The sequence below is a fragment of the Myotis daubentonii genome, chromosome 3 (assembly GCF_963259705.1).
Source record: "Myotis daubentonii chromosome 3, mMyoDau2.1, whole genome shotgun sequence".
In the NCBI taxonomy this organism is placed as follows: Eukaryota; Metazoa; Chordata; class Mammalia; order Chiroptera; family Vespertilionidae; genus Myotis; species Myotis daubentonii.
This window is the reverse complement of record NC_081842.1, coordinates 60,406,998-60,533,805: the sequence shown is the minus strand read 5'-3', so window position 1 is coordinate 60,533,805 and position 126,808 is coordinate 60,406,998. Positions and strand designations below refer to the sequence as shown.

Genomic DNA, 126,808 nt, shown 5'->3' with positions numbered 1-126,808 from the left:
TTATTTTTTAAAAATGTTTTTATTGATATCAGAGAGGAAGGGAGAGGGAGAGAGAAACATCAATGATGAAAGAGAATCATTGATCAGCTCCCTCCTGCATGCCCCCTACTGGGGGTTGAGCCAGCAACCTGTACATGTGCTCTGACAGGGAATCTAACCATGATCTCCTGGTTCATGGGTCAAAGCTCGGAGTCACACCAGCCGGGCTCATTTCTTTATTTTACAATTATCGAGGACCTGCTAGTTGCCAGACCCTGTGAGATGTGGAGGACACTAGATGGCTGAGTCTCAGTCCTGTTCTCTAGCAGGACAGTGTACTGGTGAAAACTGACCAGTAAATGGGCCATTACAATAGAGCGCCATATGTGCTGCGACAGGAAGAGTCCAGTGTGCTACTGGAAAGAATAGGGGGCCACCTCGCCCAGACTAGGAGAGCAGGGAAGGCTACCCAAAGAAGATGATGCCTGAGCCAAGTCACATAGAATGAGTTGGATAGGGCATGGAGCAGAGGGCAGAGTGTGTGCCAAGACAGAGAAGGGGAAGTGCAGTGCATTCAAAGACCTGGGTTTATTTAGGGCAGGGTGACTGAAATAGCAGAGTGGAGGGGTCTAGTGAGGGAAGGCTTCCAGGAAAGGGAAGGTTTGGTCAGACATTTGAAGCAAGGGAATAGGGGGACCTTCTAGGCTGGGTACGTGCTTTAGGGTTCAAAGACACCCAGTAGAAGGAGCAGGTTATGTGTAGGGCCAAGACAGACATATACTGGACCAGAACAGAGTCACAATATCAAAGTGGCAAGCAAAAAGAACAAAGATGCTAAAAACCAGACAGGAGAGGATGGATTCAGTACACCGACATGGGGAATAGGTGAGGTGAAGAATTTGAAAGGAACCAGGAATGGGAGACCCCAGGTGTCTGCTTCTCCCAGATTCTAGCACAAGATAGGCCTATGCTCCACAGAAGCCCTGGAAAAAAAGTCAGAGAAGTTTCACACTTATAGGCACCAGGGAGTGGGGACTAGGACCAACACCAAGTGCAACAAGTGCTGCTGAGACCTCCAGCCCCCTTTCCCAGCGCACTTCCAGCATGCTATCAGCAGGTGCTTTACCTCCCGACAAGAGACTGGAGGACTCTTCTCTGGGATGGTGGCTCATAAAGACTACATATTTTGATAAGTAATGATCTATAATAATAAAAGCATAATATGCTAATTAGACCGGATGTCCTCCCAGACTAAGCCAGAGCTGCAGCCGCCATGGCTGCGAGGGAGGGATCCGGGCAGCTGCCCGAAGGCCTACTCTTGCATGAATTTTGTGCATCGGGCCTCTAGTTAAATATACAAAGTAAAGTCTTTCCAGAAATGCTTCTTTAATGAGGTAGATGGTTCCCTTCCCCCATTAATTCCTATATCCATAATTAATAATTCTTGTTTTTAGAATGAGACAAGATTCAGCATCACTTAAGCTTATTTTTTGGTTCTACAGACATAAGCAAGAGAAAATGTGTTCATATAAATAGTAGATATGCCTGGAAGGAATTTTGCTATGGTGTCACTCAGTTCTCCTCCTGAATTAAATACTAATAAATACATAGTGTTCTATCATTAAAGATTATTTTTAATGACCTGCCAATCAACAACTCAGTAGGGTCTTCTTTAATTTTGTTGCAAGTACATAGTTGGAAATCTGATTGAAAAAGGCTTGGTTATATAGCTATGGGAAACACTGACTTTAAATGTTACCTTTTCACTTTGAGGCACTTTGTCTAATTCATTTACTCAGAAAGAGTTGGGAAAGTAAGAATTTTAATTGTACATACCTTTTGCTTGTATAATTATATTTGCTAAAAATGTTATTTTGCTATTTTGACAGTTCAAGCAAGAAGCCATCCCATGAAAGAATATGTCACAACCTTGGATATTTCTTACCAAAACTCTTCGCTTTGTTCTCTGGAACTCTTCCTTAAGAGCTCTACATTTAAAAAAACTAATTGTGCCCCAACCGGTTTGGCTCAGTGGATAGAGCGTCAGCCTGCGGATTGAAGGGTCCCAGGTTCGATTCTGGTCAAGGGCATGTACTTTGGTTGCAGGCACATCCCTAGTCAGGGGTGTGTGGGAGGCAGCTGACCGATGTTTCTCTCTCATCGATGTTTCTAACTCTTTATTCCTCTCCCTTCCTCTCTGTAAAAAAAATCAATAAAATATATTTAAGAAAATAATTGTAAGAAGTGGAAAAAAGTCCTTATTTAAGTAAAACTAATATCCAGAATTGTCCTTTTGTTGGCATCCTGAAGACACGTACAGCTTGGGACAATATACCATGTTTCTATGGTACTACTCATAAGATGCTCCTTTTCCGTAGTGGGGGAGGGTGACAGTGAAAGTAGAGGTAGAAAATAAGAACCAGCATTGAGGCGCATTCACAAGCATTTCAATTTTTAAGGACAGAGGGAAAGTGATGACCTGAAAAATGACTCCTGTAAAACTATCTGTGTGCTCATGTGCCTCCTGAAGGAGGATGTGAATTCATCCCAGCTGGAAGACCACCTAGCTAGCCACACCAAGAAACTGGAAAACATCATCTGCAGGAAGCTGGGGATTATACCAGATAATGCAAATGAGAGCGTACCGGGCAATCACTCCAAAATGGACTTAGAGGATGGAGGACTCTAGGACAGATGTCTCCAACAAAGACATGGGACTGATAGATTACTTGACGTACTTCATGGCACCGAGCAAGACCGTACACCTTTGTTGGAGTTTGGGGGTTTCATTCTTCACCATTATTTATTGACTAGAGGCCCGGTGCTTGAATTTGTGCACAGGTGGGGTCCCTCGGCCTGGCTGGCAATCGGGGCTGATCGGGACATTTCGCCCAGTCCCTATCAGGGTGATTAGGGCTGGCCGGCCGGCCTGAAGGAGGTGGGGGAGGGACAGCAGAAGCTTGGCCGGCTTGTGAGAGGGACTTCGGGAGGTTGGCCGGCCAGGGGGAGAGAGGAGGGACAGCGGGAGGTTGGCCGGCCCGAGGGGAGGAGGAGGAGGACTATGGGAGGTTGGCTGTGGGAACGCACTAACCACCAAGGGGCAGCTCCTGCGTTGAGCGTCGGGCCCCTGGTAGTCAGTGCGTGTCATAGTGATTGGTCAACTGATCGTTGGGTCATAACGGTCACTCAGGCTTTTATATATATAGATGACCTTGGTAAAGCTTAGCAGTTAGCCTGCTGAGAAAATAAATGTGGTGCTGTTGGTTGAAAACAAACACCCGAGTATAAGTGGACCCATGCAATTCAAATCTGTGTTGTTTAAGGGTCAACTGTACAAAATCCTGGCCCCATCCTATATACATAGCACTGGGAGACAGGGGTCAGATAATTCCTGGAATCTGCATTTTAAACAAACACTCAGAGGATTTTTACTAACTTTTGAGTTTGAAAGTAATTGCTTTAAGTCCTTAAATGGAGGTGATGAATTGTAACTGGAAGTCAGATCCCCTTTCTACTCTGTGGAGCAGCCCTTGCAGGCTCCAGCTCCAATTTTGCATCAGGCATATTGTGGAGTATTTGAGGCTCAGGGTTCTTCCGGGGCTAGGTTTCCTGGGACCCTTCCTTTCCTACCATGGTGATTTAACTCAGTCTTGGGACTACAGAGAAATCAATTTTTTATTTCCTTCTCCTCCTTTCTCCAAAACAGTATCGTCCTTTGAATTTTAACAGATATTAAATCAATGCAGACATCCTGTTAGACCTTTAATCTTTTTCAAACAGATGCTACCTATGCTTTAAAAATTTCAATTAAACCAAGATTTATTAAACACTCAAGCAAGGCTCTACCTACGTTGGGTGCTACAGCCCACATTATTATTAATACTTTTTTAAATATATTTTTATTGATTTCAGAGAGGGAGAGGGAGAGAGAGAAACATCAATGATGAGAGACAATCATTGATTGGCTGCCTTCTGCATGCCCCTATTGGGGATCGAGCCCACAACCCAGGCATGTGCCTTTGACTGAAATTGAACCTGGGACCCTTCAGTCTGCAGGCCAACACTCTATCCACTGAGCAAAATCAGCTTGGGCACAGCCCACATTATTGAAACAAAGACTGAAATGCTCTGATTATGGCAGCAATTAGAAGCTCTTCATCTCAGTCCAATGCCCCAGGACATGCAGTGAATTTTCACAATGCACAGGGAAGTAGGAGTGTCAAGGCACTTGGATTACATCATGGGTGTTTCAATTTCAGGGACTTCTGAGAAACCAAGATAAAGGTGATATGGATCAAACCCTTTGGGAGCAGCTCTTCTTAGAGCACTAAGATGAAGGACCAACCCAAATCCTTTTCAAGTAAGGGTCTTACCATCTGAGGGACAGATGACTGGCCATGTGCCTGCACATCTGGTTGCCTCCACAATGAGTAAGGACATTGGCTAGACATTTAAATCACAACAGGAAAAAAGAAGTCTTTCTCTACTGATAGCAACTTGTTCCATTAGTAAGAAAATTAAAGATTTAATTACCACTTTTTAGGAAGCACTTACACTTATTATTTAAGAGCAATTTTTATGAGCAGATCTCAGGAAGTCTCAGCACAAATTGTAATGCTTCAAAGCCTTCTTTTTGAAAAACTTTGGGTAATAACTTTCATTTTGGCAAACAACCTTATTTGTTGCTACTCATACTTGCAACAATCTTAGGCTGTTAAAAGTTTTGTTTTTTCTTAGAAAACTGTAATTCAGGGTCAAGCCTGACAGTAAAAAGAAATGGAGTTGAGGAGTAATGTCAGTTTTTCAAGGTTGACCTTAAAGTCACCGGTGATGGGTTACTATTTTTTAATTAGGAAGAACATAAAGAAACTGGGATAGATTTTTTTTTTTTTAATTAAGGGAAAGAAAGAAGAAGAAGGGTAAAGAAAGAGTTATTGACTTATTTGTAAGTTGGTTTAGGTCTTTATGTATTTATTTGGTTTCTACTTCCTAACTGCAGTCTGGGTCACAACACACTTGTGCCAAATTCCACACACAGATCCTGATTTGCATAGCTGTCTTTTATGTCAAAAAAGAAATCAGGACAAAGTCTTGTGGGGGAGGATGCAAAGAAAGAATGGAGAATATTCTAGCTGATGAAAGTGCTTTAACCATCCTTTTGCAGATTCCGAAGACTGTCTTTCTAAAAGCACTCTCTAATATTCTTACTTTAGCATTCTCTTTCAGCATACCTTTGTTTCCAAGTACTTCTGAAATGTAATTAAAATGGAGTAGAAAGTGAATTTATTGTTCCCCCCTAGTTTTAAAATGAGAAGCTGAAACTCTGTATTTAATATTATTATTATAATATTTTAATATAGAGCAAAATCAGGAGTGTAGAGTCCTGCATCAGAGCCAGAGCCAGAATGCGGGAGAAAAGGTATTGAATAAGGCAGCAAATTACATTTTTTGTAAACCAGGTTTATATATTTAAGAACAACCAGGGCAGAGAGAATAAAAGAAGCAAAAAAGATGGGTAAAAAAAGTGACAAACAATTATCCATATACACAACTACCACCCCAAAATTCTGGCTTATGAAATCCAAGAATTCTGATTTATAATTCATGTAAATGTGTTGCTATGGAACTTATTTTTACTTCTCTCCATAAATACACTGTTGACACACAGAATAAGATTCTTAGTTTATAGACTATAGTTAAGAGACATTTCAGGAGTTAACTTTTCCTTTAAGAAACAAGCAAACCTGAAGAGGCTACAAATCTTTCTTACTGCCTTTGTGCAGGTCTTAGATTTCACCTCACCCATTTCCAAACAGATAACAGTGATCGTGCAGACAGCTTTACCTAAAGAGTGAAGGATTTAGTGAGCTGTCAATTTCTTGCAGAATTCTTCTTTTCTGGTACTGCTGCTCTCTATGTATTATTAATCTATTTATATTTAACTCCAGCCATTAGTCCTCCTCTTCCAGCCACTGAGCCATTTTCAAAGGAGAGGAGAGGGAACAAGGGTTGCTATTATTAGGCATCCTTGTGTGTGATGAGGGTAGAGATAATTAAATAACATGATTTTGCTTCTTTGAAAATGACAAAGATTGTTTGGGGTAGACAACTCAGGGCTGGTTAACATAACCTTTCCCCTCCAGAAGGTAAAACAATAGAGATACATTTTTGAAGTGCTTAATTAAGCCTTCAGCAAGGTGTGTGGGAAAATTACAAACCCCAAAACTCTCCGGTTCTAGGCAGGAGTAAATTTTCTCTGCAGCACTCTGTCACTGCTCATTTACTGCATCATTTTGACAACATCTCATATTTCCATAAGGCTTTTACATAATCTATAAACAGGGACAGAAAGGTGAGGAACAGAGAGAATGGGGACAAAGTTCAGACCTCCTGCACTGTCAGTTCCTTTTAGTTTTCCATTAAAGGGTGAGGGTGAAGGGTGGCATTTTAAGATGATTTCATTAAAAGGCTGAGCCATTAATAATTAACACAGCCAGAAGAATGCTGTGAAAAATTGCCACTGCTTTCTCACTCTTCCAAAGGATGCACATAATTCAGTCATAATGAAGGCTCTTCAATGTTCCTCCCCAAAACCTCTTTCGATCAGGAAAGCCTGGAATCTGTAGGCAAGAAAGATAATCACAGTAAGTCTCAAGTAGGCAGAGTTCAAATGCTAATAGCCTTTAAATTTTTTTTCTTTAAAATGTCTGTCTATTGTGCCTGAGAGAACCACCAGTCTGTGGTTTTACTCAGAAAACCACAGCAGACTAAATAATAAAAATACATTTTCCCAAAATGGAAAACATTTGCCAACAAATTGGTGACAGGGTCATCTAAATCAGAGAGGATGAAGGTGAATCTCAGAATATTCACCTATTGGACTTTACATGAATTATTTGCTTGTAATAGACTTCGGATATATATCTTTGGTGTCTCAAGCAAACGATTTTATTTTATTATGTTATAATGTAACCTTATTCCTGGAATTAATTAATTAATTAATTAATTATCTCTTGGACTCTTACTTTCCCTTAACTCTTACTTTCCCTTGATCTTATTTTCTTTTGGGTTTAACAGCAAAAAATCAGTTGCTTGTGCTTACAAAGGGACTTCCCCGACTTTTTTTTTTTTTTTTTTTAACCACTTCTGAAAATAAATTTGGAAATTACCTCTCTACAAATTTAAGAACCCATTTTATAAAGAAAAGATAGATACTGACCTGATTACTGTCTCTTAAAAAGTATCTCTTTTCTATGACCTGTGAGAAACAAAGATTTTAAGAGTTTAGTACACAGATCTGGAAAAAGTGGCTAATTATAATGGCCATTCAGGGGACTAAAAGACATATATCCAAACTAAGAGTCTTTTCAATAGCTATAGGCATCTGGTACAGTGAGTTGAATCTGGTGCTAATGAGATCAGGATTGTAGGATTATTTCCTAAGAGCCTGCCTCATTCCAGAAAGTACTAATAGATTAAAAAAATAAATGAAAAAATAAATTAAAAAAAAATGACTAAGTAATCAGAGAATGACATTTGATTCATGCAATTTTTCCCCCCATGCAATTTTTAGTATACTAGAGGCCTGGTGCATGAAAATTCATGCACTGGAGGGGGGGTCCCTCAGACCAGCCTGCCCCCTCTTACAGACCGGGAGCCCTCAGGGGAGGGAGGCGACCTGGCGATCAGGAGAAGGTGACACCCTATCACACCTCTGCTGCTGCCACTGCCGGCAGCGCAAGCCTCGGGCTGGCCCAGGGCACTGGGCAGCCGCCATCCAAGGCTTGCCTGCGCCTCGGGCCGGCCCTGGGTAGCTTGGGGGCTGAGGGGACTGGGGACTCTGGAGGCAGGTGGGCTGAGGGGACTGGGCGCTGCCATCTTGTGGCTGTGGGTGCCACCATCTTTGATGGCGTGGCAGTCAATTAGCATATTCCCTCCTTATTGGCTGTGGGTGCCACCATCTTTGTGACGGTGCAAGGGTCAATTAGCATATTCCCCCTTTATTAGATAGGATAAGAGGAAATTTGGCTCTAAGCTTCCCAGCAGTCAGTCCTAAAAGGTACCAAACAGAATTCATAAGAAAAATGCAAAGCACCTGCCTACTAATAGTACAGCTATTCCTTAAAGAGGAGTCTGTGTAATGCAATGAACCACCACATGCCCCTAGCAAAAACAGTGATAAATTCTATAGAGCCTCCATGGAGACAGATGACACAACATCAAGTGTCAAGTAGCGTCTTTTTATGGATTTAATCTACACCCGTAATTCAGCAGTTTCAGAACTGTCTGTATTTGGTCAACAGGAGAAACACTGTAAAACAGTGGGTGCATCTGCACAAATCCATCACTTCTATGATAAAGAAACCCTCAAACAGCATGCCCTAAATTGTGAGTTTAAGGAGCACCACGTTTTCCTATTATGAAACACATTTTAAAAAATAACAAATTCTGTTCTAACACTTGAGAAACTACAATGATTGTATAGGCCGTATTGTTTTCTTTAGCCAGAGCTGTTGTGATTAAGAAAATTTAATCAATAAGATACAGATTATCTGGAGATTAAGACACTGGAATCTAGAATTATGAAAATAAAAATTCCTCTGAATAAATGCTGAGCATCTTCTTCCAGGCCTGTCTTAGCTTACTCTCACTGGCCTGACAGCCAAAATAGCTGGATTTTTCTATCTTAGAGACTATGGCTGAGTCACTGTTAGCCAAAAGAGACCTGGGGTAAGGTTACATTCACTGGCCCCTGAGGTAGGAAAGCTGGTTCATGACCAATATACATCTCAAAATACTTGGTCTTAGAGAAAGCAAGAAGGGACTGATTCACTTTCCTTTCTCTGGGGCAGGACAGGAAAATCCTATCATTCTAGAGTAGGGAAGAATTACTACTGGCCAAGGGAGTCTGGAGGAGGAGTCAAATTCCCTCTTGGAAAAGAAATCTTTACATTAAATTCTTGGGGCCCTGGCCAGTGTGGTTCAGTTGGTTGGAGGGCAGTTTGGTACACCACAGGGTTGCAGGTTCAATTCCTGGTCAGGGCACATTCCTGGATTGCAGGTTTGATCCCTAGTCGAGGCGGGTACAGGAGGCAACCAACGGATGTCTCTCTCTCACACAGATGTTTCTCTCCGTCTTCCCTTCTCCCTCTAAAATCAATGGGGGAAAAATTCTCACAGATATGATGTATAGAAAACTGGGTGAAATTTAGCTGCCATATCCCTTGGTTTCTGGCAACCACCTCAGTCTGGAGGTCTGGCCAACCTCCTAATCCACATACTTTTGGTTGTGATTTAGGCAACGACTAGAGAAGTTACCTTTTTGCTTTTGCTTATAACTCCCTGTCCTCAACTTGTAATGTCCTCTTATTAAATCTTGCTCTCTTCTTAAAACTCATCAAGTTCCCTCTGATTTTTTAAGAATAAAACCTTGCCCTGGCTGGCTTGCCTCAGTGGATAGAATGTCAGCCTGTGGACTGAGGGATCCCAGGATCGATTCTGGACAAGGGCACATGCCTGGGTTGCAGGCTCGATCCCCAGTGTGGGGTGTGCAGGAGGCAGCCAATCAATGATTCTCTCTCATCATTGATGTTTCTATCTCTCTCTCACCTTCTCCTTTCCTCTCTGAAATCAATAAAGAAAAAAAAAAGCCTTGACAGACAACTTGGGTCCCATTAGTCTATATCCCATTGTTTCTCTAAGATATAACATTACATTTAATATTTCAATTCTAAAATTATTAAATTATTTAAAATTTTAAACAGTATATTGTGAGATCTTTCCATGTCAGACACAGATCTATAAGATGTTGCTCTTAGGGGATAGTATGTTGTATCAGATGGGATCAGGGATCTAAACTAATCAAAGTTCTTACATTTTAAGTTTGAAAATAATGTGAACAGAAAATGTGGTTCCTTGCAGTGCATCCCATTTAGAAACTGCTAATATTTGTACAGCACACTGGGGTAAATGGAAGAGGTTGCCAATCACCCAGCTCGAGGGGTTCTGCTGCTCAGAGAAATGAGTGGATCAATATCTCAGTACAGCTGTGCCGTATTTGCGACACACCAGTTGGAAAGTTCTGCAATGAAGCAAAAATTTCCCTGTGATCTCATTAAATAGGGAGGGTGTGGGGCTTTATCTCTGCTGACATATTGGATAAAGGGCCAAATATTAAATCCCTAAATTGCTAAAAGAAAAATGATTCATAAAGAAGATCTATGAGAAAAATGTTTCCTGGAAGATTACACTTAAAAGGAAATATAATACAGAAATTAATCTTTTTCAATAGCATACAGAAATACATCCTATTTTACTTTACTACACAATGTCAGCATTGGGCAAGCAACTTAAGCTCGGTCAATACTACGTGCAATGCAGCTGTAAGGACTTGTGAAAGAAAGACAAACAGTGCTCTAATTTACTAACATGCTGAGTCATTCTACATTTTCATTCTACAATAAGATGATGCTAGCAAGAGTCAATAACTTTAATGCAAAAGTTTATGATAGGGAAACAATAGGGAATCAAGAAGATTATCTTAAAAGTAATAGTAAGAACTATTAATAGCTGGGAGAGCAAAATGAACTCAGGGCTTTAACTAAGTAGAATCTCCTCAGTTCATTGTCTTTTGTAGGGCTTAGGGGTGAATAAGTACAAAAAGAGATAGAAATTAGGGAAACATAAGTAGTTCTAAGAAGTGGAATTAGGTATCTTATTAAAAAACCCCATTTAAATTCAGTAGCTTTCATCCTTTGCTAGAGAACACTGGTGATAGTATAAATACGTCAGCAGGCCTTGAGCAATTATACCAACAGATAAGAGAGATCAAAACAAGTATTATTCAGCCTGTGACATTCAGGATGAAGGCATAAAAGGACAAAGCATTCTATAAAAAAAGTTAAACTCTCATAATATATAAATTAAATTTAAAAATAACTTAATTGAGGCCATTACCTTATCAAAAAACCTACTGAGCTTGACAGCATTAGAAGAACCAGCAGCTAAGTACCGTGGATTTGTGCAATCCTAGAAGATAAAACATAAGACCTACGATTAAAAGCTAGAGAACATAGCTCTTGTTAGTTATCAATGTTCCTGTTGCACATTTCTATAGTAAAATATTAGGCATAATACTCTCATAAAATATTCATGTTATTTTTAAATTATGATGCACACAGCATGGAGGGAAGTGCTAGAGGAAGATAAGGACATTTTTTGTTATTTGAGCAATTTTAGAAGACACTGAACCAATATGTACATCAATTAATTCACAAAGGAAGACAGGATTACTAATATCTTACTAATACAACCAAGATACTAATCAGGTAACCCACCTACATTTACCCTGAAAAGCAGAAATAAAGCCATTAAAAAGTCAACACTTTACTTTTTAGCACTAGTTACTCACCAGTGCTCAACTAAGTTCTATGCAGTTCATACAAATAATAGGAAGCACGAAAATAAGGAATTAAGAGGAGCAAAGAACAAACATAACAGTTGCCAGGGATTTCTCACTCACTGAACACAAGGCAATACATCTCTTGGTAGGCCATAAAGGTGATAATAAATAATAGATATATTTTTTATAATAATAGACAATGTTATTATTAAATATCATTAAGCATTATTATTAACACTAGTTAGAGAAACAATAATGAACGAGATATATTACTATTAAATAGGATTTTTAAAAATGAAGCCCAGAGGAAACAAAACAATCTGGAACATTAAATCATTATAATGACTAGTAAAGACCTTAAAAGGCTTACTATCCTTTTACTGAAATTCCAGGGTTGTGTTTCCTTTGCTTGTCATTACTGACTTGCCACCTTAAGAGACAGAATATTTTGATTTCTAACTCAAATGGCACATAAGACCAAACTATGAGGATATCATGTAGGCTGCTTTACAAGAATGATATTTGTCTTTCAGGCTGTGTCCCTTGGGATATTCTGAAATTATTGGTGTTGCATTTATTGATTTGTACTCTCTAAGCCCACATGACTCCTTTCCAATAAATTTTGTAACAGTCACTTATTTTATCCATATATAACATTTCAAGGCTCACATTTTTAATTTTGGCCAGAATCTGTAATACATTTTTCAAAACCACAAAAAAAGAGACTCTAACAAATGTTTCAAAGATCACAGAATACTAGAAGCCAGCAAACTCTGAATCTGAATATCTGTCTCTACATTTCTAGACTGTGTGACATTGGTTAGGTTACTAAATCTTTAAGTGTAGTTCATTTATGAAATGGGGATAACGATACTTATCCCATAGGATTTCTGTGAAAATTAAATGAGTTAATGCATGTCTGGCACATAGCAGGTACTGAAATATTAGTTCCCTTCTCTCTTCATTCCAAGAAAATGCTATTCAGACTGAATTTTCAGACACAAGCACCTAATATAAAAGATAATTCCATATACAGATTAAATAAGCTGAAATATTATGATGCAAACTATTGTATTTGAAATAATGTTTGAATACATTTATACAGCAGTTGGGGCATATAAGAGACAAACCTTAGATGGACCTGTGTTAGATGTTTTACAAAATGGATACTAATTAAATAGTCATCAGAATGTTAAAAGGCTTCGAGGATGATTCCAAATAGAGCTGCAGTACTAAATACAAAATCTAAACCAAGTAGCAAACAAATAAATAAAACCTCCCAAAAACTTAATTCTAAGGCTGCACAATTTAAGCTTGACCAGGCTAGAGAAATTCTATAATTTCAGGATAAGAATTTTAAGGCTGAAAGAGCCATCTGTTATTGATCACGGCTGAGAGCAAAACCTGAAAATTAATAGCTCTAAATAGCTTGTCTAAGCTTGAGAAAGGAATAATAACCAGGGAAGATGCTTTAATATGACCATTTTGAAATAAATGCATAACAGAGAAAAAAATTGTACTAGAAACAATAAGCCTAACAGGATTTGAAAAAAGTAAGTAATCTTCTCCCTATCTAGAATTTAAACACTGACATTTTTCAGGTACAAGATGGTAACTCTGATTCCTTCTTTGATGTATACATACAGTAACTAAAGATGCTAGCACTAATATTGTTACACTAGTTTATTATTTGAGGCTTTATATTTACTTGCTGAGTCTTTTTGATCTCTTTTTTAAATTCTTAACCAATTTTCCTCATTTTTTAGTTCCCTGTATACTCAAGACCCCCTTGTCGCTCCTGCTGTGTCCTCAAGGCCATACACGGATAGAACGCCAAAAGTATGTTGTATGTGAACTCTGTGGAGACTGTGTGCCAAAGTATCACCATTTGAGTACCTTTACATCTTGTTAACAATTGGCCCTGACTTTGCAAATAAAGTAGGAAATCATACATTTAACCACTATAAACAGGTACTTCCCAAAACACATTGAAAAGTAATTAATGGAACAAATTAAGTATATGTAATGGTAAATTTCACTTTGGAAATAATTTTCAAAGGAAGTAACCTCAGCATTATATATTATATTATAGGCCTGGTGCACGGATTCATGCATGGGTGGGGTCTCTCAGCCTGGCCTACGCCCTCTCTCAATCCAGGACCCTTTGGGGGATGTCGGACTGGCCTGCAGGGATCTGGCCGAAACCGGCAGTCCGACATCCCGCAAGGGGTGTAGCAGTGCCGAAGGGGAAGATGGCCGGGAAGGAGCCCAGGCTGGGGCTGGGCACCTTGTGGCTGCGTAGCACTGCTGTGGAGGTGGAAGAGGCTCCCACCACCGCAGCTGCGCTCGCCAGAGGTGAGCCTGGCTTCTGGCTGAGTGGCGCTCCTGCTGTGGGAGTGTACTGACCACCAGGGGGCATCTCCTATGTTGAGCATCTGCCCCCTGGTGGTCAGTGTGCTTCATAGCAACTGGTCATTCCGGTCAACCGATCGTAATGGTCGCTTAGGCTTTTATATATATAGATTATATATTCTAAAGAGCAGGAATCTTCTGTAACCTATGGTCCAGTGCTGACCACCAGGGGCATTTACACTGAATATTCCATGGTGGCAGTTGAGAGAAATAAGGTACCTTAACTGCCAAGTAGAATGTAACAGAAGCTGATTCAATTATGAGGGTAGAGGTGGTTGAATCAAAGCAGTGTTCACAAATGTTGACTCTCAGAGTAAGGGCATTAGAATCACCTGAGTTATTTGTTAAACTAGAGCCCTGTCCTCCTGCCAGACCTTATGAATAAAAAGCTCCTGCTATGGGGCAGTTATTAAAAAATTTTCACAGGTACTGTTTGCTGGTAATATGAGTATGCAGTTAGCTTTGGGTAATTGTTAATCTAGGTGATTTCTAAGAGTTCTTTCCAAGATTCTAAATGTTAACTGTAGGAAAATTAAGTGGAAAATAGGGTTAATTGTACAGCACAGGCTATGAAGTCAGAGTGCCTGCTTTGACTGGGTAACTATGGCCTAGTTACCCCTCTCTGCTACTAGTCTTCATCTTTAAAATGGGGATAATAATAATGCCTACTTTATAGAGATGATATGAAGAGAATGCATGTGAGATAACGCATGTAAATAAGCAGAACAGTGCTTGGCACGTAAATAATAAATGGTAGCAGCTGGTATTATTAAACCACTACGACCACCACATGTCTGAATGCCAGTGCACCATATACGCTGCACAAATCCTACTTGTGAGCAATGACATATCTTTCTCTGGGCAACACCAACTGGTTTATATGAGGACTTTTCTTAGCCTTTTTAGCACCAAATTCTAATTGAGTTAAGTATCTCAGGAAGGGATTCAATCGTCCGTATACACGTAAGAGTGTATAGAAACGAATGCCTATGAAGCACTCCTGGTTTATAGGTTGTAATTTTTTCACTTGTCTAGTTGTTTGCCCTTTAAGGTAAATTCTGTAATTTAAAACACTAAGAGGCTTTTCTAAAGCAAGAATAATCAAGGTACAGTATCACAATCTTTCTTTGTCACCTTAAGTTACTTATTTTGACTTTAGGGTGATTTTTAAAAATCTTTTAAAGAAAAAGCCCATGATTTTTACATTATTCATAGAACAAAGTTTAAACATTCCAACAGATCAGCATATAAAGAGACCGAAGTGACTGCCCATCTGACAGTCTATGTTGATTCCAATTTGCACCATATTTTGGAGTATAACCAAAATAGCCTGACTTCAAGTATAAAGCTTCTTTTGGGAGAATATATGACTTGTGAAGTCTTCAGGTTCACTTTCAACTGACAGTAATACAAACATGCATTAGTGAAAATACACACCAAATTAATCTCTTCTGCATTGAAATCCTCAGCCAGGAAAGCAGTCCTAGTTAAAACTTCATGGCGCTTGGTTTCATGAATTTGATCCAGTTTAGTCCCTATTACCAGGAGTGGGATTTGGTTCTCAGCAAACTGTTCCTGATCATAATCCCTGTGATAAATAATGAAGAGGTGAATAGAATTTACCTTTCTGATGTAGATATATAATATTTAAATGCAACTAGCTTATACTATTTTACTGATCATTCACTGACTCACCTATAAACCTATTTTTCTCCTAATTTCCTCCATCTACTTATTTATTTAACAATCCATCCTCACCATCTACAGAGTTCCAACTATTTATCTAACTACTCAAAATTTGTGCCTATGAGCCCTTATAGACTACTTGAATAACTTAGTGCCCACCAGGTATACCAAGGTAGGTTGAGTTGACTTCTCCCAAAGCTCTATCTCCTAAGGCTCAGGAATTTTTCTGTATAGATGCACAGAGTGGATTCAAACCTCAGTGTAAAGAAAACCCTGGAAACTAGCATGGCACTCAAGCCTTGTGTCAGACGGGAAAATGACAAGCTTCTGGGTATCTGCAAGGATATAAATAAACTTTATACTACCATACATATTTCTGTCTATAAATTACAATGAAAAATAGATTGTTCAAGGAAAACAGGAAATAGGGATGCTAAAGGCCAGAATAAATCAACCATTAAGATGGTTTCAATACATAGAAAGGGAAGAAACAGCTAAACCACAAAATGAATAGTAAAAGGAAAGAACTGAATAACAAACAGTTGTTTGTCCTGATATGAGAACTGTGGGAGACAGAGGACAGGGAGACCAAGGACAAGCAATACAAATCCCTTAGGGTCACTGGATAACCTTGGGCTAGTTACCTCTCTTTGTTGGTACAATAACAATTGTACCAGCACTACAGTTCTTTACAATTCTTTCTTTCTATTTCTATACAAAGGATAGAGTGGTATTCCTTCTATAACTAAAAGGAACATAGAGGTAAGGCCCTGGAAAAAACCAAGATGGCGGCATAGGTAAACAGCGGAGTTTGCTGCCTCGAACAACCACTTCAAAAATATAACTAAAAGACAGAATGGACATCACCCAGAACCACAGAAAGACTGGCTGAGGGGAAATTCTTCAACTAGAAGGAAAGAGAACAGCATACTGAGACTCAGAGGAGGTGCAGTGCGGAAAATACAAAAGCGCGGAGGTGCGCACAGAGCGGGCTGGTGGCTGAGGGCGCAGTTGTCATTTTCAATCGGGAGGGAGTCTCAGATTCTGAGCTCTAGTTCTGGGGGAGTCTCTAGGGATCCAGACTCAAACGGGAGAAGCAGGACTGTCTGGCATCGGAACGTGAGGGCAGCTTTCTCTCCGAGGTTTGCAGCGGTTGCTGGGACTCTGAGAGGCAGAGCCTCTGGGGACGGGACTGAGAGCAGCCATAACTGCTCCCTCCACCCGCCCTGTTGATCCCATGCGACCCACCCGCCCCACCCAAGCCCTGCACAGAGCCATTTGCCAGATAGCCTCAGGCAAAGGCTAGATTAGCACCTCCCCAGAGGACAGAAGTTTTCCCACTGCAGACACAGCTGAGTCTCACAGCCAGTTGGCCTGGAGGTCAAATCCCCCCTACAACAATCAAGGCTTAACTACAACAAGACTGCGCACAAAGACCACTAGGGGGTGCACCAAGAAAGCATAAAAAATGCGGAGTCAAAGAAACAGGACAAAATTGTCAGTGGAGGATATTGAGTTCAGAACCACACTTTTAAGGTCTCTCAAGAACTGTCTAGAAGCCGCCCATAAACTTATTGAGATCTACAAGAAATCTAATGAGACCCTCGATGTTGTGAGAAAAAACCAACTAGAAATTAAGCATACACGGACTGAAATAAAGAATATTATACAGACTCCCAACAGCAGACCAGAGGAGCGCAAGAATCAAGGCAAAGATTTGAAATGCGAAGAAGCAAAAAACACCCAACCGGAAAAGCAAAATGAAAAAAGAATCCGAAAATACGAAGATAGTGTAAGGAGCCTCTGGGACAGCTTCAAGCGTACCAACATCAGAATTATAGGGGTGCCAGAAGATGAGAGAGAGCAAGACATTGAAAACCTATTTGAAGAAATAATGACAGAAAACTTCCCCTTCCTGGTGAAAGAAATAGACTTACAAGTCCAGGAAGCGCAGAGAACCCCAAACAAAAGGAATCCAAAGAGGACCACACCAAGACACATCATAATTAAAATGCCAAGAGCAAAAGACAAAGAGAGAATCTTAAAAGCAGCAAGAGAAAGAAACTCAGTTACCTACAAGGGAATACCCATACGACTGTCAGCTGATTTCTCAACAGAAACTTTGCAGACCAGAAGGGAGTGGCAAGAAATATTCAAAGTGATGAATGCCAAGAACCTACAACCAAGATTACTTTATCCAGCAAAGCTATCATTCAGAACTGAAGGTCAGATAAAGAGCTTCACAGATAAGGAAAAGCTAAAGGAGTTCATCACCTCCAAACTAGTATTATATGAAATGCTGAAAGGTATCCTTTAAGAAGAGGAAGAAGAAGAAAAAGGTAAAGATACAAATTATGAACAACAAATATGCATCTATCAACAAGTGAATCCAAGAATCAAGTGAATAAATAATCTGATGAACAGAATGAACTGTTGATTACAATAGAATCAGGGACATAGAAAGGGAATGGACTGACTATTCTTGGGGGGGAAAGGGGTGTGGGAGATGCGGGAAGAGACTGGACAAAAATCGTGCACCTATGGATGAGGACAGTGGGGGGGGGGTAAGGGCAGAGGGTGGGGTGGGAACTGGTTGGAGGGGAGCTATGGGGGGGAAAAAGGAGGAACAAATGTAATAATCTGAACAATAAAGATTTAATAAAATAAAAAAATAAATAAAAATAAAAGGAACATAGAGCCCAACGTTGTTGAATTAATTTAAATTCTATTCACATATTAGAAATAAAAGGTTTGAATTTTTGACATGTTATAAGCTCAATTTACAATGGTCAGCAAAATCTGGTTTCAAACACCTGATGACAGTAAATCAATATTGCACAATCCAATCAATACAAGCCAGTTGAGCATAGCTGTCTTTCTTCCTTTGATATTATTTCCCTTTCTCTTTGAATAATCTAAATTAGGGGTGTGTGTACAAAATTATTATTTTTTTTGCCTTTTACAATAATCTTGCAGAACCTCAGTTACTATTCAACCTTGCAACACAATTGTTTTGAACTATTAACTCCCATTTCATAAAAATATTACCATTCTATTTATTGCAACAAAGCCAACAATAGCTTGAGTTCAAGACCTTTGATTCTTTTTGCCAATATCATCCCTGATTTAGGAGAAATTGTCTAAAACTGAAATCTGCTTTATTAGATAATAAAGCATTGAGAGTGTCCTCTGTTAGGACTATTTTATTTTCCTATACTCGCTAAGTATGGTTCATATTCAAATTTTTGTATATAGTTCATCCAACATCATCTTTAATACACATATATCTCTGTCACTTGTAGTCTTGCATAATCTCTTGCAAATCAACACATATATTACATATGTAATATAACATGCTGCACGTGTTATACATTAGCATGTGTATTATATATGTATCATAACATACATGTTGAAATACACATATAATTTGTTCTCATATCTTTTTTTAGCTTCCATTTTTTCTCTCTTTCATTAAACCTTACATCCAATTTAACTTTGGCAAACACACACACACACACACACACACACACAAATTGCATCTTTCAGATCGCTATACTTAACTACCATTTTAGAGAAGATTTACAATTCAGAGAAACAAATTTAACAGCTCTTATCAGCAAGCAATCAACAAAATCCAGAATACAGAAAATTCTACAAGACAAACAAGCCATCTTTTTTTCTAAAAATTAACTGCTAGAGGGTAAAATAAAAAAATTAAAAAAGGAAGGGGAAGTTAAGATGAAAAGAAAGTAAATACAATGAGTGGACCTTACTTAGATACAGATTTGAATAAACCAATATTTACAAGACATTTGTGTAAATTAAAATAATATTCTATATTAAAGGGTTATTGTTAATTTTAAGTATGACAATTACATTTTGGTTATGTTCAAAAAGTTCTTAATATTTAAAGTTACACACTGAAGTACACAGATGAAATGATATCATATTTAGGATTATCACTGAAGATGTTTTGAAGTAAAACATCTGTGCTCACGGATTAGAAGAGGCAACAAATATTCTCTCTAACTTGATTTATAGGTTTATTGCAATTCCAATAAAAATCCAAGCATAATTTTTGCCAATATAGACAAGCTGGTTTCAATTTTATATGGTGAGGCAAACTAGACTAGCTAAACAATTGGAGGAATCACACCACCTAATTTTAAGACTTACTATAATGCTACAATAATCAAGACTGTAGTACTGGTGAAGGGATAGGCAAACAGGGCAATGGAATGGAATTAGGGAGTCTAGAAATAGACCCATATAAATATGGTCAACTGATTTATGGCGAAAGAGTAAAAGCAATTCAATGAAGAAAGATTAATCTTGTCAATAGATTGTGCTGTGACAACTGGACATTCATATGCAAAAGTCACCCTCAACTAAAACCTTCCACATTATAAGTAACTCAAAAAGGAGCACAGATCTAAAAGTAAACCTAAAACTATAAAACTTCTAGAAGAAACAGAGGAGAAAATCTGCATGTTCTGGACTTAAGCCAAGAGTTCTTACACATGATACCTACCCAAAGTATAAAATATAAAAGAAAAAACTGAGAAATTAGACTTTTAGAAATGCCAAACTATTGCTTTGTGAAAGTCACCGTTAGGAGAATGAAAAGGCAATGTACAGACTGGGAGAAAATATTTGCAAATCAAACATCTTACAAAGTGTTATTTTGGAGGGTGCATTCTTGTGCTTGCTATAACATTTCAAACCAATTATGAAGTAATTTGGGCTTACCCATTTGTTACCAAGACTCCGGTTGGCACCAAATCCTTGTTGAGAGCTTCTGATGACCAACGATACAAGTTTTGGGATGACTTCTTATTTGTTAAGTCATGTACTAAAATAATACCTAAAATAATCAGAGAAAATAATGTCAGTACAGGAACAATTCTTCTTCATTTCCGAATTGGCAAAGTGAGACCTATAAAATAACAAGCAATGAGCTGCTTAGTGAACCTAGCATTCGAGTAGTATGTATAATACTACGCAGACACAATTATTTTAAAATTTCTTCTACAAGTTCTTACAAATAATCTACCAAATTTCCTTTGTCAGTCTAACTTCTAAAAATTCTATAAAATGTCATTAAACTTTTAGAATGTCTTTTCTTTTTTTTTCTTCATTCAACACTTAATGTGTGCCTACTCTGTCTGGTCCTAATTGCAGAACTACCTCATTGAAAAAGAGAATAAAAAATACTTCAAGTATATAAGAAAGTATATGCATTCAAAAAGCTAACTGCACTCTGCATAGTATTGCACTCTGCACAGTATTGTCAGAGACATCATACATACACATAATACTTATTTTTCACTAAAAATATTAAATAAAATAAATTAAAACAGTATTGATTTAATTTGATACAACTGTTATTCTTTACCTGGAAAACGTTTTCCTATAGATTACGTGGGCCTTGCCTAATCAACTCAAGAGTCCAATTTTTTAGTTCTTTGAGAGATAGTTAAAAGAACAAAATAAATAATGCCATTAGAAGGGGATAAGAAGAAATAGTCAAGAGATACGAATAATATAAAATAGATGGACTTTTGAGAGATTGAGGAAAATGATGAAATGTAATGAGGCTCAGAAATACAATTAAACAGAATCAGTTAAGATCCTAGACAGAAAAGAAAAGCAGGTAATTATTCCAATAAGCTATAGATAAAAAAGGAAAAGCTTTTATGCCTAATGAAATTTAAGATATCTTGAGGTCAAAAGACTATAGGTTTTTAAACTCCCAACCTTTTGTATTACCCAGATTCTACTGTGAAGAGAGGATGTGAAACCGATGATTCCTCCATTTTCATGTCAATTTAAAAAAGAAGGGCAAAAGAGTTAGAATTATTTGGCTTCTCTAGATTTTACAGACATTTGTACAATGAAGGTGCTTGTGCATGTCATAGCTGACTTGTTCAAGCTGGCTCAGATAAATCTGTTCTCTCTCCTGGCATCTGGAATAAATAGAGATCTGACAGTTGTCCCCATATCCAACTGCATTCACTCTACCTTCCTCAATGAGGTGTTCTATTAGGCATCAAGGACACATAATTAAAGATAGATTTTTTTAAAAAAGGAATAAAGAGCTACCATTAAAAAATAGAGCTGCCTGGCTGGTGTGGCTCAGTGGTTGAGTGTCACGGTTCAATTCCCAGTCAGGGTACATTCCCGGGTTGTGGATTTGACCCCCAGTAGGGGGCATTCAGGAGGGAGCCTATCAATGATTCTCTCTGATCGCTGATGTTTCTATCTCTCTCTCCCTTCCTCTCGGAAATCAATTTAAAAATATATAAAAAAACAGCTAACATTTATTCATCACTTACATGCTACATATTGTACTTTACATGTGTTATCTAATTTGATTTTCAGAACAGTTCTATGAAGTAGGAATTACCTTTATTTTATACATGTGGAAACTGAGGCTCAGAGAGGTTGAATAACTTGCCTTAAACTCAACTAATTTGACAGTAAAAGATTGAGAAAAAACAGAATAAAGTCTTACTTTAGGGCACAGGAGTGGCAGATATTTTCTCCTCTCCCTATTTCCCAGGTATAAATATCATAAAGCTATGGGTGAGACTTTTGGTTGGGAAAGTGAAAAGATTACAAAGGTTTAGATGAGCTATTAGCTGGACTGGAAGGAGTTCATTTAAAAAAAAAAAAAGATTTCTATTTAAGGCTCTAGAGTTTTTAAAGGCATTTGAGTACTCTTTTTCCTTATTCTCCCTCTTTCATTTGGGTTGAGAGTTCCTGTTTGTATGAGCTAGGAGGGTCACTCTGGGGGTCCAGAGCAAAGAAATCAGGTTGACAGCTGATCAGAATATGTTCTAATCTTAAAAGAGAAAGAGGTAAAGACATACTTTAGAGATTTTCTTTGGGGATTACCAGCCTAGTTCATCACAGTGGGAAGAAGGTAAGCTCTTGAAGGAATAATGTTATTACTAAGAATAAAGACTATGCATTTGTGTGTGTGTGTTTTTAAGATGTTTTTCTTAATTGATTTTACAGAGCAAGGAAGGGAGAGGGAGGGAGAGAGAAACATCAATTGGCTGCCTCCCCTACTCACCCCCGCCCCCTCCTCGCCCTTACTGGGGATTGAACCTGAAGTCCAGATATATACCCTGACCAGGAATCAAACCCACAACCTTTTGGTGTATGGGATGACAATTCAATCAACTGAGCCACCCGGCCAGGGCTTAAAGGGACTTTTTTTTTTTTTTAAACTTTAAGAAACAGAAATATGTCTCAGCCTTCTCTGTAAAACAAAATATATGCAATTACTTCAGTAATATTCAAGGAAGAGACAAATCACTAATGAATAGTAGGTATAGAAAAGACAGTCAAATAAGTGGATTTAGATGGCTTTCTTCTTTAGCACTTATTAAGTTTATGACTCAATTCCATAAACTTTCTAGGTTTTAAATGGTTTTTAACTGTATTACTTATAATTTTTATCTTTACATTTATTTTGCTCTTAACTTTTTCTCAAAAAGATCTAAACAAAAGTTCAAAAGTGTTATATATCTAAACTTTTCTTTGCCAGATCAGATTGGTATCAACTTTGACAAAGTCATTTGGATGATATAAACCAAGTTTTATCACTTGATTCTAGTTCTTTTCTTTCTCTCCTTTTCTCTAAGAAGTCATCTATGACTATCTTTTTTCACTGTTTTTTTTTTCACTTATATTTATTCTATTTTATTTTTTATTTCTCAGGTTAATTATATACAGCCAGATTTTTCTTGTTGAAAATGTCATTGAGGTTTCTCACCTCATGAAAGTTAGTACACTCCAGATGAAACCTATTAACAATCTCTCTCAAACTTCTTCAGATTGCTTCAGTTCTTTCCTATTTTATACTAGCATCATGCACAACCTCATATGATGGTCCTCCATCCTGTACTATAAAGTGCTCTTTTTAAGGTCTATAGTGACTTGCAATATGACAAATCTGAAAGACATAAACCCTTTTTCATTTTATATGGTCTATCTATGGCATTTAATGGAGCTGACCACATTTTCCTTCTTGAAACTCATTGACTCTCTATTTTCTTGACACCATAATATTGTCATTTTTTACTGCCTCAAAAGACATTTCTTTCAGTTGCATTCGCTGGCTACTATGTGCTGGACCAGTGATACCCAGAGCTTGATTATATTCTGCCCCTGTTAGTCTTTTTTCTTTCTTTATTGATTGAGGTATTACATATGTGTCCTTATCCTGCCATTGCCCCTCCCAACCCTCCTGCTCGTGCCCTCACCCCTAATGTCTGTGTCCATTGGTTATGCTTATATGCATGCATACAAGCCCTTTGGTTGATCTCTTCCCCTTCCCCCCATCCTCCCCTGCATTCTCTCTGAGGTTTGATGGCCTGATTGATGCTTCTCTCTCACTGGATCTGCTTTTGTTCATCAGTTTATGTTGTTCATTATATTCCACAAATGAGTGAGATCACGTGATATTTATCTTTCTCCAACTGACTTATTTCGCTTAGCATAATGCTCTCCAGGTCCATCCATGCTGTTGCAAATGGTAGGAGTTCCTTCCTTTTTACAGCAGCGTAGTATTATATTGTGTAGATGTACCACAGGTTTCTAATCCACTCATCTGCTGGTGGGCACTTAGGCTGTTTCCAAATCTTAGCTATTGTAAATTCTGCTGCTATGAACATAGGGGTGCATATATCCTTTCTGATAGGTATTTCTGATTTCTTGGGATATAGTCCTAGAAGTGGGATCACTGGGTCAAATGGGAGTTCCATTTTTAGTTTTTTTGGGGAAACTCCTTACTGTTCTCTAACCTGGCTGTACCAGTCTGCATGCCCACCAGCAGTGCACGAGTGTTCCTTTTTCTCTGCATCCTTGCCAGCATTTGTCATTTGTTGATTTGTTGATGATAGCCATTCTGACAGGTGTGAGATGCTACCTCATTGTTATTTTGGTTTGCATCTCTTGGATTAATGACTTGAGCATGTTTTCATATGTCTCTTGGCCTTCTGTATGTCCTTTCTAGAAAAGTATCTTTTTAGGTCTGTTGCCCATATTTTGATTGGGTCGTTTATCTTCCCAATGCTGGGGTCCAACCCCAGCAGGTCCAGGGGTTCCCAAAGGTTTAGACGGAGTCGGCGAAGAAGGAATGACACGGAGACAGCATTCAGTTGATCAGCAGCCTAGCCAGGATCTCTAGCCAGGATCTCCAGCCAAGTTCTGTTCAGGATCTCCAGCGAAGTTCTGGTTAGGATCTCCAGCCAGGTTCTGTGTCCATGTTCTCTTGCTAGGTTCTCCAGCCAGGTTCTATAGCCATGTTCCCTCGCTAGGTTCTCCAGCCAGGTTCAGTCACCAGGTTCTAGTGAGGTTCTCTTGCCATGTTCTATCCAGGTTCTGTAGCCAGGTTCTGTCTCTAGGTTCTGTGGCCAGTTTCTGTCCAGGATCTTTTGCCATGTTCTCTCGCTAGGTTCTGTCTCTAGGTTTTGTGGCCAGTTTCTGTCCAGGATCTTTGGCCATGTTCTGTCTCTAGGTTCTGTGTCTAGGTTCTGGGTCTAGGTTCTGTCTATTCTTTTAATATATGCCATTATCATGTTCTTTCTTGCATGACAATATCATAGATTAATGCCACTATCTTATAACTCCTTTGTTTCATTTTTTTTTCTTTAGGTAGACTGGAACACTGTTAGACAATATTCTATGGTTTATATCCTGTATTCTATAGTTTATATCGAATGACAAGAAGCTTTTTCTCCTTTTTTTAATTTTTTATAGCATCCACAACAGCTTATGACAAGGGAAGATAAGATAGTGAAAGAGGAACATAAGGAATGAAGAAGGTATTTAGCAATTACAGTGCTTACCTAATAGTGAATGAGTATAAATGAGTATTAGCTAAGCATACACTAGGAGGGAAGAGTTGAGAAGCCAAATCTTTTGGTACATCAATCAAAGACAAGCTGAAATTATACTTCACAGTACAAGGTTTAAAAAATGCATTTAAAAAAGAGAAGAAGATAAAGAAACGCTATAGGTAAATCACAGGTGTCAGTGATTTAGTCTCTTGACGCAGAGTAGGCCCTCTATGAATCGCAACTATGACCTCTATCACATGCCTCCATCTGGAAATCTGTTCGAGGTATTTGAATCTCTATACCTGGAGGAATTTTTTGCACCCCTTAAAATACCCTTAAGCATCTCTTTATAATTAATTACATAGGACTCTCTCTAAGGGGAGATGAAAGAAAGAAAGATTTTTATTTCTGTGACATCTGGCTTAGACTGTGGGATTCCTAACAGCTCTATTGTATTTTCCCAACTGACTAGAGAAATAGCACTCCCAGGGGACAGTGTTTTGAAAGTTCCATGTTTTATGTCAAGTTCCCCAAATACAATTTTATTTCTCAACATTTAGTTTATGACAATAATATAAATAGAAACACTAAACAGAGTAAATATTTAATGTTCTGAATTACATGGTTAGAATCTAGAAACATAAATTTGAATGCGATAGGCAGATTTATATTAAGAGTTGTGAGTCATTACACCTTTCTTAAATTAAGATGAGTCCAGCATCCCACAGCACTCCATATCAGATGATCTGTACTCTTAGACCGTTAATACATGTGAGAAATAAAAAATGCTTTACCATTGATAGAGTTGTAGAATACTGCTCTTGTGCTCTTCACACTGCTGGCACTGCCCACAGAACCTCCAACATCCCATAATTCTATGTAGTAGGTCTTCTCTACTGGGGTTCCTTCTTTGTAGTCATGAACCTAAAAAATCAATCCATCAAAATACTTATTATAGCCACTTAGGAAATTGGTAAGCACTCTCATTCCAGTTTAAAGCACTGGACACTACTTATCAGCATCCTTCTGACTCTGATCATCATCTCCTCTCTTTCAAACTTCCTCCCTTTAATTCTCCAATTCAAATAATAATCTTTGACCTCACAGGACTCTATATGTACTTCATTGATCCTAACACCTTTCACAGCTCCCCTTTCCACTTCCAAATCCTCCCTTTCTAACTAAGTATAAAATCCATGATTTGTCATTTTAGTCACTCCTTTGCCCCTATTTCACATTATATTCACCTGACAAAATTCCAACACTAATTATATCCACCTTTTTTAAAAAATATTTTTTTATTGATTTTTTACAGTGAGGAAGGGAGAGGAATAGAAGTTAGAAACATCAATGAGAGAGAAACATCAATCAGCTGCCTCCTGCACACCCCCTACTAGGAATGTACCCGCAACCAAGGTACATGCCCTTGACCGGATTCGAACCTGGGACCCTTCAGTCCGCAGGCCGACGCTCTATCCACTGAGCCAAACCAGTCAGGCCTATATCCACCTTTTTCTTGATTTCCATGTCTACAACCCAGGCAGCTGAATGTGAAGCTCAGGAAAATACACATTCAACCTGATTGGATTCATTTTAACTTTGAAGCTTCCTTCAGTCAATTGCATACACTAGTTCATTTCCTATTTTTCTCTCCTAGGTAATTATTTCATACTTTCTCTTCTTTTTCAAAATTTCCAATATATCTTCCTTGTTCTCAAATACAGCTAGTAACCTTGCTTCCTGTGACAGAAACAATCAAAAGAGAACTTCAACAACCTGTTCTTCCCATATTTACCCACCTCTCTGCATTTGTGCCTGTAAAATCTATTTTCCCTCCATCTATTAGAGATAGGCTGTCTGTTTCCCTAATGACAAATACCCACCTCTTGTGCATGAGATCCCCCTCTTTCTTATCAAAGATGTACCTCCTCTCACCATCAAATTTTCCTTCTCAGTTGGATAATTCCCACCAGCATACAAATATGCCATAATTTTTCCTATCTTAGAAAAAAATTACCTTCTCTTGATTGCATGTACTTCCTTAAGCTATAATGTTGCTTCTCTGTTCCTTTAAATTAATTAATTTGTATTGTTTTGTGTTCACTACACAAAGTCAAGTATCTTTCCATCACCCTTTATCCTCCTTTACCCTCTTTTATGTCCCTCCATCCCCTTTCTCTCTTGTAATCACCATACTGTTGTTTGTGTCTATAAATTGTTGTTTCTTGCTTAATTCTCTTCATCTTTTTTACTCAGCCTCCCAACGCCCCTCCCCTCTGACAGCTGTCAGTCTGTTTTCTATATCTATAAGTCTATTTCTATTTTGCTTGCTTGTTTATTTTGTTCATTAGATTCCACATGGAAATCATATGGTATTTATCTTTCTCTGACTGGCTTATTTCACTTATAATACTCTCCATGCTGTCGCAAAAGGTTAAGATTTCCTTCTTTTTTTATGGCTGAGTAGTATTTCATTGTATAAATGTACCACAGCTTTTTTATCCACTCATCTACTGATGGACACTTGTGCAGCTTCCAAATCTTGGCTATTATAAATAACTAGGGGCCCAGTGCATGAATTCATGCACCTTGAAAGGAATTGTGGGCCACAAGGCTGTGGTGGGCATAGAAGTGTGTCTCAGCCCATCCTCCACACCCATGCCTGGCCCCTCCCGCTGTGGCCCCCAGTCCCTGTCTGCCGGCAGCCCCACTCCCGCTACCACTGCTCCCACATGCTGATGACGCTGGCCCCACTTGCACCGGCTGACAGGTGTGGCGCCAGCAGTGGATGTGAGTGGGGCCGGTGCCATCAGCGGGTGCGAGCGGCGACTTCTGCCACGATCACCTCTCAGGAGCAGGGGGAAGTGGAGAAACCCTCAGGGGCAATCACGGTCCATCAGCGGCCACTCGCACCTGCTGATGGCTCCAATTGATCAGAACCAGTACCAGGTGCTGGCAGCAGGTATGAACGGTGGCTCCAGCGCTGGCAGCAGGTGTGAGCGCCAGGCGGGACCGCAGCACGCTGGAGCAAAGAATTTTCAGTAACCACCAGAGGATTGCCCCAATGACAGCGACCAGCGCCCCACCTTGGTCTGGCGCCCCCACTCACTTGCTCCACCATCCCACCGCAGCTGACGCCCGTCATGTTCCGTGTGCACCACCTGGTGGTCAGCGCACATCACAGTGACCGGTTATTCAGTTTGGTTGTTCTGCTCTTCATAGTAGCCTTTTATTATATAAGACTAGAGGCCCGGTGCATAAAAATTTGACTCGGGGGGGGGGGTCCCTCAGCCCGGCCTGTGCCCTCTCGCAGTCTGGGACCCCTCGGGGGATGTCCACCTGCTGGCTTAGGCCCACTCCCCGGGGGATCGGGCCTAAGCTGGCAGTCAGACATCCCTCTGGCAGCCCAGGAGCCCTTGGGGGATGTCCACTTGCCAGCGGGGACCAGGTCTAAGCTGCAATTGGACATCCTTAGTGCTGCTGAGGAGGCGGGAAAGGCTCCCGCCATCACTGCTGTGCTGGCAGCTGTCAGCCTGGCTTGTGGCTGAGCAGAGCTCCCCCTGTGGGAGCGCACTGACCATCAGGGGGCAGCTCCTGCATTGAGCATCTGCCCCCTGGTGGTCAGTGTGTGTCATAGTGACCAGTCATTCTAGTCGTTCTGCTGTTAGGGTCAATTTGCATATTACCCTTTTACTATATGCCTGGTGCATGGGTGGGGGCTGGCTGGTTTGTCCTGAAGGGTGTCCCGGATCAGGGTGGGGGTCCCGCTGGGGTGCCTGGCCAGCCTGGGTGATGGGCTGAGGGCCGTTTTCAGACTGGCCACACACCCTTCAGGGTGGGGGTCCTTGCTGGAGTGCCTGGCCAGCCTGGGTGAGGAGCTGAGGGCCGTTTTCAGGCTGGCCATGGCCCCTTCAGGGTGGGGGTCCCTGCTGGGTGCCTGGCCAGCTGGGTGTGGGGCTGATGGCTGTTTGCAGGCTGATCAAGCCCCCCAGCAGGGACCCTCACCCCTTGAGGGTGTGGCCATCCTGGGTGAGGAGCTGATGGCTGTTTGCAGTCTGGCCACAGCCCCTTCAGGGTGGGGATCCCCACTGGGATGCCTGGCCAGCCTGGGTGAGGGGCTGAGGGCCATTTTCAGGCTGGCCACACCCCCTTCAGGGTGCGGGGTCCTGCTGGGGTAACTGGCCAGTCTGGGTGATTGGCTGATGGCTGTTTTCAGGCTGCCAAGCCCCTCAGCGGGGACCCTCACCCCATGAGGGTGTGGCCTGCCTGGGTGAGTGGCTGATGGCTGTTTGCAGGCTGGCCACAGCCCCTTCAGGCTGGGGGTCCCTGCTGGGGTGCCTGGCCAGCCTGGGTGAGGGGCTGATGGCTGTTTGCAGGCTGGCCACGGCCCCCAGCCACCCAAGCTCCCAGTGGAGGCTGGCTGGAAGCAGGTATCTGGGATTCATTTGTCTTCTATAATTGAAACTTTGTTGCCTTTAGCGGAGGCCACAGCCGGCCAGTGCAGGCAGGAAGCTTGGCTTCCTCCATTGCCAGGGCAACCAAGTCTCCTGCTTGGTCCAGCTCTGTGGCTGCCGGCCGCCATCTTGGTTGGATTAATTTGCATATAGTCACTCTGATTGGCTGGTGACGTGGCTTGGGCATAGCAAAGGTATGGTCAATTTGCATGTTTCTCTTTTATTCAATTAGATCATGCAATGGACATGGGGGCACATATATTCTTTTGAATTAGTGTTTTGGGTTTCTCTGTTCCTTTTTATAGTGACAGCCCCCTCAAAGGACTTTTGAGTCTATTCTCAGCTGTGTCTAATTATTAACTTTACATTCTCTTTTAAACTCATTTCTGTCAAACTTTTTGCCCCAATCACCCCACTGAATGATTCCTTATCAGGGTCACCAATGGCTTCCAAATTGCTAAATCCAATGATCAATGAACAGTTTTCATCTTACTCTACCATCTAACACAACTAGTCACTCCTCTGCCTTGCAATACTTTCTTCACTTAGCTTCCAGAATATCACACTTTCCTGTTTTTCTTCCCACCTCACTGGCTAATCTTTTGCAGTCTCCATTTGGGTTGTCCTTATCTCTTTATCCTTTAATTGTTGGAGTGTCTTAAAAGATTTTATTTTATTTATTTTTAACTAGATGCCCGGTACATGAAAATTCATGCACTGGAGAAGGGGGTCCCTCAGCTTGGCTTGCCCCCACGCACAGTCCAGGAGCCCTCAGGGGCAGGAGGAGACTCAGTGATCAGGGGAAGGGGATGCCCCCATCACGCCTCTGCTGCTGCCACTGCTGGCAGCGCAAGCCTTGGCTGGTCCTTGTTACCTGAGCCTCGGGTGGCTCTGGGCAGCCGCCATCCAAGGCTTGCCTGCGCCTTGGGCCAGCTGTGGGCGGATGGGGGACTGAGGGCGGGTCCAGTCGCACCGTGCACCTGCCACCCCCCGGCGGGGCTGAAAGGACTCAGGGACTCCAGCAGGGTTGAGGGGACTGGGTGCCGCCATCTTTGTAACAGTTAATTTGCATATTCCCTCTTTGTTAGATTGAATTTTAGAGAGAGAAGAAGGGAGAGGTAGAGAAACATTGATGTGAAGGTGAAACATCGATTGCCTGCCCCCTGCACACTCCCCCCGCCATGCTTTGAGCCTGCAACCTGAACATGTGCCCTGACCAGGAATCGAGCTGGCAACCTTTCAGTGCATGGGATGACATCCAACCAACTGAGCCACACCACCCAGGGCTAATCTTATGATTTTAAATGTCCTATGTTGATGAATTCCAAATTTTTATCCATCCTGGACCAATTCCTTGAACTTCAGAGTAACATAGCCACCTATTCTTCTCCTAGTTTTGTCTCTGTAAAAGGCAATTCCATCTTTTCAGTTACTTGAAGGGCTAAAAACTTAACAGTGATCTGTAACTTTTTTCATACTGCATATCTAATTTGCCAGCAAATCCTATTGTCTTTGCCTTAAAAATATATCCAAAATCTATTCATTTCTTACCATCTCCACTATTACTACCCAGCTCAGAGCTTCTATCTATCTCTTTGCCTGAATCAATGTAATCACCTCCTAACTGACCTTCCTACTACAGCCTTGCTGGACTCATAGGTCCCCTGCCACCCTCCCCCCACCATTTGCTTTCTATACAGTAGCTACAGTGATCCTTAAAAAAAATATATATATATATATATACACACACACACACACACACACACACACACACACACATATACATATACATAAATATATGTTATTGATTTTAGAGAGAGGAAGGGAAAGGGATAGAGATATAGAATCATCGGTGAGAGAGAAACATCAGTTGGCTGCATAATTCTACCGGGGATAGAGCCCACAACCTGGGCATGGAATCAAACCGTGACATTCTGATAGACTGACGCTCAACCACGGAGTCACACCAGCTGGGCTACAGTGATCCTTTTAAAATGTAAGTTAGATCATATCACCCTTCCACTCAAAACTCTCCAATGGCTTTGGCTGAGACTCTATAGGCTTGTACTATATAACTGTTCAGAAACAAATTCTAATATAGGGTTTCAGCTATATTAGAAAAAAATTTAAGAGCCAGATTTTAGTATGGTCATTCAGGGGTATATATTAGAATTTTCCAAGATTTTTTAAAGGAAATATACATGCCAACAAAAGCAAAAATCAGTATGTGGGACTATAGCAAATGAAAGAGCTTCTACACAGCAAAGGAAACCATTATCAAAATAAAAATGCAACCTAGGGAATGGGAGAATATATTTGCAAATCATATACCTGATTAGGGTTTAATATCCAAATATAGAAAGAACTCACACAGGTCAATAGTAAAACAAAACAAAAACCCCTACAAACAATCCAATTAGAAAATGGGTAGCGGAACTGAATAGACATTTCCCCAAAAAAGATATACAGATGCCAACAGGTACATGAAGGGTGCTCAATTTCACTAATCATCTGGGAAATGAAAATCAAAACCACACTGTGATGTCACCTCACACCTGTTAGAATGGCTATAATCAAAAAGAAGAGAAAATGTGTTGGCAAGAAAGAAAAGGGAACCACTGTGCACTCTTGGTAAGAATGTAAATTAGTACAGGCACTATTGAACACAGTATGGAGGGTCCTCAAAAAATTAAAAACATTACTACCATATGATTCACCAATCCCTCTTCTAGATAAAGGTATATGCAAAGTAAATGAAAAAAGAATCTTGAAGAGATACCTGCACTCCCATGTTCATTGGAGCACTATGCACAATAGCCAAGATTTGGAGGCAACCTAAGTCTCTGTCAATGGATAAATGGATAAAGATGTGGTATGTATATATATATATATATATATATATATATATATATATATATATATATCGGAATATTATATACAATAGAATTATTATTCAGCCATGAGAAGAAAGGAAATCCTGTGTGTGTGTGTGTGTGTGTGTGTGTGTGTGTGTGTGTTAACATGGATGGACCTTGAGGGAATTATGCTAAGTGAAATAAGCCAGACAGAGACAGACAAATACTACATAGTATCACTTAAATGTGGAATCTGAATAAAAGGTCAAATTCATAGAAACAAAGCAAAACAGTGATTCCCAGGGAGAGCCACTTTTATAGTTGGAGAGTGGGGGAAATAGGGAGAGGTTGGTAAAGAGCATAAACTTTCAGCTATAAGATGAATAAGGTTTGAGGGTCTGGGGTATAACATGGTGACTAAAGTCGATAACACTGTATTAATAAAAATACACATAAAATTAAAAATATATTTTTAAAAGAACTCACATACTATATTTAACAGAATGCTTCACTCTTTTTACTTATTACCATTTTTGGGGGTACAAATCCTTGTATCTAAGAAAAAATTTTTTTTTTAATTGATTTCAGAAAAGAAGGGAAAGGGATAGAGAGACAGAAACATCAATGATGGCTGCCTCCTGCATGCCCCACACTGGGATCGAGCCCACAACTGGGCATATGCCCTTGGCCAGAATGGAACCTGGGACCCTTTAGTCAGCGCTCTATCCACTGAGTAGTATGGACTCTATCCACTTAGCCAAACCAGCTGTGGCAAAAAAAGTTTAAGTAAATAAGATATTCTATAGGCAGCCCAATTATCATTAGGAGAAGATAATTATCAGACTGACAACAAAGAGAACTGGAAAATCACAGCAGCAGGGACCATTTTGGAAAATGGGAACTAATTCTGTAAACTATATTAAAAGGTATCACTACTTTGCTGTATGGCATAAATAACTGATAATAAAGGTGACATTATATGAGTTCTGTTTAAGAAAGCATGGAAACATATATTTTAGCAAGATTTCTCGGCAAAACCATTGAAACACACAAGATGTTATAAGGAATCAGTTATCTATTATCAAAAAGCTCAGCCAGAATAGATAAAAGAAACATTACCCATATATATGCTGTCTACAAGAGACCCACCTCAGAACAAGGAACTCACACAGAATGAAAGTGAAGGGATGGAAAAATATCTTTCAGGCAAATGAAAATGAAAAAAAAATTGGGGTAGCAATACTTATATTTGACAAAATAGACCTCAAAGTGAAGGCCATAACAAGAGATAAGGAAGGCCACTTCATAATACTAAAGGGATCGATACAACAAGAGGATATAACCCTGGTAAACATATATGCACCCAATGCAGGAGCACCCAAATACATAAAAATACTTCTGGAAGATATTAAGGGAGAGATCGACAACAATACAATCATAGTAGGGGACTTTAATACACCACTGACATCACTGGATAAATCCTCTAGACAAAAAATCAGCAAAGAAACAGCAATCCTAAATGACTCACTAGATCAGATGGACTTAATTGACATCTTCAGAACATTTCACCCCAAAGCCATGGAATATACATTCTTCTCAAGTGCACATGGGACATTTTCAAAGACAGACCACATACTGGGTCACAGGCAAAGTCTCTCCAAATGCAAGAAGATTGAAATCATATCAATCATCTTCTCAGACCACAATGGCATAATATTAGAAATAAACTACAATAAAAAATAATCCAAAACACTCAAACACTTGGAAGCTGAATAGCATGCTATTAAACAGTGACTGGGTTACCAAAGAGATCAAAGAAGAAATTAAAAACATCCTGGAAATGAATGACAATGAAAACATAACAATCCAAAATCTATGGGACACAGTGAAAGCAGTCCTGAGAGGGAAGTTTATAGCTCTACAGGCCTACCTCAAAAAATAAGAAAAAATGGTAATAAATCATCTAACTCTACAACTTAAAGAATTAGAAAGAGAGCAACAAGAAAAGCCCAGAGTGAGAAGGAGATAATAAAGATCAGAGCAGAAATAAATGACAGAGACCAAAACAACAACAACAAAAGATCAATGAAACCAAGAGCTGGTTCTTTGAAAAGATAAACAACACTGATGAACCTGTAGCCAGGCTCACCAAGAAGCAAAGAGAGAGGACCCAAATAAAATCAGAAATGAAAGAGGTGAACTAACAACAGACTCCACAGAAATACAAAGGATTTTTAAAAAATACTACGAACAACTCTACTGCAACAAACTGGTCAACCTAGAGGAAGTGGACAAATTCCTAGAAAAATACAACATTCCAAAACTCAATCAGGAAGAATCTAAAAATCTCACTAGGCTGATAACTATGGAGGAAATTTGAAGCTGTCATCAAAAAGCTTCCAGCAAACAAAGCCTGGGGCCAGACGGCTTCACAGGGGAGTTTTACCAAACATTCAAGGAAGAACTAAAACCTATCCTCCTCAGACTATTTCAAAAAATTCATGAGGAAGGAACTCTTCCAAGCTCATTCTATGAAGCCAGCTTACCCTAATACCAAAACCAGATAATGACAACACAATGAAAGAGAATTACAGGCCAATATCCCTCAAGAACATAGATGCCAAAATCCTCAACAAAATTCTAGCAAATTGGATCCAACAGTACATAAGAAAGATCATACACCATGACCAAGTAGGATTTATCCCAGGGATGCAGCAAGGATGGTAAAATATCTGCAAACAATAAATGTGATACAACACATAAACAAATTGAGAGCTAAAAATCACAATCATATCAATTGATGCAGAAAAAGCATTTGACAAAATCCAACACCCTTTCTTGATAAAAAAACTTCAGCAAAATGAGAATAGAGGGATCATATCTCAACATAATAAAAGCCTTATATGACAAACCTACAGCCAACATCATACTTGTTGGAGACCAGGTGTAAGCTGACAAGATCCTTGCACCCGAAGGGGCTAGCAAGGCTGGGACCCTTACCCACACAGTTTTCCCAGACTTGTTTGGATGGCGATTATCAGTAGAATGAGAGCAACCTTTGTAGAATGAGAACAGCCTTTCGTGGCTTATCAAGAAGTCTGTAACTATTTACTGAGATTTGCTGTACCGAGAACTTGTCCTTCTGCTCTATCTCTCCCTTAGAGATTAAGAGGAACAAAGAATACATTCCTCTTGACAGACCTCTTATTCAGTGTCTTGTGTATTAAAAGCATTGTGTGGTTAATAAACTTGCTGCAGTTCCTCGATTGAGCTGTAGTCCTCCTGATCCCACTCTCTTGTCTTTCTTTCTTTTCTCAATTCCCACCTCCCTACCTCAGCCCGGTTCAACCTGTCAGGCTGGCCCTGACACTTACTCAATGGGCAAAAACTAAAACCATTTCACCTAAGAACAGGAACGAGACAGGGATGCCCACTTTCACCACTCCTGTTCGATACAAAATTAATGCCAGGAAATCTATGGCATATTTATACACCAACAGTGAACTTACAGAAAGAGAGATTAAAAAAAACAATACCATTTACCATTGCACCAAAAAAGTAAGATACCTAGGAATAAACTTAACTAAGGAGGTAAAATACCTGTACTTGGAAAACTACAGGACACTGAAAAAAGAGATGGCGGAAGACATAAACAGATGGAAGAACAGACTGTGTTTATGGACTGGTAGAATCACCATCATTAAAATGTCCATATGACCCAAAGCAATTTATAGATTCAATGCACTTCCCTATAAAATACCAATGACATATTTCACAGACTTACAAAGAACTCTCCAAAAATCCATCTGGAATAAAAAAAAAAAAGACCCTGAATAGCTGCAGCAATCCTGAGAAAGAAGAACAAAGTAGGTGGGATCTGAATACCAGATATCAAGCTGTATTACAAAGCCACTATTCTCAAAACTGCCCGGTACTGGCACAAGAACAGACATATAGACCAATGGAATAGAATAGAGAACCCAGCAATTGACCCAAACCACTCAATTAATATTTGACAAAGGAGGCAAGAACATACAATGGAATCAAGACAGTCTCTTCAATAAATGGTGTTGGGAAAATTGGACAGATACATGCAAAAAAAAAAAAAAAGAAACTAGATCACCAACTTACACCATACACAAAAATAAACTCAAAGTGGATAAAGGACTTAAACATAAGATGGGAAACCATAAAAATATTAGAGGAATCCACAGGCAGCAAAATCTCAGACATATGCTGAAGCACTATCTTCACTGATAAAGCTAATCTAGGGCAATGGAAACTAAAGAGAAAATAAACAAATAGGACCACATAAAAATAAAAACCTTCTGAACAGCAAAAGATACCATCAATAAAACAACAAGAAAGCCCACTGCATGGGAGAACATATTTGCCAATGTTATCACCGATAAGGGTTTAATCTCCAACATTTACAGTGAACTCATACAACTTAACAAAAGGAAGATAAATAATCCAATCAAAAATTTGGCATCATACCTAAATAGATACTTTTTGAAAGAAGACAGAAGGTGTTAGGTCGGAGAGAGCCCAGGATCAGATACATGTGATGAGACAATGGACTTCCCCTGGAATTTCTCACAGATCAATGTGCCAGACACAGATACTGGCTTCTCCACGACCCCCTGCAGCTGAAACTTCCTCAACTGAATACCTCAGCTCATGTCCCCGCCCCTCACCCAACCACAGTATAAAAAAAAGCACCCCCCTCTCTGTTGGCATGAATCCACGTGCCCTGTCCTGGGGGTACATGGGTCTCCCGGGGACGCAGAATAAACCTTTTCCTTTCCTTTCTTTTCTGATTCACTGGACTCTATTTCTTGCGCCGCCTCCTGAGCCACCTAACCTAACAGAAGGTAGGCCAAGAGACATAGGAAAACATGCTCAAAGTCACTAATCACCTGAGAGATGCAAATCAAAACAACAATGAGGTACCATCTCACACCTGTCAGAATGGCTATCATCAACAAATCAACAAACGACAAGTGCTGGAGAGGATGTGGAGAAGAAGGAACACTCGTGCTCTGCTGGTGGGAATGCAGACTGGTGCAGCCACTATGGAAGACAGTATGGAGTTTCTTCAAAAAACTAAAAATGGAACTCCCATTTGACCCTGTGATCCCACTTCTAGGAATATATCCCAAGAAACCAGAAACACCAATCAGAAAGGATATATGCACCCCTATGTTCATAGCAGCACAATTCACCATAGCTAAGATCTGGAAACAGCCTAAGTGCCCATCAGCAGAAGAGTGAATTAAAAAACTGTGGTACAGCCCTAACCGGTTTGGCTCAGTGGATAGAGCGTCGGCCTGTGGAATGAAAGGTCCCAGGTTCGATTCCAGTCAAGGGCATGTGCCTTGGTTGTGGGCATATCCCCTGTGTGTGTGTGTGGGGGGGGGGAGTACAGGAGGCAGCTGATCGATGTTTCTCTCTCATTGATGTTCTAACTCTCTATCCCTCTCCCTTCCTCTCTGTAAAAAATCAATAAAATATATAAAACAAAACAAAACAAAAAAACTGTGGTACATCTACACAATGGAATACTTCGCTGTGGTAAAAAAGAAGGAATTCTTACCATTTACAACAGCATGGATGGAACTGGAGAGCATTATGCTAAGTGAAATAAGCCAGTCAGAGAAAGATAAATATCACATGACCTCACTCATTTATGGAATATAATGAACAACATAAACTGATGAACAAAAACAGATCCAGAGACAGGGAAGCATCAATCAGACCATCAAACCTCAGAGGGAAGGTAGGGGAGGGTGGGGGTAAAGGGGAAGAGATCAACCAAAGGACTTGTATACATGCATATAAGCCTAACCAATGGACACAGATACCAGGGAGGTGAGGGCATGAGTGGGGGGAGGGGTGGAGAGGCAATAGGGGGATAAGGACACATATGGAATACCTTAATCAATAAAGAGAGAGAGAGAAAAAAAAAAAGCTCAGCCACATTACTGAAGCTTTCTTGATCAGTCTCCCTTCCCTCCAAGACCCAAAACCAACCAGGGCAGTTTAGGTACTCCTACTTGCTGCTGAACACCCTGTACACATTTATCATTTCTAACCACACTGCTTTATTTATCTGCCAATATGTCTTCTATTAGACTCTGAGCATAAGGACAGGATCATGTATTATTCATCTTTGTAGGCCCAGAAAATAGTATAGTACCCAGTACATATTAGATGCTTGGTATGTTTGTTTAAATCAATACATAAATTTAGGATATCTCACCCTCCAAGGTTTTATTATATTCACTTTATTATTTTTACTGAACACCAGTGCTTCTCAAGTACAGTTCTGAGAATGAACTAAATCAAAATTAAAAGGAAGCTTGTTAAAAATAAAATTCTTGCCCTAGTCAGTTTGGCTCGGAGGGTAGAGAGGTGGCCTGCAGACTAAAAGGTCCAAGGTTTGATTCTGGTCAAGGGTACATACCTCGGTTGCAGGCTCCTGACCCTGGTCCAAGGCATGCAGGAGTAACCAATCAATGTGTCTCTCTCACATCGGTGTTTCTCTCTGTCTCTCCCTCTCCCTTCCATTTGCTCTAAAAAAATCAATGATAAAAAATATCCTTGGGTGAGGATTTACTAGTAAAAAAAAAAAAAGTACCGAGTTTGATTCCGATCAAGGACATGTGCCCAGGTTGGGGCCTGTAGGAGGCAGCCGATCAATGATTCTCTCTCATTATTAATGTTTCTCTCTCTCTCTCCCTCCTTCTCCCTTCCTCTCTGGGAAAAAAATTAAAAGAAAGAAAAGAAAAAGGATTCTTGGACCACTCTGGAGCTTTTAGGGTGGGGCTCAAAAAAATCTGTATTTTTAAAGAAAGCTCCCTAGGTGATTCTGTTACATAATTAAGTTTAGCAAGCATTGCAGTACACCACTTTTATCTCTAAAATTATTTCAAATGTCTAATGTTACCTCCCCTAAAAGACTAATTCCTCTAAGAATAGCCACTATGTAATACAATTCCCAGGTAGCATGCCCTCTTAGCATTGAATGTACCAAGTCTGCTACCCAGATCCCTTTTGGCTTCACACAGTCCCAAGCCAGCTTGACAAAATACCTTCCCTAATCACCTTTCATTGTTTCCCTCAAGAATTAGAAGAGGTGTCCTTCTTCCTTTCCAACTTGTTCAATTAATACTGTTTAACTTAATCCAAATGGAATGAGTCCTAAGAACTTTAAACCAGTGGCTTGTACTTAGAAATTATGTCTTTCACATGGGTGAGTGATGGCCAAAGGAAAGCTTGACATTATAAAAGTTATTGCTCTAGACACAATAAGTAGTTTCTTGGTGCTATACTAAGAGTCCAACATGATGGGGGTGGGGGTAATGCCAAACTATAAACAATGTGTTTTACACTTAAATAGGTCATCAAGGATTTAATAACGTCATTACAGACTTTAGAGTTATACAAGGAAAAATTTCGCAACAGGTAGCAAACAGTATGTGCTGATCATCAAATGGGAAAAAGGAGCTATACTCCTAATGCTGCTTCTCACTCAAAATTAACTTTCTATTGGAAACCAAATCAAGACTAAGTACAAAAGGTTTTGTCTCATTTGAATAATTTATTTATTGTTTGTAACTTTTAAAAAGTAAAATCAAATTTAGTAAAGAAAATAAGACACATCAAGAAAGAATGTTGCGCCGAAACCGGTTTGGCTCAGTGGATAGAGCGTCGGCCTGTGGACTGAAAGGTCCCAGGTTCGATTCCGGTCAAGGGCATGTACCTGGGTTGCGGGCATATCCCCAGTAGGAGATGTGCAGGAGGCAGCTGATCGATGTTTCTCTCTCATCGATGTTTCTGACTATCTCTCTCCCTTCCTCTCTGTAAAAAATCAATAAAATATATATATATATATAAAAAAAAAGAATGTTGGATGTTATAGATGCTAGTAAGTTTGGTCTGCATTATTATTATTATTAGAGAAATAAAAAGGTAGGAGGTCTTAGAAGACAGTTGGGAAAAAAGAGATGACAGAAAGAGCAACTACTAAAGTGCACCAAGGAGCAGGAACTGAATTTGCCTCATTCACTGCTATACAGGCATCTCTCAGAGATATGACAGTTTTGTTCCAGACCACTGCAATAAAGTGGTGTCATAATAGAGCAAGTGATAATGTTTTCACTGGTGGAGGGTGTTGCCTTCAATTTGCAAAAATCACAACATCTATAAAGCACAATAAAGCAAAGCACAATAAAAGGTGGTAAGCCTGTACTTTCAATTCCTTGCAGTGTCTGATACCCAGTAGGTATGTAATATATGTACTGAATGAACAAATGAATGAATGACTAGTATAGAGGTTGCTGTTAATTACTTCTCCTTTATAGTAACCTTGTTTTGTCTTCAGCCAAGCTCATTTCCTCTTTTAAAAGAAATCTTCACTTTTCCCTTCTATTCTGTATCCATTCACTCCTTTACTTAACCTCTATTTTTTAAAAATGTTTCTATTGATTTCTGTAGAGAGACAGAGAGAGAAACATCAGTGAGAGAGAAACGGATTGACTGCCTCCTGCATGCTCCCTATTGGGGATTGAGTCCGAAACCTAGGCGTGTGCCCTGACTGGGAATCAAACCGGAGACCTCTTGGTGCATGGAAGGACACTTAATCAACTGAGCCACACCGGCCAGGGCCCTTTACTTAACCTCTTCACTTTGTGAAAGACTGATTTAAACCTTTGTCTTTCTTTCCTCTCTGCCTACTCACATCATTTGGTTTCTGCCACTAACATTCCTTGCACCTTCAAAGGTCAGCACTGACTTCATCATCACCAAATTAAACTTTTTTTTCTTCTTAGTTCTTTTTTATTTTAATATATTTTTATTGATTTTGGAGAGGAAGGAAGAGGGAGAGATAGAAACATCAATGATGAGAGAGAATCATTGATCAGCTGCCTCCTGCACGCCCCACACTGGGGATGGAGCCTGCAACCCAGGCATGTGCCCTTGGCTGGAATCAAACCTGGGATCCCTCAGTCCGCAGGCCCACGCTCTATCCATTGGGCCAAACCGGCTAGGGCTTCTTCTCAGTTCTTACATCTCTATAGTATTTCATACTAAAAATCTCTTTGCTCTTGTGGTATTTCACCATCTTGGCTATCCTCCTACCTTTTGATAAATCTTTCTCTGACCCCTCTTTCACCTTCAACTCTCTAAATATACCCCAAAGTTCTTCATCAGCTCTTCTCTTTTTACATGTTCTTTTCTGAAAACCTCATCATCTCTCATCTCCATACAGATGATTTCAACTCTGAATTTTCTCTTGAACTTCAACTCCTCATTTTCAAATGCTTTCTGGATAGCTTCAGGTGGATAACCTAGATACTGACCTTCATCACGTCCAGAACTGAATTTATTATAACTTTCTTCTCTTTCACCTATAATATACATCCTTTTTCTTGGGGAATAATCCATTCATCTGTTGCCCAGGCCACCCATTCAATCATTAATGCCAGTATAATTTTCTACTCTTCACAAACATCTCACTCTCTCCTAAATTGCTATAACACTAATTTTCTACATAAGTGCTGTTTATATAAGAACTTTCTGTGATGATAAAAATACCTAATACAGTAATATGTGACTACTGACCAGTTCAACTGAGGAACTAAATTTTTAGTTTAATTCATTAATTTAAATTTAAAGTGCCAACATGAGTCTAGTGGTTATTGTATTTAACAGCATTAGAATACTTTTTTCTTACTACCTTTGTTCCTCTGGAACAAGAGTAAGGACAGAATAGCGGTCAAGAGCACAGGCTCTTGGACTTGACTGCCTGGGTCTGAATCCCACCTCCATCACTTATGATCAGTATGGCATTGTACAAGGCACTTAATATCTCTGCCTCCACTGCTTCATTGGCAAATAAGGACACTAATAGCAACTACCCTGAAGGTTATTGAGGGAATAAAATGAATCAGTATGTAAAATAGGTGCCTAATCTACCCAAAGGGTTAGCCATCATTCATTATTATTAGTAAAGATCATTTCATTTATTTATACACCTTGTTCCACCTACTAGACCCTACTTCATATTCTTGGTGAAGATAGACTGCTTTTAAAAAGAAATTTCTCCCCAGTGCTTGCAGATTGTTATGCTATCCAAAGAGGAAGTCAATAAATATTAATTGTATGAATATGTAAATTAGAGTTAAAATCCCATTAAAGTGAACAAGAAATGACAGATCAATTTCCTTATTTATAATCTGTGAAAAGATTAAGTTTTGTAAGTCTTGTTTCCATAAATAAAAGGACCCATGCATTCATATTAATCCCATTAGACTTGGTACCACAAAATTAGAAGACAGGAATGAAGAATACCACAAAATAAAACTTTTCTGCTTTCAGTTTAGTTATGAACACCTCTGCAGTGCATACGAAATCCAAAATGTTAATAATTACTGAGTATATACATTAAGCTCATTAGCTTCATCTAGTACTTGAAATTAAACAATAACATTATCACCTTTATCACTGCTATTTTTAGCTGGCTCTTAAACAGATGTGAAATGAGCTAAATGAGACAACTGTTAGTGTACTCATGGATCTATCCTTTTCACAGGTGTCAATAATAAAAATCAACACTAATAAAAGAGAAAAATGGTAATTGGCGTACGAGCTACCCTTTTCATTGGCTAATCAGGGCTATATGCAAATTAACTGCCAACAAGATGGCGGTTAACTGCCAACAAGATGGCGGTTAACTGCCAACAAGATGGCAGTTAATTTACATATGTAGGCACAATGCAGGGAGGCGAAAGGGAAAGCAGGAAGAAGCCCCCGGCCACTGACAGTGATCGGAAACCCAGGGGGGAGCTAAGAGCTGGGGGGCAGGGCAAAGGCGGCCCTGGGGCCGCCTTTGCCCTGCCCCCCAGCCATGATCGGAGAATCAGGCGCCTTTGCCGCCCTGGCCAGTGATAGCAGGAAGTAGGGGTGGAGCCAGCGATGGGAGCTGGGCACGGTCGAAGCTGGCAGTCCCAGGAGCTAGGGGTCCCTTGCCTGGGCCTAAAGCGGAGCCCACAATCGCGGGGCCGCTGTAGCTGCGGGTCCCCGCTGCCCGGGCCGGACGCCTCAGCCAGAAGCCTCAGGCCTGGTCAAGGGGCCGATCTGGTGATTGGTGATCGGAGGGTGATGAGGGTCAACTCCTCTGGCCCAGGCATCAGGCCTGGGTGGGGGGCGGAGCCGGGGATTGGGGGGATATGATGGTCCTCTTGCCCAGGCCTGAAGCCTGGGTCAGAGGCGTCAGGCTTGGGCAGGGGGGTGGAGCCAGCGATCAGAGGGAGATGGGGGTCCTCTGCCCAGGCATGATTCCTGGGCCAGAGGCCTCAGGCCTGGGCGGGGCCAGAGCCAGTGATCGGGGGAAGATGGGGGTCCCCTGTCCAAGCCTGACACCTCTGGCGGAGGCATCAGGCCTGGGCAAGGGGCCGATCAGGAGATTGGAGGGTGATGGGGGTCTACGCCTCTGGCCGAGGCATCCGGCCTGGGCAAGGGGCAGAGCCAGCAATCGGAAGGGTCTGGGGGTCCCCTGCCCAGGCCTGACACCTGGGCCAGAGGCATCAGGCCTGGGCTGGGGGCAGAACCAGTGATGGGGGGAAATGAGTGTCACCTGCCCAGGCCTGACGCCTCTGTCAGAGGCGTCAGGCCTGGGCAAGGGGCCGATCCTGCGATTGGAGGGTGATGGGGGTCAACGCCTGAGGGCTCCCAGTATGTGAGAGGGGGCAGGCTGGGCTGAGGGACACTCCCCCCCACCCCACCCCCGACACCCAGTGCACGAATTTCGTGCACCGGGCCCCTAGTGTATAATAAAAGCCTAATATGAAAATTGTCCCCTCAACTGGGAGTTCGACCGCGCACTATGACATGTGCTGACCACCAGGGGGCAGTGCAGAACATGACGGACATAGGCCATGTGGCGCTGGCAGCGGGCAGCAGTAGAGGCACTGCCGGCCCTGATGGGCCCTGACGAGAGCCGGACTGTGGCGGGATGGTGGAGCTGGTGAGCGGGCAACACCAGGCCAAGGCAGGTGCGAGCGGGGACCCGATCGTCCTGCAGATGGCGACCAGCGGCGGTGGCAGGGGGTGGGGCTGCTGCCCGGCACCCAGGCACTGAGGGAGCCGGGCAGGGGGCTGAGACGGGGAACTGAGGGTGGGTGGTCGTGACCAATCTCCTGCGGCACCTGGGCGGGGGGCTGCAACCTTTCACCGGCTACCTGGGGGTGGGGGTGACGAGGATGGAGGTGTGGTGAGGATGTGCGGGATCTGCCAAGCTTGCTCTCACTCCCCTTGCTAGCGCTTCCACAAGATGCCAGAGCTTGCGAGCCAGGGAAGTCCCCCCACACTCAGGTGCTGGACGCCCGCGAGAAGCCCACCCTGCACCTGCGCGGCCTCTTCCAGGTGAGCCAGGCCATAGCCACCTGGGCTGTAGGGGCAGGTCGGGCTCCCCATGGGTTCACGCAGGAGCTGGTCTGTGAGGCCGGCTGGGAGAGAGCGTGCTGCCCACCCGGCTTCCGTGCAGTGCTACTGGGCGGCCCAGAGGCCCACACTGCACCTTGGCCACGCGTCCGGCCATGCTCATCACATCTCCGCGTGGGGACTCGGGCAACATGACTCAGGCGGAGGGGGGCACGTGGGGGTCTGGGGGCTCAGGTGCTGCCCAGGGCCCAGAGGTCAGCTGGGACCTGCCCTTCTACACCAGATGCTTGCGCTTCGATCGCCACCCAGGCCTAGAGACCACACCCATGCACGAATTTTGTGCATTGGGCCTCTAGTTGCAATATAAAAGCTGCTAGGAAGAAAGTGTTCAAAGCTACTTAAGTAAAGGCTTTATCAGATAATCATTCTTGCTAAAGGGAAGAAATGTTCACTTTATAATAAAAATAGTCAAAAGGATTTACATATCTATGACAACTTTACCTAAGATTATCGTTTACTTATGTTGTCATTAAAGAAATGCGTTCTTTTCAAAGATCCATCAGCCCAAGATACAAAGAAGAGTAATAAGAGCAAGGTCCCTTTCAGTGCCACATGCTCCATTCTTCCACAATAAGCAATTTAGGCCAGGGTAGCTTTAAAGGAGTCAATTAGTATCACACTCATTCTCATTCCAGTAAAATTACTCACATTTCATGACATTTGTCTTTGACTACTATAGTCTTTATTCCAGTGTTCCTTGGAACTATGGGGAGAGTTCAAAAATCTGCAGTCTATTATGCTAAGCGAAATAAGCCAGTCAGAGAAAGACAAGTATCACATGATCTCACTTACATGTGGAACCTAATTTACAAAATAAACTGCCAAACAAAATAGATCCAGAGACATGGAAGCATGGAACAAAGTGATACCAGATTTAAGGGTAACTGAAAACTTCCTGAGATTGGGAATGACACAAGGATGCCCATTGTCACCACTTCTATTCAACACTGTACCAGAGATCTAGCCAACCCAATATGAAGTGAGGGGGAAAAGGTAAATTACATGAACAGACTAAGCTCTGGTTAGGGATAAGAAGGGCAGGACAGGGATAAAGGGCAGGGAGCAGAAAATTGAACTAAAGGTCAATTTAAAATTGTAAAGCGCTATACTTTAACTTTGCTTCTTAAGCTATGATCCTCTCTACAAACTTGTAGGCTAGGTAAAGCAGGTATTATTAACTTCAACTTTGCTAAGACTCAGGGAAGTAAAATGATTCGTTTAAGGTCACTCTTTAAGAAGCAAAAGGCAAAATGAAGACTGTCTCAGGTAGTGGGAGTTTAAATCTAAGTTTGTTCTTTTTGTTTTGTTTTGTTTTTCAATATGTCTTCTCACAGAAAGGGAGCTAGAAAAGTGCAAAGGAAAATTTTGTGCAGAACTTGCTATTCAGTCTCCCAAACTTAAATAAAGTTGCCACTGAATTCATTATCTAGAATTTGTTTTTCTTCCATATCTAAGAATTTGAGGACATGGTAGGTTGAAATGGCAGAAAGGTACCCCCTGACTTTACATGCATAGAAATGTCATAAACTATTAAAAAATAAATAAAGAGGACAAGCTCAAAAGACAGGAAAATCCCCAGATGCTGGAAATGAAGAAAGAACTTAAAATCAGAGTGAGAAGTGGGAACTGACCTAGATTCAGAATAGCTTCAGGGTCTGGTCCCCGGAGTTTTAGTGCCCATCCAGGAATAGAGATTTGTTTTCCAGTTTTTAAGGCAAGAGTACATGTGGGTGAGTGACAAAGACCAGACTATAGTTCTCTTCATGAAATCTGGACCCTTGATGAGCTACCCTGTCAATGCAAGAGAGTAGGAAAAACTCTATCCACTGGCTCAGGAAAACATGAAAAACAAAAAACTTTCTATCAGTGACCTCACATAGGGGTAATAGAGAATAGACAAAAAGGCCCCAAGAAATGGAAACCATAGGCCTGTGCTATAATTGAATATTATGGGAATTTACATGATCTAAATGGCATGGAAACTCCTAAATGAGAAATTATAAGGACCACTGAAATCCCAAGGGCTCTGACAGTAAGAGAAATGAAAAAGCACTGACTGGACTTTCACAACACAACATATAGGACTTCCATAGGAACAGGAAAAATATCTTGCTCAAGATGTGATCATCTTCAAACAATTACACACCATACAAAAGGATACATTTTCATGGAGTCAACATATACAACAAGAAGGATATCTACCAACCACCAAGAAAAAATTAGAACATTCTTAAAGAAACGATAAAATAGTATGTTTAAAATGATTAAATAAAAAAGTAAAAGCATAACTAAAGAGTAGGATATTCTGAAAAATTTTGACATTTGCAAAAGAACCAAAAAGAATATATAAAAACTATAGTTACGAAAATGAAAAAAACTGAGTGGATATATTAAAAGCACATTAGTCATAGTTGAAGTGATTCTTAGGTAACTGGAGTACATCATCCAGAATGAACCGAGGAGAAATAAAAAATAGAAAACATGAAAGTACATATAAAAGATATAGAGGAGAAAAATCTAATAGGAGTTCAAAAGGAGAAGATTGAAGGAATGAAGGAAGACAGACAATAGCTAAAATTTTTGAAAAGTGAAGACAGCCATGAAAAGCACAACTTCTGAATAGAATGACTAATAACTAATCCATATCTAGACATAAGTTAGCAAAACTACGTAACATTAAAGATTTCTGATGAAAGATTTCTAATCAGCAGCAAAATAAGTCACAGAACTTATTTAGTCAAAGAACTAAAGGCAAATAACTGTCAATCCAGCTAACAATCATCCCTTCCCTACCTATTTCTTAACTCAGTGGAGAGAAGTATGCCAGCAGAAGAGATACTTGGATTGGAGTAGCTGGAATTAGCAAACACCAACAATATCTGGGAAGACAATTAATTCTATGGAAACTGTACCTGTGTCTCCTAAATGTGAGGTGGAACTGATGACCTATACGTAAGGCTCCAAAAGCTTTTGCCTTTGCACTATTTCTAGCCAAAAGCTGGATTTTTCAGTGGCAAAGGCTTAGAATTAATTATGGAGCATGTAAAGTGAACTCTACATACATAGCATAGCAATTAAAACTGAAGTCTCTAAAATAAGACTAATGGGGATCAAATCTTGACTGCTTGTTAAGCACTGAGTGAATCTGGTCATGTTACTTTACTGCTCTAGGCCTTAGTTTCTGCAGCTATTATCTCACAGTTTAAAAACTATCAAATAAGGAAAGACATGTAAAGCATAGTATCTAGCACAAAGTATGTGCTTAATAAAGCCCAGTTATTATCATTACTTAGTTTTGACCATAGTACTATAATTTGATTACATAGTTGGAACAAATTAATTTTACTATGACTACTAAAAAAATAGGAAACATACTCTGACATCTACCGAGCAGCCCACAGTCCATGATGGATTTCCCAGCACTTGATTTTGGCACAGAAGATGAACTAGTGAAGATTTCCCAACACCTGTAAAAGATACAAGAACTCAAGTTATATAAGAGACATGCTGAAATCTGATAGCAAAAATATAACTGAATATGCAGTAATAATGGTATGTAAACTATGGTTGTTTAAAGGATGTTCATACCATACCAAGCATTTAATAAGCTTTATTAATAAGTAAATGGTCAAGGAGGGCATGTTAAAACAGAATGCTGGGTCCTGCTCCCAGTTTCCTATTCAGCAGGTCTGTTGTGGAGCTCAGATTTTGCACTTCTAACAAACTCCTTGGTGATGCTGATGCTACTGGTCCAGGGGCCTTGCTTTGAGAACTACCGTTCTAGGGCAATTTCATATGAACGAGTCCTTTCCTTTTGAATGATTTCATCTCTTCAACCCTTTTTAGAATTGTAGACTATTAACAGATCTTGGAGGTAATGCTCTATCCTGATTACCAGTGGAGAGGTCTCTTCCATGGCACCATTAGATGATCTTTCAGATGGTGCTTGAACACTGTCAGTGACAGGGACTCACCATTTCACAATTCCTTAGTTAGACACTCCAATTCAGGCAGCCAACCCCTTGGCCCAGCTTTACCCTATGGAAAAAAGAGAACAACTCTACTCCCGCTTCTACATCATGGCCCTTTACCTTAAGGCAGTACTTTATTTTCCTGCAGCTCTCCTGGGTTCAGGGCAATCTATATGAGGGGGGAAGAAAATGAGTTTCCATTTACATGATGGAGTCACTCATATAATTAACAGCATTCTGATGCCATTATGACAAGCATGGTTGATGAATCTTCATACATCATTTGTTGTATAAAAAAATTTAGACCATCTCTTTGTGTGCAATTTTGTGTATGAACCTATCATTTATGTTTATTTTTTATTATATGAATTTATATTTACAGACAATCAGAAAGTATTTATTTATATGTTTTATTGATTTTACAGAGAGGAAGGGAGAGAGATAGAGAGCTAGAAACATCGATGAGAGAGAAACATTGATCAGCTGCCTCCTGCACACGTCCTACTGGGGATGTGCCCGCAACCAAGGTACATGCCCTCGACCAGAATCGAACCTGGGACCTTTCAGTCCACAGGCCGACGCTCTATCCACTGAGCCAAACCGGTTACGGCTAGAAAGTATTTTTTAAAAAGAAGAAAAAATCACCTGAAGTGCACTATTGTCAACATGTAGGTTTAATTCCATAAGCAGGGTTTTTCTGTAAGCAGATTCTTACTGTCAATATATAAATGGTATACTTGAAAACAATAAATCATAAAGCTCTGTTTACACATTTGGTTTTGTCTGGAATATACTACCTATTCTTCCCCACCCCCGCCCTCCATTGGCCTGGTGACTAAATCTGTCAAGACTCAGCATCATTCTAGTTATTGTCATTTTTGAGTCCACACAGGTAGAACTAAGCACATTATCCACCATCCTCTGGGTCTCCACTGTGCCCTGTACATTGTTCTACAGAACACTTAAAACACATTACACTTGTTTGTAGGTTTTAGGTTTTAGTCACTGTTTAATTTTAATTTCTTTGAGGAATGGGACTGGGTTTTACTCACCTTTTTAAAAAATCTCCAATACTCAGAACAGGTCCTTAAATAGTACTTATTTAGCGACTAAAATTTTCCATGTTATTACAATCTTCCTAAACATATTTACTATCTCCTTTATAATTCAGAACACTGACATAATAATTTACTTAACTATTCCCTAATTACTAGATATTTATGGAGTTTTAAAATTTTCACTATGCCAAAAAATGATTTAAATTTAAAATCATTTTGCCCGGCTGTGGTGTCTCAGTGGATTGAGCCATCATCCCATGGACCAAGAGGACCCAGTCAGGGCATATGCCCAGGTTGTGGGCTCAATCCCCAGTAGGGGCGGCTGGAGGCAGCCAATCAATGAGTCTTTCTCATCACTGATGTCTCTCTCTCTCTCTCTCCCTCTCCCTTCCTCTCTGAAATCAATAAAAATATTTTAAAAATGCATTCATGCCCTAACTGGTTTGGCTCAGTGGATAGAGCATCAGCCTGCGGACTGAAGGGTCCCGGGTTCGATTCTGGTCAAGGGCATGTACCTTGGTTGCAGGCACATCCCCAGTAGGGGGTGTGCAGGAGGCAGCTGATCGATGTTTTTCTCTCTCATTGATGTTTCTAACTCTCTATCCCTCTCCTTTCCTCTCTGTAATCAATAAAATATATTTTTTTAAAAATGCACTCATTTTCTGGGTGGGAGAGGGGGAAGAGGAAGAGGCCCAATGTAATTAAATAAATACCAGCTGCAAATATTAGTTGTTGGTAATGTATCAAGCTCATCCCTTGTATCTGAAATAACAAAGAGAATCAGTATGTTCATGTTAGTGAGACTTTCAGGATTCCTTACTAAAGTATCAAATATATCTAAGGGGTGCAAAACAAATCTCTATATCCCAAGGCATTCCTTTATGTATTTGTGAAATCCTCCAAATTTCATGAGGGAAATAAGCCTTTATTCAAAAGGAAACTTTAAAGGTTGAATACAAAGACAGATGAAGTGTAAGTATATTCTAACCTGATAGCAAATCACTGTTAAAAGGGAACTGATAAAAAGGCAATAACTGACTTTGTACATATAGCCTGACATCAGTGAATGTGTACCAAGATCAGTCACTTTCCTAGTGGGCATGACTGTCTTCTGTTTTACAACTAAACTATAATGAACAAACAAAATAAAGCCTACTAATTGCCTGATCAGTTTCCACCATTTAATGCAGCAGCCAGTTCAATCCTGCTACATAATTGATTCCAGCTATAAACCCAGCAGTGTCTGCTCTGTAGTACATAAGTGTTTTTTGTGTTGTTTTGGGGGGGTTTTTTTTGGAGGAAATCTGCTAGTTGCAACAATATCTAACATGAAGGGGCTGTAAATGTAATAGAAAAGGAAATTATAAAAGAGACACCCACTGCACAAACCATGAAATTGTGTTAGCTCTGTATTCCAGTTCTAAATCCTACCTTGATGATACACTTGCCAAATCCCTTTAGACCACCATTACTTTATCTGTGAAATGTAGTGATTTTATTAACTTCAGCATCACTTCAAGCTAAAGAACTGGAGTTGACATAAATGGATTATGTTCATAGGATTTCATAACGGGGTTTTCTCAGGGGATTTTAAATGATGCTCTCTGTAAAATATTTTAGAATGTAAATAATCTTCAGGCAAGGTGAAAAGGTTTCTGACCTCCTTCTCTCCCCAACAACGTTGTTCAGTCCTGTAAGGGTAATCTTCAAGCTTTCTGAGGTATGCCCTCTCCACCTCCAAGTGTCTGGCACAATGTCTTTGCTCACAGCACACATTTCAAAGGTCAACTCCAGAGAAGCACAACTATGAAATGCAAGGTCAGCATTTATTCCAAGCTCATAAGGAGCACAGGAGTGGAGGTACGGTGCGAGGGACAAGGACAGTGAGGTGGGAGGGGGAGATACAGGCTTCCAAATGTCCAAGGTGTAAAAAAGAATTTTAAAACTAGGGATAAACTGGGGCTCAGCATTAAGTCCCAGTTAATTCATAGAAGGCCCTTATCTTAATTTCTCTCTTTCTCACAACCTAGCACGGAATAGGTTTTCAATTAAGAGCCAAGAGAAGAAAGAAATCAAGCCCCACTGAGAGTAAAACAGGATTACCCCCACTATCTCATTTCATAACACAGCTTCGTGTTTAAGTATGTGGACCCCGGGTTCCAACCGGTTCTGTCAGTTACATTTCGCCGCCACACTCTTCTCATCTGTAAAATGGGGCAACAGGGCTACTCTCCCGATTAAATGAGTGAATATGTGCAACGAACTTAGAACAGTGTCATTGTTCTGAGTGCACGTTCGGCTTCCCTAATAAGATCTCCTGAAGGCACGGTCCTAGCTTCTGTTTCCTTAGCACCGCGCGCAATAGAATACGCAATGTCTGCATGTCTTGTAAAACAAAGGAACCGAGGCTACGCGCTGGGTTACCACCGTCCAGGAGGCCGACGTGGAAAGCGGCGAAGGCGGAGAAAGGCCGCGACTCCGCGCCCCCGGCCCACGCGAGGCCTCCACTTGGTCAAACAGAGCAAAGTCCTCTGGGAAGTGTAGTCTTTAGGCCTCGAGAGGGATTTCAGCCACGGGCCCGAGCGATTTAGTTGGCGGGGGGAGGGAGTCGTAGTTAGCGAATAACTCAAAAGTGTTGGTAGCCCGAGAGGTGGGTGAAGCCGCTCACCTGAGTCTCCCAACACCAGGACCTTTACCCGATCCAGGGACGCCATCTTGCCACTGCCTTCCGGGGTTCACGCCTGTTCCTGATTTTAAGCCAATCAGAGCTGGGCACGGAGGGCGGAACCTTCCCTGTCATTGGCCAATCGGAGTGTGACTCGCCTCCCGGACGGCTTCGCAGTGCTGATTGGCCGGCTCGGTTGAAAGTAGCGGGTGGCTCCCAAAGCTGGTCGCAGGAATAAGGCGTTCTCTTTGTCGCACGAATGGCGAGGCTCGCTGGAGCCGGTAGTTGAGGCGCTGAGGGAAGCTGTAGTGCCAGTGTTCGAGGATTCGCCTGGGTAAACCTTGTTCCCTGTTCCTTGTTCTGGGTTCCCTAGCCCGGAGTCGTGTTTCTCCTTTTCGCTCCTTTCTCCTTAGCTACGCTCCCCCTCTCAGCTGCTCTCTGGACTGGGTTCTCTAGAGAGCCATGGAGCCCGGAGCGGCCCGTGTGCGACCTCGGGCAGGACCATGGGCTCCACCGCGTGTGGCCCCCGCACTCGGCTGGCAGAATCCGAGGGAGTCGGGGGTCGCGCAGTGTGGGGAGGAGTGGACATGACTGCACCGGGCTCGTGGCGGGGCAGCTGGGTCCAGAGGTTTCGCGGTGGCCTGCAGCTTTCTTATGTAGGAAGGCGTGGAGAGACCATGAAACGTGGTAACTGAAAAAAAAAAAAAACCCAAAAAATCCCCCTGCAGTTAAATGTATAAGATTCAAATTCGTATAGAACTGGCATAGTAGTATATTGGAATAATCGACTGGATTAATAAACTGGACCACCCCCCGCAACCCCTTCTTTCTCCGTTTATCTTATACCCTGAGCATCATCTTTTAACATTGCAGATTTGGCCCTGTTGCTTCCTGCCTAAAACCATTTGAAGTTTAAGAAGAGGGATCCCACTACTAGCCTGTCCTTTTCTGCTCTGGAAGCCGCGGGGGAGGCAGTAGAGTGTGGGGAAGTTGGCGGGACGGGCCTGCGGGAAGAACACGTGCTTGGGGGAGCTCCTGGGAGGTTTCGGGCAGCCCCTGACGAGCGGTGCCGGGTTTTGAGAAGTCAGGGGTGAACGTGATATCCCCGTTCTCAGGTAGATATGAGAGTCCAGGTCTACTCGCTGCAAGGAAGGAGGTTGGGAAAGAGCCTCGGGAGCTTGTGAAATGGGATCGATCACACTGAGCTATTCAGGGGGAATCTAATCTGGGAAGGTCTCCGAGGAAATGTCGTTTGCGATGCGAAGGATGATTAGAAGAGAGTTTGAGCAGGGAGAACAGAATGTGCAAAGGCCTGGAGGTGGGGAAGGCGTGTGTGGCTGATGGAGTTGAGAGCGTGCCAGTGCGGCTGGAGATAAGAACGACGGGGTTAGACAGTGCAGGGAACTCATTCATTTCCCTTTTGTTCCTCCAGCTCTGTGCCTGGTGCAGTGTCCTTCTTCAGTGTTTGTATGCCTGTCATGCATATGATTCAAAAACAAGATCTCTGGGGAGCTGTGCTGGGTAGGGAGGTAGGTGAGACTGGGAGGGACTGAGACTCTGAAGCAAAAAAGAAGAAAAAAAGGGATTGCCCTGAGAGGTTACAAACTTAAAAATTTCCAGAGACCAGTCAGTCAAGCTCTTTCCCTGTTTAAAAGTGACAGCTGCTTTTCAGCTTTTTTTTTTCTTCTTTTTTCTTTTTTTTCATATGGGAACCTGGTCTCACTTTTCCTCAGATATTTCCAATTTTCAAGAGGAGCTGAAAGTTGAGATTTATGTGAAATCCCACTATTTTTAATCTTGGCAACTAACTCAGAACATTTTCAAGACATTCTTCTGGTCAAACAGTGTGGTAGAGGCTGCCAGTTTGGTACCTCTGACTTAAATAATTTAAGAAATCCAGAGATTGAGTAGGAGATTTAGCATATGTGGGGAAGTAGAAGTGATAGAGAAGAGAAGGCAGTGGTCAGGAAGGACGATTTTAGAAGGGAGAAATTTCGAAGGAGGTGGCATGATTTCTTTCCTGAGCTCGTTTCGTTCATTCAGCTACCTGCTGGACATCTTCACGGGAATATTCTGTAGTATTTCCTCAAAGAGAAGCAACTAAAAGTGACTGCCTCATTTCTTTCAAACCTGATCCTCTGCAGGTGTTAGCCTGTTTTTTCATAGGAGTACTTTTCTTGGTTACACTGGCTTAAAACAAATAGCTGTATCTTTTTGTATTAATAACATTCTTGTTCATTTATTTAAAAATAAATATTTATTTGGTTAAAAAAATAACTACTTAAAAATTTACTGCTTTTTTAAATCCCATTTCCAATATATTATTGGGCCCTTTTGATTGTGTTTCTGAAAAGTAGAATTATCTGGGGAGCATCCTGTTCTCTTGCAATAGTTTGCTCTCTTTCTTAGTTCAGGTTTGATTACTATAGCTCCTAGTACTTCCATATACGTCCATCTTCACTTACCTCGATCCAGTCTTCATATTGTTGTAGAGTCACTTTTCTAAACAGGAGTTCTTAGTATGAATACCAATAATGGAACGCTTATGATGCCACCTCTGTAAGCAGCGTATTTTTCATGGATTATTTCATTTAATCCATGCATCAACTCTATGAGGAAGGAACTGTTAATCACTTTTTATGCATGAGGAAACAATTTTCAGGGCCACAGGTTAAGAAATGGTGGAACCTGGGATTGAAAACCCAAAACTATTGGACTGAAGAGTCCTCATGTCACTCCCTCGCTCTAATCATTAGGACCCTCTAAGTCAGTGGTTCTCAACCTTGTCTGCACATTAGAATCACCTGGGAATCTTTTTAAAATCCTGATTTCTGGGCCTCATCCTCCCGAAATTCTTTCTTTGTTATGGGGTGGGGCCAAAACATTAGTAACAAAGAAACAGACAAGGTTGAGAACCACTACTGTAAGTTGTTTCAGGCAGTGGAAACAGGCTAAGTGAGTAGCAGGGGGTCCTCAATGCATGATGTGTGTTGGCATAATATGTAATAGCCAGTCACCAGATTTGTCTGGAGTAGTGGTCAGGGGTTTTTTCTGTTTATTGGAGTCACCTAAAGAGCTTTTAAAATATGATGCCTAATCTGATCCTCCCAGACCAGCCGAAACAGAATCTCTGGGAATGGGGCCCACTTGGGTACTTTCAGATGCTTCCTAGATGGTTTTACTTTACTGCCAGGGTTGAGAACCATTGATTCCAGAATATGGAGTGTATGTTGTCGGAGGTCAGGGAGGGGAAATAATGTTGGAAAAGTAGGTTATTTTGACATTTGTCTGCCATTCTTTGGTCTATTGGATGTTTCTGAAGCCGTGTTTTGTGTTCTGCCAATCATTAAGCATATAAAAAACACAAAAAAAAGCTGTGTTCAAGTACAGTGTATCAACTAAATTAGAAAGGAGAGCAAAATGCATCTGATAGTATGCTCTAGATCAGTGATGGCGAACCTATGACACGCATGTCAGAGGTGACACGCGAACTCATTTTTTTGGTTGATTTTTCTTTGTTAAATGGCATTTAAATATATAAAATAAATATCAAAAATATAAATCTTTGTTTTACTATGGTTGCAAATATCAAAAAATTTCTGTATGTGACACGGCACCAGAGTTAAGTTAGGGTTTTTCAAAATGCTGACACGCAGAGTTCAAAAGGTTCGCCATCACTGCTCTAGATACTTTGGTGTTGAACCCAGGCACTTGCTTGGCACCCTTGATCCTTGGAATAACAGGAAGGTGTTAAGACCACAGGTTTGGATCTAGGTGCTACTTTGTTATCTCATAGTCAATGCCTGAAGGTTTACAATAGCAAATATATATTTAATTGTAACTAACTTTCCTTTTATTTCTTTATTGCATGTAGGGCATTATATCCGCCCCCCCCCCTTCTCCAAATGTGTACAGATTGGTTATTTAGGAATATCTTTTTAGTATAATACTGTGAATATAAAAATATTTCTTATGAAAGGAGATACTGTTGATAGCCACTGATTTGAAATAAAAAGATTCCGTAGATAGCAGTGTTACTAACAAAAGATGATTCCCTTTTGAAATTATTCAATGGGATGTCTCTTAAAAATTTCCCTATGGTATAGGGAATTTCATTTGACAGTATGTCTGGATAGCCTGACCATTTTTACTTTGGGACATATTAAATCTATATGGAAGCTATTCTTTTTTAAAAAAAAATGTTTTAATTGATTTTTTCTTTTTTTTTTTTGAGAGAGAGAAACATCAATGTGAACATCAATTGGTTACCCCCTGTACCCACTCTGACCAGGGATCTACCAGGGAACAACCCGCAATCTGGGTGTGTGCCCTGACTAGAAATCAAACCAGCAGCCTTTTGGTGCATGGGACAATGATCAGCCAACTGAGCCACCCCCACAAGGGCGATGTGGGGGCTGTTCCTACTAATAAGTGCTTCCTAAGCACATTACTTACATTCTCATTTATTCATCACAGCAACCTGATTGAGATAGCTGATACTGTTATTTCGCTAGGAGAATAAAGTATGGCTTGTGGTGGTTTAAGCGATTTGCTTAGGATCACACAGCTACTAAAGCACAGGTTGTCCACCTCTGACTTCCAAAGCCCATCCTTTAAAACAATCACGTGAAAGTCTAGCCCATGCCATTTTGGGCTTCAAAAAGAGAGCTTTTTGGGTCATGATATGAGAATTGGGTACAATTGTTTTGCAAGGAGGTCCAGTATTTAAGGATATCTTGGGGGGTGTGTTTGTTTGCTTTTTAAGGACTATATGGTATTGATCAATAGATTTAAGTTAACAAGGTTGGTAAAGCTATCTAGATCTAAGTGTTAATTTCTTTCATATTTATAGTAATAATTTTGCTAAGCATCCCAGTTGGTGATTACTTATGTGTTTTTTGGTTTGTTGTGATTTTACATATGACTATGTAAAACATTCTAGGTCTATTCTGAGAGAAAATTTTTTAAATTATATTTTTTAACCCTCACCTAAGGGTATGTTTTTATTGATTTTAGAGAGGGAGGGAGGGAGGGAGGGAGAGAAAAATACTGATGTGAGCACTAACTGGTTTGGCAGAGTAGATAGAGCGTCCGCCTGCGGACTCAAGGGTCCCAGGTTCGATTCCGGTCAAGGGCATGTACCTTGGTTGCAGGCACATACCCTGTGGGGAGTGTGCAGGAGGCAGCTGGTCGATGTTTCTCTCTCATCGATGTTTCTAACTCTCTATCCCTCTCCCTTCCTCTCTGTAAAAAATCAATAAAATATATTCTTTTTAAAAAGAAAGAAAAATACTGATGTGAGCACTGATTGGAAGCCTCCTGTACCCCCAACCGGGGATCTACCAGGGAACAAACCTACAACCTGGATATGTGCCCTGACTTGCAATTGAACCTGTGGCCCTTTGGTGCACAGGATAGTGCTCCAACCAACTCAGCCATACCAGCCAGGGCTATCTTGGTAGAAAAATTTTTCTCAAGAAATAAAGACACTTTAAGGATATGCTAATGGTTAGACTTCTTGGGGAGGGGGGGGGGGGGAGGCGCGGGAGTTGGGCGTAACCCAGCATTTCCAAAGATCTATAGCAGCGATTTTCAATTGGAGTACTGCCACAGGCATGCTGATGTGCCACAAGAATTTTTAAAACATGGAATACCTGGCTATTTAAAAGACCTCTTTTCCCTTAGATTGTCAAATAAAAGTATGATAGCAACCAATGCACCATAACCGGTGTGCCATGGAAGTTACAAATTATATGTGCCATGAGATGAAAAGGGTTGAAAATCACTGATCTATATAGCATTAAGACTAATAAGACTTTATTTAATTTTTTTGTGTTTTTCTTACTGAAATAAAGTGGGTTTGATAGGTATCATTGCTATAAGTAATGTTAATTTTTTTAATCAAACACATTGTAGATCATGAAAATAATCACTTAAGAAATATGCCAAGCTTTTTAGGTGTAATATTTTGTATACTCGGAGGAAAATCTTGTTCTCTGTTAAATGTTTTGGCATTATAAGTCTTATAATGGCACTCCAAGAATAGTGATAGCTACCTAATGAGTTGATTATTCTAGATTTAAAATGATTACTGTGTCCTCATTGTGCCTGTGTAATCTTCTCTTTTTTTCTGAATTCAGTACATTTAAAGTTGAAGTTTGCCGCTAAAGATGGCAGACCCCGATGTCCTCACCGAGGTTCCTGCATCATTGAAGAGGTTAGCCAAGTATGTGATCCGGGGCTTCTATGGCATTGAGCATGCTTTGGCCTTGGACATCTTGATCCGGAACCCTTGTGTGAAAGAGGAGGATATGTTGGAGCTGCTCAAGTTTGATCGGAAGCAGCTTCGTTCAGTTTTGAATAATTTAAAGGGAGACAAGTTCATCAAATGCAGAATGAGAGTAGAGACTGCTGCAGATGGGAAAACCACTCGCCATAACTACTACTTTATCAATTATCGTACTCTTGTTAATGTGGTAAAATATAAATTGGACCACATGAGAAGGAGGATTGAAACTGATGAGAGAGATTCCACCAACCGGGCTTCCTTCAAATGTCCTGTCTGTTCTAATACTTTTACAGATTTAGAAGCTAATCAGCTCTTTGATCCCAGGACAGGTGAGACTTTTCCTTATGAATCTTTTAAGTAACTTTTAAAAATAAAATATGTATTCTTTTTCTTAAATTGATTCATCTAATTTTTAAGCCAATCATGTATCTTACCTAATAATAGAGGAACATGGAAATTGACTGTACTTTCACTATGCTAACCAGCCAATCAGGAGAGTATGCAAATTAACCTAACAAAGATGGCAGTTAATTTGCATACATAGGCTCCAAGCAGTGGAGCAAAGCTTGATGGCCCCGGGGCTGGCTGTGCAGCGAAGCCTCATGGCCCCGGGGCTGGCTCTGGCTGGAGCCCGGCCAAAGCGAAGGCCTGGGTGCCGGGTGCCGGAGGAAAATCAGTGCCAGCAGCCAGGGGAAAGGAAGGCCTATTGCACGAATCTCTTCATGCTACAGGCCTCTAGTATCATTATAAAAGTGAATGGGTTGGTGTAAATCACTATATAGTCTGTTAGTCTTACTGCCCTGTTTGACTGTTACTCTTTTAGAAGCTCTTGTAAAGCCTTTCTCCTTCACAAAGGAGTTTACTCTTCCACCCATGGCCTTCCTACCCCTGTTCCCACCTCCACCCCTATTTACAGGTACAGCTCAATCTGAAAGGTTGACTTCTCTATCACTTGAAGACTATTCTGACCATTTCACTTTTGACCTCTTCATTCAGTATATATTTAGCACCTGTTTATGACAGTCACTGCCAGACAGTCACAGTACAGTGCATATAAATGTTATGTTAGTGGAAGTGTAAAGTGCTATCAGGAGTACATAAATAGGGCTTCTAATCTGGAATGGCCTCTGAAAGAGTTTAAGTAACAGCTGAGACTTAAAAGATAAGAGTCAGCCAGATGCAATTAGAGGGGCATCCTTCCCTTCAAATGGATGGATATTAAATCTCTTAGGCATTACTTAGTGGAAGAAAACTGTCAACAAGATACATATTTTTTTCCATTTAAATACTTTAGTTAAGGATCTTTTTAATCAACCAGAATTTACAAAACACATTTTCAAATAGTTCAGTATGTCTGGCATTAACATCAAAAACTTTAAAGCGCTGGGTTGTATAGTTATTTTGTCTTATCATTTATAAACAGGTAAAGAGACTATAGTTTTGCTAATTATTCAGTAGACAATTTGGTCTTACTTTCAAGTGTAAAAATCAATAGAAAGAGTCAATGCTGTTAAGTTAGATTGTCCTTTTGTTATGGCTGAATTCAGGAGTAGAGGTGACTTTTTAAAAAATTCCTAGGTCTGCCTTTGAAAAAAACTATCAAAAATGTAATTTAAACTTTTACATGTGAAATTTTTATTGTAAAAAAATTACAGATTTGTCCAGCTGGCTTCGCTCAGTGGTTGAGCATTGACCCAAGAATCAGGAGATCATGGTTCCATTCCTGGTCAGGGCACATGCCTGGGTTCTGGGCTCGATCTCCAGTAGGAGAGCAAGCAGGAGGCAGCCGATCAATGATTCTCTTACATCATTGATGTTTCTATCTCTCTCTCCCTCTCCTTTCCTCTCTGAAATCAATAAAAATATATTTTTTAAAAATTACAGATTTTTATACATTTAATTTTCTAATTTTTGTACATGTTACATATTGTACACTTAAAATTTTTTAAGTGGGAAATAATCTCAATGTCAATTAAGATTATTAATAAAAAGAGCTAGCTTAGGACTTTTTCCCCCCGCTTATTTATGTGAAGCAGTCATTTTGGATGAAAAGTCATTTAAAGAATTCTCATTTGTGTTAAATGTTTATTTTGCCTGAATCTTTTTACCTTGAACGGACTTCACTAGGAAGGCTCTTGTTATAAGAAAATCTAACCATCCTGAGTATAAGGATTGTTTGAGTGTGCTATAAGAGGAAGTTGTACAATATATCTGGAGTTCTTTCAAAATAAACTAGGGAAATCTCGTGTTTCTTGCTATTCACGTTAACAGATTTTTTTTTCTTTTTTCTTTTATTATTATTATTTTTAATCCTAACCCGAGGATATATTTTTATTGATTTTTGGGGATGGGGGGTGGGGGGAGAGAAACAGAAACATATGCACAGGAATCAAAACTCTCAATCTTTTGGTGTACAGGACAGTGCTCCAACCAACTGAGCCAACCAGCCAGGCCAATTCTACCTGATTTCTTAAAGGAGCTCTGGGTTTTGGTTTTGTGATTCTATGCAGATGTTGGTGTTACAGTTAGTGGTCATCTTCATCACTCTTGACTGCAGTAGAAGGTGTTATCCAGTCCCTCAAAGAGGGTAATCTAAAGTAATGTGCTTCTACTACATTTATTCATCATTTTATTCTTATTCATGAAGCTTTCTAAAAGGAAGTCACTCCAGTGTTTATATTAGTATTTAGGAGATTGATCTATGATGCTCTTTGAATTTCACCCAACGTTAGTGCCTGAATGAAGCTAATTGTAATCAACAGCTGGGTAGCCTATGGAAGAGATGGCCCAACACCCAAATAGTCAAGGTTATTTAAATCAGGGAGTTGAGATAGATTAGGGGGCATGAAAATATTTTATGAAAGAGAACTAAAACTGTAATAATTGTTTTGTGGCCAGTCTGAACAAAGACTTTTTAATATGAAGACTATGGTCAGCATGAAGGTGGAAAGAAGGGGTTCAAGGAAAGTAAGAATAAATCATTTTACCTTGGTATCACTTGGGGGAGGGTGCCCTGGGGAATGTACTCGCCTTTTGATTATAATTTGGCTTTTCATTTGGACTTTAAGGACAGAATGTGCTGACTGGGTGATATTAGGACCCAGACTGCTTGTCAATTTTGTCTTATTTTTCACTATTAACTTGATACCTTCTGTGTTCTGTACATTCCCTTTAGAAACTTTGGTCTTTTTTTCCCTTCCTGATTTGCTCAGAATTCATTCCCTTCACACTCATTTTGAAGAAGATGGGAAATAAACATTTGGGTATGTGTATCAGAGTAGGGGGAGGCTTTTTCTGCTGTAATATTGTAATATTCATGCTCTGTTTAAGTTGATAGATTACAGTTTTCATTCTAAGCCCCATCTTGTACAAAGCTATTCTATTTCTTGGTTGCTGTTGGAGATTGAGGATGTTTCTGACCAAATGATGGGACTATCTACTGAGCTATCTTCATTCCCATCTCAACAGTTATTAGGTTGAACTCTTATATTACCAAATAGAGGTTATTCAGGAATTAGGTTTGAAGCCTTCTAGACTTTACTGCTTCCCTGATAGAAAGTTTTGAACTCAATTGTATGGGCAGCTCTGATGGCGAACCTTTTGAGCTCGGCATGTCAGCATTTTGAAAAACCCTAACTTAACTTTGGTGCCGTGTCACATATAGAAATTTTTTGATATTTGCAACCATAGTAAAACAAAGATGTATATTTTTGATATTTATTTTATATATTTAAGTGCCATTTAACAAAGAAAAATCAACCAAAAAAATGAGTTTGTGTGTCACCTCTGACACGCGTGTCATAGGTTCGCCTTCACTGCACTAAAGGGTGGTGACTCCTAGATGAGCACCTGGGAATTCTGGGCTCAGGAAACTCTGAGTCCAACAAGAATTATTTTATTAAGGCTAATTCACACATAAGCCAGAGATCTTCCTACTTCAATTTACAGCTTTTCCTACCTCATCTCTCTTTTCTCTAAGAATTGTAGGTTCTCTTCATACTTTCCCTTTTGGTGTTCTTGGGTTGAACTCTATCCATATGTTTGATGGTTGTATGTGTGAGGTAATAAAAAATATATATTGATCTCTGCCCAGTTCCTTGGACAGATGTCCTAAAACCCTTGTAATTTCTTAAGTGATAAGAGCACTAGGAGCATCTTTTGTGCTTGTGCTGTTTGGTCTTTGGTCCCCCCCCCCCCCCCCCCCCCCCACACACACACCCTTGGTCCTGATACAGGGCACCTGAAAAGAAACCTTTGTAATTTCCTGGGTGATAGGAATGTCTTTTGTTCTAATGAGGCAACACTGGTGGGCTCCTAGATGAGAAGCTTGGAATTTTCAGCCCCGTTCCCCCTTCTCTTGAGACAGGAGAAGGGCTGACAATGGAGTTAATAATCCATTATGCCTACGTAATGAAGCCTCCATAAAATTCCCAAAGTATGAGGTTTGGAGAGCTGGTGAACACATGGAGGTGCTGGGAATGTGACAGGCCTGGACAGGGCATGGATGTTCCAAGCCCCATCCCACAAGCCATGCCCTACACAGCTCTTCCATCTAGATATTTATCTGTGTGCTTTATTATATTCTTTAACAAACTGGTAAACATGGGTAAGTGTTTCCCTGCATTCTGGAACTGCTTTAGCAGCTTAATTGAACCCAAGGGGTGGGGGAAGGCAGGGGGTCATTGGAACCTCTGACCTATAGCCAGTTGATGATAACCTGGGCTTGCAACAGGTTTCTAAAGTGGAGGCAGTGGGAGCAGTCTTGTGGGACTGAGCCCTTAACCTGTAGAATCTGATGCTGTCTCTAGGAGGACAGTGTTAGAATTGAGTTGATTGGTAGGACACACAGCTGGTATTACAGAGAATTACTTGCGTGGAGGGGCGTGGGGGGCGTAAAACCTCCACACACTTGGTGACCAGAAGTGTCAGAAGTGAAATGTTACGTGTGAATAGTACAAGAACACACAGGGAAGAAACACAGAGAAGAACTGGGGTTTTCCCTACACAGGAAAGAAGACAGGCTTTTCCATTATAGTATGTACAGATACTTCATGAAGATGGAATGAATGGCCTCGCCTTTGCCCACTAGTCCCTGGTTTCAGAAACTTAATTGGGCAAAACTAGCTGTTTTACTTCCTGAAATATTGGAGGTTTATGTAATTAAAACAAAGACAGTATGACATGAAATTCCTCAAATCAGGAAAGTAGAATCTTGTGGTTCATAAATGCATGTTTTTAGATTTAGAAGCTTTCTCATCGTGGAAAAATTAATATTTCTACTTTCGCAATCTCAGCCATGGGTAATTTAGTTAATGGCACTTCTAAGTTAAATTCAGCAACATGCTTTTCTCCCAAAGGGAAGGGGTAATTATATTCTCTCTTTTAGATTTTAAGGCTAAATGATACGGAAACAGCTTTATATTTTTCCTTTTTAATTTAAAAATTAAGCAGCCATAAGGTCAGGGATAATTTGGAAGAGAAAATATTACCCACGAAACCACTAGCTTTTGCATATTACTTATAATTATAATCACAGCCAAAAATAGTTTGTGATCTCTTGGTTCCTTAATGTACCAAACTCTCTTAATTCTATCTAGTGTTCAAAAGTTTTAATAGGTATAATTCTACCCTGTTCCCCCATTTTACTTTCTACACATTTTCAGCATTATCTATTTTTCTTAGTGCAGATACCATTTTATTCCTGTAAAAGTTTTTTTCTTAAGACTTCTCAGCAGTGGGAATATAGTTTTATAGCTTCTGGAAAACAGCTGTGCTCACCTGTATACCACCAACGCAACTTTAGTTTTATGGCTTCTGAAAAGGCATATATGGCACTATTGTTTATTGTGTATGGGATAAAATTCTTAGGTGTTTGAATTAGAAACAGTTTGGGAGCTCCTATTACTGAAATCACATATAGACCTGGGAATCTCATTTCAAAACTAAGTTTTTTTTTGTTTTTTTCATGTCAGAGAACTAGGGCATATTAGTAAGGAAGTTTTTTGTTGTTGTTTTGTTTTTAATCCTCACCAGAGGATATTTTTCCATTGATTTTAGAGAGAGGGAGAGACAGAGAAACATTGATGTGAGAGAAACACATCGATTGGTTGCCTCCTGCACTCACCCAGAGCCTGGGCTGGGAGGAGCTTGCAACCAAGGTAAGCGCCCATGGCCAGCATCGAACCCAGGACCCTTTGGTCCACAGGCTGACACTCTAAGGCAGCGGTTCTCAACCTGTAGGTCGCGACCCCTTTGGTGGTTAAACGACCCTTTCACAGGGGTCTCCTAAGACCATCCTGCATATCAGATATTTACATTACAATTCATAACAGTAGCAACATCACAGTTATGAAGTAGCAACGAAAATAATTTTATGGTTGGGTCACAACATGAGGAACTGTATTTAAAGGGCCAGAAGGTTGAGAACCACTGCTCTAAGGGAATCCCATTTTAAATAAACTTCTAAATAAGTTAAATTTTAAAAAAGGAAATCTTAAAAGTATATTTAATAAAATCTTAGGAATGAGAATTTAGGTATTATTTTATCTAATTCAGCTCATTGAATTGTGTGTAGGTGCACATACAAATGCCTATGTTGTACTCTAGGGTTTGGAGTACTCTTATAAGTAATAAACAAACCCAGGGCTATATAAATTTCTAGGATGTTTTAGATTGAATATTAGGGAAGAATAGGATAGCTTTTGTGAAGATTCAGCTTGTTTTGTGTGATTCCATGAAAATGACTTAGAGACAGATTTTATAATTAGTGTAAAATAAGTCTTTTATAACTAACTCTTAAATAAGTATCTAATAAATAAGCCTTAAAAATAGCCAATAAAGTAAATTGTTGTAATTTTAGTGGTTAGTTCTGAGTAACTTGGAATATTAAAGTAAACTTCATATATACTTGGGATATTCATGTATATATTTGGGGCTAAATCATATGAGTCTCCCTTCTTGCCTTGTGACTGCAGGCAAAGCTTTTTGGTTTATAGACAGATCAGTTTTCTGATTAAAATTCCTCTTCAATTTTCACACATCAGGCTACTTTTTCTTGTCTTCATCTCTTTCCATTTAGGACAGGAGATGTCTTATAAAAGCAGTGTTTTCAGTTCCTAAAATGCTAAAAACACAAACAAATACAGAAAGAAATCTTTCTAGGATTATTTTGCTCAGTTGATGAGATGGAATCTTGCTCAGGATGAGTTAATTAGAAAATGATACCAGAAAGCTCAGAGGTGTGGATTTCGGGGGAGGGGGGGAAAGGGGGTGGGGTGACCATTAGAACAGGTTAAAAAAAAAAAAGCAAGTATGGAAAGAAAGTAAGGAACAAGTTCTTCTACATTCCCCCTCTCCAAAAAACAAAACAAAACAAAAAACAATCCCTTTAGGTCTGATTTTTTTTATTTATTTAATTATTGTGTTTGATCTTGAAGATTCGAGAGCTTTTTAAAAAAAGTCATTTGTGTTTTCTTTCTTGTGATTTGATGCTGATTACATAGGAGCTCATTTATTTGTGAATAGTTGATGCTGGCATTCAATATTCTATTGAGTATTGTCTTTTAACTAGTCATATCAAAAACAGACTTTTTGCCTGCTCACTGCATGTTGAGATGAATTTGATTTAGGCCTAATGTATAGAACTTATTGTTAGTTTTACTATTTACCCAAGTACCATACTTCAATATGTTGTTTCCCCTCCCAAGCATAGTACATTTTTCATTTTTATAGGAAGAGTTACAGAATCTAGGAATGATGCATGATTAGACCAAATCTAGATGTGTCCATTTAAGGAAGGACAGAAGACAGTTTCATTGATAAGTTGAGCTTTGGGGTGTGGGATTTTATTGTGTACATCATTAAAATATTTGAGATCTTCTGAGTTTAAAAATACTCAGAATACCCCCCAATACATTAAACCTGCTTATTTTTTCCTTTTGCATGCAAATGAATGAGTATTCTACAGTGTTAGATGTTCTGCAGTCACTTGTTGAAGGATGATTTTTAAAATTCCTTTTTATTATAGGTAAAATAATATAAATATATAGCTATTTACTTGTCATGTCTGTTACTATTTTATAATAGTAATTCCTTTTTCTATACATTTCCCCTTGCCCAATTAGACTGAAGAAATTTGTTTTATTAAATAAAGTTTGGAAATCAGAGTAAAAGGTACCTTTTTGAGGCTAGCATTTTAATATATATGTGCCTGAACATTATGAACTTTCATAAAAGTTATAACAAAAGACTTGATTATGCTTTCAAAGAATAGCCCAAGAATGACTACATAACTTCTTCATATTAGTTAAGAGGGAATTGAGTGCTTTTGGAGGATTCAGAATAACATCTGTTTTCTTTCTTCTAAAAATACTTAAGTAATGTAAATTTAGAAAAATATGTAGAATAAAATGGCAAACCTAGTTTTTCCTCTCTGTGCTTTCCCATTCAACCCAGTCTGCATTCTCCCCATCTTTTAATGTGTTAATAACTATTAAGTTTTACTTGTCCTTCTAGTCCTTTCACCTTACACCCCAAGCCCACTCAACACCAACTGTCCCCCACCCTTACCCAAAGCCCTTTTGAAATCTAAGTAAATAAATTGATTCTTAATTAACTACTTTTTTGTTATAACAGCTTATGGTTATTAATGTTTGGTAGCTTCTCATAGTATTGTCAGTAGCATTGTCAGGGTTTTTTAGAGCACTTATTAGGTCCTTTTGCATAGTCAGTATATTCAGTTAACATGTCATTTCTAGAAGGTGTTTTTTTTTCTTTTTAAAAGCAATGGTTATAAGACAGTAAAGTGATAGTGTATTAGGATTCCAGAGTCCTGACTTCTAGTTTTGGGCTATGTTAGTAACTGTTACTCTGGGCAAATCCTTTAATCATTCTAGGCCTTTTTTAGCACGTATAAAATGTTAAGTTTAGTCTATTCTGTACCATGTATGGTTTCTCTTAACTCTAATTTCATAACACCCTTTGATTCGGAGAATAGTTGACATTTAAAAAGTATAAAGAGGCTTGAGGTTGTTTTATTACTGCTCTTAGAAGATGATGTGAAAGTCTTGGTTAGGAATTAAAACTCATGGTTGTAGTAGTGTTCACATAGAAAATATGCTCTGTTTAATTATGCCATCTTCAGAAATACATCTCACTAAAATCCTAGGAAGTTTGGTTCTAGTTACTTGGTTTTAACAGGGATCTGTTAATCTTTTGTTTTATTGTTTTTTCTGGAAACTTTTTTTTTTTATTGATTAAGGTATTACATATGTGTCCTTATCCCCCCATTGTCGTTCCCCCCCCCCCCCCCCCCCCCCGCTCATACCCTCACTCCCCTGGTGTCTGTGTCCATTGGTTATGCTTATATGCATGCATGCAAGTTCTTTGATCTCTCCCCCTTACCCCCACCCTCCCCTGCCTTCCCTCTGAGGTTTGACGGTCTGATTGATGCTTCCCTGTCTCTGGATCTGTTTTTGTTCATCAGTTTATGTTGTTCATTATATTCCACAAATGAGTGAGATCATGTGATATTTATCTTTCTCCAACTGACTTATTTCACTTAGCATAATGCTCTCCAGGTCCATCCATGCTGTTGCAAATGGTAGGAGTTCCTTCCTTTTTACAGCAGTGTAGTATTCCATTGTGTAGATGTACCACAGTTTTTTAATCTGCTGGTGGGCACTTAGGCTGTTTCCAAATCTTAGCTGTGGTGGATTGTGCTTCTATGAACATAGGGGTGCATATATCCTTTCTGATTGGTGTTTCTAATTTCTTGGGATATATTCCTAGAAGTGGTATCACTGGGTCAAATGGGAGTTCCATTTTTAGTTTTTTGAGGAAACTCCATACTGTTCTCCATTCTGGAAGCTTTTTGAGTGGGAGTGAGTTTATTTACAGTTGTTTTTTTTCATAGGATTATCCAGAAAAGTTATGTAAGCCATTATCTCTTGCTTAGATTTTGCACTACTCTTAGATAGTCTCCTTACTTTCACTCTTGCTGCTCATATGAACTATTTGTCACAGCAGCCAGTGACCCTTCTAAAAAGCACATCAGGTTATGTCACTCTTTTTTTCCAAAACCCTCCAAAGGCTTCTCCTCTCAGAAAAGTTGAAGTACTTAACAGAATTAATAAGGTCTTTTATCTACCCTTACCTCCCATTTTGAGGCTTCATTTCCACCACTCCCATGTCACTCCACAACAGCCTCACTGACCATCTTATTTCTGTCTTGCATGCACTAGGCATGCCTTTACTTACCTTTTTAAAATTTATTTTATTTTTATTGATTTCAGAGAAAAAGGGAGAGGGAGAGATAGATAGAAACATCAAAGATGAGAGGGAATCATTGATTGGCTGCCGCCTGCATGCCCCCCCACTGGGAATCAAGCCCACATCCCAGTTCAATATTCTCTGACGGAATCAAACTGTGACCTCCTGGTTCAGAGGTCAACACTCAAACACTGAGTTACACCGGCTGGGCTCTACTTGCCTTTCTTTTTTTAAATCCTCACCTGAGAATATTTTTCCATTGATTTTTTTTTTTTAGAGAGAGGGGAAGGCAGAGAGAAACATCAATGTGAGAGAAAGACATTGATTGGTTGCCTCCTGCATGAGCCCCAACGAGGGCCTGGGCTGGGGAGGAGCCTGCAACCAAGGTACGTGCCCTTGACCAGAATTGAACCTGGGACCTTTTGGTCCGCAGGTTGATGCTCTGTCCATTGACCCAAACCGGCTAGGGCTGCTTGCTTTTTACATGCTGTTTCCTTTTGCCCAAATGTCCCTATAACTGGTTCTTTATGTCTTTGCTTATTCATTACTATATCAGAAAAGGCTGTCCCTGAGTTGCCTATATATGCGGTGGGGCAAAAGTAGGGTTTTTTCTTGTTTTGGTTTTTTGTTGTTTTTTTTTTTATATAGTTGTTTGTTTGGAAAATAATGCAATAATTAATAAATTATTGAGTCAGAAAGATTTGTACTTGAATCCAGGCTTAGTGATTTTTGTTTTTAAGTTATGACCTAGTAAACTTAACCTTTCTGAGTCTTTATTCCCTCTTTTGTTAGATTTTGATAATACTATTGACATAGACTTGATGAACAAATGAGAATATTTGTGAAATAGCCTTCTTAGTTGTCTTGTGGTTTGTGAATGTAAATGATCAAACAAATATGTTATCATTGAACTGTTTCTTTTTTCTTCTTTTAATCCTATCATTTGTCAAGCTTTGCCTAAAGAATCTTTGTAGCCTTCATTTTCTCCCTGCTGCCACATGCTTGGATGTAGCTTGCACATTCTCCTTGGCTTGGATTTTCTGTTTCCAGCTTTTGCCTACTTGGTTTTATGTGTGGGAAGAAGGGGAAGACCACAGAGAGCTATGAGCTTCAATTTCAGTGTTTTCTCTCACGCTTGAGTAGTGTATTCTATGCATACTACTTAGTGCAAAGCAATCCAGTTACAAGAAGAGTGGGGATATTTATCATAGTGATTACTTAACAGCAGCTCTCCACCAAAGGTATGTATATATTAGAATTCCTTGTGGAACTTTTAACTTTTAAAATTTATATTCCTGGGCCCCACTCCAGACTTACTGAATCAGCATCTCTGGGGTGGGGCCTGGGTATTAATTAAAATTTCACTAGTGATTTTTATGAAAACACTCAGTCAAGAACTTCCACTTGACTTACTGCAGCGGTTCTCAACCTGTGGGTCGCGACCCCTTTGGGGGTCGAATGACCCTTTCACAGGGGTTGCCTAAGACCATCGGAAAACACATATAATTACATATTGTTTTTGTGATTAATCACTATGCTTTAATTATGTTCAATTTGTAACAGTGAAAATACATCCTGCACATCAGATATTTACATTACGATTCATAACAGTAGCAAAATTACAGTTATGAAGTAGCAACGAAAATAATTTTATGGTTGGGGATCACCACAACATGAGGAACTGTATTAAAGGGTTGCAGCATTAGGAAGGTTGAGAACCACTGACTTATTGGAAGACCATTTCAAGCCATTAAGGCAGATCACTGTTTATAAATATTAGTTTTTGGTTTTTTAAAAATATGTTTTTATTGATTTCATAGAGAAGAAGGGAGAGAGAGAGAGGGATTGAGCTTGCAACCCAGGCATGTGCCTTGATCAGAATCGAACCTCCACCTCCTGGTTTATGGGTCAACACTCAACCACTGAGCAACACCAGCCCGGCTATAAATATTAGTTTTTATGACCTCATATTATTTCCCAAAATCCTTCAATCACTTTTCTATTACTAAAAAAATCAAAATGAAGTTTGGCATTCAAGACCCATTTATATTTATGGACACTGTAGTTTAATCCTGTTAATTCTGTTTTTTTACCATTCTTTTTGATGACTATATTTTTAGTAGACTGAAATTGCAGGTTGGCATTATTTTCAACTACCTTCTTCTCTTATGATGAATATCCCATTCTCTTCCCTGTTTCCTTGATCTCTAACAACTACTTCTAAAGTCTACCTCAAAAGGCACACTTTCTCCATAAACCTTCCTCACTGCTAGAAGTCACGTTCCTTCTTTTAACTCCAAAATATTTATGTGCTTTATTTTTTCACTGATCCCATATCATGTTTATCTCCAGATACCTTTCATCTCTATTAAACTTGAAGTTTCTTGATGACAGATTCTATTTGTGTTCTACCACCACTCACTCAGTAGAATGGTACTTTGTACATAGTGTCTGCTAAGTTCCCCACCCCCACCGCTGATTTGGGAAAAGCTTATTTGCATTTTTTAATGTTTAGTGAAATTTATAAAAATGCTGCTGTTATGTTAAACTAGTTTAAGTCATTTTCCAGAAAGATATAGAATTTCTTATTTTTCTTCTTAGACCTGGCTTTTGACAGGCTGCTTCTTGTTTACAACTTGTGTTTTGTGATAAATATAGGATTCAGAGATGTCAGGCTAGCTTTTCCTCTTGTATTGTTTGCCAGACATGGTAATTGTTGGGAGACAGACAGTTCTCCATGGGTCTCTCACACGTTATACATGTCTTGCAAGTAGAGGTACTGTCTGCCTTTTTTCCGGACTACCTTTTTCAAGGATATTATAGTGAGCAGCCTTGGAAGATACAGATATTGTTCCAAAGCAAAGGGCAAGCTTGCTTGCTGTTCAGTATAATAAAAATAGACTTCCCCCGCATATGAAAAGGTGCTCAATATCACTAATTATCAGAGAAATGCAAATTAAAATCACAATGAGATGTTACCTCACACCAGTCAGAGTGGCTGTCATCAATAAATCAACAAACTACAAGTAAGTGTTGGCTAGGATGTGGAGAAAAGGGAACACTCATGCACTCTTGGTAGGAATGCAAATTAGTACAGCCACTATGGAAAACAGTATGGAGGTTCCTCATAAAATTAAAAATGGAACTGCTTTATGACCCAGCAATTCTACTTCTGGGTAAATATCCGAAGAATTCCAAAACACTAATTCTAAAAGAGATAATGCACCCGTATGTTCACTGTAGTGTTATTTACAATAGCCAAGATATGGAAGCAACCCAAGTGCCCATCAATAGATGAGTCAATAAAAAAGTGGTGAATATATATAAATATATTTATAATGGAATATTACTTGGCCATAAAAAAGAATGAAATCTGCCCAGCTGACATGCTCAGTGGTTGAGCATCGACCTATGAACCAGGAGGTCACCGTTCCATTCCCGGTCAGGGCACATGCCTAGGTTTCGAGCTCGATCCCCGGTGTGGGGTGTGCAGGAGGCAGCCAATCAATGATTCTCTCTCATCATTGATGTTTCTATCTCTCTCTCCCTTACTCTCTGAAATCAATAAAATACATATATGAAAACAAGAGTGAAATCTTACTACTTGTGACAGCATGGATGGACCTAGACTCTAGGTCCCAGAGGGTATTATGTTAAGTGAAATAAATCAAACAGAGAAAGACAAATACCATATGACTTCACTTATATGCAGACTTTAAAGAACAAAATGAATGAACAAACAAACAGCCTCAGAGATACAGAGAACAAACAGGGTTGCCAGAGGGGAGGGAGTTTGGAGGATTGGGTGAAAAAGATAAATGGATTAAGAAGTATAAATTGGTAGTTACAAAATAGTCATGGGCATGTACAGTTTAGAGAATATAGTAAACTAGAGGCCCGATGCACGAAATTTGTGCAGGAGTAGGCCTTTGCAGCCCCGGCGCCTGCTGGCTGTGGCGGCTTCCTCAATCCCTTGCATCCATGGCGGCTGGAAGAGCATCCGGACTGTTGTTCCGCTGTTCGGCCGTTTGGTCAATTTACATATTGTGCTTTTATTATTATAGATTATATTGTAATACCTATGTATGCTGCCCTTGTACTTGAAATATTGGGGGATCACCTTGTAAATTGTATGATACTCTCACCATTATGCTGTATTGCATATTGAATGTCAACTGTAACTGAAAAATAAAATTAAAAAGTAATAGTCTTCCTTCAGAGAATGTTTGCTTAGTTCAGCATAGTAAAGATAACATCAGCCTTCAGAGCAAAGGACAGGCATGTTTATGCTCATTATAAAAAGTTGGGTTCCTTAACCTCAGGGTTTCTCTCCTGCAACATAACCCACTGCATGTACAATTGTTACCTGGCTCTCTTTGTGTCACCCTGTGGGAATAGGGGGCTTACAGAACTGTCACAAAACTGACTACTACTGCTGCCCTGATTAATAAAGTTCTTTGTCTCTGACCTGGGAGTTTTGTGTCTTTCTCCAACATCCATGAAACTGGTAGGATAACTTGTTAGCTTATAAGAAGGATAAAGTCTTAGATTTTTCACAGTAATATGTAAGCCACTCTTTTTAGAACTGAAAATGAGCCCTTCTACAAGTAACTCTTGGTAAATCTTCATCTAAATTAAACCCAAATCTGGAAAGTTACCTGGGTGAGGCTAGAATTCAGGTCCCTTATGACTATATACTATGTTCTCTTTCCCCCTCTATTTTTTTCCCCACAAACCAAATTTATTCAAGTTAAAGGACTGTTATTCTGAGATTGCCCTTCTATCAAATGATGATATTAACAGTGATCTATTTCTTTTCCCAAAATAAAAGCATTGCTATTTTATGTGGATGAGCAACACTGACTAGCACGTTTATTTGTTTATTTAAACCTGAAGTTTTAATGTGTCTTGCCTTCAAAAGAGAAATGGGGTATTTGGGAGGGCTTTAAGAAAGTTGGTATAGCATGATTCTTTTAATGATAAATAATTGAATAAATAATAAAACAACATGTTTGATAGTGATAAATGTTAAGGAAAAGAGGAGGACAGGACAGTATTGAAATTTTAGGTAATGTTGGTAGGGAAGGCCTCACTGGTGTTACTTTTGAGTAAAGAACTGAGCTAAGTAGGGAGACTTGCCACTCTCCTATCTGGAGGAAAAGCATTCTGGGCAGAGGAAACAGCAAGTACAAAGGCTCTGTAGCAAAGTGTGCCTGGTGCAAGACTTTGAGGAGCCAGTTTGTAATGCTTTGAAGACATAGGTTGAGAGGAATATAGTGTTGCCCTTTGTCTTAGTTGTCTTTCTGTGCTTCAGTTGGAGCACTTGGTTTTATACTTACACTAGGGGTCCCTCAGCCTGGCTTGTGCCCTCTTGCAATCCGACATCCCGACTGCTTTTGGCCCGATCTCCGTAGGCCAGGCCAAGGAACCTCACTGGTGCACGAATCCGTGCACTGGGCCTGTTTCGACGTGATCCCCGCAGGCTAGGCTGAGGGACCCCATCTGTGCACGACTTCATGCACCAGGCCTCTAGTATGCATACAAGATATTTGGTTAATCTCTTCCTGCCCCCCCCCCATCCCTCTTCCCTCTGAGATTCATCAGTCTGTTCCATGTTTCCATGCCTGTGCGTTAAGTGTCTACCCCCTGGTGGTCAGGGCACGTCATAGCTACCAGTCAAATGATCAGATGGTTGCTTAGGCTTTTATATGTATAGATATTAGTTACTTCACTTGTGGAATAGGGTTTCTTTAAGAGTTTGAAAACTGAATTACATAACTTTTTTGCAGTATTCTCTAGTTTTCATTGACAGTCTTTGTAAGTGCCCATCTTTCAACATTTAATGTAAGTCCCACATCAGCATTTTTTCTTTTTAATTCAGCAGGTACTTGAAAATGGATTTAGACCTTATTTTATATGATTTATTTTTTAACTCCCACATGGGTTCTATTCTATTTTTGTGAAGAAAAGAAGCTGAGGTAACCTGGAATAGTTAGAAAATAATCTAAGATAGCATACCAATTAAAACCTCTCTAGCCAAGGTCACTAATACCCTTTGTTACTAAATATAGAAGCTAGTTTTCCATTCTTTTTTACCTTGAGAAATTAACACCAAACCATTTCTCCCTTGAAATACCATCCTATCCCTCTGGTTGTACCATTTCTGTCTTAAGGATTCTTCTTTCCTTGGGTTTATGCCTTGACTACCTATGCTTCTCACTCTCCTTAATCTCTTTTGAAATTCTCATCTACTTTATGATTTCACTTACTACCTATATGTTGTTGATTCTCATATTAGAATTTCTAATCTACATTTCAATTTTGAGCTTTGAGCAGTTGTAATAAGTTGGCTTCTAACTCATCCATTTTGATGACCAATGGGTAAAGAAGATTCAGATATTTAAAGTAACTTTATAACTTTTCACCACAAAGAAAAAAGAACTTATTCTTCCTGTATTTATTTTGGTAAATAGGATGCTTGTCCAGTTGATTAAGCTAGGATTTTTATATTGATGCCCACTAGTCAAACACCATCAGTAACACACCTCATAGGTAAACAAAGTTGGGTAAATTGATGCTTTCTGCAACATGGGAAGTCACATGCCATGAGGAACTATGGAGTGTCACAGTAAGAACGTGCTGGATGGAGAATTGGGGCTTTTGTTAGGTAATTTTGGGGAGGATTCAAGGAAGTGGTTTGGGTTTGCTCTGGATTGGGTATTGTCAAGTAGTAGGAATGGTTCTATAATTGGGTATCTTTTTTTAAAAAAAGATAGTTTTAATTGATTTCAGAGAGAGGAAGGAAGAGGGAGAAAGATAGAAACATCAGTGATGAGAATCATTGATCAGCTGCTTCCTGCACGCCCCCTACTGGGGATCGAGCACGCAACCCAGGCATGTCCTGACCAGGAATGGAACTGAGACCACCTGTTTTCATAGATTGGCACTCAACTACTGAGCCACACTGGCCGGGCTATGATTGAGTATCTTAATAAGTCTTATCTAGAAGGTGAGAAGAACAGGGTCAGGTTAAAACTGTAACTGGTAAAGAAGCAGTAGTCCCAGTTAGCTGATATTTTTGTGTGTGTTTGTATGGTTGGACAGAGACCTTGCTTTTGCCTGTACTCTTACTCAAACAGACTTGGCTTTGCATCATGGTCATAGTGGACCTTCCTTATCTGATACTGGTCATCTGTGAGATTTTGTTTGGTAGAAATACATCAGAGCCTAACTGTGCTAGGCCATCTCCTAGCTGTGAGAGGTTGCTTTTCTCTCTCACTTATTTGGGATAGGTGTAAAAGATTAGGTACCATTTGGCCAGCAGCAAGATGGATGAAGAATGTTTTGGACAGGATATATGAACAAAGAATTTATATGGTATTGAGTGCTTATATGTGAGAAGCAGTAAAAAAGCTTTTCTACTTGAAATATATCAGTAAGCTCCAGTGTTGTGTTGAGACAGAGATGCCTAGTTTGTTTATTCCTTACCAGGGAAGGAGGGATTAAAGGGTAGGGATATGTATCAATCACATATGGAACTTTGTAAAGCTAAATGTTTGCATACTTAAAATGTGTCAGGCACTAAGTACTTGTATGGTCTCTTGATCCATACTCTGGTATATTGGGATAGAAATGAAGGATGCATATCTCTGATGTTGGGAATAAGAGCCAAACTGGAGATCCAATTGAGGCTAGTCGTATAGACTGTAATGTTTAAGAGTGTGAGTTTCAGCAAAATAGTTTGGGTTTTAATCCTGGCCCCTTCCTCACAATTATTAGTTATATAATCTTGAGCAAGCTACTTAACCCCTTAGAATAACTGTATTTTACAATTTTAAATATGCAATAATTATACCAGCCTCAGAGGGTCGGCAATACTTGGTAAGCACTCAGGACTCAACAGTTGCTGTTATGTACTTTTTCTTTCTTTTTTTTAATGAAAAAAAGAAGTCAAAAGTTTATTCTACTTAGTATAAGAATTTTTACATTAAATATATAGTAATTCATTTATCAGAAAATGATACTGGGAACTATGAGAAGTAGTTGCATTACACAATGACTATGACTAGAAAATCTCAAATGCAACTAAGCAGTTATGCTATATATACGGTATATAGCTCTTGTTCTGGGTTAACGTACATTTCAGTTTAATATGGAACTGCATTATGGGTGTTAGAAAGGCAGCAATAGTTATATTTTGGCTTTTCTTCTAGATACTTAAGGCAGCAGTTCAAGCATATTAAGTGAAGGTAGTTAAAATGTAATGATAATTAATACAACTTGATTACACTGTTTACTGCTTTCTTATATACTTTTCTTTTACTGACTGTGTGATTTTGGACAAATCACAAAACTCCTCAGAGCCTCAGTTCTGACATAACTTTGTAGGATTGATATAAGGATTAAAAAGTATACATGGAAGCATTTTAGAAACAGAAAGCACTATAAAATATAATAAATATTAATGTCGAGTATGTTGTCTTTCAAGTATTTGAATTTACTTGACAGGTAAAGGACTATGGTTGGGTTGTGATGTTTTGCGCCAGATTATACAGGATCTTGAATGTTAGGATGAGAAATTTAGATTTCATGCTGTGGACTTTAGAAATTCAGCTGCCAGACAGACTTTAGATCAGGGTGATGAGATGGCAAAAATGGTGGTATAGAAAATGTGGAAATGGAGGAGAACCTAGAGGTCCATTGACCAGATTTAGGAAACTGTTTCAAGCTAAATAATGGTGGTTTTGATTAGTGAAACTACAATAGAAGTGAAAAACCTTAAGATATTTCTAGGGAATTAGTGCAATTCAGGTACAAGTTGAATGTGAGGGATATAGAAATAAGAACAATAAAGGGTTCTTGAACTTTAATTTTGGAAATGATTGGTTAAATTTGTTTAGGTATAAATGGTTAACAAGTTTGAAGAAATAGCTGTGTGACAGTGTACAAGATGACTAGAGACTTGGTTTCAGGTATTTATTTGGCTTTCTCCATAATGTAGGCCCAAATATGTAATGTGTGAAAAGAAAGCTTTTGGGAAAAGGTACAGGTTTCACTGGTAAACTAAAAATTTGGTTTTAAGTTAAAATAAGTATAAGTTTGTTAGAAATATGATTAAAATCTGTTTGCTATGCTGCAATTAGGGGTTAGAAATTAATTTGAAATCATCAAAATGAGAGATGAATAGAATCTCGATGGTGAGCACATGAATATTCATTTTAAAACTCTTCCAACTTTTCTGTATGTTTAAAAGTTTTTTGTTTGTTTTTGTTTTTTATTTAAAAGTTTTAATAATAACACATTAGAGGAGAAGTGTAGATATAAACAGTTTGCTAAAGGCTAGTCTTGAGAATTTCTCTTCCCTGACCTGAGACTTTTGTTTTCTCCGTAGGAACTTTCCGCTGCACTTTTTGCAATACAGAGGTAGAAGAAGATGAATCAGCAATGCCCAAAAAAGATGCACGCACACTTTTGGCAAGGTTTAATGAACAAATTGAGCCCATTTATGCTTTGCTTCGGGAAACAGAGGATGTGAACTTGGCCTATGAAATACTTGAGCCAGAACCCACAGAAATACCAGCCCTGAAACAGAGGTGAGTATAGTCCCTGTGCTCTTACCAATAATACTTTAAGCTTGCTCTTGTTTTAACTACCTGTACTTTGAAGAGAAAGAGTGGGTAACTAATTTACTAGGAGACTAAAGACTAGTGTTTCATAGATTCCTAGCTCTGTCGCACTTGTCTTATTAACTTGTGCCTGTGATGAAGTTTGTTTGTAGTGAATACAGAAAAGTGTGGGCCTTAGGCAAAAATCTTTAAATAGTCAAGTTTGACTTCAACTACTCACTCTGCTTATTAGGCCTGCTGCAACTCAGGCAATTGTCAGCTAATCCTAAATTGGTAGTGCCTCTTGGGGATATTTGAATTTTCCTAGCCAAGTTCTGAAGGCTGAAGTTCTTTAAGGAATACAGCATTCACTTTTTTGTTTTTGAAGCACATTAACCACACCTTTCTTGACTGCCTCAGTTTTCAGTGCAACTTCCTTGAAAGTGAAGTAAAATATGTGTTTCCTGTGAGTTAGTACTTCTTACTATGGCTTCCTATTCTTTTGAGTGTCCTAATTGAATTGCAGATTCAGCCTTAGTTTTGCCATGCCATAAAAAGTGGCTTATATTCTTTGAAAAGCATACTAGTAAAAGGGAATTGGGGTCAGCGAGTGTTCTCCTACGCTACCTCTTTTCTTTTTCCTCCTAGTGTTAAACTAAGGAAAAAGCTAAGAGCTTAGCGTTTACTGTATACCCTTTCATAGGACACATTAGTCCAAATTGTAACTACAGTTTTTAAGAACACAATATAATACTATCTATGAATTATTCTTGTGCTTCTTCTTCTAACTATAGTTATTTTCCTGTTTAGATGTTCCCTAGGTACAATAGTATTCATTCACCATCACCAGTGGCATCCTACCTCTAATGTTCCCCACTTACCACTGTCCACTTCCCATTCCAGATCTTTATTTAGATATCTGTTGCTTCATGCCAGCAACAAGTCTGAGTGGTGGTGAAGCCAGAGGCCCTAGCAACTCACTGTATCAAATAACCTAGCTTCTTATTAGGAATGGTGATGACTCCAGGGATGAAGAAAAATCAGGAAATAAAGCAAATAAACTGATCAAGAAAGAACCTATCCAACAGCATGGTCACTAGGAAATAAAGGGTGAAATAGAGGCAGGCAAAAGAGATAGAATGGGGTACCTGGAGGTGCCAGCCAGAACTAAGTTCAAGAGAAAGACCATTGAGCGAGGTTACAAAGTGTTAACCTGGCTGAGATGGCCTTACTAAGCATTTGACAAGCTTCACTGCCTGGTTATAACATCCTGGAAGTGGTATTGATTTAGCCTTTCTATACTAAAGGATTTGTTTCAGAGCATAACAGATCTGCAATAGCCATCCTACCCCAAATACAAGAAAAGAAGCCACAGTAGAGTGGAAAGGGAGTTCAGAGATGACAGTGATTCACTGATGATCTAAAAAGAAAATAAGTGGCATGATTGTTAGTTTGGTTACTGATCTGTAACCAATTAAATTCTAGCGTATCCCCAGATCAGGAGCCAGAAGCTGCCTCTGCAGAATTAGTAGACTTAACCCGAGAGCTGATGGACAGTTCCAGCTTTTCAGCAAGTCTTTCTTAAATGGAATTCCTTGCTCATAGCCTCTCCCTTTCCACCATCTCTTATTTAACACTCACCTTAAATATCTTTAAAATTTTAGTTTGAAATAATATTCCTCCCACACTCCTGAGCAAGAGTTATATCTTTTAAAAGTTCTAAAATGTCTTAAATAATGTAAAAAGATTTAAAACTGAATTGTCCATTTTGTCATCTTTAAGTAAAATGTGTGTATTTTCTCCATAGAAGAAATTTAAATATGCAGAAGGAGTGAACCTACGTGTCTCTCATCTAGATTTTTAGTGTCACATTTACTGATAATTTAGATTGGTCTGTATCTGTGGTGAAAGTAGAAATAAAATCTGTGTAGTCAACTCTCCATGGTTAAAAATATCATTTTAAAAATATTCTTCCAAGTTTTAAAATTTGTTTGACTTGTGGTCAGATCTCTTCTGTTTCAAACTGGAATTAAACCAATCTTGATTTTCTATAATAGAGTACTGAAAACAAGAGACTTCGAAAAGTATCCTCATGGTAACATTTATTTATTTTAATTGTTCTGTTCTTTTCCTCCACTTTTCTTGTTCTTCTCTACTCAGAGTACTAAATACTTGTTGACCTTCAGAGTTAAAGCTAAAGATAGAGCTTGGATGAAAGCTATGTGTTCACGTTTATACAGAGAGAAATAGTAGCTTCAGGGAAAGTGAGTAAACCATTTAAGAATCTGCCCTGGCTGGTTTGGCTCAGGGGATAGAGTGTCGGCCTGCGGACTGAATGGTCCCGGGTTCGATTTCAGTCAAAGGCATTATGCCTAGGTTGCGGGCTCAATCCCTAGTAGGGGGTATGCAGGAGGCAGCCGATCAATGATTCCCTCTCATCATTGATGTTTCTCTCTCTCTCTCTCTCTCTCTCTCTCCTTTCCTCTCTGAAATCAATAAAAATATAAAAAATAAAATAAGAGTCTGGATGAAGAAGGCACAGAAAAGGACAGAGGTGTAGTTGGCCAGGTCAGAGCTAGAGAAACATTTAATGTATGGAGAGAGACAAAAGGCACATGGCTAGCTCAGGGAGATACACTTGGGGGTAGACAGGCATATAGAGCAGGCTCAACACAACAAGGTAAGGATGTTGGCTGAGGATAGAAGAGATATTCTGGGTGAGAGAAGAGAGACTCAGGATATAGAGTAAGTATGTAAACATATAAACACAGATCAGGCTAAGGGAGAAGAGAAGAGAAAGAAAAGTGAATGATTGAGGGAGACTAAAATTCAAAGAGCCAATTTACACCAGAGTAAGCAGAGTCAGATTATAGTGAATGCAGTAACACAGCCTTTTAGAAGACATCGGAATAGGTAGAAGATGGTAAGAGAATGACTAGGGCCAGATAAGGATTAAATTGAGACAAACATAGTAAATAGTTCAAAAAGTACCATGATGAATGCAGAAAGAAAAGAGAAAGAAACCAGTTATTTGCAGTGTAGCATAAAACTTTAAAATGTAGCAAGACAAATAGATGGGTTGGGTACAGAGAGACACCTACTAAGCCTAGACCAGGGGTGGGCAAACTTTTTGACTCGAGGGCCACAATGGGTTCTTAAACTGGACCGGAGGGCCGGAACAAAAGCATGGATGGAGTGTTTGTGTGAACTAATATAAATTCAAAGTAAACATCATTACATAAAAGGGTACGGTCTTTTTTTTTTTTTTAGTTTTATTCATTTCAAACGGGCCGGATCCGGCCCGCGGGCTGTAGTTTGCCCACGGCTGGCCTAGACTCAGAGGGCAACAGCAAATAACTGGTACAAAGACTAGGGGAAAGAATAGTTTTTAAGCAGCTCTAGGTATAGCTAGAGGTAATAGCTGGCAGAAATAGATTAAATGACTGGGTCAGATTGGATTGCACAACTGGAGAGAGTGCTCTTTTTTTTTATTGATTAAGGTATTATGTATGTTAACAAATCCCCCCATTCCCCCCATCCTCACCCCACTCCCATACATGCCCTCACCTTCCTGCTGTCTCTGTCCATTGGTTATGCTTATATGCATGCATAAAAGTCTTTTGGTTGATCTCTCAGTGGCAGTGGGCCTTTAGGTACCCAGAAGGAGAACAGGAAGGATGGGATAGCCCAAGATTCCTCCATAGTATGGCCAGAAGCACAGTGTTCTGAGGGAGAGAAATAAAGTAGGATCCAAGAGAAGGAAAAATAGTGAATGGTTTGTAAGAGAGAGAAGTGTTAGAAGACATAAAGACAAGTGAAGAAGTATTGTTTAGGCTCAAATTGAGACAGGACTCCACACAAAACAACAGTCCAGGTTCCATGGGAACATTTAGAGAAAAATGGAAGAGAAGTAAAGGGAAAACATGGGGCCAAAAGAGTCAGTCAGAGGTGAAGAAAGATAGATGAAAGACATACCAGTACCTGGGAGAGATTTTTGCTAGTGTCTTTAAGTAGATTATGTCATCATAACATTCTCCCCTTTTCCTAAGTAGACTTATTGCAACATCTTCAACTATAAAACCTCAGTCATTCATATACCCCAGATTAACCTAGAGTGTGAAGAACTTAAATGTAAATATGATGTGTTCTTAATAACTGAGGCAGTTTTCACCCTGAGATATAAACGAGGTTTCTCAGCATTGTTAAAGCTTATATACATGATTGCTAGATAGTATGTTTTCAGTAACCACCCAGGCAGCTGCCCTCCTTTTCCAACACCAAGATTTGAATATTTTTCTTCCTGTCCTCTAATCTTTTCATTCAGCAAAGACCGTGCAGCAACTACTGCTGGAGCTGCTGGCCTGTCAAGTGGGCACCACCGGGAAGCATGGGCTACCAAAGGTCCCTCCTATGAGGACTTATATACTCAGAATGTTGTCATTAACATGGATGACCAAGAAGATCTTCATCGAGCCTCACTGGAGGGGAAATCTGCCAAAGAGAGACCCATTTGGTTGAGAGAGAGCACTGTCCAAGGAGCATTTGGTCCTGAAGAGATGAAGGAAGGTAAGAGAAGTCATTAAAATGAGTATGTCTTGGGTTAAGTTGAAAATGAGTTTGACTTAGTGCGAAATTGCCTGGGCAATTCTTGGTTTTATTGGTAATCCACTATATCTCTGTTCCAAAATAATTGCATTGTAGCAGGAAGTAAGAAATTGAGCAATAAGCATAAAACCAAATAATATACTTGCATTTTCCTTCAACTTAGTTGAAGAAACAAATAGACAGCTTTTAAGTCACCTATCTACCTATCTATCATCTATATTTTTAATTGAGGTAAAATTGGAATATAGCATATGCTTCAGGTGTACATTATAATTCTATATCTGCACTACAAAGTGATCATCACCAAAGTCTAGTTACCATTCTTCACCATACAATTGAACCTCCTTTACCCATTTTGCCCACCCCCTAACCTCCTTCCTCTCTGGTAACCACCAATCTCTGTATCTATGAGTTTTTGTTTTGTTTTATTTTGTTTTTTAAGATTTCTCATATGAATGAAATCATACATTATTTGTCTTTCTCCATCTGACTCATTTTACTTAGCATAATACCCCCATGGTCCATTCATGTTGTTGCAAATGGCAAGATTTCATTCTTTTTTATGACTGAGTAGTATTGTATTATGTATATACTAGAGGCCCGGTGCATGAAATTCATGCACAGGGGGTTCCTCAGCCCAGCCTGCACCCTCTAGCAGTCCAGGACCCCTCACTCCTTACCACCCACCTGCTCACTGCTCCTTAGCACTGCTGGGGAGGCAGGAGAAGCTCCCACCTCTGCTGCTGTGCTCTCCAGCTGTGAGCCCGGCTTCTGGCTGAGCCGTGCTCCCCCTGTGGGAGCACACTGACCACCAGAGGGCAGCTCCAGCATTGAGCGTCTGCCCCCTGGTGTTCAGTGCACATCATAGCAACTGGTGGTTCTGGTCATTCCACGGTAATGGTTACTTAGGCTTTTATTATATATATACCACATCTCTCTTTTTTAAAAAATATATTTTATTGATTTTTTTTTTTTTTTTTTTTTTTTTTTTTTTTTTTTTACTGAGAGGAAGGGATAGGGATAGAGAGTTACAAACATCAATGAGAGAGAAACATTGACCAGCTGCCTCCTGCACACTCACTACTGGGTATGTGCCTGCAACCAAGGTACATGCCCTTGACTGGAATTGAACCTGGGACCCTTCAGTCCACAGGCTGACACTCCATCCATTGAGCCAAACCGGTTAGGGCTATACCACATCTCTTTGTCCATTCATCCATCAATGAACAGTTAGATTGTCTCCATTTCTTAGCTATTATAAATAATGCTGCAGTGAACATAGGGGTGCATATGTCTTTTTGAATTAATATTTTTGTATTCTTTGGATAAATACCCTGAGTGGAATAGCTAATATATGGTAGTCCTAGTCCTAATTTTTTGAGGAATCTCCATACTGTTTTCCATAGTGGCTAGACCATTTTACCTACAATATACAGGAAGCATGTCAGAATACAGTGGCTTGCTGGCTGTGAGTTTGACATGCTTGATGTATAGGGTTCTCTTTTCTCCACATTCCTTCTAACACCTATTGCTTCTAGTCTTTTTGACAATAGCCATTCTAACAGGTGTGAGGTGATGTCTCATTGTGGTTTGGATTTGCATTTCCCTAATCATTAGTGAACTACAACATATTTTTTATTTGCCTGTTGACCATCTGTATGTCTTTGGAAAAATGTCTGTTCAGTTCCTCTGCCTATTTTTAGAAATCAGGTTGTTTGTTCTTTTGTTGTTGAGTTGTAGGAATTCTTTGTATATTTTGCATATTAATCTCGTCAGATATATGATTTGCAAATATCTTCTCCCATTTAGTAGGTTGCCTTTTCATTGTGATAATCATTTCCTCCACTGTGCAGAAGCTTTTTACTTTGATGTTTACATTTGCTTTTGCTTTTGTTTCTATTGCATTTGGAGTCCGGTTCATGAAAACATTGTTGATGTCATAGAGCTTACCATCTATGTTTTCTTCTAGAAAGTTTATGGTTTCAGGTCTTATGTTCAAATCTTTAACTCATTTTGAGTTAATTTTTGTGTATAGTATAAGATAGTGGTCTAGTTTCATTTTTTTGCATGTGGGTGCCCAGTTTTCCCAGCACCATTGCTTGAAGAAACTTTTTTCTTGATTGTATGTTCTTAGCTCCTTTTCCATAAATTAATTGTCCATATCTGTGTGGGTTTATTTCTGGGCTCTGGATTCTGTTTAATTGATCTATGTCTGTTTTTATGCCAGTACTATATTGTTTTGATTACGATGGCTTTGTAATATAGTTTGAAATCACAGAGATAACTGATTCCTCCAGCTTTGTTCTTTGTCAAGATTGCTTTGGCTACTTGGGATTTTTTATGATTCCATACAAATTTTAGAGTTATTTGCCCTAGTGAAAAATGCCATTGGAATTTTGATAGAGATGGCATTGAATATGTAGACTGCTTTGGATAGTATGGACATTTCAACAATATTAATTTGTCCATTCCATGAGTAGCAAATGTCTTATCATTTATTTATATCTTCTTCATTTATTTTATCAGTGTCATAATTTTCAGTGTACAGTTTTTCACCTTTGACTAAATTTATTCCTAAATATTTTATTCTTTTTGATGCAGTTGTAAATGGGACTATTTTCTTAATTTCTCTTTATGATAGTTTATTATTAGTGTATAAAAATGCTACCCGTTTCTGTACATTGATTTTGTATACTGCATCTCTGCTGAGTTTATTTGTTCTAATGTTTGTCTGTTTGGTGGAATCTAGGGATTTTCTTTATATAGTGTGGGGCAAAAGTAGGTTTACAGTTGTTCATACAGAAAATAATAATTAATAAATAATAATACAGGATAAACTCTGTGTTTCACATACTCACAACTGTAAATCTACTTTTGCCCCACACTGTATGACCATGCTCTCTGCAAATAGTGAAAGTTTTACTTCTTTCTTTTTTATTTGGATGCCTTTAATTTATTTTTCTTACCCAATCTATGTGGCTAGGATTTCCAATAATATGTTGAATAAAAGTGGTGAGTGTGGTCATCCTTGTCTTGTTTCTGATCTTAGATGAAAAGCTTTCCAATCTTCACTGTTGAGTATGGTGTTAGTTGTAGGTTTGTTATACTAGTATATGGTCTTTGTTATGTTGAGGTATGTTCCCACTTTTTGAGAGTTTTTATCATAAATAGAGGTTGAATTTTGTCATTTTCTTTTTCTGTATTTATTGAGATGATGAGATGATTTTTATCCTTTATTTTGTTTATGTAGATTATCACATTGATTGATTTGCACATGTTGAACCATCCTTGCATCCCTGGAATAAGTCCCACTTGATCATGGTGTACCATCCTTTAAATGTATTGTTGAATCGTTTTGGTAATATTTGGATGAAGATTTTTGCATCTATGTTTATTAAGAATATTGGCCTATAATTTTTTGTGGTGGTGGTGGTAGTGTCCTTGTCTGGTTTCAATATTGGTAATGCTGACGTTATTAAATGAGTTTGGAAGCGTTCCCTCCTCTTCAATTTTTTTTCCTTCCAGTTTTTTGAAAGAGTTTAAAAGGAATATGTATCAAATCTTCTGTGATGTTTGGTAGAATTCACTAGTGAAGCTATCTTTGTCCTGGACTTTTATTTGTTGGGAAATTGTTGAGTACTGATTCAATCTCCTTACTAGTGATCAATCTATTCATGATTGAGCCTTGAAAGGATGTGTGTTTGTAGACATTTCTTCTGGATTGTTCAGTTTGTTGGTATATAATTGTTTATACTAGTCTCTTACGACCCTCTGTATTTCTGTAGTATTAGTTGTAACTTTTCTTTCTGATTTTGTTTATTTGTGTCTTCTCTCTTTTTTACTGGGTTCATATAGTTAAAAGTTTGTCATTTTTTTTTTAATCTTTTCAAAGAACCAGCTCTTGGTTTCATTGATCTTTTAAAATTTCTTTTTAGTCTTCATTTAATTATTTCCACTCTGATCTTTATTTATTATTTCCTTACTTCTGCTAACTTTCAGCTTTGTTTGTTCTTATTTTTCTAGTTCCTTAAAGTGTAAAGTTAGATTGTTTGTTTGAGATTTTCTTCTTTCTTAAGGTAGGCCTTCTTGCTATGAAATTCTCTCTTAGAACTGCTTTTGCTACGTTCTGTAAATTTTGGTGTGTTGTATTTATGTTTTCATTTCTCTCTAGGTATTTTTATTCTTAGAGTTTTGTGTGATAATCCATTGATTATTTGGTAGCATATTGTTTAATCTCCACATTTTTGTGCTTTCTTCATTTTCTTTTTGTGATTGATTTCTAGTTTTATACCATTGTGGTTAGAGAAGATGCTTGATATGATTTCAATCTTCTTGAATTTATTAAAACTTGTTTTGTGACCTCATGTGATGTTCTGGAGAATTTTCCAAGTGCACTTAAGAAGAACGTATATTCTGCTACTTTTAGATAGAGCGTTCTGTATATATCTATTAAGTCCATCTGATCTAATGTGTTGTTTAAGGTCAATGTTTCCTTATTGATTTTCTATCTGGATGATTTAGCCATTGAGGTAAGTGAGGTGTTAAAATCCCCTATTATTATTGTACTAGAGGCCCAATGCATGAAATTCGTGCAGGAGTAGGCCTTCTTTCCCCCAGCTGCCAGCACCAGCCTCCCTCTGGCACCTGGGACCCAGGCATCCCTCACAGCCCCAGCTTCATCAGGAAGGTCATGCAGAAAGACGTCTGGTCTAATTAGCATATTACGCTTTTTTATTATTATACTAGAGGCCCAGTGCATGAAAATTCGTGCGCAGGGGCAGGTGGAGGTCCCTCAGCCCGGCCTGCTGCCCCCTCTCACAAGCCACAGTCTGGCATCGCTCTGCAGGAGACGACCAGGCCAATCAGGGGAAGGCACTGCCCCCATCACCCTGCCACTGCTACTGCCTCTGGCCTCCCTCTGCGGGAGGCGATCAGGGGAAGGCACAACCCCCGTCACCCCACTGCTGCTTCCACTGCCAGCCACCACGGCTGCCAGCCCTCCTTGGCCCTCACAGCTGCCATGACTTTTTCCAGAAGGATGTCCAGAAGTCCCGTCTATCTGGTCTAATAAGCATATTACCCTTTTATTAGTATAGATTGCTTTTAATTTCACCCTTTTAGTCTTTTAATATTTGTTTCATATATTTTGTTGCTCATGTGCTGGGTGCATATACATTTATAAATGGTATATCTTTTTGCTGGAATGGCCTCTTTATCATTATGTAGTGCCCTTCTTCTTCTTCTTCTTTTTTTTTTTTCAATCCTCACCCGAGTATATTTTTCCATTGATTTTTAGAGAGAGTGGAAGGGAGAGGGAAAGACAGAGAGAGAAATATCAATGTGAGAGAAACATACCAATTGATTGCCTCTTACATGTGCCCTGACCAAGGCCCTGGCTGGGGAGAAGCCTGCAACCAATGTACATGCGCTGGCCTGGAATTGAACTGAGGAACCTTTGGTCCACAAGCCAATGCTCTATCCACTGAGCCAAACTGGCTAGGGCCTCTTCTTTGTCTTTTATTATAGTCTTTGTTTTAAAGTTTATTTTTCTGAAATGAGTATGCTACCTCAGCTTCTTTTCCTTTCTATTTCCATAGAATATCTTTTTTTTTAATTTCTTTATTTAATAAACATTTTATAAGAGTTTATTTGAGTCAAATGGAGTATATGCCTGGAAGCAAATCTCAACAGATAGTAATATACTTCCTGCATGGAATATCTTTCACCATCCCTTTACTTTCAATCTCTGTATGTACTTACTTCTGAATTGCCATGGTGCAGGTCAGGGCTATCACCTGGCCTGGCTAAAGCATGCATCAGCTTCAGGCTGAGGGTAGGTGGGGCTCTCAACAAGGCATGCCCACCTGTGTTAACAGATTAAAAGGGGAGTTCCAAATAGTGCCCACCATTGTCTCCATTCCCAGGGCAAGTTCCAACAGTTTTCTGTCTCTGTGGCAGATACTTTAAGATAAGTAAGTAGGTTTCCTTCATGTATGGTTTAGGTACTCTTCAAACTGGTGGTTTTGCACTGTGCCCAGGGCAAGTGAGTTTGCACACAAGTCCTTTAAGTTCAGGTCCTCTGTTTTCTACAGTTCTATGCATTTCCTGGACATACTCCCCATTGGTTTTCAAAGCCAGGTGTTTTGGGAGTTTGTCTCTTCTGTACAGGATTGGGATCCCTCTCAAGTGTGGATACCTACAGCTGGGGTGTGGTGTTTTTTTCTTCTTTTTTTTTTTATAAGACCTTATCTCTGCCTCTTGCCCATCTTTAGGCTGCTCTTTTATCTTTCATTGTAGAGGCTTTGTTCATCCAATTTTCAGATCTTTGTCAGAAGAAATTATTCTCTACTAGAGGCCCGGTGCACAGATTCATGCACCAGTGGGGTCCTTTGGCCTGGCCTGCGGGGATTGAGCTGAAATGGCTCTCCGACATCCCCCAAGGGGTCCCGGATTGTGAGAGGGCGCAGGCCACCAAGGGACCCCACCGGTGCATGATCGGGGCTGGGGAGGGACCATGGGAAGGTCCTGCCCATCTTGCCCAGTCCAGATTGGGGTGATCAGGGCCGATCAGGCTGTCTCGCCCAGTCTCGATCAGGGCCAATTGGGACTGGCCGGCCAGGGAGGGACCACGGGAGATTGGCCAGCCAGGGAGGGACTGTGGGAGGGCTCCAGGGCATGTCCGGCCCATCTCACCCAGTCCTGATCAGCCGGACCCCAGCAGCAAACTAACCTACTGGTTGGAGCATCTACCTCCTGGTGGTCAGTGCATGTGATAGCGACTGGTCGAACGGCCAAAGGAACGATCGGACTCTTAGCATATTAGGCTTTATTATATAGGGTATAGCGGTAGATTTGTTGCGTCCATGGGAAGAGGTATGATCAGGATTTTCTTATACTGGCGTCATGAACTGTTCCTTAATCTCCATCTGTAGATTTAAGAAAGAACCATCTCTTTCTCTTAATTTCTTGGAAAAGTGCTCTTGTGTTCAAGGTGGCCAAATTCATCTCTTCTTTTTTGTTGCCCTAATTCTTTTTTAATCCTCACCCAAAGGTATTTTTTATGGAGGGAGGGAGGAAGGAAGGGAGGGGAAAAAAACATCTATGTGAGAAAGAAACATCAATGGGTTGCCTCCAGTATGGACCCTGGCTGGGGATTGAACCTGCAACCTACATATATGCCCTGACCAGGAGTGGAACCCGTCACCTTTTGGTGTACAGGACAACACTCCAACCAACTGAGCCACCTGGCCAGGGCTGTTGTCCTATTTTATATGCACTATTATTTCTCTGAATTTGGAGCGATATCTATACACTAGTCCAAGTTTTTTTTTCTTGTCTCATAAACACCAAGGAGTTTGTGCCACATGAAATATATAGAAAGATACCACCTGAGTGAAGGACTAAGGATATTCAACATCCATGAAGACTGGTGCAACTTCATACTAGAATATTTTAGAAATCTCTGTGAGCACTAAAGAATTGCATAATAATCATAAGTTTGAGAACTGCAAGATTTTGCTTTGTAAATTTTAGTCTCAAGTTACTGGATTTTGGGGGATGATGATTTAGGAGTACATAGAAAATAGAAGGTTAAGACTGGACAAAGATTACTCAGAAAGTGGGAAGCAGAGATGAAAGGGAGTGTGTACCTCTGGTTGGATTTCATCAGCATTCAAATCTGCATGCCTCTATGTATCTTATTAACATGGCATCTAAGTATGATTCTTTAATAGTAAAGAAGTATCAGTAATTGAAAACCACTTGTTTTTTGGCCTTTCTCCTAACCTTTTTTCCCTTTATATTTAGCATTTCTTTACTGTGTATGCTAAGAATTGTAAAGGTAGTGTGGAATTAGGTAGTGATGATAAAAGCAGGTGATACCTCTAGTGTGATTCTCTTTGGTATCTTCATTCCAGTCAGAAGAAAAAAAGTTAGTTTTTGGCAACCATACTTCACTCTCCCTCCTCCTGATCAGCTTGGCTATGATGTTTATTTTGATTCAAGTTGTTGTAGATTATATAGTAATTAGGCTGTCAGCTATTTATTTAATAGGCTTGTTTTCCCCAAGTTGGCTTCTTGCCTATTCTTGAAGCAACCAAATCTTATTTTCTTTGAACTTAGAAACACAACTGAATAAAACTGTTGTTAACCAATATTATATACAATTAGACTCATAAGCTTAACATTCAATGTTTATAATTCCTAGAATAATCGAATTTGAATCATAAGGACCTTAAATAAGTCATTAGTGTACTAGATTTGTCATGTCTAAATTTGTTTTTGTTAAGTTTTATGACTATAAAATAGACTCTATCCAGTGCATGTATGAATTGAGTCTTATTTGTCTTACCCTTAATTTGCCTCAAACTTCATTTTAACATCTTTCAGAATTTCATAGACTTCAATCATGTCCTTATTACTCTACAGAAAGTTCTAACTCCTTTCCTTGTTTTTTGTTGTTGTTGTTAATCCTCTCCTAAGGATATTTTTTTCCATTGATTTTTAGAGAGAGTGGAAGGGAGAGGGGAGGGGGGAGAAAGAAGAGAGAGAGAAACATCTATTGATTGCCTCCTGCATGTTCCCCAACGAGGGCTGCAATCAAACTGTAACCCAGGTACATGCCCTTGACTAGGAATCGAACCTGCGACTCTTCACTGTGGGCGCAACACTCTAACCACTTAGCCACACTGGGTAGGGTGCTAAAAGTTTTCATTTCTTTTGATTCTACTTTCCTTACAAATAGTTCTGTTCCCCCAGCTCCTCCACCTACAGTTCTTATTTTATTTTAATTGCCTCTTTTTGGACAATCTCCAGTCAAGGTACTCGGCTTGAGACCTACTGACCAGAAAAATACCATATATGTTGTTCATGCATGGGTTCATCATTAATAATTTGAGTTTTATTTCCAATGTCCTTCAGGTTGTTACCTGATACTTTGTTGCTTTGGCTCTGGAAGCATATTAAGAATAACAACCTTAGCCAAACTGGCATGGCTCAGCAGTTGAGTGTCAACCTAAGTACCAGGAGGTCCCGTTTCAATTCCAGTCAGAGCACATGCCCGGGTTGTGGGCTCAATCCCCGGTGTGTGGTGTGTAGGAGGCAGCTGATCAACGATTTTCTCTCATCATTGATGTTTCTCTCTCTCTCTCCCTCTCCCTTTCTTTCTGAAATTAATTTTAAAAAAATAGTATTTTTTAAAAAAACCTTTTCTGCCCTGTATCTGATAGCTTGGACCACACCTTTCGGCATATTTTAGATTACTTTTCTAGAGATTTTTTTACATTTGCCAGTGTAGAACTGGATCTGCCACTTTTCTGCCCATTTATACAACTTTCAGCTCTTCCTATATATTTTCTGCTATCAGCTTGGCCCTTAAGTAGCCAGAATTGCTTTAGAAATTTAGTAATGTTTCTAAATATTGCTCAAATATTAACATCATTAGTGAAGTTGACAATTTCTGAGTATACATTTTTTTTAATTTATAACTTTCTTAAATAAGACTGTTCCTAGAACTAGTGTTTAAACTTTACCATCCAGAGATTTGCTCATTTATCCTAATATTCTGTTTTCTTGTTGTCTTCATCTATAATGCAGAACAATTCCTTTTGTCCCATACCTCTCAAGACCCTTGTCAGAAATCTTTTAAATATAATTTCATTTAGGTTACAAAACTAAATAGATTTTCCCCTCATTTTATATTTATTTTAAGCATTAATCAAAACACTATTTTGGAAATATGAAACTATTTGGAAAATTTTTAAAGAGGTAATGATTGCCTTAGAGCAGCGGTTCTCAACCTGTGGGTCGCGACCCCTTTGGCAGTCGAACAACCCTTTCACAGGGGTCGCATACGACCATCCTGCATATCAGATATTTACATTATGATTCATAACAGTAGCAACATTACAGTTATGAAGTAGCAACGAAAATAATTTTATGGTTGGGTCACAACATGAGGAACTGTATTTAAAGGGCCAGAAGGTTGAGAACCACTGCCTTAGAGACTCATGTGCATTTCTGGTCTTTTTTTTTTTCTTTTGAATTACTGCATTGACAATAAGGGCTCTAGGAGTAGGTCCATCCTTTGGATTTCAGTTCTCATTTTTTGTATCCAGGTTGTCAGAAGCTTATTTTGTCCTGAATTTTTAACTTCTCAATTCTTGTGTCCCATTCTCTTTTCTGCCCAATATCTCATCTCAGGAGTTCTATACTTTTTTAAAATGTCAAGAGCTAATCCATTCCAATATGTTAATGAAAAAATGCTTTCATTTCACCATAGCCAGAATTGGCCACTCCTGAGCCTTTTTTTTGATGCTGCTGTTGATTATAAATACCACTATTCTAAGGGCCAAGCCTATTCTAAGCACTTCACATATATTCACCTAACTCTGACAGTAATCCAGTGAGGTAGATACTATTATTCTTTTCCTGTTTTGTTTTTGAGAAAATTGAAGCAGAACCCTGGCTGGGTAGTTTGGTTGGAGCATCATCCCATGCACCAAAGGGTCACAGGTTCGATTCCCAGTCAAGGCACATCCTCAGGTTCCAGATTTAATCCCTGGTTGATCCATGTTTCTCTGTTTCTCTCTCACATCTCTCTCTCTCTCTCTCTCTCTCTCTCTCTCTCTCTCTCTCTCTCTCTCTCTCTCTCTCTCCAATGAAAAAATATATCCTCAGCACAGTTAAAAATTGTTAACAGTAAGGATTTGAATAAAAAAGTCAGTTTCAAATAACACTTTTAATCCTGTTATATATTTTAAATGGCAATATGTTTGGTATTATTTTCCAAATACTGAATACAAATGTTTGTCTTAAATTTTTCATCTTCAATATATTAGACAAAATGATAAATAGGAAGTGTGTAGTAAGAGAATTTTTATTCATGATACTAGATTCCTTTTTATAAAGAGTTCAAAGTGTGCTTAGTTTGCTTCAGGAAGCTAAAACTGCCATATATTCATTGAGTCATCAAATATTTATTCAGTACCTAACAAGTGATAGGCACTATTCTAGGTACATGGGATATATCACTGAATAAAAAAGATAAATATCTGTTGTGGGGGACCTACATGCTGGGAAAGAGGGTGCTAAAGACAATAGTCAGGAGTTATTTATTATGTTAGAAAATAATTGCTCTGGGAAAAGATAGAGCATTGGGAATATAGAGGTGAATTCAAAGAAGATGATGTTTGAGTAAAGACTTGAAAGATGTAAGGGAATTAGATGTAAGTGTCCCAGGTAGAGGCCAGAGGCAGTACAAAGGCTCTAAGGTAGAAGTGTGTGTGGTGTGTACAGGAATACCATGGAAGCCACTCTGGCTGGAGCAGAATGGGCAAGGGGAAGGAAAAGACGTAGTAGGTGGGCAAGAGGGGTTCAAGATAATGGAAGGCTTTATACACCATTGTAAAGTATCTGGCTTTTCCTCTGAGCAAAGTGAGGAGCCATGTCTTGATTTCCTGTTATGACAGCTACTATACCTGGTCTTTCATAGACATTATTTCATACTAGAGGCCCAGTGCACCAATTTTTGCACCGGTGGGGTCCCTCAGCCTGGCCTGTGCCCTCTCACAATCTGGACCCCTCAGGGGATGTCGGGGAGCCGGTTTCGGCCCAATCCCCACAGGCCCGATCTAGACAGGAGGGAGCCCAATCCTGTACGTTGAGCATCTGTCCCCTGGTGGTCAGTGCACCTCATAGCAACCGGTTGACCAGTCTTTCAGTCATTCGGTCGCTTGGGCTTTTATATATATAGATGCTCTTATCCAGAGTCCTAGAAGGTAGATGCTTTTATCACCCCATTTTATAGAATCAGGTACTGAAGTTTAGAGACTGAATATCCTGACAAGGCTGCATAGTTTACATGTGAACCAGGATTCAGTTCCAGGCTATATTACTCTTAAAACCCATGTACTTAACCATCAGGCTACTTAAGTTCCAGTTTGTGAGAAACATTTTGAATATATTATGGACAGCAGCTCAAAAAGTAGAATCAGTGAAGTTGTATCGGTGTTATTTTATAATGTTATTGTATATTTAAATACCATGTTTTAAAATATATATTTTATTATAAGGGAATATCTTTTATATTTAAGGATATTGACTTTCTGGGTTTTTCCCCCCAGGTGGCTTAGATATAGATGCATTTCAGGAGCGTGAGGAAGGCCGTGCAGGACTGGATGATAACGAGGAGGTTATGCGAGCCCTGCTCATTCATGAGAAGAAGACGCCCTCTGCCACCGCTGGCTCCGTGGGGGCGGCTGCTCCTGTGACCACTGCCAATGGCAGTGACTCAGAGAGTGAGACCAGTGAGTCAGACGATGACTCCCCACCTCGTCCAGCTGCTGTGGCTGCACATCACCGAGAGGATGACGAGGAGGACGACGACTTTGAGGAAGTAGCCGATGACCCCATTGCTATGGTGGCTGGTCGTCCATTCTCGTACAGCGAAGTGAGCCAGCGGCCAGAGCTGGTGGCACAGATGACACCAGAGGAGAAGGAAGCGTACATAGCAATGGGACAACGCATGTTTGAGGACCTCTTTGAATGATCTGTCCCTACATTTTCCTCCTTCCTCTAAAGCTCATTTCAAAAAGAAAGTACCTACCTTTGAAGAAAAGTATTTAAGTGGCTTTCTGCCCTTCTTGATGTAAAGCGATTGTTAATCTTGCGGGGAAAAAAAAAAAAAAAAAAAAAAAAAACACTGGGAGAGAAAGATTGATTTTTATGACAGAAACTTTCCCAAAAGGTAGGTTGGCTACAAGCGTTCCTTTTCCCATTACTACTGCAGTATTGCCATTTTACTGTATTTTCTTATCTAATCCTTTTCCTTTCCTTTTTAAGACACATTCTTCTCCCTTGTGAAATAAATAAGGGAAGTCTTTAAGGTAAATTCTTTCTGTCTGCCTGCAGAAACCCACTATGACAGGTTACAGTAATTCACTGGTCACATTTTTTAAAAATCTATTCTGAGCCAGCATTCCAAACAATTCCTGGTATTGCTGCAAACCAAAGCAGCTTGCCAACAGCAAATCATTTGATGAGGGACAAAACAATCTTAAAACTTCAAGTGAGGATGATGTCAATAAGTAAGGGGGCGTTGGGAATGTGTGTGGAAGAGGGATGGATATGCCTAAATCTTAGGATTAATATCTAAACCAAAATTTGTGTATTTAGAACTGACCTGACTTGAAGAGTCTATTGTTTTGCTTATTGCCTTTTGGTTTGTATGTTGGATGATAAAGTATTTTGGTAAACCCTTATGAAGAAATTAGGGAAAAAAACAAAAACAAACATGAATGAAGGACCAGGAGTTCCAAGTAAAGGGTTCAAAAGTGAAGAGCATTGAGAATAGTACCTTTTAGAATTGCCTGAGTTTGTGCTGATTTGGAAATCCTTTATAGAAAGGTGAGACTGGTCCCTTCCTTTTTCTCTTCTTCTACAGTGCTGTAAATTGTTTAATGAGGGCATTTCAGCAAAAATTAGCATGTAACAATTGATACTCCTCTCTTTTTCTCTCTCAACACCATTGAACGTCTTCTTTGTTTCTCTTTTGATTGTTGTCAGACATGGTATTATAGAGTACACCCAGTATATTGTTGAGCATTGTAACCTCAAGGAACATAGTTTATCATTTCAGTTCTGCTGTGTAGCATGGTATTATTCCCTAAGGCAGAACTTTAAAAGTAAGGAACTTCATACAAGGATCTATAACAATTGTATATTTTGTAATATTTCTCCTTGCATTGTAAGTTTTAAGTATTTATCATTTTTTATAGTACATGTGTGTAGTTAAGGTAGATTTTAGAGTTATCTGAGCCTTATAGGAAGTGGTGTTTCATTTACATGGTGTATGAATGACTGAATATTAACAAACTTTTATACTGACTAAAATTTGTTCATTTCCAACTCTGTAATGTCTTGGAACATAATTAAAATGAATATTCTTCCCATTAAAAAAAGTTTCAGACTTTGTTCTCTTATTAGTTATATTTTAAATTAATAGATGCAGTTGTGTGTGGTCTAAACTTTTTCTGGCAGTAGTTGACTTAAGAGTGACTTTTAGTCCTGACTGGTGTGGCTCAGTTGATTGGAGCATCATCCCATACCCAGGAAGGTGGTGGATTTGACGTTTCTCTCTCACATTAGTGTTTCTCTTTCTCTCTTTCTTTTTCTCTATCTCTGTCTCTCCCTTTTTCCCTCCCTCCCTTCCTCTTTTCCTTCTGCCCTCCCTTTCTCTCCCTTCCTCTCTCTAAATCAATGAGAGAAAAAAAAGAATGACTTTCATTATAAAGTTTCTATGAATGTTTCCCTTTGGAGGAAAAAAACGCACTATTATTATGTATGTACCTTGTACACATGGACTATTCAACTTTTAAATATCTTTTTTAACTTTTATAGTTGTAGAATGAAGTTCACGTAAATAAAATAGTAATCAGATAAAAAGTTTTAAAAACAGTTGTAGGTTAACTGTCATCTTTTTATTTCTCAAATAATAAATGTATTCACTAATTTTTCTTGAATCTGACTTGCATGTTCTTCCTAAAGCTACTATTCTTTTTCTTTCCCATTATCTACCAACTTCTTAAGTAATCATACAGACTAGTTACATACTTCTTTCATCTCCCTCTTGCTCTAGGTTTTGCCCTATTCCTACATAGAAACAGCTTTCCCCAGTCCTAATTGTCCAACCTAACAGCCCTTTATTCCTCTGCTTTTTTTTTTTTTTTTTCTTTGTGGCTGCTTTTCATTATTTGATGCCATCAACTCATTCTTTCTCTTTGAAACGCTTTCATTTGATACCCTAGTCATTACACTGACTCATTACCTCATCGGCTATTCCTTCTCAATCTTTAGACTTCTTTTTTCTCTGCTGTATGTTTCAGCATATCTCAAGGCCTAGTTCTTTTTTCCCTTCTCTCTCTCTCTCTCTCTCTCTCCTTCTCTCTCTCTCTCTCTCTCTCTCTCTCTCTTTCTCAACCCCCCTCCCTCCCTCTCTCCCCCCCCCCCTCTCTCTCTCTCTCTCTCTCTCAAATTTATGTAATGGGAAAATGTCAAAAGTGAAGACAAGCCCTGGCTAGGTAGCTCAGTTGTTTGGAACATCATCCTGTGCATAAAAGGTTGCAGGTTCAATCCCCAGTTGGGGTGAATACAGGAGGCAAGGTGAAGAATAAGTATATTTATTACAGCAGTGTATGAAATAGAATAGGTACATAGGTATACCAAATAGGCATTAATCAGGAATTAAATTATTTTTCCATGAACCACTTAGCCATTAAAAAGAATGTATTGATAGGAAAAGATATCCATAATGTGTAATTATAGAAGGATTCTGTTTTTCTGTGTGTGTGTGTGTGTAAAGAAAAAAGTAGCTAATATATGTGTTGAGACACTAACTTCTTTACATACGTTGACTCATTTAATCTTTATAACCTGTGAGGTAGATATAGGTATACGAAGATGTATATAATTTAGAGTTGAGAATTACAGTGGTCTTAAGTTATAATGGAAAAGGTATTTTCATTTTGAAAATGAAATCAAATAGACATTTTAAAAAGTTCATGTAGAAGGTACTTGGTAGAATTAAAGAAATAGAGTGACAGTGCTCATTTCAGCAGCACATATACTAAAATTGGAACAATACAGAGAAGATTAGCATGGCCCCTGCGCAAGGATGACACACAAATTCATGAAGTGTTTCATATTAAAAAAAAAAGAAAGAAAGAAGAGTGACAAAAGTAAGCTTTTTATATTATTGCTAGGATTTTTAGGTGTTCCTTTTATAAATCCTGGATCTATCATTTCCTTATATAAACATCTCTGAATTTATACTCAAAATTAATAGGGAAATATAGCTTAATATATAAAATTTTGTACACTACCCCACATTTCAATAACATATCTAGTGACTCAAGGGAGTTTGATATTCCTTTATCCAACAGGTTTATGGGTGTTGAGTGGCACAATAATCTGGTGAGAAAAGCCAATCAGTGACAGGATGACCAGAAATGGGAGCCCTCCCAATTAGCAGCTCTCAGAAGGGCAGACTCACACAAGGTTGGTCCATACATGTGGTCACAGTGTTGCTGACCTCGGGATATATGGAGTTGTTACCACCCACAGCCTATAAGAATGGCCGGCAACTCCTCTCTGAGCGAGATGGGCTGTATTAGTATAGCTCAAGTGTCAGCTACCCACGTGTCCCACTGTCCTTTAAGATTTAAATAGAACAGTTGTATCCTAACACCATGGGATACTTCTTCAGTATCATCTCTTTTGGGGAGTGTGGGGAAGGGCTTGGTGGTTTATACCCTCCTGGTCTGCCTCCCTGCTTCCCTGGCTTCTCCACCTCTCCTCTGCACCACCTGTACTGACTCCTGAGTGTCCTCAATGCAAGTCTGTGTAACGGATCCTCACTGAAGTTCTTATAGTAATGGGCAGGGGACAGGCAATGAAAGGGTTTTTTTGTCTCAGCATTGCATAGTCCAGGCATATAAGGGTGGATCATATACATTCTTGTTCTTAAAATGAGTCTCTTGCCATTCTCACAGAGTTCACCTCAAGTACAATCCTGACTTTAAATCTTGCTAAAATTTCGGCTCATTTTTTCCTTCTCTTCAATCACCCCTTTCTTTCCAAAGGCCTTGGAATGTTATAAATGTATCAGAGGAAATAACTTTGTTCTTCATTTTATTCCTATTCCAAACAGTGCTGTGAATGATCCTATCACATCCAAAGTGGCCTATCAGGATGTTTGCTTAACCAAGGAGCTATCTCCCCACCTCTAGGAGTCAGCATGGAAGGTTAACTGTGGCTTTTAAAGGAACTTTTTTCTCTTCCCACTGCACTAAAATATATTACTTATATAGTATGTAAGTAAGGTCATGTATAAACAGTCCTGGCTCCAGGGGATCCATAACCTTGTATCTGGTGGGAAAATGCTTTTATTCTACCTGCCCATGAAGTTAAAGCCTTTTTCTTATTAAGATGCCCCCTTTCCCCAAAACACCTTAAGGAGTATTAAGGTTAAATGAATGATTAAAAGAAATTATCTAATTTGGCATAGCCGGAAGTCAGGAGACTTAAGTTCTAGGCCCAGGACCAGTTAACTAGATACTTGCACTGTGATACTGTTATCTAATGTAATCTTTCTGGGCTGGTTTCTCAGCTGTCAATAATGAGAGGATTTTGCTAGGATCACCAATGATTTCCTCTGCTCTGATATTTTTATGGAGGTAATACATTTTAAAATGAGGCCAAATAATAACCTAAAAAAAGAGAGAAAAAGTCTTCTTATATGCTACAGCAATTCAAACCAAGTGAAAGATATTTTATTTGAGGGTCTAGTGTAGGTGGCAGTTTAGGGTTTAGAACAGCCGTGGGCAAACTACGGCCCGCGGGCCGGATCCAGCCCGTTTGAAATGAATAAAACTAAAAAAAAAAAGACCGTACCCTTTTATGTAATGATGTTTACTTTGAATTTATATTAGTTCACACAAACACTCCATCCATGCTTTTGTTCCGGCCCTCCGGTCCAGTTTAAGAACCCATTGTGGCCCTCGAGTCAAAAAGTTTGCCCACCCCTGGTTTAGAATGGAGCAAACCACAGAAAAAACAATTGCTAATTAGGCTTCTCTTTTCCTATCTTGCCAAGATACTTCATTTCTAATCATCTGAATGAGAAAGACATATTTGAATATTTCATAACTTTTTTTGATACCATTTTGAGAGAATTGGACTAAATGGGAATAAGATTGGGAAGAGCAGTTCATTTTCTTTTCTACGAGTTGGCTCTTATGGCTAGATTCCCAGCCAGGACCACAATAGAAAGACAACATATGTACTTCCTTTTTTTTTTTTTTTAATTCCTGAGTTTTAAAAAGTAACTAAGAAATGACAATCAAAAAACAAATAAGAAAATCTTTAGAATTTAGAAATCAGTATAATTCCACCTTCTACTTGTTTAGCATTTTGTTTCCACCAAAGCTATTTCACATGTATTATCTCTTGGGAAGCCGACTGGTATGGCTCAGTTGACTGGAGCATGGTCATAGGCACCAAAAGGTTGCCAGTTCAATTCTCTCTCAGGGCACACACCTGGGTTGTGAGTTTGATCTCTAGTGGAGCGTATAGAATGCAACGGATTCATGTTTCTCTCTCTCTCCCCCACCTCTCTCTCTTCCTCTCTCTCTCTCTCTCTCTCTCTCTCTCTCTCTCTCTCTTTCTGTCCTCAGATGAGGATTAAAAAAGAAAAAAAAATCTCTTGGGGAAATGAAAAAGATTTTTAGAAAGACACTGGCACTATGGTAAATTTACTATGTATTCATTTGGCTTTTTATATCATAAAAGAAGCAAAATAAATTGAACAAGATAAATACAGGTATTCTCAAAATGTAAGTAAAGCCAAATAGGCTGAGAAGGGGAGAGTCATGAAATTGCCCTCCTTTCTTGGAAGAGCTAGAGCATGAGCTGATTCTGCTGTGCCCTCCGCAGGATGAGTAAGTACCCTCAGCTTCTCTTAAGAGCTTCATGTCCTCAACACCAGAGGCTGCCTTTCCTATTCCAGTTGCAAAGCAGACAGACCTAGTACATGACCCAGTTTCAACAGTCAGCCCCACATTCCCTGTCGACAGGAGTACATTATTGCATACCTAATGTAAATAGTCTGAGAAATTAGTCTGGATAGAAGGCTGGTGCAGGTCCTAAAGTGCCTTGTATCATGTTACAGCATATAAGATAGTCATACAGGTTTGTTGTTGTTGTTGTCATATGAATATTAAATTTATAAAAATTCATCCAATAAGATCTATGTAGTAAAAAATAAAAACTCTCTGCACAGCCCATCCCAATCTTACTACCCCTGAGGTAACTGTTGTTAATAATTTAATTAATGTGTCATCCCAGGCCTTTGCTAGGCCTTTAAGAAACAACATAGACACGCACAGATATTCTACAATGATCTTTAAATAAATGCAATCCTATACACCTTGCTATTTGTTTTAAAGTATCTTTAAAAATATGAAGGTCTTCATATCAGTATATTTAGATCTTCAATATCTTAAAATAAGGACTAGAATTTTACAGTATAGTTGTATGATGGTTTGTTTAACAATTTCCTTATTTAGTGGCATTTAGGTGAGTGTCCAGTTTTTCAACTATTAAAATGCTATAATGAATTACCCCCATATTTTCATTCTCTGGGTATTTTTGCAGGATAAAATCATAAAAGCCAAAGTGTATGTCCATTTTAAACTTTGATAGACATTGCCAAATTGCTCTTTGAAAATATTGTTGGAGAATTTTAAGCAGGGGAACAATTTGTAGCATTGATATTGGGTTGGAGTTTAAACCTGGAGATGTTTAAGGCCATTTCAATAGTCTTGGTGAGTCATTTGGTCTAAAAAATTGTCCAAGTCAGTGGGGATAGAGAGGCGCAAACAGATTTGAGGAACTTTGGGAGATAGATTTAATGGATTTGTTGACTTGCATAGGCCAGTGCCTTGGATGAAGCTCAGGTTTCTGACTGGGTCGTTCCATTTATCAAGATGAAAACATAGGAGGAGGGGCAGATTTTATTCCTGTTTCAGTTCCCATCTCAGGAAATGGAACCACCATGTCACTTACATGCTCAAGCCGAAAGTCTAATAGTTGGTCATAGTTTTGTGTGTTTTTTTCATCCCACATCCAATCCATTAGCAAGTCCTATCAGACTCAAAATATAATCTAATTTATAAAATCTAAATTTGAAGGTAGAGCTAACAGGACCTGCTGATAAATTTAAAGTATATCCTAAACTTGATTTCTTACTTTGACCACTACCAGCCTATGACAGCCTTTCAACTGGTCTCCCTACTTCTACTCTTAACATTCCCCCAACTCACAGGATGTTGACTACTCTCCACACACAACATGTTTTAAAAACGTAAATCAGATGTTCATCCCCAAACTCCCCACCCCCTTAGATCCCTTCATTGATTTTTTTTTTTTATTTCTTCTTAGAATAACATCTAAATTTCTTACCCTTTTCTATGGGCCCTCAGTGGTCTGGCCTTGGCTACCTTTTGACCAGCTCTCTTACTGTTTATTCTTTTCCTTGTTAACTACTCTCTAACCACTTTGAAATTTTCTCTGTTTTGCAAATATGCCAAGCTTTTTCCTACCTTAGGCCTTTGCCCCAACTGTATTCTCTGCATAAAACATTCTTCACTCTTGTCCCTGTTATTTCATTCTCAGCTAAATGCCACCTTCTTTGCCCTATCTAAAGGAAATCTCTCCCATTCATGATCATACTTTCCTGTTTTATTTTCTTCATAGCAAAATTGCTATTTTAAATGAATTTTTTTATTTCTCATTTAATTATTTATGTCTATCAGCCTCTCCTATAAAAGACTAAGCTCCTTGAGGGCAGGATACTAGCATATAGAATTGATTCTGATGCATAGTAGGCTCTCAGTGTTGAATGAATGGATGGACTGATGAATCACCACTAGGGGAACATAGCCTTTTCTCCACTAAGTCTGGTCATTTTGTTCCTGCCTGAATTGCAAATATATATACATTCTCTTAATTAGTTAATTATGTTCACTGTAGTTCGTGGTACCTAGGGCTGTGTGCCCAGGACTAACAGTAGAGGGTGCCAGAATATCGTTTCTTGGGCACAGCCAATGAGATGGCTAGGAGCTTCAATTCTGGGGAACCATTAGCTTTAATGTTCATGGAAAAGGGAATACCTTGTTTAGGACTGCACTGTCCACATATGACTGAGTACTTGAAATGTATCTAGTCCAAACTGAGATGGGCTATAAATATAAAATACACACCACATTTTGAAGACTTAGTATGGGAATAAAGAATGTAAAATTCTTACTAATTTTTATATTGATTATATGTCAAAAAGATAATTCTGTAGATATGTTGGGTTAGAGGAAATATACTATTAAAAATGATTTCACTGGTTTCTTTTTCTGTGGCTATCAGAACACTTGAAATTAAATATATGGCTCACATTTGTAGCTTGCATGTTACTCTATTGGACAGCGCTGGTCTAGGGCATTTTCTTCAGGTAGTAGAGTTATATGTATTGTACTTAGTGATTATTTGCATTTTTCCTCCCATACAAGTTTTTGGCTTGAATGCTGTGCCAATTTCCTCTCCTCCTCAACCCTCTTCCAGAAAGTTAGGCTTCGTTTTGTTTGCAGGCTCTTTGTTCTTGGGACAATAATGGATTTTGCTGGGTTAATTTTTCCCCTTTTAGGGGTGGGAGTGGTTGTGGTGAGGTGCTTTGTGTTGGTTTGTTTCCTGAAGTAGGGTGAAACGTAGGGATGTCAGCAATGGTGACAGGGAACTGAGAAGTTCCTCACTACTGAGACCAGTGTTGTGAGGTTGAAAGTGCTGCTGACTTGTTGGTAGCGAGGAACCTGCGCACCCTGTGAAGTCTTTCTGGAGATGGAGGTGCTAAGACCTAGTCCTAAATCAGAGGAGAGTGGCAAACGCACACTCTATATGCAGTACATCCTATATAATAAAAGGCTAATATGAAATAGCCCGAACAGCAGAACACTGAACAATCGGTTGCTGTGACATGCGCTGACCACCAGGGGACATATGCGGAACATGGCAGGCGTTGGCCACGGTGAGATGGTGGAGCAGGTGAGGGGGGGGGGGGGGGTGCCAGACCAAGGTGGGGCACCAGTTGCTGTCATCAGGGTGAGCCTCTAGTGGTTACTGGAAATTCTTTGCTCCTGCGCACTGCGGTCCCTCCTGGCACTCGCATCCACTGCTGGCGCCAGCCTTGCTTGCACCTGATGCCAGTGCTGGAACCACCGCTCACACTCACAGCCAGCACCAGCCCTGTGCCCGGCACCAGTTCTGATCACTCAGCACCATCAGCTCCAACGCCAGCAGCGGGTGCGAGTAGGGCCAGCGTTGTCAGCGGGTGTGAGCGGCAGTGGGAGTGGGGCTGCCAGCAGACAGGGGACCAGGGGCTGTGGCAGGAGGGGCCAGGCGGGGGTCACAGAGGATGGGCCTAGACCCGCCCCTGTGCCTACCGCAACCTCTCAGCTCACAGTTCCTTTCAAGGTGCACGAATTCGTGCACTGGGCCCATAGTTAATATATAAGATACCATCTGAAATTGCTCATGTGTTTATTGTCTGTATCTCCCCTTCGCTAGAATGTAAGCTCCATGAGGGCAGAACCTTTATCTTCCTTGCTCACTGTAGTATTCTGGTTCAGTTCCCTGGCTCAGTGCCTGGCACCGAGTAAGTAGTGGTCATTACATATTGAATGAATAAATAATTATGTTCATTTAGTCCAAGAGTAAAGTATGACCTTTATATAAAAGACTTATTTTCTGTCATTTTACTTGTATACCTAATGTTTGTGATGCTATTTTGCATTAATTATCTTCCTGTTTGGAGTGTTTACAGATGGTGAGTGCTGATCTGTGTAGCAAAGGGCATTTTCTCAACAACTGGTGAAAGCAGCTAACCAAAAGGACATGTAACAAATACATCCAACCCAAGGCTTACTTGTGACTTTGCTCACTTAGTCTATGTTAAGGTCATTCTTTAAAGAGGAAATTTATAAAGAACAAACATTTTGCTATTTCTTTGACTAGGAGTTTTGTCTCATAGTAAAATTGATGAGCCCTGGCCAGGTGGCTCAGTTGGTTGGAGAGTCGTCCCATACACCATAAAGTTTATAGATTTGATTCTGGTCAGGGCACGTACCTAGGTTGTGGGTTCAACCCCCAATCAGAGCATGTATGGGAGGCAACCAATTGATGTTTCTCTCTTGCATCAATGTTTCTCCCTCCTCTCTAAAATCAATTTTTAAAAAATTTGATGATACCATGGTTTCCTTCACAACATCGAAGACCCAGCTTCCTTTTATCTTTATGCTCAGCTATTCTTAATAAATGATTGTTGCTTCATGGTCACATAATGGCTGATCCACCTCCACCTTCAGGTAGAAAGAAGGGGGAGGGTGTAAGGGGATAAAGATATATGCCAGCTGAGTCAGGTGTTTTTTACTTGTGGCGAAATTCATGTAACATTAAGTGAAACATTTTAAGGTGAACAATTCATTGGCATTTAGTGCATTTACAGTCTTGTGCAACTAGCATTTCTATTCACTTCCAAAACATTTTCATTACCCCAAAAGAAAAACCCAGTATCTACTAAGCAGGTGCTTTCCATTCTCCCCTACCTCCAGACCTAGCAAGCACCAATCTTTCTGTCTGTCTGTCTGTCTGTCTGTCTATGGATTTACCTATCCTAGATTTTTTTATAAATGGAACTGTATAATATGTGGCCTTTTGTGTGTGGCTTCTTTCACTTAGCATGTTTTCCAGGTTCATCCACATTGTGGCAGGTATCAATGCTCCATTACTTTTTATGGCTGCATAGTATTCCATTGTGTGTCTATACTACAATTTATTCATTCCACTTTTGATGGACATTTAGGTTGTTTCCACATTTTGGCCATTGTGAATAATGCTACTATGAGCATTTGTGTATGCGTATGTAAGTATCTGTTCTCATTTTGGGAGGGGTATATACTTAGGAGTGAAATTGCTGGGTATTATGGTGATTCTATGTTTATGTGCTATTTTTTTTTTAAGTAATACCTCTCTAAGCTCTGTGTGCAATAATTACTGCCATTCACTGGGGAGTGGGCAGGGCCCTGTAACCAAGATGTCTGTTTTGGATGTGAGAGTCAACAGAGAGCACCAGAACTCTAGGATCTGTGATCAGAGAGCCTTTCCTGGCAACAACTATAGAGGGCAGAGTATTGGGATTTATGCATACGAAGTAAGAATTCAAGAGTCTTGAATTTTCTTTCCTTACATTCAGTTCTGGGACATGGAGTCCTCCTGGCCTTCCAGAGTGCTGACCTGGAACTGTGACCTCTGGGCTCCAGTTCTCCATCATACAGTCAGGCCTTGAAGTCCAGGATCAGAGCAGCTAACATTGTCATTTGCTTAAGCATGAAGTGAGGCCCTTCTGTTTGAACACGCTTGGAAGTGTACCAATGTCCGGACTGGTGGTGATGGCGGCATTAAGATCCGGAGGATGGATCCAGAACTAGATGGCCTCTCACAAGTATTCGCTCAGTATGAAGTCAGTTTAATCGGCCCTATTCCACCAGCATCAAACACCGGAGGCTGGCAGCTTTTCATTTCAGGGTAGTGACCTACCTGGGAGGTCTAAAGAATGAATCTGACAGTGTTCCAAGAGAATCGTTTCCTGCTGTTATGTGCCTGTGTGCAGGTATAATGTGTGTGTAGGAGGGTGGAAAAAGCCAAGAGAGGGCGGGCCTTCATGTCTATTGGGTGGGCGGAGAGGACCTACCGTGCTGTGGATGGCAGTCACATTTCACAGCTCTTTGACAGGCTGTAACTTCCAGTACATTTAGTGATCATTTCTCTGCTGCTTTTCCACTGAGACTCATTAAACTATAAAAATATGGCAGTGTTATGAACATCTCTGTCCATATCTCCAGCATTAGTCTAGCTCCTTCAAAATTGACAGTCTTTTCCCTCCCTCTGTCCTTCCCCTCCTATAGTCAGGACAAAACCACCTATCAAGCAAAGAACTAACTGAAAGCCTGTGACAGTGGCTCGTTTGCCTCCTAAACTATTATTTTTCAAGCAGTGCATTGGGCCACTTTGGGAATTCTTCACTATGTCCTCACTGTGTTTTGTCTGATCTCCTCGTTTGAGCACCTGTCTCATTAAATCACCTCCCCATCCCCCAAAATGCAAAGTAGTCCCTTTTTTTGAAAAATACATTTTTATTGATTTCAGAGAGGAAGGGAGAGGGAGAGAGAGATATACACATCAATGAAGAGAGAGAATCATTGATCGGCTGCCTCCTGCATACCCCACATGGGATTGAGCCTTCAACCCAGGCGTGTGCCATGACCAGGAATAGAACCGGATCTCCTGGTTCATAGGTCAATGCTCAACCACTGAGCTACACCAGCTGGGCTGATAACTCCTTTTTAAACTTGCCTATCTCCAGAAAGTGTTACTTTCCCTTTGCCTTGATTTCTTCCCTTCTCTGCCCTGTGTCCTCTTTTCTATAGTCATCACTTCTGAAATAAGCCCCTTAAGCCTACTTCCTCTGGTGAAGGATATGGATAGTTTTCATTTGCTCCTCAATGGTTTGCATTTCTCCTCACTCTTCATCCATGTGATTCAACTGGGGTTGATGCCAGTCACAGTGATTGATTCAGACAATCCAGGCCAGACAATAATAGTTTCTTCAGGGTTTTTGTAGAAATGAAGAAAAAGGCATTCTTCCTTCCTACTATGGTTTATTAAACTAACCCTAACTACTAGGTAACTAACCAGCATAAGTGGTAGTTGCTGGGGACGATCTTTGTCATCGTCTAAGGACATGCTTCCTGAAAATGACACCCACACAGGAAGGCAGACACTAGAGAAGGACAGAGACAGATTTCCAACCATCACACGTAAGCAACTGAATCCTGAAGCTATTTTCATTGATCGGCTGCCTCCTGCACACCCCACATGGGATTGCAATTATTTGCAATTATTTCTGGTATGTGAGTCAATACATTTCATTTTATTCTCAGTCCAGTTTGAATTGGGTTTCCATCCCTTGCAGTTAACAGTGTTGACTTAGACAATGTCTGTCAGCCTGCTGATACCCCACTTCCTCTTTACTCTGTCTTTCCCTTTGGGCCTATTTAGTTGGAGGTGGTGTCTCAGACTGTCTCACCTATTACCTAGAACCCCTCAGCTCTTCCCACCGACCCTCATCTGTGTTGTAATCCCATGCATACACGTATCTAGGGTTTTCCTAGTTCACTTGATTTTCACCTCAATCTCTGAGGGAGGTAGAGGAGGCATTGTTATCATCTTTCTTCAGCTGAGAAAACAAGTTGAGAGAAGTTTATGATGATTTCCCCATATCAAACCCAAGTTTCCAGACTGCTGATCTAGAAGAGTTCTTTCATATTATATTGCCTCCCCAGGGTAGAAACAAGGCTTTAATGTAAACTCAGACTGTCCTCTTCCACGGAAACCTCTTTTCTCTAACACCTATGAAAAAGGCCCAATGGAAAAGAGAGCCCCAGATTTGTTTCTGTGTCTCTTTCAGAATGACTGCCCTCCATTTCCCATCATTTGAATTCCATGTCATCTGTCGGTACCACAAGGATTTGTTACTGTAATAGGTTATTTCTCAAATATTTAACCTAGTTTAAGACTGCCACTGGTTCTGGGTTATATGATCCCTTGGCTTCCCATTGACTCTTTTAACTCTCCAATTTTAACATCCCAAGACCTCCCACAAGGCCCCGCAAATCATCTATCCTTCCTACATATCTTCCTGACCTGCTTTTTGTGCTCCTATGCCTGGGCTGGGATATGTAGCAGCAAAGAGACTAGTGCATGCGCCACTGGCCCTGCTGCTTATTTTCATCTGGGCTCTTCCTCTAGATGGCTACAGTGGTTGCTTCTCCTCTTGATCTTTACCAATCTGTTCATGATCTTTCATGTCTGAGATCAGTTTGTCTTTATACATCTTCTGTAATAAGCATTATTGGTTGCCTAGTCAAAATCCATTGCTTCCTTCCTAATACTACCTGATATTTGCTAACAGATCTTCTTTCCAAGGAAGTGCATGTGCTTCTGGAGAAGCTAACTCTATAAAGTCATCTGTACAGTTGGTCCTGATTGAACCAAGGGTAATTGTAGTAATTAACTGGGGAAATTAGTAAATATTCTACTTCTAGATTCATGGTAGGATTACCTTTCCTAGCTTGTTGAAGTTAGGTGTGGCCATGTGACTTGCTTTGGCCAATAAAATGTGAGTAGAGGTGACGCATGTCATTTCCAGGCAGAAGCCTTTAAGAGCCCGTGTATGATTCACCAGGTCCCCTTCCCCCTGCTGCAGTAATTGCTAAAGCATGTGTCAAGATGGAGCCTCCATCCGCCTGGGTCCCAGAGTGACCATATGGTACAGCTCCCCATGCTGATCTCCGCTGGCATGTAGTGAGCAAGAAAAGAATTTTTGCTGTATTAAGCTGTTGAGATGTGGGAGTTGGCTATTTACTGCAGTACAAGCAAATCATCCTAAGTGATATGTAATCTCATCCTCTTACCAGTGCCTGCCTGGGTCAGGAATCTAGCCTAAGCCAAGCAATCCATGGCATGCCTTGGTCAAGGAATGGTTTGAGGAAAAAAGGCTTGGGACTGTTTGTATGCTAAGATGAGAAGGGAGGTTTGCTGGGGCTTTGAGGGAAAAGGTTTCATCACTTTTAAGAGAGCCGCCAGAAAAGATGGAGTCTTTCTTCCTCTGGACGTTAGGTGTAAATGTGAACTTTTTTAATTGGAAAAGCCAATAAATCTCCTTCACTGTTTAAGCCATTTGAGATGGGGTTTCTATTATATACCTCCAAAAGCCACCTAACAGTTTGTAACCTCCTTTCCCAGTTCTTATCTTTACTTCTCACTCTTCAATCCAGTCTTAGAGAAATGATAACTAATAATAGTGTCCATTTATAGACTTACTATGTGTCTGGTACTATGCTAAGTGCTTTCCAGAAAGAGATTCTGATTCCATTTCAGAGTAGCAAATGTATGTGTGAGCTCCTTGAGAGCAGGAATCTTTTAAAACTTATATTTGCTTCCCCCACAATGGAGATTTGGTGCAAAGTAGGTGCTCAACCAATATTGATTAACTGAACAAATATAAGTCAAGCTTTACCCTTAAAGAGCTTATAGAAGTATTGACTCCAAGTCTCACAAACCTGAAAGATTAGAGATCAATACAAGAGAGTATAAGCGGTTAGGTACTAAATTAGAGATCCAAAAGGCATGTTGTTAACAAACAGTAAAAGCTATAAAGGAAGGATGTTATTCCCTGAAGGTTGGGAGCAAAGGTCTTTGAAGGTCAGATTTGCTCTTAAGAAGAAAAAAAAAAGATCAGATTTGGATAAGCATTGCAAAGTGGGAGAGTGGATATCACATATCACTTAGAGCTAGGGCAGTAACAAGTGCCAGGGGATGTGATGCATTGAAGATCATTCAATATAGATGCTCAATACATGTTAGGTCTTTCATTTTTCTCATCATGAGGCAATAGAAAGCCACTTTTCTCTTTAACTGTTTGATACAGGCTTGGTACAAAAGAGGTGTGGCCACTACCCTGACCGTTTAGCTGCTTACTTGCTCAAACCCCTTGCATACAGTAGGCAGTCAAAGATGCTTATCAAATTACAAAGACATCCATCCATGCACGTTTTCTCCCCAGGGAAAGACATGTTTAAAGGCTTGTTGGCCAAGCATTCTATTTCTTTTCTGGCTCTTTTAACACAATGGTTGGCACACAGTAAGGCCCTTACTTAATACTTGCTTGAATTGATTCAGATGATATGGTTTGGGAAGAAATTATTTGCCTAGCGAGCCTGGTTTCTCAGCACATCAACACTTCATCATACCTCTGTCAGATCAGACTCTCAATAGGGTATCTTAACTACATGCTATTAAAATACCTAAATAGAAGCCCCATCTGTTTGAATAGACTGAGCCTGATGAATCAGCAAGAGGGGTGGGAGGCTGATCCAGCCAGACATGAACTGATCCAGCGGGGAACAGGCAGCTCTCTCTCCCTTTGCTACCCCAGAGCGCTCACAACAAAACATGCAGATTTATAAAGAGAAAACGGAATCAGGCAGTTAGGAAAACATGAGCGCTGAAGCAAACCACATGGCAGTGTCTGTGGGCTAATTAACAGGTCTGGCTGGAGCACCTTGTCCCAGCTGTGGCTCGTGCAGAAATGTTTGTAGGAGCAGGAGCAAGAGGAGTTCAGGGAGTCACCCCTTTCATAATTCCTGCACCTCTGGAGTTTAGATTTTGTCTGCATGCAATTATAAAAAGCATTTTTTTATAAAGCAGGATTTATTTGGGGAACTGTTGCTGGTGAAGTCACCAAGGACCTAAAGCCCTAAGGTAAAATACAATGATGGAAAAATGTTGAAGAAGCTGCATCCTTTTTTTTTCTTTTTTTACTTCCCCAAGAATTTTGCATGAACATCCATCCATCCATCATGAGATGTTATCAAACCTTCATTTCCAGATTGTCTTGGCTGCTAGAGTCATAATCACAGTCAACTTCTCAACTACCGGTCTCCTTTTCCCCGCCTCTCTTTAAATACCCTGCGTGTGGACTGCATTCTTTGATGCTGCCATTAAAGAAGAAAAAATATTTGGGGGTGGAGTCACTCTTCACCACACTAAAGCACATGTTGGTAAATGTTCTTTCCTATGCTCTACACCTCTCGGGAGCACTTAGCACACAGGCCTTGCACACAATAGGTGCTCAATAAATAATCTGTTAAATTGAATCATGTCTCAGTTCTCTTGGTTAAGAAAAAAGTGTTTGATGTGCTTTCTTATCACCACCACTGATATGGTTTTTCTTCTACTACTCTGTCAACTCGGTATGTACCTTTAACCCAGCTCACCGTACACATACAAACACAGTCCCACCCTATCCCATTCAGGTGTTTCGATTGCTCCTTTAAGGTTTTATTTAGGGTAGTTTCATTATTAAATGAGAGGGGAACTGAGTAGAGTATAAGAATAAAAAAATCTGGATTCTGGTTCTAGCTGTGCCATTCACTTTGAATATGAGGTAAACTCAGATTCCTCATCTCTGAAATAAGAATGATAGTGATATGTGTCTGGCTTACCTCCCAGGGTGGTGCAAGTGTCAGATGAGCTAATACATATGAAGGCCCTTTGAGAACAGAGGAAGTATTTTAAATGACCATTCTTCTAAGTCCCTAACCCCTTCCTCTAAGTCAGTGGTTCTCAAACCTTCCTAATGCCTCGACCCTTTAATACAGTTCCTCATGTTGTGGTGATCCCCAATTTCATTGTTACAAATTGAACATAACGCATAGTGATTAATCACAAAAACAACATGTAATTATATATGTGTTTTCCGATGGTCTTAGGCGGCCCCTGTGAGAGGGTCGTTCGACCGCCAAAGGGGTCGCGACCCACAGGTTGAGAACCGCTGCTCTAAGGGCATGTTCCCAGTAAAGCACATGTAATATTATCAAGAAAAGTCTTCCATAGTGTGTCCCCGGGGACATGTGTTCCTCCCTTCCCCAGGAGAAGCTAGCTGGCTGGCTTCCTGGGCCTGAATGGGACACTTACTCTGCTGCATCAACTGGGTCCAGGGTCAGCTCCTCAGCTGTGCAGCCTCAGAAACTCGATCTTGGCAGAGGCTCTGAGTTGATCAGACTCAGGGATGCTGACTCATACTCACTCACAAGAGACTGATATATAACCAGAATGCCAGTTGATTAATTTACCGTGGGAAACATTTGACCTGATCTGCCCCTTTTCTCCATTTATACCAATTGTGAGGGGAGAGAGATTATTGGAAGGTTGCTCAGTGAGCAGGGGACTTTGACAAGGGGAGTTAGACCATTCAGATGCTTAACATCAGGCTCTGCTCATCAGCTCTGCTATCTTCTCAACAGGAATCTGCTCTCCAGATGGTCTAGATGTTTCTGGCAGGGAACCCAATTCCAGAATCCTGTTTGCATGAGCCAGAGTGTACCAGATGTGCCCTTTTGCCCACATTCCCTTGGCTGGCCAACCCTTTTCTGACCTACACATTGCTTTTTATGTGTAAATCCTTCCAGACCTCTTGCAGTCTAACTGTGGTTCCCAAAGCCGGTCTGCTGGCCAGAGTGGGGCTGATTGCCACAAAAGTACCTGGAGGGTTTACAAAGAAATGGGAATCTTTTGGGGGGTTTAGGAGTCTGAATGTTTACAGGGAGCACAAGTGACTCTGATCATTAGCTAGGTTGGGGAACAACTGATATAAAAGTTTTATTTGGCTAAGAATTGTACTGTTGCTTTAAGATGACGTTACATATTCTGATCTGATCCATTATGGATTGATTGTATAGATTAACTTTCAGAATAAAACATTATTTCTTAGTTCTTAAGGGCCTATCACTGTTGCATCATTGAACCAATTCTTGTCCCTCTCTTCTTTCCCTTCCTCTTTCGCTCCCTCCCTTCCTTCTATCCTTCCATAAATATTTATAAATACCTAATGCATAAGGAAGCTTAACTACAGAAGGTTGTGGCAATCAACACTCCCAGTGCCAAAAGCAAAAGCTGCTTTTAGATGCTAATAGACTTTGAGGATTAGGACACATAATCCTGGTGCCTCAAGGCCAGCCAATACAGCCAAGGCCTGACATTGAACAATCTAGAGACAATTTCCCTGTGGTAAGTAACCGTGGGTCTTGGCATACTTCCTGAGCTGATGTCCTCTAGGAAACAACCTTATGCTCACCAGTGGCCTTGAGGGAAACTACATGTCCCTGTTTCACTCACGGCAAGGAAAACGGCTGCTTTTCCCCTCAAACATGTTCCCGTCTCACTAGTACCTGGCGGTGGCTTGCTTCCAGCAGAGCACCCAAATCAGTGGAACCAAGTAAGAATCCTCTAAGGAGGGGGCCAATGTGGGATTGGCATCCCAATATACTGGGCACTGTGCTTTCATAGTTGGTATGTCTTATGCATCATAAAAACTACTAATAGGGGGTAAATAACCCCATTTGCCAGATAAAGAAATTGAGGCTCAAAGAGGTCAATTTGCTAAAGTTACTTGCAAGCAGTAAGTGGTTAGAATTGGGATTTGAATCTAAGCCCATTCAGTTCCAAGTTTTATGTTGATTTTTTTCCCCATGATCCCTTGCTGCTTAGTAAACAGGGGCTTTAGAAGTGGGAAGTTGTGTGTGTGTGTGTGTGTGTGTGTGTGTGTGTTATTGATTTCAGAGAGAGGAAAGGTGAGGGAGAGATAGAAACATCAGTGATGAGAGAGAATCATCAATCGGCTGCCTCTTGCATGCCCACTACTGGGGATGGAGCCCAAAACCCAGGCATGTGCCCTGACAGAGAATCGAATCCGTGACCTCCTGGTTCATGGGTCAATGCTCAACCACTGAGCCACACTGGCCAGGCTGGAAGTGGAAGCTAATTCTGATTCCTTTTTGGGGGGGGGGGAAAAATAAAGGGCATTAATTGTGGACACAATTGGGAGTCTGGCTACCTGGTTTAGAGTCCTAGTTCTGCCATTCACTCGCTGTGTGTCTTGGAAAGCTCCCTTTTCCTCCTGGGCCTCAATTTCTTCAAGTGTAAAAAGAATCTAGATTTCTAGATTACTGACATGCTCAGGCTTTGAAAATCTGGAGACAACTGTTGCCATGTTTCTTAATTGTATCAGATCAAAGCAAAAAATGAATACTAGAAAAACAAAGCTGAATGTAAACATGCACACACACAAATATATATACACACATACACATACACATCTATGTGTATCTTAGAAGACTAGTTTAAAATAACTAGTATTTATTGAGCACTTTATAGATGCCAGGCACTGTACTAACTAGCTTACAAACTTTTGATTCATTCTTATTACATCAACTCAATTTTTATTTATCCGTCTCTGAGGAACAAAGAAATAAAGTAATTGGCCCAGGATTACATGGCTGTTACATAGAGAATCCACTACTGAAATCCAGGCCTGATTCTAGGGCCAGCAGCTAAATATGGTCTTTTACTCTCTTGCTTTATGCCTCCCACTCTGATGACTGTGTGGGACATTTTTTAAAGTTCCATTTGCTATGACCTGACCTTGGAATAGGAGGAAAAAGGAGCCCATATGAGCCCAAGTAAGAGAATTTCCTAGAGACTATGATTATGATGGGAAGGCAGCTGTAAAAGTCAGACCGAAAATGTTCAGGTTTAGAGGGTATTTTTTCATTTCAGCTGTATCAGAGAAAACATACTGGTCAGCAGGCCCTGGCCATAAAATGGTTTTTTTCCCTTAGTTTTATTAGTAAGCTTTGTTTTCCCAACATTAAGCCCATAAAAGTGAGGCCCCAATTTCTCTAACTAGGTCTAAATAGGAAGAAATAAACCAACGAGGGAACAGCTCCTTCTCTGTCTGATACTGATCCCGTGAAAGTGAAGGAAGAGGGAGGAAGAGGAAGCTGAAGAACTATCGAAGGGCTGAGTCTTGCACAGCCTGGAGCTGCTGCATTTGATGTCCATCCTGTTAACATGATGCCTTGATGTAATCTGTGGCCTGGGATCTTCCTGGACAGGGAGGTTGGGTACCCAGGCTGAGTCATGGTCTAGGGCAGTGGTTCTCAACCTTCCTAATGCCTCGACCCTTTAATACAGTTCCTCATGCTGTGGTGACCCCCAACCATAAAATTATTTTGGTTGCTACTTCATAACTGTAATTTTGCTACTGTTATGAATCGTAATGTAAATATCTGATATGCAGGATGTATTTAGGCGACCCCTGTGAAAGGGTCGCGACCCACAGGTTGAGAACCGCCGGTCTAGGAGGCGTTATAAACATATCATCAGCCTCATCCAGCCCCAAGGGGTGATATCTGGATCAGAGTACAAGAGGGTCCAATCCTGGGACCAGGGACAGGAGACTAGGGAGGAAGGTGCAGGTAGGGCCTCCATTTTCTTCTGTATTGTTCCCCCCCCCCCCCCCGCCCCCAGCTCACTTCCCACATTAAAGAGGCCTCTTTTTCTTCTTTGTGTGCCTTATGCCTTCTTCAGGTGGGTTGGAGAGAATTTCAAAAAGCTGTCTATAAATTGCTCAAACTAATTTAGAAGTCATTCTGCATTGTGTATCCAAGCCTACACTTTCAATAATGTCAGAAAAGTTTGCTTCATTTTGGCAATGCAGCAATGAATTAAATGGCATTTTTACTAAACCTACAATGACACAAAGCTGGAGAATATAGCTACAGAACTAAAACAAAATTCAAAATTGTCTAGACACTCTGGAGTGTCTTGTCTAACTCAATAAAATGAAATGTATCAGCGATAATTGCAGAATTCTAAATTTAGGGTAAAAAAAGAAAACCAGCTGTTCAGGATGGATGAGTTACCTGGACAATGTTTGTTCATATGGAAGAACTGGGGACTTTAATTAATTACAGGTTGAATATTTTCCAACACTATGATGTGTCTGCTGAAAAAAACCTACCCAATCTTTGACTGCATGCAAGGAAGTGAGTTAGAGATCATAGGCAGCCCTGGTCCTCCGTGGGCTGTGGTTAGACCACACTGAAGTACTGGGTTCTGTGGTAGGTACCACAATTCTTGGGGGATATTGACCAACTAGAGCAAAGCAAATAGGATGGTGAGAATCAGGAAATCAGAGATAATTAATATAATAGCATTTAGCCTGGAGAAGAAAAAATAGTCAACCAAAGGAACACCATGTCACTGTAAATATTTTAAAGACTCAAGTGTCACAGACAGAATAAGTTTGTCTTTCCCTGCCAAGATGCAGAGCTAGCGCAAGGAGTACAAGTTAAGAAGGCAGATGTCAGTTCAGTGTAAGAGCTGTTCAATAGCTGAGCCATTGCCCTAGAGAGGGAGAGCTCCCAGAGTCTAGACTAGAAAGTACTATGGCTTGGAGGAGAACTTGACAGTGGGCAGAGGTGAGAAGTGGGAGAGCATTACTTGTTTTATTTATACTCCCCTACCAGTGGTCGGCAAACTGCGGCTCACAAGTCACATGCAGCTCTTTGGCCCCTTGAGTGTGGCTCTTCCACAAAATACTGACTTCTGCGCATGGGCCACGAAGTTTCAATTGCACTGTACATGCGCACCCGCACGTGGTATTTTGTGGAAGAACCACATTCAAGGGGCCAAGAGCCGCATGTGGCTCTCGAGCCGCAGTTTGCCGACCACTGCAGACCAAAGGAGCCACCATTGTCTCTGTTTTTCCCCAATTGGATTCATTTAGCTGATTTCACCTGATATTTCTTCCCCCCACCCCCACCCCCCTTGGGCCTCAACTTGGGAGCCATTGACATCAGCTGGAAGATCATGTTCTCTAGCTTCTGAGCAGGGACCATCATTTTGGAAAACCTGAGCCCCTTAGAAATTCTTCCCACAATGAAACTCAAGCTCTTGTACTCATCCATTTGCTTATTATCAGAAAGTCTCACTTTGCTTTTTGAACATAATATTAAGCAATTATTGTTTCTGCTGCAGAAATATTCTTCTTCCATATACTGTACTTTTATTTTTGCAGCAGAAATAATTGCTGCAGAAATAGTTTTATTTGGTAATTTCTAGACATTTTTCTTCCCAGCTCTTAAAAATAATGACTGGAACTTTGATAACATAATGATTTTAATAATAATTAAATTTATTACACAAAGGGGGAAAAAAGATGAACAGGATGTTTTTGCTCTAAGGTTTGCTTGCACAGTTAAAACTTCTCCCTGCAAGGCACAGCCATGCAGCCCTGAAAGAGACTGATCACCATGCATTCATCACCCCTTACCTTACAGCTTATTCCATTGAGAAAGACAGGTAGCCTCATTCTTAAAATCCTTGATGCAGGAGCTTAGGAGATTTATAGCTCAAATTGTTGGGTTTTTTTAGGAGAATACAAGACAGGCTTCAAAATCTCTTAGAATAAAATAACAAAAACAAAACAACAAATACTTTCATAGTGCTTCCTATACACCAGGCACTCTTTAAGCATTTCCATAATATAACTTATTTAATCTTCACAATAACCCTGTGGTAGGTGCTATTGTTATCTCCATTTTATAAACTGAGAAAATATGGCATAGAGAAGTTATGTAACTTGCCCTGGGTCACAGAGTTAGCAAGTCGAGAGGCTAGGAAGTTGAGCTCATGAGCTCTTACTCCAGAATCCAGGCTCTTAACCACCATGCTATATATATATACCACCATACCACATACCCTCTCATATTTAGAACAGTACAACTCCTTAAGATAAATCCATGACTAAAGTTTCTAGTCTCAACATCTATCACCTTTTTTAATTGCATGTACTTTTTCCATTATAAAAATAATGGTGTAGTAGCTAAGAATCCTGACTTTAATATAGGATAAACCTGGACTCAGAAGCAGGTTACGCAATGATAAGTTACTTAATTTCTTTAGCTTCCTTATATGTGAATCCATAGATTTGTAAAGAGGATTAAGTGAGATAAAACATGGAATGTGCTTAAGCAGGGTGCCTGGCCCAGAATCAGTACTCAGGAATATTACCATCTGTTACCATGTATTATAATCAAAGAAAATATGGGAAGTCTGAGAGCAGCAATAAGGAAACACCAATAGTTCCACCTGACCTGCTTTTGAACTGGTTTTCCTTTTGTCTTTTACCTTTGTGTTAGAGAAAGTAATGTCTTGCTGTTGTTTATAATTCTGAGAGGGAGTCCTGGTAGCCAGAATGTCCTCTGTTTGCCGAGTCATGACAGGTGGTGGGGATAAAATATGGAGGTAAACATTGGGGTGTATGCGTGTGCATAATTGCTCTGCGTGATACAGAAAGGCAAGTGAGAATCCCAAGGGGGAAATGATGTAATCTCTGGGTTAGATTTTCTGAGCAGTCCCTGTTAAAGGCAGAGAAGGAAGCCATTCAGGGCCCACATTTTAGAATTAGAACTGTCCCAGTGATGTCTTTGATACCAGCTCCCAATTTGTTGCCAGTATTGATGAATCTCTGCGAGCTGAGCCTGGGGCACTCGTGCAGAGAGATGTGCATCTAGCCCTCCATCCCCTCCAAGTCGTTCTTCTCTGACTCATTCTTTTCAGGTGCAGCCAAGGGGTTCTCTCCCATGGTTTCCTGTCTCAACGTGGGCTCTTATGGAAGTGGGAGCACACATGAGCCAACTTAAATCACATTAGTCAACTGTCCTTGAAAGCTTTAGTAGTAGGGAATGTGGACCAGGGAGAGCATTTCCTAAGGGGCTTGGGTTAAGGATAGCACCAGGATCCAGGGAGAAAATACTTGACCAGGCTCATTTATAATCACAAGCTAATGTTGCTCAGAGATAGCCTAGGGAAGAATGTTACTTACCACTAAAACCCAGGCACCAATGCTGTTATTTAATAATTTACCTTTCTTTAAAATTTATATTCACTAGTTGGATATTTTAGATTGGTTTAAAAGTTATCACTTATCCAGTAAGTAAATCTGGACTCTCAAGATTGCAGTCCTGTGTGTTGCCAGAATCATAACTCAACAAGAAAGGTTAGTGGGTAAAAATAAGAAAATAAGAATAAGGGTGCCCATCTGGTGTTGCTCAGTGGGTGAGCATTGACCTATGAACCATGAGGTCACGGTTTAATTCCCAGTCAGGGTAGATGCTCAGGTTCAATCCCCAGTGGAGGACAGGGGAGCATGTAGGAGGCAGCCAATCAAAGATTCTCTCTCATCATTGATGTTTCTTTCTCTCTCTCCTTCTCTCTTCCTCTCTGAAATCAATCAAAACACATTTTTTTAAAAAATGGAATAAGGGCCTCTCTATTTCTATGGCTAACCTTTGGGGGGAAAATTCATACAAACAAAATCTTCTTCATTAGCCACCTGTGGATAGATTTTTCAGCTGGGTCTAATCAGCCATGATTACTCCTTGCTGGCACTATGGTGAACTAGTTATTCAGTTTGATAAAGTCTGTTGGGAAGGGGAAAAACATCTTGAAATTTAAGATAAATTTGAGCCCATTCTAGAGGATGTGCTCAAAGAAATTATTTATTTATTTATTTATTTATTTATTTATTTATTTATTTATTTATTTATTTATTTATTTTGCTGATGTTGTTAATTCTCACCCAAGGATATTTTTCCATTCATTTTTAAAAAGAGTGGAAGGGACTGGGAGAAACAGAGAGAGAAAAACACATCAATATGAGAGAGAAACATCAATTGGTTACCTCCCTCACACACCTGGACCAGAGCCAGGGATGGAGTCTGCAGTAGAGATACGTGCCCTTGACCGAAATCGAACCCGAGACCCTTCAGTCTGAGGGCTGACGCTCTATCCACTGAGCAAAACTGGCCAGGGCTCAAAGAAATCCTACACGTAAATCTTCAAGAAAGAAATATTACATGTAAATCTTCTGTTAAGCAGTTATTAGAAAGTTGGCCAGGATGACTCCTAGCCAGGTGTACAAACTAAATTGAGGAGGAGTGAGCGGTGGGGTTTAGAAGGATCAGCAGGTTCCAGGCAGAGCTGGGCCCTTTCAGGGAATGCCACTGGAAAAAATAACAAAGGTAAGAGGAAAAGGGCCCAGCCCTGGGAGTCCAGAAACTAAAACCCAAGGAGTCCAGGGGGTGAGGTTCTGGCCTTGTCAAGGCACCAATGAGGAAGGCATGGGGTGCATGGAGAGGCCTGGGAAACCCCAAGTAACTAAAGATCAAGACTTAGGAGAACCATTAGCGAATCCAAAGAGGGCGTTCTCTGAAAGCATTTCATAGATATTGGGATCCTGTATCATTAATTTTTAACATCAAGTAAAAAAAACAATCTAATGAACGTGTGCCTTAAACAAGATGAACACATACCTTTCTCTCAAATAACAAAGTTGGGAAATTGGTAGTCCAGAGCTGGTATAGTAGCATCAAAATATCATCGCTGTCCCCACCTTATTCTTCCAGCTGCCAACCTCCTTAATTTGTAGTTTCCATCTTCAAGATTACCTCCTGGTCACGGGTGGTTTCTGCAGCTCCAGCCATCACATCTACCATACAGGTAGGAGCACGGAGGAAGTGGGGAGAGCAAACACATGGAGTGAGCCAGTATGTTTCAAAGAGCATTCCTTGCAATATGCCATCCTGTGATTTTTGCTTACATCTTCTCACCAAATCTGTTTTATATAATCAATCCTAATTAAAAGGGGGCTGCAGACGCATCATTTTTAAGCTTCACACTGAGTTGCTTTAAGTAAAATTGGAGTTCTTTTAGTAAAGTAAAAGGGAATATAAATATTAAATAGTTAAGTAGTGGTCTATGCCACAACCCCCCCCAACCACAGAATGACAAAAGTAATTTTCCACTCCCCAAACCATGTGCTGGGTGAGGCTCTAGATGTATTGGTGCTCTCTGGATGTGCTTCCACCAATTCTGAGGAAGAGCAAGACAGTTGTATAACTAACTTATTCCAACACTTGGTTTCAGCTAAGTCAGGCTAAGGACAGATAACAATGACATTTAAAAGGAATGCCTAGGAGAACAGCCTGGAGGAAGTATAGCATATGATTACGGTGGTGGGAAAAGTGATGGGATCATGACTTTTCTAGTTTGCTGTTGGCATTTGTTTTCTTTTCTTTTTTTTTTAAATAGAGGATTTTCTGTTTTCCTATTTTAAGACTTCTCATAGCGGGAAGGCATTTGGGTCAGCCTACTTAAAGTAAGACATATATATGCCCAATGTGCAAAGTAGGTCAAAAGGCCACAAAATGTGTTTAGGAAACAAACCAGGGCATTGGTGGCCCTTGTATAAACATATTGTGTGTGTGTTGTTCTCAGTTCCATGTCAAAAGGTGCGCCTTAGTGAACTGGCAGAGGCCCCAGGAGGAAAAATTAAAAGAGAGCTGCCCCGGGGAAAGTTGTTGAAGAGCAAAGTAGGAGGCCAGTGGGAAGGCACCTGGGTTCTAGGCTTTTTACCACTCCTGCCTTTAAGCAGCTGCATAATCCTGGGAAAATTAATCAATGTTGTCCTGGATTTCTTACCTTTAAGATGAGAGAATAGCACAGGATGGTCATTAAAATTCTCTCAGTCCTAAACAGTTTTATTTTCTGTGATTGTTGAACCCAGAGAGAAAACTATGAAATATGTATAAAGGAGGGGAGGGTAAGGAGGAAAGAAACTAAATAAGTAGCCTAATATGTGAAGAGGTTTAGCCAAGAGTAAAAAGCCTTGGAAGAGGAAAATGAAAAATAGGAAGCCATTTGAGGGCGATTTTAGATGCATGGTGGTCCTTTGGGTTGGGGGATTTCACCTACCCCATCGATGAATTAAACATGCTGATTGCAACTCTAGCATCAGGAGGAAATCCCCATGTGCATCTGATTGCAGCCACCCAATTAAAATTCCTGAAAAATGTAATTACTTTTATAACTACCTAAATCAATGAGATGGACTAATTCCCTTAGAAAGTTTTTAACTCAATTATTTTTACAAGGTTTTAATTCCTCAATTCTCTTAACCTTTCCATATAGCTTTCCACAAGTCTTTTCCTCTTTAAATTTAGTGGTCAGTTTATTTCACTTTCTGAGTGCTTTTTAATTGAAAAAGTACCTATGTGCTCTTAATTGGAAAATTAAGAGTGTGCATCTGTGTCTGCATGCACACAAGCACAAGATTGCTATGGTTCTTCTAAAATATTTTCCTGGAAAATACCTTATAGTCTGATGTACTGCTCTAATGAGATTGTTTTTCAAATGCAAATAGAGTCCTGAATTCTGCAGAAGAAATGGAGCTTCTCTCTCTGCTCCATTTACAATTATCACACTAATTACAATTATTTTATAATAGCTCTTCCTTGAGCAAAGCTTTGCTGTTCTTCCTGCCACCAGCAACTTGAAAATAAGGAGGTCAAGTCTATTTCCTGGGTTGGTGGAGGAAGTCAATGAGCAGAATGTTAAAGAAGAGGAAACAGAAGAGTGTAAATTTAGCCCCGATTTGGTAGAAATCCAGGCTCTTCACCTTTGCTGTGGCCTCAGTGCAGCCTCCACTCTTTGGTCCCTAAGCCTGAGCCTTCAGGATTGCTTTGATAAAGTTAGGGGTTCCAAGGCCTCTGCTCCCAGTCTCTGCTTTCAAAACTCCCCTTCACTGCAGTATAGACACTCCTTCCCCTCCTTGCTCCTCCTTCTTACTCCCCAGATCCAGAGAAAGAGCTGCCTCCGTGTAAACTTAATTTCTGTAATGCACATGCCTCCAAAGTTCTCAGAGACCTTTCCTCTGGGCTCTCCAGCTTTTATCAGGGCCCGACTCAGCACAATATTGGAGACTAAAGCAAACCTGAGGCAGAAAATTCTAAAGGGCAATGCAGAGCTTCACTGAAGTTTCTGAAGGAGGTGGAAAAGGGATACCCAACACTTCTTCAAAGTATTTTATAAACTTCTTTCCAAATTTCACTTCCTTCTTACCTCCATCTCCTCCCTTTGCTTCCCACTCCCCGGCCTTTCTCTCTGGGAGTTAACTTCACCTCCTGGAGCCATTTGTCTTCCATCACCTTCTCCAGCGACCCTCTCTCCCTTCCTCACCAAGGGGCAACAAGGAACAATGCTTAGCTGCCAAAGAAAAATTTCTTTCTCTTTAGATAGAGCTCAGGGCACTGGGTGATATTCATCATTCAACATTACAAAATAGGGACAAGAATCATACTTCATAGAGGTGTTGTGAGAATTAAATGAGATAATATAGGTGAAGTTCTTAGAACAGTGACTGCTATTCATCTGCAAAGAGTGCCATTGACTGAATGCCTTCTTTTGGTGCCTTTCGGATCTGCCTCAGCTTTCTAGCCAAGGCCACATCCAGGACACCCCCGAACTAAAGACATAGTGGGTGGTCCTAGTGCCTGGTTATTTCTGTTCAGCGTGGTACTCTTCTAATGGGCGGTCTTTGTTCCTACGTCCCTCTTGGACTGGCTGTGCCTTTGACAGGTCTGCGCTGCAGACGGAGGCTCTTCCTGCCCAAGTCTGCTTCCTCTGCCCTTAACATTTCTCAGGCATTGACCCCTATAAATTTCTTATGCTTCTATTTCTGTCTTTGCATCTGCTCCCTGGAAAACCCAAATGACACATAGTACTTACCGTTACTTAAACTTATATATTTATTTGTGTAATATCTAATTAATGTTTGCAGCACACTGAAAAATTCATGAGGAAAAGGGGCCACCCCTACACTTGAAATTATATTCTTAGTTATCTTCCAAAAATACACAAAGCCCTCAAAAAAATATCTGTGGCAAGAAAATTAACTTTTACAGGCATTATCTCAATAATCCTTTGAGAGAATTTCCATGATTGTGCCATTTTGAGGTGAGAAAACTGAATGAGTGAGATTAACTTGCCCAAGTTTGATATCAGGTGTGTTTGATATCAAAGATCTGAACCTCTACTCAGTTCTCTTCCTGAGCAGGTGAAAAAGAGGATGAAATGATTTTTCAACTAGGACCCCTGGGTTTTCACCTTTCTGGTTCTTATTCCTACAAATATAGTGAGCTTGATTTGAAAAGGGATCTTACCTAATTAATTTTTTGTGTTTCTAATAGTGACTGGCACATAAAAATGCTCACTCCATGTGTAGTGAAGCGGATGGGCAGTGGAGGGCAGGGATGATGCTTCAAGAAGATGATTTCTGCTGCCTCTATAGATGCCAGTAGAGGAGTAGGAGTCAACTCTGAGGATTATCAAGAGGAATGGAAGCCCAGGACTCTGGAGCACAGCTTTCTCTAACCATGATTCTCCTGCCCCCATGTCTGAGTCAATATGGCAGCGGCCTCTGTAACGTTTCCATTCGTACTGCAAAGAGAATCAGTGCATCTGAGAGCCAACCATTTTCCCTCTTGCCTTCAGAGTTGTGATGTATTTCGTGCAGCTAAGAATGAATTATTGCAGCAGAGCCTGGAAGGAACCTTAGAAAAAGATTTAGCCTATTTATTTATTTATTTATTTTTTTTGCGGGGCTGGGGGGGCGGGGCCGGTAGGGGGCTGGGGGAATTGAGGCTGAGGGAGAGAAAGCGATTTATCTAAGTAGCCGAGGTGGAACTGGAACAAGATCTCATGCCTGCATTCCTGACTCCCAGCCTGCAGAGGAAACTGAAGCTCTTTATTTTGTTTCCTAGCAGGAAAGCTAAATGTTGCTTCAGAGAGAGTCACAACCACATTTTGCTGGGATGTGGCCCAGGGGGAGAGGATTGGGCCGGTGAGAGGAGGAGGTGAACAGAATAGCAGTACTGTGCAGGAATCAGTGTTTCCTAGACAAATCTGACTTCCGAAAATGAGACATACTCACTGGAAATAGAGTTATAACTGCTGGACTACAGAGCTGCCTAATCTAGTTTGATCTTAGTGTTGGAAAGTCTGACCAAATTTGAGTTCTCCTGCATGACTTTCTCAAATCCTTAATAGTTCTAGCCCAAAACAATGCCTGCTTTCTTCCAAGGAGCTCTTGCCACTACGCGACATTGTCTCTGTGTGAATATTTGTACCTCCCTGGTGTTACTTCCACCTTTTAAATGAGAAAAGGAGGTAAAAGTAGGTCTTGCCATAGGTCAAGCCCTCTCAACATTAGGACCAATCTCTCTTTGTTTACAAGGTC

At 40.0% G+C, this 126,808-nt stretch overlaps 2 protein-coding genes and 1 non-coding gene across 7 annotated transcripts; 2 read left to right on the top strand and 1 right to left on the bottom strand.

Moving 5' to 3' along the window:
• Window positions 1–6,265: 6,265 nt before the first annotated feature.
• RABL3 (RAB, member of RAS oncogene family like 3) lies at window positions 6,266–53,030 on the bottom strand. The gene is made up of 8 exons (XM_059687735.1): window positions 52,843–53,030; window positions 48,521–48,612; window positions 26,124–26,253; window positions 20,228–20,342; window positions 15,230–15,380; window positions 10,936–11,007; window positions 7,199–7,237; window positions 6,266–6,599 (listed from the first exon to the last, which is right to left on the bottom strand). The coding sequence occupies exons 1-8, from the start codon at window positions 52,886–52,888 to the stop codon at window positions 6,534–6,536; spliced, it is 711 nt and encodes a 236-aa protein (XP_059543718.1). The 5' UTR covers window positions 52,889–53,030; the 3' UTR covers window positions 6,266–6,533.
• A 4-nt stretch (window positions 53,031–53,034) lies between these two features.
• Window positions 53,035–97,565, top strand: GTF2E1 (general transcription factor IIE subunit 1). Of its 5 annotated transcripts, none has more exons than XM_059687731.1 (6): window positions 53,046–53,173; window positions 58,121–58,205; window positions 58,980–59,457; window positions 78,789–78,990; window positions 83,327–83,568; window positions 95,730–97,565. In XM_059687731.1, exons 3-6 carry the CDS (start codon window positions 59,010–59,012, stop codon window positions 96,152–96,154), a joined length of 1,317 nt encoding a protein of 438 aa, XP_059543714.1. In that variant the 5' UTR covers window positions 53,046–53,173; window positions 58,121–58,205; window positions 58,980–59,009; the 3' UTR covers window positions 96,155–97,565. The 5 variants fall into 5 exon arrangements, with proteins under 5 accessions (XP_059543713.1, XP_059543714.1, XP_059543715.1 ...); XM_059687732.1 differs by lacking the exon at window positions 58,121–58,205 and adding an exon at window positions 53,713–53,922 and having other exon boundaries at window positions 53,056–53,173; XM_059687733.1 differs by lacking the exon at window positions 58,121–58,205 and adding an exon at window positions 54,272–54,368 and having other exon boundaries at window positions 53,064–53,173.
• A 1,640-nt stretch (window positions 97,566–99,205) lies between these two features.
• LOC132232020 (U6 spliceosomal RNA) lies at window positions 99,206–99,312 on the top strand. Its single transcript, XR_009452184.1, has one exon. It is a non-coding gene; the product is annotated as a U6 spliceosomal RNA (small nuclear RNA).
• Window positions 99,313–126,808: the final 27,496 nt, after the last annotated feature.

Coding starts and splice junctions, on each gene's coding strand:
- RABL3 (XM_059687735.1), bottom strand. CDS start 52,888: ATGGCGTCCCTGGATCGGGTAAAGGTCCTGGTGTTGGGAGACTCAG. Junction 15,381..20,227: donor GGAGTCTTGGTAACAAATGG/GTAAGCCCAAAT, acceptor TATTTATCACAG/GGATTATGATCAGGAACAGT. Junction 6,600..7,198: donor TTTTAAGAGACAGTAATCAG/GTCAGTATCTAT, acceptor TCTTGCCTACAG/ATTCCAGGCTTTCCTGATCG.
- GTF2E1 (XM_059687730.1), top strand. CDS start 59,010: ATGGCAGACCCCGATGTCCTCACCGAGGTTCCTGCATCATTGAAGAGG. Junction 59,458..78,788: donor GCTCTTTGATCCCAGGACAG/GTGAGACTTTTC, acceptor TTTTCTCCGTAG/GAACTTTCCGCTGCACTTTT. Junction 83,569..95,729: donor TCCTGAAGAGATGAAGGAAG/GTAAGAGAAGTC, acceptor TTTTCCCCCCAG/GTGGCTTAGATATAGATGCA.